Here is a 144,179-nt window from a genome sequence, read left to right as displayed (position 1 = left end):
TAATATTTGCGAAATCCTCCTAACACGAATTATTCTCCGGGACCAAGTTTGGGCCTAATGGGCCTACAAAACCTTTAAAATAAAATGGTGGCCCATTATCAAATCATTAAATTTACAATTAAGAATTTAAGCACTATTAAGCCTAAACTAAATGATAATTAACCGATACACACCCATTCACATCCCCACTCCATCGGTTTCATCACCCAACCAACCGACACCCTCTTCATCCCTTCATTATTCCCTCGGTTTTCATCACCAACAGCAGAAAACACCATTCTTTTTGGTTAGGTTTGCAAAGAAAATCTCTCGGGACTCCACGTGCATGGTTCTTGTTCTTCATTCACCAAGGCATGTCCTACACCATTATTTTTGCATCACTCATGTCATATATATTGCTGATATGTGTGGATTTTGTGTGAAGAATTATCGGTACAACATAGAATAAAAAAAACGTATGGTTTTTTTTTTGGTACATGTTATGCATTTTTTTAATGTAATTCACGCTTCTATGATTTCTTGGGCAATGGGCTGCATTTTCAGGACTGGTAGTGACTGATGTAGGGGCTAAGATGTGGTTTGGGGAATGAAACCAAGTGCTGTGGTTGTGGGATGAGAGATCGGCCGTTTCCTAGTAGTGCAGGGTTGGGGCCTTGGGGGGATGTGGTTCGGTTAGGGAGTGAATCGGGCGAGGTGATGGCTGAACCAGGGCATGGACCAGATCACCCTGGTGGCTCTGGGGCGTGGCCCAGTAAGGCCATGCCACGACTGGAACCGCTGGGCTAGCCGACTACAAGCTTTGCAGAATTGGGGATCGGGTGGTGTTACGGTTGGAGCTTTTGTGTTTGTGACTCATGTGTGCTGCATGGGGCCGATTGTATGGTTAAGGTTGGTTCTTTAGGATCTAATCTAGGTCCATGTTAGGTGGGTTCAAGGCTTTTGCATCGAGGATTAGTTGGTGGTGTGAAAATTGGAAAGGATGTGCGTGAGGTGGTGATTTGTGAGAGGACCGAGAGTGGTGTTCGGTGCTGGAAGCTTCAACCGTGAGTTTAAAGGCTTAATAACATTGTTTTAGGAGGAGTTAAGTGTTTGTAAAATATGGAAAAAAAATTGGGAAAGTTTTAGTTAATTTTCGGTTCGATTCGGATTAAAACCGGAACCCCGATCCAAGTTTTAAAATGAAACGGTTCAGTTGTATTTTTGGCTCGAAATTACGTCTAGGAATATTTTTAAATATGTTTTGGGATATTTTAAAGAGTTTGGTAAGTTTCGGGTCAATTTTAGAGGTCCAGGGTTAAAACGAGAATTTTTGGGTTCCCCGGGGTCATTTAGGGGAGATTTTGGTCTTGGCAGCGCCCTGAGCACAAATATATGATATTTAAAATGTTTATGCATCATTTTTACGATTTTACACAATTATGATAAATGCGTTGCATGTTTGGTTTAAAGAAAAAGTTACGCATATGCATGTTTTTTTAAGTGATGAAAATGATGATATTTTTTGAAGGATGAGAATTGGTTGTGACTTACGATGTATATGTATACGATGACATGAGATATGATGAGCTGAGGCCCGGGTTCAGTGGGCGGGTAATGCTGTCGCTGATGTCCCCCACCGCCGGGTACCACGGTTTTTATAGATGGATCCATCGATAGAGCTGATACGATAGAGCTGATACGAAAGTCACAACTAATGAACTGAGTTCAATTAAAAGAAAATGTATACGTTTATGATGACATGTGATGACATGATTTAACACGTATATGCTGATACGATGATACATGCTATGATTATTATCATGTTTTGAAAGACATGTTTACTTAAACTATTTTTACTGCAGATGAAAGGTATGTTGATTATGCTATTTTTCACTGTTGTGTGCTACGTATATGTACTTGTTATTACTGGTACATGTGTGCTGAGTCTTTAGACTCACTAGGCGTGTGTGATGCAGGTGAGCTTGATGCTGAGAAGACTGGAGGTGCTGAACTCTGGGTAGGCAGCTCTGGTGCGGTGACACGACCCGAGGACCGCATGTTTTCCGCATTATGATTTAGGAGATTTGAGAGGAGATGAACCTTTTTATACGTTGACGAATTTAAGATTTTTATTCGGTTACGTTTACGTTTGATTTTGGAGTAATTTGGAAATTTTAAAACTGCGTTTTTTATTGTCAAATATTTAAGATCATTTTTAAATGTTATTTCGAAAATGCGAAGCTTTTATATAAAAAAATGTTCAGTAGAATTTTTAAAAATGAGCGAGACTTTACACAAGATATCATTAAAGTTCATACCATCAATAATCAGTAAAATTGAATTGACTTCCAGTTGTTTGAAGACATGCATGAGGTATCGGAGTTGCTGAACAAGATACGGGTAATTCATCGTGCGTTCCGATGTCCTACGATGATTATAAAAATAAGAAATCTAGATAATTTTTATTTCAAAAAAGTATCAAAAGTAGTTAATTTACCTCGACTCTCAAATTTATTTTTCTTCGTTTTGCTTGAAGTTCTACCCAACTCTTCAACCTTCTTGACTTTTTCACACCATTTCTTTTCTTGAATCGTTTTGCTTGTATCATAGAAGGTCCTATAGATGATGTCCTGACACCACCATTGTTGTCTTGGCTCACTTCAGTCAAACACATTTCCATGACTTGCTTGGTTAGATCACATACCGAATTATGCACCAAAGAGAAAGTTGATGGGTGGACGGAGGCTTCGGTTGCCACTCTTACGAGCATCATACAAAGTTTTCTATACCGTTCTGTACTTTCTCGTTTAGGATCTTCTTCGACTTCATTTTCCATACAATCGTGTACCACTCCACTCCTAGCTTTTCTCTTTCATCTATTCAAGATATAATGCTTTGGCAATTTTTTTACGTCCTGCACATGATATACTTTCACAGCATGACAACACAATAATCCAGTCATCTCAAATTTTCGGCAACTACATGAAATCATCTTTGTTCTAGGATTAAATATCGACATTCATTCTCCTTCTTTATCAATTCGCCCGACAACATATTCAAATAATGGTTGAGCTTAATTTTTATATTTTATGTAAGCAGCTGCGAACAAAAAAACTCCACTTGAAATAGATGAAAGATAGTGAGGGTATAAATTTCAGAAAGTTGACGCAACATAGGAGAACTCTCTAGCTTTAATCTCGGTAATTTTAGGCATGTCTCAAATTCACATCTTAGCTCATTGTACCACTTTTCCTCCAAGACCCGTTCGAAGTGCTTTAAAAATTGCATTATATCTAAGTCGGGTTTCATACAACTCTTGATATCAGAATTGACACTTTCACTGAGTTGTGTGCTCTTCATACCAAGTATGAAAGCCTTGTTCATGTAACAAACTGCCCATTTCTCATTTATATTTTAAATGGATTGCAGCCATGTGTTTTCTTGAATATTATAGTGTACTAGTAGAACACTCCAAGCCTCCTCGAATCGTGTCTCATCATCAATGCCATACATGCATCTCTTAAAATCAGTTAAGAAATGAGAACCATCTTTCATCGAGTTTCCCAAGTGTTTGACGCCATTTTGCATCAAATGCCATGTGCACAATCCATGAAATACCTCAGGCATCACCTTTTGTAAAGCATTTGCCATAGCTTGATCCTGATTAGTGAAGATAGTGAGAGGCTTTTTTTACTTGTGTGCCTCTAAAAAAGTTACGAACAACAATTTAAATGATGATGCAGTCTCTTCATACAAAAGTGTTGCACCAAAAATCACCGCTCCTCTATGATGACTGAAACCTGAGAAGATAGCAAGTGGTCGGTATGCACGGTTCATACAATACGTGCTATCTAGTGACACAACATCACCAAAATACTCATAGTCGATTAGCATTCTCGCATCAGCCTAAAAAACATTAGTTATCTGTTCTTCCACATCCATCTGATTAGCATGGTAAAATGATGGATTTTTAGATAATTGTTGTTGAAAATATCGCATTAGACAACCAACTTCCCCATATACCATACTTCTTTGTCTTTTGGATCGAATATAATTTTTAGCATCCAACATTGTATAACCAAGACCATCTATTCCCCCTGCATGCTTACTCATCAACTGAAAATTGGATTTTTGTTTAAGCCCAACATCCTCTGTCAAATCAATCTCATAGACTTGAACTTCTGTAATTTTACATTGGGAAGACAACATATGAACTCTTTCTTGAAGATGGAGTTGGTGATTATGCTCTTCGATAAACTCATTAACTTTATATTTACTATCCACAAATGTGACGCCCATTCTTACTTTACAATTTGTTCGAGTCTCAAGCCGAGGATTGAATGTCGATGAATCTCTTTTGTCTTTTTTACGAACATCCTCCTTGCAACAAACATATTTATACGAAGTTATAAATCCGTTGTTCTTGTTAAAATAATGCTTCCTAACTCCAAATCCAATTTTCCCACCATATTCAATCCAAAACTTCCAAGACTCGTCTAAACTATCAAATTACATACCAATATTAGGTTTGAATTCCATATTTGAACTAGAATCCATCAAGAATCTGAAAGTATTAATAAATTTTTTGTCTTGTTTCAGTCTCAGTTTTCAACGACGGTGACAAAAAATGCAATAAATTTCTCTGTTACATATTAAATGCAACAAATTAATAATAAAACAATATTTTTCTCAACTAATATCCAAGAGCAATAAGCCAAAACGCAATAAGTCAAGTACGTCAATTGCAACCAGTGTCAATAAAAATTCCAAACCAGGCGAGTTGTGTCATGTACAAGAGAACGATGAAATAGCCTAATTATCTTGTTGATCTGCATGAAGTATTTTGTATTGCTCCATATTCACCCTACTAGATGTAAAATTCGTACAAAATTCATATTAAAATGGTATCCTTATTAGTGATAAATATAAGATTCTTACTAAAAAAACTAATTTTAGACTAGATTAGAACAATAATTTTTTTAATATTTTACTAACTATTAAAAATACATCACGGCCAATTCTCTAACCTATGCAAAAATGAAAGGAAAATTCATAATTTAAAATCCCGATACATTCTTCAATATTTTTTTATAATTATTGATTAAATATTTGATATATATAATCTACTAATTTAATACAGATCAGAAACATATATTTTCTTTTTTAAAAAAATTAAAATAATGTTAAAACAAAGCCACAAGCAAGAAAGCCAAGAAAAAATTATCATCCTTACCAAGAATTATTGAATATCATGAGCTAAAACCTAATCTTACATGGTTGTACATGCATACATATATATATATACACACACACACACACATATATATACAAATTATATATATCACACACAAATCTCCTACAACGATGATATTTAAAGGTAGCATTGGTAACCGCAAGCAATACACACAATTAATAAGAGTTTCAGATCAATAGCATCATAAAAATAAAAACCAACAAAATCAAATAAAAAATTCGATAGCCAAACAATAAGAAAAATAATTAGACATTTAAAGGAAAAAGAAAATCGAACCTTGTATATTATAGCATTTCCTGTAAAAATAAAAATAATAATAAAATTGAGTGAGAGAAAAAAAAAGAGAAAAAGAAGAAAATGGACAAAAGAAGACGAGATGAAATAGCCGAGAAGAAAAATTTTTTTATATTATTTCATATAAAACTGTGTGAATAATGTTTGTGGAAGAGGGAAAAAAATGGAGGAAAATGGAAGGAAAACAAAAGAGAAAAAAAGGGAAAAAAGTGAAAAAAAAGAGAAGAATAAAAAAAATGCCATTACCACCACTGTAGGTGATTCGGGTCCGATAATAACATATTTGGTCTTCCTTGTATCACTATTTTCCTGATTTAGTCCCTTTTTTTTTGAGTGACCTGACCTAAAATATTCATCATATTTAGAGGTTTTCCCATTTTAGTCCAAAATTCTAATTTTAACCATGTTTTCTATTTTTATTTAATTTTTTTCTAGCTCATTATACTTTAGTAAATTAAATTAAATCTTATACATTTTTTACCAAAACGCTGTTGGATGTTATCCACCAGGTTTTACAGACTGCTCCTCACAACCTAGCCACGCAGTCGCAACTGATGGTTCTTGTCGTAGATTCATTAAGAAGCACCTAGCACAGACTTATTTTGTTTCCTAACTCAAGGTGTATGGTAATGGATTTAATTTGAAAATAAATAATGAGAAGGTAAAAGACTGGTGATTTATTCAAATACACTAAATATTATAACACTAGTAACCTCCTGTAGATGATGATATAACTTGTTTAGCTAATTATAGTAGCTGAAAATATAACACACATAAACTGAAAGAAAATATTACAATGTTTATTTGAGAGAAAATTGAAGAAGATGATCGATGCCTTCAAATTTCTTCTGTCATAATATATATAGAAGTCCTGGTGGATTTAAAATATGAGATTCAAACTTGATTGATAACTTTACATTAGTTCTTGCCAGTTGTTGCGAGTTATTGTTGGTAGCTATTCGTGAACTGACCCCCTTTATTTATCTGTCACTCTTAGTAGTGGCTGAGTCACACGCCCTATTTAAATTTGTCATGAAATCTTTTATTTTTTTGGCTCTGAGAAAAACGTGTATTGTGCGGTCTTTTACCACTTGGGATTGTCTTTGCAATATGCTTTCGGCCTGATATTGAACGAAAACCTTTCCCAAATTCCGTCTCTTTCTGCTTTGGGCATGGCAAATCCTTTATGGCCATTTTTCTATGTGATTCATGTTACAGAATTTTTGGCGGGTCTCTTTTCTCCCCGACAACTTATTATTCTACATAATTATTTTTTTCAAATATTTTTCTGCACATTCTGTAGTTTTTCATGTCATTGTATTTAATAGAAAAGATTTGTTAACTGAATTTTGATAAAACTTAAAAGAAAACTTGACTTTGTCCATCCATGTGAGACAGATCCATAATCTCCATGTTCTTTTGATGGATATGTCATCTTCAGTAAGTAAAGCAACAAAAGGTGTTTAATTTGTTGGAGGATCCTTAATGAATTTCTGGACATTCATATCCAACCTCATGAGCTTGATGAAATGAAAAAGCCTCGTGTAAGCCTTTCCTAGATAGTTCTAGTGCTACACTAAAGAAGTATAGCTCCACAATATCTCATCTGGACAAACAGTCATTATTCGTCCATGTTTCATGAACAACTTATTGGATCCATTTTGGCAGTGTATATTTCTAAGAAACAAGGTGTTGTGGTATGGATCGAGGTAAGAGCCCCAAATTCATACCATGACTTGATCTCCTTAGGATGATCATTATGTTTCATCCACATCATTGGATATTTTCTTGCATTGTCAGCCCGACCTGTAGCTGGGTTAATTCTGGCTCTAATTTTTAATTTCTCATAGTTCAATTGATATGCATGGAATGGAGAAACTATAAACTCGTTAACACCAACCTTAGATTTTTGCTTGTCTATTTGAGGTATAAGGTTGATATCTTCATCTTCAATCCCCTAGGTAAATAGTTGACTTGATGGCTTGAGATAAGGATCTGAAGTCTCAATTTTTTGCTTGGGTCGACTCATCTACAGATGATCTCGACTTATCACACGTGCTATGGATACTTGAATCTCCTACTGTAGGTATAGATCCTTGTGATCAAAAACTCCTCTTTTGAGAAGCCAGTGGTTTCTCAATAGTCTGGAGGATAGAATTTTGTAATACAATTTATAGCTAATGTAAGCCTGTAAACAACCAGTAATTCAACGAGAAAGAATGCTCTTATCAACTTGTTGTAGCTTACTTAGAACTTATGCATTTGGGGTAAGCTTGTTTAACTCATTTTGAAGCATTTTAAGTTGTTCTCTTAAATGCCTCTGTATTTTCATGATGACATCAACATCAGCGCTTTCCATATCTTGTTATAAAATCTGCAAGAATATTTTCATCAGATTTAATAATAACAATATAAAAAATATAATTTTGTCATAAAGTTTGTCATCTTAATAATATAGCATTCTTGGGTTTAGATTCAATTTTATTTTTCAAGAATCTTTAACATGTGTATTTTCAAATTTCAAGGTAAATTTCTTAGGGAGTAAAAATAATGACCAATTTTCAAAAGTCATTTTTACTTCATAGATTTATTTTAGTTGATGTGACATCATGTGACTTCTTCATCTGATAATAATCAACTGAAATATCTACATGATTGTTCTTCTTCTGGTGAGAACTTTGTAAGTACCGTTGCACACCAATGATAACTAGCATCTATATATAATACCAGCTCATCTTCATCTTGAGGAATAACCATTTTTGTAAGATTTTTCCAAATCTCTTTCAGTTGACTAAGTCCCTTAGCGTGTTCTTTTGTCCATATGAATCTTGCATCTTTCTTCATTAATGGACTAAATATTTTTCTGTGTTTTCTAGACACTTGATGAAAATTTCAGCAAGATTAACAAATCTTAAGTAACTTTGGAATTGTATCTTATTCTCTTGTATTCGAATCTTTATGGAAAAATTTGTACCTTTTCCACAATGTATTCCTGCAGAAACTACTACTGACTCATCTATTTCTACTCCAAGAAATTCAATTTTCTTTGTAGTGATGACTACCTTCTTTTCAAATAGGATCATAACTTATTGTTTTCAAACTTTAGAGAAAATTTCTAAATGTTTAAAATATTCGTCCATATCTTTATATGATATTAAAATATAATCAATATAGACAAACATAAATTCAAGATAATCTTTAAATAGATTGTTCATCTTTCTTTAAAATATCTGAAGTGTATTAGTCAATTTCATAGTAATACTTCTCAAATATAATGACCTTGTGGTGTGGAGAAATCAGTAAATTTATTGTTTTCTTCCTTCATTCGAATCTGATAGAATCTGGATTTACAATCAATTAGAGAACATTTTAGCTTTGTATATACAATTTAATGATCTTTATTAGGTATAAATATCCATCAAACTTGAGGATTTTATTAATTTCTTGATAATTAATTATTAACATGAGTTTCTTTCTTTTGATTTCATCATAATTTCTTACCAAAAAACCTGTAATGTTATATGATGATATTCCTGCTTTGATTAAACCGAGTTCAAAATGTTTCTTAGTAATAATCTGCATATCGTTTTGATCATCTATGTTCATCAGGATAGCCATGCATCTGACGAACTCATATTCCTTAATTTTAACTCATATTTAATTGGTACAACTTGTACAAATCCACTTTAACTCGGTTCCACAACCCTAGTGAGCTGAAACTCCTAGCACTTTTTACTTCAAATTGATATATTAAGAAACATTCTTTTGACAGTTACAACTTATTATCACAATACAACAACACTCGTGTGTAAAAGTCAAGTGAGAATACAAAGTGCACAATATTGATCATTAATCGATCGGATGAGGAACTTAGTGTGTGCAAAAACAGCTTAAAGATTAATCTTTTGAGGGGTGATGTGTTATTTGAACGCTTGAAGAAGATTGATAACGCAGAAGAAAGTTCTTCAGTCTTGGTACACTACATTGCTTATTTATAGATATTGGTCCCCAAAGTTAATAAATATGTACGGCACTCACATATATACTGGGTAGCCGACACTTATGCAGATATTACCACGTGTCCTTGTTGTTTTGTCAAATATGGTACCGAACAATTCAAATGCCTTGGACACTAGCTGAAAGGGGTAACCAACATATCTTCTCTCTTTTGTACTTTCAGACAACTTTATTATAAACTCGGATATAGACTGTTTGTCTTCAGCGAATGTTGACAGACTGATCTTCGAGTTGATCTGTTCCGTTCGAACATCTTGGTTCAATTCATGTTGATGAAAAAACTCTATCAGATCGAAATATTTGAGCAGCTCGATCTGTCTATTCGATTTAGCTTATAACAACGTAGGTTGATCATCGTACTTGTAGTCTTGTTTAGTTCAATTTATAATTTGCATTACTTTAAACTTGAGTTAGATCAGTTTAGTTTGAGATCACGAAAAACTTAGATATAATTTTTGTCTTAACGACTCTCTTTTATTCAAATGAGACGCTTGGTTCGAATTAAAGAATAATTAGTTAATGTGTGATAAAAAATTTAAAGATAAAAAATATAATATACAATAATAATATGTTATATTTGATATGATTTTTGTCGATAATCCTTGGAATGTTTTAGAATTATGAAACTCTAATTGACCGACATTATGGTTTTTTTGGTGGGTTTGGGACAAAGGTTGTTTATGGAATCTTTCCTATTAAAACGAGTATATACGTGGATTGTTAATGCCGTAGGGTAGATGAGTTAATTTTTCTAACTTTTATACAATATAACCATGAACCAAGCTGTTGATAGAATAGGTTTCTTAAAAAACTAACCAAAAAATGATTAAAACAATAAATCATCCCACAATCACACCTTGTCCCTCATGCAAAAGATTGCCTTATAGATTAATAATTATAATTATATTATTTTATTATTCATAGTATTAACTAATTGGCTTCTTTTTTTAAAAAAAAAATTAACCAAACTAAGTGAGTATTTTATAGATATGATTTGTTAGGAATTTTAAAATAGTCTTCAGAATCTTTGCAGTATCTTTCTCCTCCTCACCGATTCTATTTCCTATAGCTGAGACGTATATCCGATAGTTGATGGGTAGAGATGTAAATATAAAATTTTTGACAATGAGTTGAGAATGATCGTTATATTGTTATAATAAACGCATGAAGCGTTAAAAATTAAATATATTTAAAAATACAGTCCATAGAATGCCTAAAAAAATTAAGAGATTGACATAACAAATGCTCGCATCTCAGTCGGAAACAACACATTCAATCTACAAAATATAACAGTTAACATAACAAATGTGACAACTAGAACTGAGAAAAAAAATAGAGCTAGGAAATCTTGTATCAATCGATCCGAATTTACACATCGTAAATTATATGTTTGTTTATCTTCCTCCTCGGAGGTGCAAAAATCTTTTAGAACTATCTCTTACAGGAAGATAGCTAACACGTAAAAAAAAAAAAGAAGACAAAAAAAAAAACCATTTGGTTTCTAAAAAAAAATACTCACTCTACATATTTCTTTCCTGATTTATATGTTGTAAGACACATATATTTCTCATTTCTTTCATTTATTGTCTGAGTATCATACCCATGAAAATATATGTCATTAAAACTCAACAAACTTTTTTTCGATTGTGGTGAATTTAAAGTATCATCTATCAAAATTTTTGTACCATTAGGTAACAAAAAATATGCTTTACCACACCTTTAATTTTTATCAAGTTACAGGACCTGATATTGTATTCATCATTGTTTTTGTTGATTTTAGTTTCAAGAAATATCTTTTATCTCAGAAAATAGTGTGCGTTGTACCACTATCAGGTATGCAAACTTCTATGAGATTAGTTTATTGTCTAGCTTTGTTCATAGCATTTTCCATATGTATGAAAAAATTTACTGACAATATATATGCAATAAAATGCATATCATAATTATACAATAAAATATTAGCATATGAGCACATGAAAAATAAAATATTTTACATTTCAATTCCACCAATATATTGATCATTTTTAGAGAAATCATTCAGAAAATCTGCAGCATCAAAATGAGTTGAATCACTCAAACGGCCACTGTGTTCAGTGAAGTTGGTCTCTTTTTCTTTCCACTTTTATCGATTCTTTATAGAGCTTACAAAGGTGCTCGAGGGCTCGACAAATACGAGACCAATGTCCTGGAGTGCCGCATCTAAAACAAGAACTTTTAAATCGTTTTGAGTTATTTTCATTAACACTCATGTCCTCATGATGACTTTTTATTGGATGATTCGTGACGTCCTTTTGAGATGAGTTATAGAAGTAATTATCTCGATTGTTTTCAAAACCACTACCGTGACCGCGACCACGACCACGACCTCGACCTCGACCTCGACCAAAACCTTGTCTCTGAATTTGATTTTGGTTTCCAAGTTTAAATTCATTTTTACTTACAACATTTAATTCTGGAAATGTTGTTGATCTAGTGGGTCGGAACTGATGATTTCTCATTAGCAGCTCGTTGTTCTTTTCCGCCACAAGAAGACATGCGATAAGTTCAGAATATCTCGCAAATTCACACACTCTATATTGTTGTTGTAGAGTTATATTTGATGCGTGAAAAGTGGAAAATGTTTTTTCAAGCATTTCTGATTCCGTAACCTCATGTCCACAAAATTTTAATTGCGAGATTATTTGATACATCGCTGAATTGTAATCACCAACTTTCTTAAAATATTGGAATCTTAACGTATTTTATTCATCACGGGCGGTCAGAAGTATAACTTCCCTTATATGTTCAAATTTTTCTTTTAATCATTTCCATAAAGCCATGAGATATTTTTTAATGAGATATTCACATTTTAATCTTTCATCAAAATGTCGACGCAAAAATATGATAGCTTTTGCTTTCTCTTGTGATGATGAGATGCCATTTTCTTTAATGGTCTAACTTAGACCCAATGACTCAAGATGCATTTGTACATCGAGAGTCCATGTCATATAATTTTTTCCCGTAATGTCGAGCGCAACAAATTTGAACTTTGCCAAATTTGACATGGTGGTACTAGAAAAATAATAATGCATTTTATTAGTTAAGTTCTAAATCTATTAATATGGCAATAAAAAGTAATGGATAAATTATAAATACAAGCATTCTTAAAAAAAAAAAAAAAAACGCGAGGCGGATATTCTCCGATAAATACAAGACTAGTGAGTATAATAACCAAAATGAAACGTTTGCCCTTTTTATTGCTTTAAAAATACTAGAAAATTTTTTTGACATCATTTTAAAATAAACAACCAACTAACATTTTTCTAAATCTAAAAATAACATTTGAAAAATATAGCTCATACTATAACATCTCAAAAACCACTCATAATCATGATAAAAGTCATAAAATCTTTTAACATAAATCATAACATATATGCGGAAACTAGCGTCGGTCCTCGGGTCATGTGCACCTTCAGTCCAATCGGATCAACCATCAAGACCTCCATTAGCATTATCATGATAACATGCATCCATCACACCTAGTGAGTCTAAAGACTCAACACACCATAATCTTTATAACAAGTACTACGTAATACAGTTAACATATAACAGTGAAAAATACTTGTACTTAAAATATCGTTTTCATGAAGATGCATAAACATAAATATTTTCGTAAACATTTTCATGATGCATAAAACTTTAAACATAAACATTTTCATAAAATACTTTTTCATGACATGCAACATAAACCATAACTTTTTTTCCTTTTTTCCTCAACATGACATGACATAAAACCTTTAACATGATCATGAACATTTCCCTTTTTCCTTTGTTGAATTCAGATCGTTAATTGTGACTTTCCTGACACGACATGACATGACGATGGATCCATCTACATAAAACCACAGTACTGGGCGGCGGGGACATCACCGACACTCTCACCGGTCAACTGAGCCTTGGCCTAACATGATCGAATAGAAATACGATCGTCGGGGCTCCCTCTGGGGCCTTTTCCCATAAATGGGCTCCCTCTGGGGTCTTCTCCCCTCACGACATTCCTATTCTTACCTCAAACCTCATAACCTCATATTCGCAATAATGGAAACACGATCGTCGGGCTCCCACTGGGACCATAACCCTCACGACGTCGCCACCATTAACGAATTAGTTACAATCACTTCACTTCCTTGAACATTTTTCATTCACATCACTTTATAAAAATCGTGAATAATATTTACATTTTCATTTTGAAACCAAGCATGCAACATGTATTTTAAATATCTTTCCTCAATCATAAATATCAAATAGACATTTAAAAATCATAATTTAATCATGAACATTTCATAAACATATAAAAATAATCATATTTGCATAAAAACAGCATTTCGGGCACTGCCATGACGTATACTAATTTCTAGGTGTAAAAAGACTGTTTTACCCCTAGACGTAAAATTCCTCGAATTTGACTTTTTCTTAATTCATTGACTCTAACATGTCCCAAATAATTATTTAAGCCTACATAAATTTTTTCATAATTTTATTTGGCTTAAAACTTAGACTTTTTCAATTATCTTTACTTAATTGTTTTAACGGTGTTTTAATCCCGAAAAATCCCAAACTTTAATATAAAATCCCTAAATTCTAAATTTAGTCTTTTTATATTATTTTAGCCCTTATGGACCATGACTCGACCCCCGTGAGCTGTTTTCCAATTTTTTTCTTCTTTTTAAAAACCCTATTTGACACCTAAACTTCGACCCCGAGCCAACTTCCGATTTTCACGAGTTACCCCCGAACCATGTTGGTCTGAAACTTTCCCAACATCTTAAATTAACATACTGGACCCTAACTTCATCAAGGAAACCATTCTAATGCCAAAAACGTGGACCCTGTACACACACCTATGCTGGCCGAGAATTTGGGTATGCATGGACTCTAAGATTTACGCATGCAGGGACCTAGCCGATGACTCTAGTCACAAACCAACCTGATGTGCACCCCCTAAGGACCCTAAGGACCAGACCTGACCCAGCCTAGACCCCCTGAACTGCGCGCCCAAGCTGGTGCGAAGTGCAGAACCCTGCACGCGATTTCCTGGATTCTCGGGTAGGAGTCCCTCATTCAAAGGACTCCTCGCCGCCTCTCAACTCGAGTCCTAGCATGGCTAGGACTCTTCCCTGGTCTCCCCCACGCCCCTGGCTAGCCCCTGGACAAGAGCCGCACCAAGCCCGGCCGTGAGGACCCCTAACCGAACCCATGTTCTTCCCATGACAGCAACTTACGTTTTATTTGGTGCTCTTCAATTTCCAGCGTGTGTGGTGCGCTTACAGGACCCTAACTCACGTGTAAACCCTTGTAAATCATGGCCTAGATCATGGCAGTCCTTAAACAACATACAATCATAATTTAAGAATCAAAAACCTTGCTTAACATATCATGCTATGATACAAAACGAAAATTTAGAAAAGTGGCACTTGTTTTTCTTTCATGTTTTTCATGCATCCAATAATTTAAACATTAATATGATATGATGGATGAGAAAAGGGAGATTAGGGTGTGCCTTTGCGTATAGTACGCTCGAATAATCGTTGACGACAAAGAACGGAGGGACGACTATGGCTTGCTCTTGTTAAACCTTCGAAAATCCCTTCCTATTTGCTAGTGTGTGCTGCCGTGTGTGTGTGGGTGTGGGGAGGGAAATTTTCAGATACAACTTTAGGTGGCCGATGGTTTGCTAGGAGAATAGGGTTTTAGTGCTCAATTTACACTTTTTATACTAATTTATTTACTAAGTAGGCTTTAGGCCTATTAAACCACAAAATTCAAGCCCATTAGTTTTAATTAGGATTAATAAAATTTTAACCAAAGTTTTGATTAATTAAACATGTGAATTTATTAGGCGGGTTGCCAAAAAGTTCGTATTTTAGTTGAAAAACCTACACCGATAAAATTTACGTCCCGGCGTATAAAATCACCTCAAAACCCTTTATTTTCAAAAATACTAAAAAGCATCGACCATATTTTTAAATAATTAAAAATGATCATTCAATAAAAACATTTTACATTTTTCAGCCCTCGGTCCCCGTTCCTCGATCGCAACTCGAATAACCTTTAAAAATACATTTTAATGCAACCATGTAGAAAAAAATATTTTTTTAAACATATCAATATGCACCACATAAATAATTAATGCAATTAAAATATTTAATTAAAATACAAAAGAATTTAATAATTGCATGCACGTGGTTTGCGTGGACCTTCGAATTTTCGGGGCGTTATACAAAATAATTATACAAAATAACCTTGAAAGAACCATCTTTTTCTTCTTCGAAAGAGTGATTGAATGTGTTTGTAAAATCATATTTATAGGGTAAAAACTAGCCGTTTATGACCCTTACAAAATCTTAAAAAAATAAATCTATGTATATGTAAATTTTAAGGTAATAATATGATGTATATAATGTTAATCATGTTTAAATAATTATATATATTACATCACAATATTATAATGAGGTGTCAGAGACTCCTTTTATATAATATTGTGACATTATACAAATATATATATAATTATTACATAACACAATAAAAATATATAAACAATGAATTAATTATATCACGTTATTATAATGAGATGTCATAGACTCTTTTTATATAATAAAATGATATTATTCAAATATATATACACAATAAATAAACAGTAACACAATAAAATTATATAAACAGTGTAATAATATAATTACATCACGTTATTATAATGAGGTGTCATAGACTCCTTTTATATAATAACATGATATTATATATTAAATATATACACAATAAAAATAAATAAACAGTAAAATAAATATTCTTACTTTTGATGTAACGTCCTAAAAATTTGAAGGTCCGCGTGAGCCACATGCATGCAAGTTATTAAATTTCTTTCGTATTTTATTAAATTGTTTTAAAGCATTAAATGCATCTTTATTCCATGAAATTGTGTAATTCATGATTTATTTAAAGTTCATGCAATCTAGGGTCTTATTTTAAATTATGTGTTTAATTATTTTGTGCATTTTATGTATAATTCATTCATGAAATTTTAAAAGCTCATGCATTAGGGTTTATAGGTGCATTTCACGTTCGATCGAGGATCAGAGTCCGGAGATTTCTCAGGAAAATTATTTTATTACACGATTTGTTTTATATATTAATTTTAAAACATTTTAAGTGTATTTTTCAAAAATGGGATTTTATTTGGGTATTTTTAACCGCAGTGTTTTAGTTTTTACAGTACGCAAAATTTATCGAATCGAGGGACTTTTTAATAGTTCGGTTAATATTTTCAAAATATTTTCAACACGAAATATTTTTCAGGAGTGCGTTGGGATTTAATGGGCCTACTTTTAGGCTTGTTGAGCTTAAATATCGGTTTTAAATCTTTAAAATAATATTAGGGCCCATTAATAGGTTAATTAGTCATTTAATTGTTATATAATGCACCCTTAATCCTAAACCTAGCCACTTTGCACCTCTCAGCAGCCGACACTCCCACTCAAAATTTCCTCCCCTTCGGTTTCAGAGAAAGCACCAGCTGAAGGCCACGTTTTTGGCTTCTTGTTGCAAAGAAAAAAATCTCCGGCTCCCTCGAGTCATTCTTGTTCTTCCACGCATCATAAGGCACGCATGTATCATTTATTTCTGCTTCATACACGCCATATATTCGCTGTAAATTTCAGTATTTTATGAAAAGCTTATGATCTATGTCATGCTAATATCTTTGAAGGAACTTTACATGAAAACTTGCATGTTTCATTTTCTTTCTCACGTTTTCTTTCTTTCTACTGATTTCCTGATGCGAGGGGCCGCGGTTCTTGAGTATCTAGAGGTTGCTGGTGGTGTCAAGTCGCTGGCATGGGGTTTAGAAATCGGCTGGACGTGTACGAGTGGAGAGCCGAGAGTTTGGAGCAAGAGGGGCGATCGGGTCCTACGTTTAGTGTGCAGCCGTTTTATTTTCTTTGAGTTTGGTTTAGTTTAGATGAGTCACTAAGGTTCTAATAGTGTGTCTTGAGGGCTGGACAGGTGGTGCTGTAGGGGAGGACCGATGTGTGAGGGGTTGGGCCATGAGTAGGTTGGTGATTGCTCAAAGGAAGGGTGGCCGAGAAAACCATTTAATACAGCAGGTTTAGCCGTGGGTTAAGGGGCTGATTTTGGGGAGATTAGGGGATGTTAGAGTGTGTTTTAAGGATGGGTTAAGTTTGGGAAAATTTGGTTTAGTTTCGGTTCAATTCGGGTTAAAACCGGGACCCCGGTCCAAGTTTTGAAACGAATCGGTTAAGTTGTATTATGAGCTCGAGTTTACGTCTAGGAATACTTTTAATTATGTTTTGGGATATTTTAAGGAGTTCCGTAAGCTTCGGGTCAATTTTAGAGGTCCAGGGATGAAACGATAATTTTTGGGTTGACAGGGGAGGAGTTCCGTAAGCTTCGGGTCAATTTTAGAGGTCCAGGGATGAAACGATAATTTTTGGGTTGACAGGGGCAAAATGGTCATTTTGCATCCGGGGTGAGGTTTTGGTCCTGGCAGCGCCCTGAGCACAAATTATGATATTTTTAAATGTTCATGCATCACGTTTATGATTTTTACGAAATTATGATAAATACGGTGTATGCTTGGTTTAAAAGAAAAATTATGTATATGCATACATTTATTAAGTGATGAATATGATGACACGTTTTGAAGGAAGTAATTTAGTTGTGACTAACACGATGACACGATGATATGATTGGAGATATCGTGAGGGAAAAGGCCCCAGAGGGAGCCCGTTTACGGGAGAAAGCCCCAGAGGGAGCCCGACGATCGTATTTCCATTGACATGATATGATGACATGATAGGCTTGGGCTCAGTTGACGGGTGAGAGTGTCGCTGATGTCCCCCGCCGCCGGGTACCGCGGTTACACGTAGATGGATCCATCGACTGACATGATGATACGAAAGTCACAGCTAATGAACGGAATTCAAATTAAGATTTTAACATGTATATGCTGATACGATGATACATGCTATTACCATGTTTTGACAGGTCACAGTTACGCATATGATATGATAACATGATGAGACATGTTTTGACACGTTACGATTTTACACGACACGCTTATGGTCATGTTTTTAAGCTCATGAAACGTATTTTGATTATGCTATTTTTCACTGCTGTGTGCTACGTATATGTACTTGTTATTACTGGTACAGGTGTGTTGAGTCATTAGACTCACTAGGCGTGTGTGATGCAGGTGAGCATTTTGGGTAGGAGACAGGAGGTGCTGAACTCTGAGTAGGCAAACCTGGTGCAGTGACACGACCCGAGGACCACATGTTTTCCGCTTTATGATTTATGAGATATGAGATGATATGAACATTTTTATACGTTGATGATTTTAAGAATTTTTATACGTTTACGTTTATGTTGATTTTGGATGACGTTAGTATTTTTTTTAAACTGCGTCATTCTTGTTGGTAAATAAATACGATTATTTTAAATACAATTTTATAATTGCAAGCAAAAAAAAAATATTTCCGTACTTTTAAAACGAGTAGACGTTTCATTTGAATATTGTTGCCTTTTCATGTGTTTTGGAGCTTTGAAAAATATGGAGAACCGAACCTTCGAGTATCGTGCTGATAACGTGTTAAAAGTAAAAATTTACGGTTAAAATTAAAAATCTCAAACTCACAAATATATTAAACTACACACTTTATAAAATTTTGTCTACTCAATTGTTCTTCTTCACAAATTGAGAGACATATTTATAAAATTTCTTTGGAAATAATCCAAAAATAAATACATCATTACATACATCATCACACACTAATTTTCAATATTTACAACTCCTATTTCAACATTCAATAATTTCAACTTTTTATTTTCAACAATAACTATATTAGTTCAGAGCCCACACACACACACATATTTAGATTTTAATTTTATTAAAAATATTGTTTTAATAAAATTATAGCTTATTTTGATTTTTTTAATTTAAAAAATTTAGATATAATTATATTTGATTATATGCATGTTATTTAGATTTTAAACATTGATAAATATATTTTTATTATAATTTGTATATACGTTTAATATTTTTAAAATTTAAAATATGACCCTCTGATTAAACCGATCCAACTGATTGAAACATTCTAAGTTAGATCAAAAAACAAATAAACGTCGGTTCGAAGAAATAATATCTTCTACTAAGACATTTACTGAGGAAGCAGAAGTTCTTTTGAAAGAAGCTATATATCCAGGAACATAGAGACGGGTTCTACGTCAAGAACATGTATAAAAAAATTACTCTTTTCTCATAAAATCTTTGAAATAAAAAATAAATAGAAATAAAATACATCCAATAAGATTTGAACCTATACCAAAAGTTTAGAATACTTTTTCAAGTGAAGGACTCCGGATAAATAAAAAAAAAGTTGGGTCAACGTCGTCTCAAGTCTCACCAGACTCTTGTCCCATATTTATTGGCATTTAATTTAATTGACCTACCTTCCTCCTTACCTTATGGATTAATAATTATATTATTTTATTATTCATAGTACTAAATAATTCGCTACTTTTTTTAAAAAAAATTAACCAAACTAAGTGAGTATTTTATAGATTTGATTTGTTAGGAATTTTAAAATCTCAGCTGGTTATACATATAGAGGGACGTAGACAGAAATTTTTTTACTGAAAATGATCATTCTATTGTTGTAATAAACGCATGAAGCGTTACAAATAAAATCTATGTAAAAATACAATTCATATAATGCCTGAGAAAATTAAGAGACTTAACATAACAAATGGTCACATCTCAGTCGGAAACAACATATTCAATGTACAAAATATAACAGTTAATGTAACAAATGTGACAACTAGAACTGAGAAAAAAAATAGAGCTAGAAGGAAATCTTGTATCAGTCGATCCCAACTTACACATCGTAAATTACATGTTTGTTTCTCTTCTTCCTCGGAGGCTGCAAAAATATTTTAGAACAATCTCTTCCAGGAAGATAGCTAACACGTAAAAAAAAAAAAAAAAAAAAAAAAAAAAAAGACGACAAAAAAAAACCATTTGGTTTCTTAAAAAAATGATATACTCACTCTACTCATGCCAAAAAATAAAGGTAATCACACATCTGCGCCCTTTGTTCCTTTACCATAGTCGCACACTTCCTCGTGAAACAACACCTTCTCTTCACAGATAACAATATAATCTTTAAAATGGTTAGTGGACTTGGGTCACTGTCCTTAAGGCCATCTCCAAGGCTACACCAAAATGAAGTTAAATGGTATAAAACACCTTTTTAGTGCAGCCAATTTCCTCCAATGGGGGGGGCCTTCTGCATCAAATTTGGGGGAGATGTCTCTTTTTTTTAAAATTTTTTTATTTGTATTGTATTAAAAATTATAAATATTATTTAAATAATAGTATAATATTTATTTTTTTATTTTAATAATTAGATATTTAATCATAAAAATTTAAAAATAATGATTATTGATTTTTTAAATATTTATTTATTTATGTTAATTATTAATAATTAAGGACTAATTTGATTTAATGATTTATAATTAATATAATTTAATACAAATGTAAAAAATTAATATAACAATACAATTCATAAATAAATTGAAAAAGATAATTGAAATATAAATGCAACTTGAAACATATTGATAGACCTAAATTAATTGTGGGGATAAAAATAAAAAAACCAGTAGACATTATGAAAAGCACTGTGTCAAAAACAGAAAGCAGTAGAACGGAGAGAAAACCAGAAACAGAAGAAGATATTTTCTAACGGAACTAATTTTAAATGTTACTTTTCCTGGTACAAGCATTAATTGTAGCATTAATTACTGTACGAAGTCATTTAATTCACTTTACCGATTTTAGTATAAAACAGGACTGATTGTTTTATAGCTTTTCTGCAGGAACCTATTTCGGTAATAAAGCTGATTCTATCAACAGCCAGAAGACATTTTCTGATTATAGACGTTGAACTCAGTCACCTATATATATGGAACAAATCCATATAGAAGATAGCACTGAATCTTTCAAAAAGTCAATTGCATTTCACAAAACGTGAAAATCACGAATCCTTGATATCTTCGAGTTCAACATAAAGAAAAGCAGAACACGCTTCATAGCAAATATCTGATCTATTGAGATCATCTTGTGCTACTGTTTCTTACACTCTTCATAATCATTCACAATACTCATATTTTATCAAGAAGAGTTTGTAATCTGAAAAGAGTCTTTTCAGAACTTTGTAGTATCGTATTTTCACTGTGTTGAGTAACTAAGAGTTTCAGTAGACAAAAGATAAGTCCTGCTGAAGTGGGTGTGTACAAGAGTTGTACTGTAAAATCCAAAGTCTTTTAGTGATATCTTCTGGAAACAGAAGAAGGGGAGACGTAGAAGACTTTATCTTCGAACTTCCATAAACAACTGCTGTCTGCTGATATTACTATTTTCACTCACTCCATCGGATTGTTTCCGCACTTAATATTGTAATATGTTGGAAGTATTCACGACAAGATAAGCTACTATCTCTAACAGGATTCTAGCACCTTCTTTATTCGAGAAAGAAAAAGAAAAATTTGAGAAAAGTTCATTCACCCCCCTCTAAACTCTTCCTCGATCCCCAACAATTGGTATCAGGGCAGGTTATTCTTGTCCATGAAAATACATACAGATGGCACACTTCAGCAAAGTTCCGATGTTCTCCAAAGAAGACTTTGACGATTGGAAGATTCGTATGCAAGCTCATCTTACAGCGCATGATGATGACATGTTGTATGTCATCACAGACGGTCCATTAAGAATATTAAAGTCTAACACAGCTGTTGCTGTTACTGATGGCGCACCACAAATGATTGAAAAACCAAGAAGTGAATGGACCAGCGAAGATAAGAAAAAGGCCAATCTTGATAATGTTGCAAAGGACATTCTTTACAAAACTCTTGATAAGAACACATTCAGCAAAATCAAGATGTGTGAAGGAAATGAGCAGACAAAGGAAAACAAACTGTCTGTAGCAATGCAGAAGTTTGACAATCTAAAGATGAAGGCTGGAGAAACTCTAAATGAGTTCGATGAACGTTTCAGCGGCCTGGTTAATGAACTCACTGCCCTTGGAAAAGAGCATAGCAACAGGGAGATAGCACTCAAAGTGATGAGAGCTTTACCTAGTGAATGTGATTCAAAACAATGGCCATGAGAGTCTCTAAAGACTTGAACAAGTTGGAGTTGCACGACTTGTTTGCTGATTTAAAGGCCTATGAGTTCGAGCTAGAAGTAAGAAGTGGAGAAGAGCCCTCAACAAATCTGCCAACCAAGGCCCTTGCTGCTACTACTGCTATTACTTCTACTGCTGCTGCTGCAGTCATTCCACAAGCAGTACCTGCTACCCTTACTGAGAGTACTTCTGAAAAGACTGATGAAAAGATAAGCAATGAAGCTATGTCTTTATTTGTAAAAAAGTTCTCCAGGTTCATGAAAAAGAATCACCGAGCATACCAAAACCCTAATCGCAACTTCAAGAAGGATTCACCATTTGGTGATATGGCGTGCTTCAACTATGGAAAGATTGGTCACTTTATTGCTGATTGTCCAAAGCCCAAAAAAGATGACCAGAAGAAGAAAGAGTACAAAAGGAATGACAAAAAGTTCAGAAAAGACCGCAAAGCAATGATTGCTGAAGAAAGCAAATCCAAATGGGCGGATTCCAGTTCTGAGTCATCTAACTCAGAAAGTCATTCTAGTGAAAGTGATGCAGAAGAGATTAAGTGTCTTATGGCAGATGTTGAATCGAACTCAACATCTGAAGAGGTATTCGACTTCGACTCTGACGAATTTACACGAACTGAGTTAATTAAAGCATTACATGACATGGTAGGAGAGTATTCAAGACTTTCTCAATCATTCGACGAAGTTAAGATTGAAAATCTAAACTTAAGAAATCAAGTCAGTAAATTCACTTGCTTGCAAGAGAATAGCTGCGATGATTTGAAAGTGGAGATGAGTAAGTTGAAAACCGAGAATGAGAGAGTAAAGCAGATTACCAGACAATGAAATCTGAAAATCAGAAGCTGTCTATTCTGGTAAATGCTTGGAATAAGTCTTCTATTTCATTGAAAATGATGCAAGAATTGCAAAAGCAATCTGGAGATAGAAGTGGTCTCGGATTCAGCAATGATGAAAGCACTTCTGAAATCAGTACTCAGCCAGAACTGGATACCAGCAAAACAAAATACATTCGATTTGTTAAATCCAGTGTGGCATATGAACCGGAAGTACCTACTGCTTCAATTGAAAGGAATGTAAATCAGATGAACAAAAGGATGCATTATGGTCTGGGTTATGTTGAACCTAAGGGAAGAGTTGACCAGAGTTCTGGATCCAGTAGAAGATTCAACTAAGGAAGACAACCCCCTATGAAGGTTAAAAACTATTAGTACTACAATTCTAGACCTGTTCAGAAGAGATACAGGCCAGACAACAGAAACAGAAGGGAAGAACAACATTCTAAAAAGCATAATGTTAGAAATAATAAACCCTCTGCTGCACACACCTCTATGTATACGGAAGTACAAAATCACCAAAAATTGTACAAATGTGGGTTCCTAAGGGACTAATAAGGCTTGGACCCAAGTAGATTGAGTACCAGATACTAAAATTTGTGTTTGCAGGAACAGGTAAAGAAAGCTAAAGTGAGCAGCTCCACATGGTGTCTGGACAGTGGATGTTCCAGACACATGACTGGACAGAAAAATCTGCTATCAGAAGTAATAAGTTGTACTGGACCAAAAATAACGTTTGGGGACAACTCAAAAGGTAAAACCATGGGCAATGGTAAGATTATCCATGGTAACATTACTATCAATGACGTACTACTGGTTGAGAATCTTTGTTATAATTTAATCAGCATTAGTCAACTGTGTGATAATGGTTATTCTGTAGTTTTTCAAAAGCACACATGCACAGTTAAAGATTCTGCTAAGTCCACTGTACTAGCTGGAAAGAGAGAGGGCAACACCTGCAAAGTTTCTTGGAACTTAGATCATGTTAATGCTCCTACATGTTTAGTTGTCTCTCTTAGTGACAAACATTGGCTCTGGCACAAAAGATTGAATCATCTGAATTTCAAGTCTATCAACAATCTCAAAAAGCAGAACTTAGTCAATGGATTGCCAGACATTAATTTTGTTAAGAATCATGTATGTTCTGCATGTCAACTTGGTAAGCAAGTAAGATCTAGTTTCAAAAATAAAGGCAGCAAATCATCCTCAAGATGTTTAGAATTATTGCATGTGAACTTATTTGGTCCAATCCCTATCATGAGCTTAGGGGGAATGAGATACACCCTTGTTGTTGTTGATGATTTCTCTAGATTTACTTGGGTAATCTTTCTTGCTGGAAAAGATCAAACCAGTAGCCTTCTGATCAAACTTCTGAAAAAGATTCAAAATGAAAAATCAGTTTCTGTCACTAGAATCAGAAGTGATCGAGGTACTGAATTTACTAACAAGATTCTTGAGATATATCTAGATGAACATGGCATTCATCATGAATATTCAGCTGCCAGGACGCCCCAACAAAATGGAGTAGCTGAGAAGAGAAACAGAACACTTAAAGAAGCTGCTAGAACAATGCTAGCAGATGCAGACATCTCTCAGCGCTTCTGGGCAGAAGCTATTAATACTGCTTGCTACACACAAAACAGAACAATGATCAACAAGAGGAATAATCAGACTCCTTACGAAATATGGAAAGGGAGTAAACCGAATGTATCTTACTTTCATGTTTTTGGTTGTAGATGCTTTGTGCATAATAATGATAAAAATCATTTAGCTGCATTTGATTCAAAATCTAACGCTGGATTATTTCTTGGATATTTAGCAGTTAGTAAAGCATTTAGAATTTTCAATAATAAAACACTCAATGTTGAAGAATCTATTCATGTCGTCTTTGATGAAGACAGCAGTGCTCCCGAGATTACTAACATATCTAATCTAAGTAACAGGTTAGACAGAGTTCATCTGGAACTAGACAGCGAAGATGATGCAGAAGCAAGTGTCAAGGATGTTCAAAATCCAGAACCTGACATTCCAGAACCAGCAGCTGATATTCCAAAACAATCTACTGCTTTACATAAAGATAATCCAAATCCTTTTGTTTGGAAAAAATCTCATCCTCCATCTTTGGTGATTGAAAATCCATCAGCTCCGATAAGGACCAGAAGACAGATGATGAATGAATACATGCATGCTGCTTTCATTTCTCAAGATGAACCAAAGAAGATTGAAGAAGCTCTTCTGGATCCCAATTGGATTGAAGCAATGCAAGAAGAACTAAATCAATTTAAAAGAAATGAAGTATGGTTTCTGGTACCTCGACCAACTCATCAAGCAGTCATTGGAACTCGGTGGGTATTCAGAAATAAACTAAATGAAGAAGGCAATGTAGTCAGAAATAAAGCAAGACTAGTGGCTCAAGGTTTCAGACAAGAAAAAGGAATAGATTATGATGAGACCTTCGCACCAGTAGCAAGGCTTGAAGCTATTAGAATATTTTTAGCCTTTGCTGCCTTCAAAAACTTTAGAGTATATCAGATGGATGTGAAGAGTGCTTTTCTAAACGGCCTACTGCAAGAAGAAGTTTACGTCGAACAACCACCAGGTTTTATCGATCACTTCTCACCTCACCATGTCTTTAAATTACACAAATCACTATATGGACAGGCACCTAGAGCATGGTATGACACTCTATCACAATTTCTTGTCCATCATGATTTTACAATTGGAACAGTAGACAAAACTCTGTTCACTTTAGTCAAGAATAAACATATCCTAATAGTACATATTAACGTTGATGATATCATTTTTGGGTCAACTAACCCCAAATTATGTGCAAAGTTTGCTAAGTTGATGCATGATCAATTCGAAATGAGCATGATGGGAGAATTAACATTCTTCCTAGGATCACAGATCAAACAACTTGATACTGGAATCTTCATAAATCAAGCCAAGTATACTAAGGAGCTTCTGAAAAAGTTTGGTATGGAAGCATGCTCTGCTGCTTCAACTTCAATGAGCTCATCTATCAAACTTGATAAAGATGAAAGTGGAATTCCAGTAGAGGTAACTCAGTATCGTGGTCTTATTGGCTCATTGTTATATCTTACTGCCAGTAGACCAGATATTATGTTTGTTGTTTGTGTTAGTGCAAGATTTCAATCTAACCCTAAACAATCTCACTATATTGCTGCTAAACGTATTTTGAAGTACTTAAAAGGAACTCAAAATGTCGGCTTATGGTATCCCAATGATTCATCGTTCAATCTTATTGGATATTCAGATGCTGATTATGTAGGTTGCAAACTAGACAGGAAAAGCACAAGTGGTTTCTGTCAATTCCTTGGTGATAGGCTGATCTCCTGGTTTAGTAAAAAGCAGACTTCTATAGCCACATCTACTGCAGAAGCAGAATATCTGGCTGCTGGAAGCTGTTGTTCTCAAATACTATGGATGCAACAACAATTAAAAGACTACGGAATTCAGGCCTCCGAATCACCTATCTTCTGTGACAATACCAGTGCCATTGCAATCACACAAAATCCAGTACTTCATTCCAGGACGAAGCACATAGATATCAGACATCATTTCATCAGAGACCATGTGCAGAAGAAGGACATTCGTCTGGAATATGTGCAGAAGACATTTTCTGATTATAGACGTTGAACTCAGTCACCTATATATATAGAACAAATCCATATAGAAGATAGTGCTGAATCTTTCAAAAAGTCAATTGCATTTCACAAAACGTGAAAATCACGAATCCTTGATATCTTCGAGTTCAACATAAAGAAAATCAGCACACACTTCATAGCAAATATCTGATCTATTGAGATCATCTTGTGCTACTGTTTCTTACACTCTTCATAATCATTCACAATACTCATATTTTATCAAGAAGAGTTTGTAATCTGAAAAGAGTCTTTTCAGAACTTTGTAGTATCGTATTTTCACTGTGTTGAGTAACTAAGAGTTTCAGTAGACAAAAGATAAGTCCTGCTGAAGTGGGTGTGTACAAGAGTTGTACTGTAAAATCCAAAGTCTTTTAGTGATACCTTCTGAAAACAAAAGAAGGGGAGACGTAGAAGACTTTATCTTCGAACTTCCATAAACAACTGCTGTCTGCTGATATTACTATTTTTACTCACTCCATCGGATTGTTTCTGCACTTAATATTGTAATTTTTTGGAAGTATTCACGACAAGATAAGCTACTATCTCTAACATGATTCTAGCACCTTCTTTATTCGAGAAAGAAAAAGAAAAATTTGAGAAGAGTACATTCACCCCCCCCTTTCTAAACTCTTCCTCGATCCCCAACACATATAATTCAAATACAAATGTAAATAATTATTTAAATTTATTAATAATAAAATATTAGTCATAATTAAAAATATATTAGATAAAATATATCAATTAATATATGTAAAATAAAAAAATATTTTGAGAATATTCGTTTTGGTGTAAGATTTGAAGTAAATGAGTTGTAGATGGATGTTATATTTGGTGCAGAAATCGTACTATTTTAGTATAAAATTTTAATCAAAATAGATTTTGTAATTGAAGATGGCTAAATAATTATTTTGGCTAAAAGTGGGTTGTACCAAATTCGTTATAACTATATTAATTTTTATAGCCAGGGCTAGAGCCCACGCGCACACACATATTTCGATTTTAATTTTATTAAAAATATTATTTTAATAAAATTATAGCTTATTTTGTTTTTTTATTTAAAAATTTAGATATAATTATATTTGATTATATATATGTTGTTTAGATTTTAAACATTGATAAATATATTTTTATTATAATTTATATATACATTTAATATTTTTAAAATTTAAAATATGACCTTCTAATTGAACCGATCCAACTGATTGAAACATTCTAAGTTAGATCAAAAAACAAATAAATCTCAGTTCGAAGAAATAATATCTTCTACTAAGACATTTACGGAGGAATCAAAAGTCCTTCCGAAAGAAACAATCAAGGAACATAGAGACCGATTTCTATTTCAAGAACATGTATAAGAAAATTACTCACTTTTCTCATAAAATCTGTAAAAAGTATTTATTACTATCAAAATAAAAAATAAATAAAAATAAATTACATCCAATAAGATTTGAACTTATACCAAAAGTTTAGAGGACTTTTTCAAGTGAAGGGCTCCGTATAATAAAAAAAAGTTGGGTCAACGTCCTCTCAAGTCTCACCAGACTCCTTGCCCCATATTTATTGGCATTTAATTTAATTGGCCTACCTCCCTTCTTACTTTTTTTTTTAATTTTTATGAAAACAGCAGCAATTATCATGTTGTGCACATGTGTAGGCTACTTGATTAATAACATACAAACCATGCGAATCAGTCGTAAATTATGTACAACACTTCTTAGTTCTCACATCAAGCGGTAAGATAAAAAAAAAGTATGAAATTATAAAATGTGATAGTGTCGGAAAAACTTTTTTTTTAAATTTAAAAAAACAACTATGAACAAGAAAATACTTCAAATGCATAAAATCTGCATCAAATCTTCCACACCATTCATTTGACTAAAACTCAGCATCGTTTCAATGTCTTCCTCAAAATTAGCAAACTATCCATGGCCGTCAACTGTTAATGCTGTGAACTTTATATCAGTGAAGCTATTTCTTAACAAAGACAATAAGGAAAGAAGCATTAATTATTACAGGTTATGGAAAAAACAGATGATCTGTCTGTTAGAGAGCCAAGATTTGTTAGGCTTCGTAGACGGCCAGATCCCGCCGCCTAAAGAATCCGTGGATGAGCAGAAACTCTGGAGAAGAACCGACAAGCTTATCACAGGATGGATTCTGGGTTCCATTACTGGGATCGATGTGTTTGATGTAGTGGTGGGATTGGAAAGTTCCAGGGAAGTTTGGTTGGCATTGGAAATTTTTTTCAAATCAGATGATAATGAAATTCAAACGAGCAGTTCTAGTGGTAAATGAAATGAGAACTCAGTAACTAAAACTGAAAAAATAAAAAATAAAAGAAAGGGTTTAACGAACTCGAATGTATTTTTTCTGGTACAAGGCTTGTAATTTTAAGAAATATGCAGGTACGGATTTTCACAGGTACTTGCCATTGCATAGAGCAATATTAAGAGGTGATTCGAAGGAAGGCAAGAAGTTCTTGGACAAAGATGAAGATGCAATCACGGCCTGCATCAATGATTCCTCGGAGACAGCTCTGCACGTAGCGGTGGAGACTGGAAAATCAAATGATTTCGTGAGAAAGTTGTTAGAATACCCGATGCCAAATGAAGCGATGCTCTCGAAAGATAGTACGGGGGACACTGCTTTACACACAGCCGCTTTGGCTGGAAACAAGGAAGCTGCGATACTATTGGTGAACAAAAAACCCGACTTGCTATATATTACAAATGACAATAATATGTTGCCGATTCATTTAGCAGCGAGGAATAGCCATAAAGATACGCTTACGTATCTCATATCCGTCTCCAAGAAAGAAGTGCAGAATAGCCCATTTGTGGGAAAGTTGGGGGCTTTGCTGTTGACAATTGCCATAGCTTCTGAATTTATTGGTTAGTAGGAAATTTAATTTATTGATAGTTAATTGTGAAATATAAAGATAATATATTTTTCTTTGGGCAGATTTGGTGCAGAATTAGCTACGTTAAGCAATGATGATGATGATTATGCGTTGCAAGTGATAGCCAGAGTGAAATCTGTGTTTCCAAGCGGAAAAAGTCTCAGTTGGTGGCAAAATTGGATCTACTCTTGTAAGTGATCTTTTAATTGCTTACTTTGATATTCGGATCATTATGATTTCCAACTCCTATAAGATATATCATCATATTTTTTTTTGCCTTATTTTATATATATATATATATATATATACTAGGAATGTACACGTGTGATGCACGTAGGTGACTAATAATGAAAAATATAATCACGAGTATTAGATAATATTTAAAGTCGTTTCAATAACATCATGTTTATAAGTATTTATCAATCTAAATATATCAAAACACAATACATAAAAATACATCATGACAATAAATCATATATATTCACTTATTTATATGACATTTTTCAATTCGCGACATAATACAGCTCTCTTAAATGATAAATCAGCAAAAATATTTTTCATTCAACATGAAAAAAACAATAAAAATAAAATTAACAGAATAGTGAATTTTACCAAAATCAAAACTAAAATTTACTTAAATAGAGTACACATTTACTAAATTATCATAATAATGTTAAAATAAAATCATTAAACTTGTTATTAAGGTAAATATCACTTTTGCTTTTTCTAACTTTTAACACATTCTGGATTTTATTTAATTTCTATGTTTTTTTAGAATACATGTTATAGATAATTAATTTTATATCAGAATCAATCATTTATAAATTAATATTGGTGATTAATAATTTAAGAGAAATAAAATTTTAACATAATACCACTCAAATATATATAGTAAAAAACATATATAAATAAAATAATATGTAATACTCAGTTAAAAAATTTTATATATAAAATTGTAATATATAACAAATGATAATAAACTATCAATATAATTCATATTTATTATAAGGATTATATTGATTAAATTTTTTTTAAAGATTATATCATAAATTTAGTTTAAAATTTAGAAGAAAAACAAAAAGAAGAACGTGTATTAATGTCCAAATATATCTAAAATGGACAATAAATCACAAAAATTGACTAATAAATGTAAATAAAGAATTTTTTTAAATAAAATTTAGAAAATAAAGAAGAATGTGAATTAATGTCCAAATCTATCTAAGATGGACAATGAATCACAAAAGAACCCTTAAAAAAACATATTAATTTAATTTGCTAACTTAAATGAACAAGGAAATGTAAAAAAATAAATTTTTTGACATAAAATTTAATAAATAAAGATGAATGTGTATTAATGTCAAAATTCATTTAAGATGCACAATGAATTACAAAAAAAACCCTTAAGATAACCTAATAATTTAATTGGTCAACATAAATGAACAAGGACATATAAGAAAATTCACAATTGAAGTGGTATATTTATATGTACGTTAGATTGAAGTTGTTCCTTTGACATAGTTGAAAAAGACAAAGATCACAACTGATATTGAGAACCCAAGGTCTGATATGGATAAAGTGACAAAGAAGTTCGATTGGTTCAAGATAATTACTTTTGTGGGTAAGTATAATTTCATTTTCAGATAAAAAATTTTACTTGGCTCATTTAATAGTTTTTTTTAGCTATCGATCGAAGCTACTCTACTCCTTGTCATCATTACAAGTTAAAAAATACGATGCATATGTTTGTTTATCTTCTTACTTTTGGATATTTAATATATTCACAGTTCCTGCTGCGAAGAGCATCAAGAAAAAGAAAGTAATGCACCGACAGACACTTGAACTCGTCAAATGCTTGTGCACGGCACTCCAATCTTTGTCTTGCAGTGAAGCTTCACCTATCTATGAAAGTGCCATAGTTGAGGCTGCACGGAAAGGCATACATGAGGTGGTGGAGGTGATCATACAGATGTTTCCGAATGCCATTTATGCTGAAGAATCAGAAACTAAAAGTTCCATTTTTCACATAGCAGCAAGAGAACGCCGTTGAAAATATTTTCAATATAATTTATCATATGAATGAACGAAAACAATATTTTTACGACATGACGGACTCTTCGGGTAACAACTTTATGCACATATGCGGAGAACTAGCGCCTCCTCATAAACTCAATCTAGTTTCTGGTGCAGCTTTACAGATGCAGCGTGAGTTACAATGGTCTAAGGTACTCGACATCTTGCATAACATTCTTCTTAATTAATTATATGCATGTCCACCACTAGCAATTATGATTAATTAGGCGGATCACTTCGGCCATTCTAGCTTGTTTGTTTACCTGAGCACATTTTTGTGGTGATAATTTCATCAACGTGCACCGTACAGGAAATGGAAAATTTTGTCAACCCTTCTCGTAGGACATGGGAAAACAATGACGACAAGACTCCTCAAATGTTGTATTCCGAAAAGCACCAAGAGTTAAAATCTCAAGGAGAGAAATGGATGAAAGACACTGCAACCTCATGTACCATTGCCGCTGCATTGATTGCTACAGTCGTATTTGCTGCAGCCTTCACAGTTCCAGGAGGTCTTCATGGTGACACCGGAGTACCGATTTTCGTAAGAAAAACTTTATTCGTTTTATTTGCTATCTCAGACTCTGTTTCCTTGTTCACATCCACCACTTCACTGCTCATGTTTCTATCAATCCTGACTTCCCGTTATGCCGAACAAGACTTTCTTTACGTTCTACCTAGGAGATTATGCATCGGTCTACTTACCCTCTTCACTTCAATCACGTTCATGATGGTCGCCTTCAGTGCAGCTATATATATTACATTGAAGGACAAATCTAATTTGTTTCTTGTACCAATGACGGTCTTGTCTTGTCTTCCAGTCACATCCTTTGTACTATTGCAATTCCCACTTCTCTTCGATGTGATGTATTCCACCTATGGACCTGGCATTTTCGGCAAAAAGAGTGATCGAAAATTGTATTAAAACAAAGCAAAGCAAGGGCTTTCCACTTCAGTTTGAGAGCAAAGATATTAATTTGTTGTGTGTGTGCGTGTTTATATATATATATATATATATATATAATAAATTATCTTTATCTTGAATGTAATCAATATGAGGGTGGTATCAACTGTAATAAAGATTTGACAATGTATTGCAGTGACATGTTTGGAATTTATCTATAATAACATAAACTAGAGAGTTAGGAATTATCCATGTTTATACAGCTGAAAATGTGTGTTTACATCAAACATAAGAGATTTATGAACACGAGTCTCAAGAGCCAGGTAATCCGCAACCAAATTATAGATATGCGTGATGTAGCATGGAATTCGATATAAATTGTTTTCCTGTATTTATGTTGTAAAAATGCCTATAACTTGTTAATCTATGGACATTTTGGCTTGTCCCACTCCTCGTTTTGACTTATATATTGATAAGAGTCAGTCAAAACCTTCGTAACTATGGAATTTTGGTTTTATTCAAAAAAACAAAAACAAAAACAAAGCCGGCCTACAAACAAGTTTTTCAAGAGGGCTACATGTTACTTTTAACAAAATACAATACAATAACTATTACTTACAGCATGTAATTGTTTGAGTAGATGTCCTGTAAGTCAACTGTTGGCTGGAGAATTTATTGACTCGAGGGTAATAAACAATCTTTATTTTAATATAATTTATTTTTAATGGTTTCGTTTTACTTTATCTGTATACCAATGCAAGCAGCATAGATAAAGTTATTGATTATGCTTTAATACAAATGAATCGTAATTCGATGTTGAAACTCATTTGTAAACACTGCATATTCTAAATTCGTTCCTAGTTGATTCGGCCGCCTAAAACATGGATAAAGGTCGCTTGAGCTCGAGACTAGCATCTGTGATGTTGTGTACTACATTTTTTGGTAAGGGCATAGAGATGTCCAAACATACAGATGGGTAGTCATATGATGATTATACTGAACAACCCTCCCTCGGACTTTCCAAGTGGTTATCATTCATCGAGAGGATAAGTCTGTGGTTATGATTGTACACCATTAGTCCTTACGACCCGGGACAACACTGATGCTCTATATGCTAGGGCTGTGCTTTGACTCGTTTATCGGCTCTAGGAGAGTCATCAGGTGGCGAGGTTGGGTACAGTTGCGACACATATAGGAGCCAGTGCATTGTAGTCGGGGATTCACCGCTCACCTACGGATGTGGATATCCTATGTGATCTGATGTAATAATAGTGCATGGAATCTATATATGGCCAGAGTATAAGATGTACGTTAGAGAAGAAGTTCTCCAATAGTACACGCGATGCCACTATTATTTGTATCACATAGTTATCGAATTAATATGCAGCCCTCAATGAACCAATGGTTGCAGATTCGATCGGGATATATGAGATGAAGGGACCGTACTGTACGTTAATCATAATCGACTGGTTCTTGCAGGCACTATCAGTGATACCTAGGGGATCATGGGGCGATGCTACTAGACGCTCTTACCATGATCCGATGCGTGCAATCAGAAATGAGTTCTGACATTCTTGATCAAGGTGTTGATAAAAGAATGGGGCTAACCAGGGTAAGCCCAAATAAAAGATTATGTCCTGAATCACAAAGAGTTGTGAACACATGGCTAGCTGTATCCCTGAACCATTAAGGGTCACACAAGTACTGTATCATTTGTTCCCGTTGAGAGAATAAATTCAAAAGTTGAATTTATATTAAATAGTAAATTCAAGGAGTTGAATTTATGATAAATAAATTTTGAGAGAATAAATTCAATTAGTTGAATTTATAAAATTTGAAAATTTAATTTATTAAACTCAAAAGTTGGTTTATTAAATATTAAATTTTGGAGTTAATAAATTCAAGGAGTTGAATTTATAATTTATATAATAAATTCAAATGTTGAATTTATAATGGATTTAATTTATTAAACTCAAAAGTTAAGTTTATTAAATATTAAATTAAAATTGATGGGAAGTATGTTTAATGGGCTTGTAGGGGTACAAGTCCAACACACTAAATAATTAAAGTTTTAATGGACCTTGATTAATTGATTAAACTGGTTGGACTAGCCCAATTAATTAATCAAGTCCATTAATGTTAATTAAAAGGGCCCAAATATAATATTATGGTAATTAGGTCATGGAGGCTTGGTTTAAGTAGGTGACAAAAACCCTAGCCTCCATAACCCACTAATTTTCATTGTATGTGATTTTCAAAAATCACAACTATAATTTCTCCAAATATTTAGTTTACTTAATTAATGAGATTAATTAAGTAAATCATGATTAAAGAAATATTTAGATTTCTTTATTCCAATTTTGCATAGACTTCTACGTGAGTTTTAAGGAATTGCAAGAATTCTTTCGGCTCTTCCAATTTGCAAAATAATTTTGTGCTCTCAAAAGGGTTTTGAACCAAATTGTGTTCTATCTCTACGAAAAGATCTTCTACACTTTTTAGTGCAAGTTAGAAGAGAAACAAGTAATCCGGTCGTAGACCTGATTCGAAGTATAAAGAAGGAGATCGAAAAATGTTCGTAGAGATTTACAACAAGAGCTACGTCCGCTAATACCGGAGTAGTTGGCGCCAAGTGAAAAATTCACTAAAGGTATATTTTCTAACATCCTATGTATGTTTAATAATCTAAAAACCATACGAGTGTCCAAATCATATATATTTTGATTATCAAAATAAAATAAAATTTTAAAACTTTCGCTGCGTTTGGGCGTGTAGAAACCCAGATCCAACAGTGGTGTCAGATCCAGATTTTTCTAAATCGTATGGTTTTGATATTGAATAATTTGTTTCTAACCACACAAGAAAATTTTCAGAAAATTTATGCACCATAATAATAATTTTTTTTCCAGAAAACCAAAAAAAAATTTAATTTTTCGGAGCGTCCGCACGTTGTCCGCCTCCCTGCGCGGTGCGCAGCGCCGCGTGCGGAGCGTCCGCGCGCTACGCGTGGCGCCGCGCGTGCCTGCGCGCACAGGGGTGCCCCCGCCGCTGCCCGGGATCTTCTCGGGAAGCGTGCTGGATGATGGGCCTGAATTGTTTGGGCCTAGGTTACAATTTTCTGATTTTTTTCAAATTTTTGGGCAGAATTGATATTTTTGAAAATTGGTTCAAATTTTTTTTTTTTGGAAAATTAATAATTTTCTTGTAAAATAAATAATTGGAATATGATTTTAATTATTTATAGTAAAATTGAGTTTTACAAGAAATAAATTATTATTGATTTAATTGAAAATTAAATAAAGATGTTTATTTAATTTATTAAATTATTTAACAATTGTGGTGATTAGTGATAAATTATTAGATACATGATTTATCAATTAATTTGTTTAATTAAATTGATGTTAATATTTGATATTAAATGCATGAAGGATGATCGAGAGCCTTGACCAATGTGTTAGGTGTATGTTAGGATATTTTACTGTTTTTATTCATTTTGTTAATATTTGATATTATTAAAGTGGGCCTGGTTTATGGCCCGTTCTACCCTATGAGATGTATCCCTTATGTGCCATGGCTATTCAAATGTAATTATTAGAAATAGTGGGAGATCAAGACTGGAAGATGGTGGGCCCGATGATCAAGATGAAGACATGTAAAATATTGGAAGCTTTTGTAATAAGTTGCATTTGCATCCCTGCATTCACCTAGGTTTTGGACCTGGATCCATGTTTGGCTCACATGGATCTAATAGTGTTGGCGATCGATCATCCTTATTTATTGTTGAATGTCATATTATGATATATGCGATATATAGTAGTATGCATGTATGTATATTATTAAATAATATAGTTGCATGAATCCGGCAAACATACAAACATGGCACGCGATTTTAAATTAAAATGATGAGACAATTTTAAAATTAAAATCCCTCATTTTGAATAAGATTCAAAATTTATTTCAAACCGAAAAAGTAAAAATTAAAAGAGTTTAATTTTTCTTTGCCTTCCATCAATCGTGATTGCATCTTGATCGCTACCTGCGGATAATGTTTGTCTCATATTATTGGGGAGGCCTAGACGCCGGAAAGCTGTGACTTCCACTGGAAATATGATGTGAATTGAGTGGAACTCCCATGACTTCGGCTCATATTATTGTGGGAATTCATGGCGACCGTCCACTACAATTCAATATTGATGGGTTGGTTTGGCACGCGAAAATAAACGGCGTTATATTATTGGGTCCCTATTAAACGTGAGGCAAAACACGCGGAGGTTGCATAGGGATGCAATTGGATTCTACTTTTTAGAATTATAATTGGCTGATATTATTCGGGATTATAATTGGCTAATTGGACTCTACGTGCCCACTAAAGAAATACGATTTTCCTTTTTCATCACAGGGTGGTAAAAATGTCAAAATAGTGGGAGAGAATTTATGAAATAAAAATCCATTTTTTATATCTTAAAATTATTTTAAAATAATCAACAACCATTATTCTGTTTCCATATCAGTATATTTTCGATTTCGTCACGTAATCCATTTTTGTTATTAACAAGCTAGCTGAATCTAATTTTCAAGACTGGTTGAAAAAATTGTTCTGAATTAAGAGAAAATGGCATACACTCTAATATCAGTCCTGCTGAACTGACAAAGCATCCAAGATGGTAGGACCATAGTATGCAAGCTAAAGTGTAACATGCTCGCTTCTATGTCAAAAGAATTGTAGGGACAGTTCGAGGAAAATGTTGAATGCTGCTGACATTCGAATACACATGCAAGAGTTGCATGATGCATGAAACTCGTACAGTGATGCACACCACTTTTAAAAGCTCATGACTACACGCATGCAAGATGAGGCTCTGGCCCATGAGCGTGGTGTACATATGATTGAGCTTATTGAGAATTTGGTGGACCTGTAATATGTAATTCCTAACGAGTTACTTTATGACATCAATTTGTTGTCTTTCTCTTCCTCATTTGACGGGGTTAGGGTGAACTTCAATTTGAATAAGATAGATGATAGCCTTGAAGAGCTAGTCAAAATTCTTATTTCTTATGAAGCCACCATAAAATAGGAAAATGTTGTTTCCTAGTTGGGCTCCTTGTCAGGAACGAAAAATAGCCCACAAGGTAAGAGAAAGAAATGTTCTGCCCCTCACAAGAAAAAAATAAACCCAATAAGAGGCAAACTCCGAAGGATACTTAAAGGGCCCACAAAGCCCGATAAGTCAGAACATATTTGTTTTACTGCAAGAAGAATGAACATAAGAAATTATCTGGGCCAAAAATGTTTTGGAAATGATAAGCGAATGTCCAAAGTAAATAGGATTACAACAACAAACAAAAGGAAAATAGAAGGACCAAACCCCACACAAATATGACACGCTATATTAGGTCATATTTCTCAAAGAATGATGCACAAACTAGTGGGAGAAGACATGTTTGACTTGTCAGACATAAATTCTCTACCTACTTGTGAATCATGTGTAAAAATAAAATTGACTGAAACTCCATTCGATGGAAACGTGGAACGTGCGCATGGTCTACTGGATTTGATCCACACAAACGTTTATGGCCAGCTAACTGTTAGCTCAAAATTTGGGCAATCCAACTTCATTACCTTTACTGATAACCATTCGAGGTAAGTGTATGTTTATTTGATGAAACACAAATCTGAAGCGTTTGAAAAGTTCAAAGAATTCAGATCTGAAGTAGAAAATCAGCTAGAACGAACTATTAAGGCACTTCGATCTGATCGAGGTGGAGAATACTTAAGTGCTGAATTTTGGGTTATCTAAAAGAGATTGAGATTCTCTCACAGTGGACTCCACCAGCAACACTACAATTGAATGGTGTTTCTGAACGTCGTAATCGAAATCTTGATTGACATGGTTCGATCTATGATGGGATTCACTGAATTGCCTACAACATTTTGGGGCTTTGCGCTTGAAACTGCGGAATTGTTGTTGAATAATGCCCATACTAAAGTAGTGGATAAAACACCATATGAGATATGGATGGGAAAACCTCCCAAATATTCTTACTTGAGAATATGGGGATGTTGTGCTTACATGAAGCAGACGGTGTGAGACAAATTGGATAGTAGATCCACTTTGTGCTACTTTGTAGGATATCCAAAGAATTTTGTTGGATATTATTTCTATCATCCCAATGAAGCAAAAGTGTTTGTTTCAAGAAATGCCACCTTTTTGGAAAAGAATTTCTATTGGATAGAAAAGACAAGATGATAGAACTTGAAGAAATTCAAGATACTCCCTCAACTATAGAAGTTGAACCCATTTTTCAACAACCAGTAGTTGAAGTACAAGCTCCTAGAAGGTCTGATAGGGTTATTAGACCACCTGCAAGATATACGCTTCTTCAGGAACAAGGCCATGATGAGTCTTGTGTTAGATGTGATCTAATGAATTTCAAAGAAGCAATATTTGATACTGATTCAACGAAATGGCTTGAAGCCATGCAGTCAGAAATGGACTCTATGTATTCAAATCAAGTCTGGACATTAGTGGATCCACCTGAGGGAATCATTCCCATAGGATGCAAATGGATCTACAGAGGAAAGCTTGGGGCGGATGGGAAGGTAATGACCTTCAAAGCAATACTGGTTGCAAAAGATTATACTCAAAGGCAAGGAATTGACTATGAGGAATCTTTTTCACCAGTTGCTATGTTTAAGTCCATTAGAATACTTCTAGCCATAGCAGCATGGTATGACTATGAGATATGACAAATGGATGTAAAGACTGCATTCCTCAATGGAGATATCAAAGAAGAAATTTATATGTCTCAACCTGAGGGATACACATCAGTAGGAAGTGAGCATATGGTATATAAACTTCATAAATCAATTTATGGTCTCAAGCATGCGTCAAAGAGTTGGAACCTTAGATTTGATAGCACTATCAAAGAGTTTGGTTTTGCTAAGAATCCTGAGTAACCATGTGTGTACAAGAAAGTTAGTGGGAGTGCAGTGACATTCCTAGTACTTTATGTTGATGATATCTTGCTCATTGGGAATGATGTATGTATGATTACTGCAATCAACTAAAATATGGTTAGCCATTAAATTCTCCATGAAAGACACAGGTGAAGCATCCTACGTATTGGGAATACAAATCTATAGAGATAGAACAAAGAGGATGCTCGGACTCACCCAAGCCACTTATATCAATACCATTATGAAACGATTCTCTATGGAAGAGTCTAAGAGAGGATACTTACCAATGTGTCATGGTATTACTCTATTTAAAGCTATGTATCCCAAAACTAATAAAAAGATAGAGATGATGACACGTATTCCATATGCATCAGCTATTGGTAGTATCATGTATGGTATGATATCGACGCGTCCTGATGTTGCTTACGCTTTGAGTGTTACAAGCAGATATCAGGCTAACCCTGGTCCAATGCATTGGAAGGCCGTGAAAGACATTCTTAAGTACTTGAGAATGACTAAGAACTTGTTCATGGTCTATGGGGGTGGAGAATTAAAATTGGAAGGCTACACTGATTCTAGCTTCCAATGTGATGTAGATGATTCGAAATCGACCTCTGGTTTTGTATTCATGCTTAATAGTGTGGCTGTCTCTTGGAAACGTTCCAAGTAAGACACCGTTGCGGATTCCACCACTGAAGCTGAATACGTTGCTGCATCAGCTGCAGCCAAAAGGCAGTTTGGATGAGGAATTTTGTCCAAGAGTTGGGCGTCATTCCTAATGGAGTTGCTCCAGTCCCGGTGTACTACTGTTGTCGTTGCGCAAGCAAAGGAACCAAGGTCTCATCAAAGATCCAAACATATACTGAGGAAGTTCCATATCATCTCGAAGATTGTGGGAAGAGGAGATATATCAGTTGAAAGAGTTTTCTCTGCAGATATTGTTGCTGATCCACTTACAAAGCCCTTGCCATGACCATTGTTTGAAAAGCATCGCGAAGCAATGGGATTAAAGTTTATGGGTAGTTGGCTCTAGGGTAAGTGGGAGATTGTTAGAGTAGATGCCCTGTAAGTCAACTGTTCGCTGGGGAATTTATTGACTCGAGTGTAATAAACAATCTTTATTTTAATATAATTTATTTTTAATGATTTCGTTTTACTTTATTTGTATACCCATGCAAGCAGCATAGATAAAGTCCTTGATTATGCTTTAATACAAATGAATCGTAATTCGATGTTGAAACTCATTTGTAAACACTGCATATTCTAAATTCGTTCCTTGTTGATTCGGCCGCCTAAAACATGGATAAAGGTCGCTTGAGCTCGAGACTAGCATCTGTGATGTTGTGTACTACATTTTTTGGTAAGGGCATAGAGATGTCCAAACATACAGATGGGTAGTCATATGATGATTATACCGAACAACCCTCCCTCGGACTTTCCAAGTGGTTATCATTCATCGAGAGGATGAGTCTGTGGTTATGATTGTACACCATTAGTCCTTACGACCCGGGACAACACTGAGGCTCTATATGCTAGGGCTGTGCTTTGACTCGTTTATCGGCTCTAGGAGAGTCATCAGGTGGCGAGGTTGGGTACGGTTGCAACACATATAGGAGCCAGTGCATTGTAGTTGGGGATTCACCGCTCACCTACGGATGTGGATATCCTATGTGATCTGATGAAATAATAATGCATGGAATATCTGGCCAGAGTATGAGATGTACGTTGGAGAAGGAGTTCTCCAATAGTACACGCGATGCCACTATTATATGTATCACATAGTTATCGAATTAATATGCAACCCTCGATGAACCAATGGTTGCAGATTCGATCGGGATTTATGAGATGAAGGGACCGTACTGTACGTTAATCATAATCGACCGGTTCTTGCAGGCACTATCAGTGATACCTAGGGGATCATGGGGCGATGCTACTAGACGCTCTTACCATGATCCGATGGGCGCAATCAGAAATGAGTTCTGACATTCTTGATCAAGGTGTTGATAAAGGAATGATGCTAACCAGGGTAAGCCCGAATAAAAGATTATGTCCTGAATCACAAAGAGTTGTGAACTCACGGCTAGCTGTATCCCTGAATCATTGAGGATAACACAAGTACTGGATCATTTGTTCCCGTTGAGATAATAAATTCAAAAGTTGAATTTATATTATATAGTAAATTCAAGGAGTTGAATTTATGATAATTAAATTTTGAGAGAATAAATTCAAGGAGTTGAATTTATTAAATTTGAGAATTTAATTAATAAATTCAAAAGTTGGGTTTATTAAATATTAAATTTTGGAGGTAATAAATTCAAGGAGTTGAATTTATAATTTATATAATAAATTCAAATGTTGAATTTATAATGGATTTAATTTATTAAACTCAAAAGTTGAGTTTATTAAATATTAAATTAAAATTGATGGGAAGTATGTTTAATGAGCTTGTAGGAGTACAAGTCCAACACACTAAATAATTAAAGTTTTAATGGACCTTGATTAATTGATTAAACTGGTTGGACAAGCCCAATTAATTAATCAAGCCCATTAATATTAATTAAAAGGACCCAAATATAATATTATGGTAATTAGGTCATGGAGGCTTGGTTTAAGTAGGTGACAAAAACCCTAGCCTCCGTAACACACTAATTTTCATTGTGTGTGATTTTCAAAAATCACAACTATAATTCCTCCAAATATTTAGTTTACTTAATTAATGAGATTAATTAAGTAAATCATGATTAAAGAAATATTTAGATTTCTTTATTCCAATTTTGCATAGTCTTCTACATGAGTTTCAAGGAATTGCTAGAATTCTTTCGGCTCTTCCAATTTGCAAAATAATTTCGTGCTCTCAAAAGGGTTTTGAACCAAATTGTGTTCTATCTCTACGAAAAGATCTTCTACACTTTCTAGTGCAAGTTAGAAGAGGAAAAAGTAATCCGGTCGTGGACCTGATTCAAAGTATAAAGGAGGAGATCAAAGAATGTTCGTAGGGATTTACAACAAGAGCTACGTCCGCTGATACCAGAGTAGTTGGTGCTAAGTGAAAAATTCACTAAAGGTATATTTTCTAACGTCCTATGTATGTTTAATAATCTTAAAACCATACGAGTGTCCAAATCATATATATTTTGATTGTCAAAATAAAATAAAATTTTACAACTTACGCTATGTTTGGGCGCGTAGAATCCGAGATCCAACAGTAATAATGTAGCGTCTACTAGTTTTAAAAAGTGCGGAATTTTTTTTTTTTGTAAAAGCTCGCATTTTCGAATTAACATTTAAAATAATCATATTTATTTTAACATAAAAATAGCGCGCATTAAAATAACCAAACTCGTCCAAAATCATACGTAAACATAAACGTATAAAAAAAATCCTAAAAAAAATCATCACGTATTAAAATATTCATCTCCTCTCAACCTCATAAATCGTAATGCGGAAAACATGTGGTCCTCGGGTCGTGTCATCACACCAGGTCTGCCTACTCAGAGTTCAACACCTCCAATCTCCTCAACATTAAGCTCACCTGCATCACACACTCCTAGTGAGTCTAAAGACTCAACACACCTGTACCAGGAATAACAAGTACATATACATAGCACACAGCATTGAAAAATATCGTATTCAACATATCTTTCATGAACTTAAAAGCATAACATAAACGTGTCGTGTAAAATCATATCATGTCAAAGAATGTCATCTCATATCATCATATACGTAAACGTGTCGTGTAAAATTATATCGTATTAAAGTATGTCATCTCATATCATATCATCTCATATACGTGTCAAAACAGCTCATCGTGTCATCATAAACTTAAACATTTTCTTTTAATTGAATTCAGTTCATTAGTTGTGACTTTTGTATCAGCTCTATCGTATCAGCTCTATCGATGGATCCATCTACATGTAACCACGGTACCCGGCGACGAGGGACATCAGCGACATCATTACCCGTCCACTGAGCCCGAACCTCAGCTCATCATATCTCATATCATCGTATACATATACATCGTCAGTCACAACCAAATCTCATCCTTCAAAAATAGCATCATAATCATCAATTAATAAAAAACATATATATACGTAACTTTTTCTTTAAACCAAGCATGCACCGTATTTATCATAATTGCGTAAAAAAATCATAAACGTAATGCATAAACATTTAAAACATGATAAAATGTGATCAGGGCGCTGCGTTGACCAAAATCTCACCACGGGTGCAAATGACCATTTTTGCCCCTGCAAACCCAAAAATTACCGTTTTTCTCCTAGAAATAAAATTTCACGTTTTTGACATTTTTCTTAATTCCATTGACCCTAACATGTCCCAAATAATTATTTAAGCCTACATGAATTTTCTCATATTTTTATTTGGCTTAAATCGATAACTTTTAAATTAACCTTTAAATATAACATATTAATGCGTTTTAATCCCGAATTAAACCAAACCTTAACATAAATTCTCAAATTAAAAACTTAGACTTCTAATAATTATTTAAGCTTAAATATAATTTTTCTTAATTTTTTTAAGCTTAAATCTAGGCGTTTTTAATTAATTCTTTAATTAACTTTTCGTGCGGTGATTAAATCCCAAATAATTCCAAAACTCATTATTTTGATCTGAAGCTTACCAAAATCCTAAAAATGTTCCAAAACATATTTAAAAGCATCACTATACGTAAACTCGAGCTCATTTCATAACTTAACCGAATTGTTTTAAAACTTAGACAGGGTTCCGGTTTTATCCCGAATCGACTCGAAATTTAACCAAATTATTCCCAACTTTTTACCACACCTCGTAAACTCTTAAAAGTCCTAAAACCCAACAATTCAGGCCCCTAAACCCACGAAACCAGTCCCCTATAGTTGCTGGAAAAATGCAACTTCTTTTTCCCAAACCCGAAATGGCACCACTCGCATCATAGCGCTCCTCGGCTCGCACCAGCTCACACCAGCCACGAACCAACCTAGTAGGGACCAAGATCAGACCGTAATGGTCCTACCAAAACCATGAAACCAGCCCCATGCACGCTAGAGATCGCGATCACTCCCTTGACTCCAAGAACCACAGCTCGCGGCCGACCCTCCTAACCCACGCTCGATCGGTTTCATGGGTGGCTCCAGCAGTGTTCGAGCCATCCTCAGCCGTGACTCAGACCCCACATGGCCTGGTTTAAGCCTTGGATCGCCCCTTGTACCGCCGGCTCCAACCATTCACTCGATCTCCTCAAAAATTTAGACAACCTAAAGCCAAACTCCTCTCGGCTCTCTCTAAGACCAGCACTCCAAGGATTGCAACCTGTTGACAGCATGCTCAACGACACTAACCCACCAGCAACAACACAGCACAGCCATCCCCTTGCACAAAACGTGGAAATGTGAGTGGTAGAAACAAAAAATGCATATACTTGTAGCAAAACCGAAAAATCTCCTTGTAACTCGTTGGATCAAGACTTTCACACCCAATAAAACACACAACAGCATGTATATGACGTAAATGATGCATAAATAAAAGTACGGGGCGTGCCTTGGTGATTCCTACGCAAGAACATTGAAGAACGGACGTCGGGAGAGCGCCGGATGAATTTTCTCTTGAAGGAATGAGCTTGGCCGAGCTTCTATGGAGTTTGCTGTTGGAAACCATTGAAATTGATGTAGGGAAGAGGGGTTGTCGGCTGGTGATATAGTAATTGATGTAGGGTAGCAATTATAATATTTAATTAATTATTAATCAAATAGCTAATGGCCCTGAATGGTTTAAATAAAAGATTAAAAGAGTTTTAAGTCCAACGAGCTTAAAGGTTGGCTCATCAAATCCAAACACACTCCCGAAAAATATTTCGTGTTTGAAAGTTTTTTTTAAAATATTAGTCGAACCCTCAAAAAGTCCTCCGATTCGATAAAATTTACGTACTTATAAAAATTAAAATCATGCGGGTAAAAATACCCAACAAATCTCAATTTTTGAAAAATACCTTTAAAACATTTTATATTAATTAATAAAAATTAATCATGTAATTAAAATAATTTTCTTGAAAATTCCCGATCTCTGCTACTCATTCGTGCGCGAAATGAAACTTAAAAATCATAGCGCACGAACTTTTAAAATTTCATGAATTAAATTCTATCATGCAATAATAATGCATAAAAATAATTAAACACAAATTAATAAAATAAATATGAATTTTATGCTTTAAAAGAATTTAATAAAATACCAAAAAAATTTAATAATTTGCATGCATGTGGTTCGCGTGGATTTTTCGATTTTCGGGACGTTACAAATAAGTCATTTGAGTCGCATAGCCAAACGAGGATTGGCAAGACAATTGTTTCAATAGAGTTGAAATATATCTATAGATTAATGTATTTCCATATACTATATATTTTAAACCACCCAATTTATTGAATATTAATTTTGCCCCCACACAAAATTTTTAGCTTCTATCGCTGTGTTTGTCATATCACATTGAAGCTCAAATACAATTCACCCTAATATAGGTATCATTTACAAAATTTGGCGTCACAGAAGAATACAATAAGCAAAAATATTCCAACAAAAATAGATCATTTTGAAATGTATAAGTTTTCCTTCATCATACACTAATTTTAAAATCGGATTGACATTTGTCTGTCTCAATAGTACATAAACTTCAGCAGCCGATCTATTTTATTGATTCAAATTACGCGGAGGCATTCGAGTTATATTCATAAAACAATGGTTCTGGTATGAACAATTTAGAACAATGGTTTTCTATGATATCATGACAAATTAATATTATATCTAGGGATGTCAATGGGTCTGGGTAAAATCCATACCCGCAATGGACCCGCCCCATTTGGACGGGTTTGGGCATATTAAATGGGTCATGGGGAGGGTCTCATGTCTACTTTTTCAGACCTGTCTGGGTATGGGGCGGGTCATAAGTCCTATAATACCCGTCCCATATATGTGGATATAAATATTATAGGGTTTTAGTTTTATTAATTTCATTTTTTAGCAACCCACTTCAAGGTCAACCATAGACATATTTGATTCTTTAGGTCAATTGAATTTTTAATTGGGCTGGACTTTAGTTTATTATCCAAATAGGTAGATCAATTATAAATAAAACCCTACACCACCAGAACTATTAACTATATGCTAAATTCCATCTCCAAAACCGTTAAGCGGCATTTGAAAAAAGTTGAGAGAAGAAAATCCATTTGTTGGTCTATCTATCTAGTTTGACCGCTAGTGCTTCAAGGTATCTCTCAAATTATTGTATTGTTAAATGTTGCATTGAATAATTGTGATAATTTGGATTTAGGAAACTGTTTTTGAAAGATACTGATTGATTTCGAAGTCAGTCACAGCATTTAGGCCACGGAATTTGATTGCTGCTATGTCATATGCTTCTGCTGCTTTCTCTTGTGTGCCTTCATAAGAAATCAAGATATCAATAACAATATAATGCCATTACTTCATAGAAAATTAATGAAAATCAATAACAAAAAAGATTATATTTGAATATAAATTAAAGTGTTATTATTAATAATGATATCAAATTGATATATAGTTTCGGATTACCTTCTTAATGATGCTACATATTCTTGCCTAGTCATGTGCTTCATTTCCTCCGCTTCTTTCTCGTAGTTGCTAATCTGAATTAATATTTTGGAGGTAGTAAATTATTATGGGAACTACAAATATTGGAATATTTATATTTAATCCAAACACTTTATAAAGCAATTGGCAATCAAGATCACTGACAGGAAAATTTCAGAATGTGTTGTATTAAAAATTGGTGTATTACGTAAGTATGAACAATATCAAAATTTAGGTAATGTGTTGTATTAAAAATTGGTGTATTACAGATGGAATCTCAAGATGAAGATAATTTTCTATCTTCTACAAATCTTCATGATAGCAATACAATGATTCCTTCTCAAGAGAATAATGAAGGTGAAGGTATTGAAAGGAATAAAGATAGTGATGTTAACATAGAAGCTGAGGAGATTTCAGAAATTACTGGTAAGAGAAAACGTACATCGGACGCTTGAAATCATTTTAGAAGAGTAATGGTGGATCAAATACAGTATGCTGAGTGTAATTATTGAAAATCTCGTTTGAAAGCTTCTCCGATTTATGGTACTAATCATTTGAGAAAACATTACTATAAGGCTTGTAAAAAGAGACCTAGAAAAATGGATATTCATCAAAGTTTTCTACTTTCTAGCACGAAAGTTAATGATATCCAAGAATTGTCGACACATATTTTTAACCAAGAAGAATCTAGGAATGAGCTAGCTAAAATGGTCATCTTACATGACTATTGTCTTAGTATTGTTGGACATATTGGATTTCGGAAATTTGTTGCTAGTCTTCAACCTTGCTTTAATATGATTTCAAGAAACACACTTAGAAATGATGTTTTAAATATTTATCGTGTTCAAAAGAGCAAGTGTTATAAGGCTTTGGACAAGCTTAATTCCAGAGTTGCTATCACTACTTATATGTGGACATCAAGCAATAATAAGAAAGGTTTCATGGCAATAACCGGACATTATATTGATGATTCATGGATTCTTCGCAGTTGCATTTTGAGGTATGTGCAATTTTATATTGTCAATCATTTATGTTTTTAGAAAGAAAAAATTATGACATTTATTTATTTATTGTAGTTTTATGTATGTTCCAGCTCCACATACGTCCGAGGTATTGTCTGATCTATTGGTTGAATCATTTATGGAGTGGAATATTGATAAGTGCATTTTGTGCACTTAAATTATCCTTATAATTCATACAGATTGTTAGTTTTCTTGGGCAGGATTATGCGTTTTGTGTTAGTTTTGGTGTGATTGTAGGAAGATAGGTAAGGCCACTGAATGAGCGTGAAAAGGAGCGAAAATGGCTCTTGGAAGAAGTAGTGTGACTAGCACCAGGACTGAAGGCAGCAAGACCCGCGCATGTGCACGAGTCAAAGGCGCACATGTGCGCGCATGACAGGAAGAGTCACAAAGAAAACCAGAGAGCTGCGCGCATATGCGCCGGATAAGGCGCGCATGTGCGCGCGCGAGGAGATTCCAGCTGGGCAGAACATAGGACTCCGCGCATATGCGCGGAGCAATGGCGCGCAGGTGCGCGCCGATGAGTAAGCTGCAATGCAAGACAGAAGGATGCGCGCATATGCGCCGTGCAAGGGCACACATATGCGCGGCGCGATCTTTCAGAATTAAATAGGTTTCGACGTGGACTTTAGAAGGGGTTCTAATTTCTGGAGATAGCCGACACAGGGAGAAGAAAAAAAGGCGAAAAAGTCAGAGCACACGGACGACGGAACGCGAAGAACGGAGATAGAAGACGCTGAATCCGGACACGGAGACGTACTTCCATCTCTTGCCAACACGTTTCTAATTCGGTTCTTTACTTTTACGTTTTTAATGATTACAAACAGGTTTTGTATTGATTTAAATTCGAGTATGAACCAATTTTATTTTCTAGAGATTGACGTAGTCTTGGTTGAACCTATGTTATTGACGTTTTGAATTCTCATGTAATTAATTCATCGTGTTTATTTGTGATTTCTTGGTTTTAATGCTTTTGGATTACTGGCCATAATTCAATTGATCGATTAATTGAGATCTAACACTCGACAGAGGGGATTGAAATTAGGATAAGGAAAATCGCATCGTCAGATGTTTATAACGTGCAAAAGACGTATAACTCTGGTGAATCCATAAAAAGAACTTTCTTTACATTTATTATGTGTTACGTGATTTTGAATAGGCATATTAAAATCAATAATAGGTAGTACAATTCTATTTGTCACTTTAAAAAGTGAATAGAAAAATTACGAGTTCTTGGTTAGTAAACATGATGTAATTTAATAATATGTTAGTCAATTTTAATTTAGCATAGGAGAAACCAAACGAAATCATATCTCTAGATTTATTTACTCATTGAATTTTTACTGCGTTCTAGAATTACAGGATTTGTTATTTTCTTTGAATTGATTTCAACCATAGAATTGATTATTCTAAATAAAGTTGAACTATGTCAATTACGGTACTTAATATACAGTTTTAAATAATTATTTCTCGTGGGATCGATATCTGTACTCATACAAGTACTAAACTTGACACTGTATACTTGCGGTAGTAAAATACGCAACAAGTTTTTGGCACCATTGCCGGGGAGTAAACAATTTAATTGCATATTAATATCGTTACTAAGTAGACTTGACTTTAATTTAGATTTTATTTTTATCGCATTATTTTGTTATTTTATAATCTCTTCTGTTTTGCAGTGTATGCGAAAATATCAAAATCCCGATCTGCTGATTTTTGATCCTGAAATCGAAATAACTGCCAGGAGATTAAGGAAAGCAAGGAGAGAGGAAATTAAAGCAATGGCTGAAAACATAGATCATCATAATGAACTCCCAAAAGAGATGCCAATCCGAGAACATTTTCGCCCAGTCATCAATGCTCACTGTTCTGGAATAGCTCGTGGAACTATTTCTGCTAATAATTTCGAGCTAAAGTCCGCACTCATCAACATGGTTCAACAGAACCAATTTGGAGGAGCAGCCACTGCAGATCCCCATCTTCACCTCAGAACTTTTCTAGAGATCACGGACACGGTAAAAATTAATGGTATTTCTGACGAAGTTATTCTATTGCGCTTGTTTCCGTTTTCTCTCAGGGATCAAGCAAGGAGTTGGCTCTAGTCTCTACCTTTGGGGAATATTACTACATGGGCAGATCTGGTTACAAAGTTCCTATCAAAGTATTTTCCTCCTGCCAAGTCTGCATAGCTGAAAATAGATATCACCAATTTTAGGCAGACTGAATTCGAGGTGTTATATGAGGCTTGGGAGAGATACAAAGAATTACTCAGGAAGTGTACAAATCATGGATATGCAGAATGGGTGCAGATTGAGCTATTTTATAATGGTTTGGATGGGCCAACTAGAGGGAATGTGGATGCAGCCGTCGGAGGTACTATTTTTTCCAAAACACCTGATGAGGCTTATGAATTGCTTGAACAGATGACCATTAACAATTACCAGTGGCCAAGTGAGAGATCTGGATCAAGGAAACCTGCTGGGTTGTATGTTGTAGACCCGATCACGTCACTTACTGCACAGGTTTCGGCATTGACCGCACAGATTGCAGCGATGAACAAGCCTGGCCAATCTACGTCTGATGTAGCACTGGTAAATGCTGAGGAAGAGCCAGTTGTGGAAGAAGCTCAGTACATCAATAACAACCGTGGCTATGGAGGTTATCGAGGTAATCCTCCCCCTAATACTTATCATCCAGGTTTGAGGAATCACGAGAATTTCTCTTATGCAAACAACAAGAACGTGTTGAATCCTCCACCGGGGTTCAATACACAGAAAGGGGAAGGAAAGCCGTCTTTTGAAGATCTTGTTGGTACGTTTGTGACTGAGTCTGGGAAAAGAATGGCTAGAACCGAATCTCGTCTTGATAACATGGAGACACACTTGGGTAATATGGGTGCCATGATGAAATCGTTGGAAACACAGATTGGGCAACTAGCCACTGCTTTAAAAGATCAGAATAGAGGACAGTTTCCCAGCAACACGGAGGTGAATCCTAGGGAGCAGTGCAAAGCTGTCAAACTCAGGAGTGGCAAGGAAATTGGTATCCCAGAACCTGCTGAAAAGAGTGTAGAGATTCTTGTGGAGGAAGATGATAGAAAGGGTGTCAGTGTGGACAAAGAGAAAGTAGAGGAACCCAAGAAAGTGCTTGAACAACAGCCTATACCGAAGGTGAATCTTCCATATCCACAGAGGTTTAAGAAGAAAGGACTAGATGATCAGTTTGCAAAGTTTCTGGAAATCTTCAAGAAAATACACATTAACATCCTATTCGCCGATGCATTGGAGCAAATGCCCAATTATGCTAAGTTCATCAAGGATGTGATGTCCAAGAAGAGGAAACTTCAAGAATTTGAGACCGTGAAGCTAACCGAAGAGTGCAGTGCCATACTCCAAAGGAAGCTACCACAAAAACTCAAAGATCTAGGTAGTTTTACTATTCCTTGTGTTATTGGTGGTTCTAGAATAAATAGAACTTTATGTGATTTGGGTGCTCGTATTAATTTAATGTCTTTTTCTATTTACAGGACCTTGGAACTTGGCGAGGTGAAGCCTAGCACTATTACTCTGCAGCTTGCGGACAGATCACTTACGTATCCACGAGGGATAGTGGAGGATGTTCTGGTAAAGCTAGACAAATTCATATTTCCTGCTGATTTTGTCATCTTAGATATGGAAAAAGACCAAGAGACTCCGCTTATCTTTGGAAGGCCGTTTTTGGCCACCGGAAAAGCCTTGATTGATGTGCATAAGGGCGAGCTCACATTGAGAGTAGGTGGAGAAGAAGTCGTGTTCAACATCTACAACACCATAAAAGGACCAAATGAGGTAAGTACTTGTAATAGTATTGATATAATTGATTCATGTGTCTCTCATGTTGGTGCAGGTAGGATGACGAAAGACTCTTTAGAGAGATGCTTGTTGGAATCAGCTTCTACAATGGATGAAGAGGACTGGGATGTGCAATAGGAGTTACTTGCTCTCAATACACTGCCTAAAGAAAAGAGTGCTACCCAAGATGAAGAGTTACTTGAGGATGCAAGTAAAGAGGTACCAAAAGCATCTCCTGAATTGAATGATTTACCGAGTCATTTGTGCTATGCATTCCTATACGAGAGTTCGTCATATCCGATAATTATCTCTTCTGCTCTTACTATTGATTGAGAAAGATAGGTTGTTGAGGGTGTTGCGAGAATTTAAATCTACTTTGGGATGGACAATTGCTGATATAAAGGGGATTAGCCCTACTGTTTGTATGAATAAAATCTTGATGCAGGAGTCCTATTCCCCCTATGTTGATCATCAGAGGAGGCTTAATCCAGCCATGAAAGAGGTTGTGAGGGCTGAGGTATTAAAATTGTTAAATACTGGTGTTATTTATGCTATATCTGACAGTTCGTGGGTTTCTCCAATACAAGTAGTGCCTAAGAAGGGGGGTATAACTGTGGTGAGAAATGAGAATAACGAATTGATTTCAACTCGTCCAATGACTGGTTGGCGAGTGTGTATAGACTACAGGAAATTGAATGATGCGACTAGGAAAGATCACTTCCCTCTTCCCTTTATTGACCAGATGCTTGATAGAGTAGATGGTTATCATTATCATTGCTTTCTAGATGGTTATTCAGGTTATAATCAAATTTTCATAGCACCGGAGGATCAAGAGAAGACTACCTTCACTTGTCCCTAAGGTACATTTGCCTTCAGGAGAATGCCATTTAGTCTTTGCAATGCACCTGCTACTTTTCAGAGGTGTATGATGGCCATATTTTCTGACATGGTCGAGGAAATAATGGAGGTTTTCATGGATGATATACCTGTCTTTGGTTCATCATTTGATCATTGTTTGCAGAATTTGACGCATGTTTTGCAGAGATGTCGGGAGAAGAATTTAGTGCTGAATTGGGAAAAATGTCACTTCAGGGTCCCAGAAGGTATTGTGCTTGGGCATAAAATTTCAGCTAGAGGAATAGAAGTGGACAGAGCCAAAGTTGTGGCAATTGAAAACCTCCCACCGTCGAAAATGTGAAAGAGATTAGAAGTTTCTTGGGACATGCCAGGTTCTATCGTCGTTATATTAAAGATTTCTCTAAAATTACTAGACCTTTATGCAATTTGCTAGAGAAAGATTCTACATTTATTTTTGATGATGATTGTTTGCAGGCGTTTAACAGGATCAAGACAGCACTGATTTCTGCACCCATCATGATAGTGCCTGATTGGAAGGAGCCCTTTGAGCTCATGTGCGATGCTAGCGACTATGCTGTGGGAGCAGCATTGGGACAAAGGCGAGACAAGATGTTCAAGGCTATCTACTATGCAAGTCGTACACTTAATGCAGCCCAACAGAATTACACAACTACTGAGAAAGAGATGCTAGCAGTGGTGTTTGCATTCGACAAGTTCAAAACATATCTCATTGGCACCAAGGTAACGGTTTTCGCTGACTATGCAGCTCTTCGTTACTTGTTTGCAAAAAAGGATGCAAAGCCCAGGTTGATACGATGGATACTCCTACTGCAAGAATTTGACTTTGAAGTCAAAGACAAGAAATGTTGTGAGAACCAGATGGCAGATCACTTGTCACGCCTGGAGCTGGAAGAAAAGACTGAAGGTGGAGTTATCAATGAGTCATTCCCAGACGAACAACTCTTCAAGGTAAATAGAGCTGTCAATATGGGCTGGGCCCGCTGGGTTGGCCCAGCCCGACAAGAAAATTTAATGGGTTGGGTTTTGATTTTGTTGGCCCATTTAAATTCGGGCCTAAACGGCCCAGTCGCTCGGGCTATGGGTTGAATTGGGCCTAACCCGATGGGCTCGGGTTAGCCCATGGCCCATGGTTTAAATAAAAAAAATATATGTATTCGTTTTTGTCCAGCCCACTGAGCCCAGGTCCAAATTATATAAGCCCATGCTCCAAAGTCCAAATGTTTGATATTGTTAAAAGGAAAAAAAAATTGAAAACGCTTACAGAAGCTCAGAAGCAAACCCTCCTCCCAACAAGTCCCAACCCGTCGTGTCGCTCATCTCCTCTCCCAGCATCAGCCGTGAGCCGCCACGCCACCTTATCACGGAGTTCCAACCACCTGCCGCGATATCAGCGATAGCCCCAAGCTCTGCACGGCTGCGCCTTCTTCAGTTCTTCCTGTGCTGTGCGTAGAAACCTTTTGATTTCTTCACGAAATTTCTTTGTTTTTTCTTGGGTCCTTTTTGCTTGTAGAAACCTTTTGATTTGGCATTGTGGTGTTTAATAGCATCATAAATACATATGTTTTTCTTCTGAGATTGAATCCCTTTAAAGGAATTTTCTGTGTTTTTCAGTAAATGACATTTAATCTGAGATTTCAGTTTATTCAATGTGAGTTTATCAAACAAATTGGTCAAGATTTATCATCATAGAAGTATGCTTTTATGTTCTTTTTTTATTGAGACTCTTTACTCACAACTGATGTGGGTTATTTATTAGCTTGTAAAGATTTGATCATATTTCATGTTGATACTGTCTCGAAAGTCAATTAACTTTTGTTTGGTTTGATCGGTGGTTTTTCAATATAGCTCACATATGTTTTTGTATTCAACTTTGAGAAAGGTCTACTTTAAATTTCCAAATTTTTTAAGCCTTACATTTGGCCATAGCTTCATCATGCATGTAAGCATTGTATTCCATCGTTTTAAATATAAAATTTTTGCTGGCCCCCGAGCTTTTGAGATTAATTCCTGCTCTTGGATCCGGTTTCCGCCAAAACCAATTTTATTGATAAAAGATTAATTCCTGCTCTTAAATATAACAGTTGGTTTTTGAAAAAAAAATTACAGATTGTTGAAATGGACATTTCTTCTCAAACTCCAACTGCTGATGTGGATGTTGATGAACTGAAAAATCCTAAGAATGATGAGGGTTCAACTAAACCAAAAGACGTAGAGAAACTTCTGATATTTGGATGTATTTTAAAAATCAAAGGGATTGATGGTTTAGATAAAGCTGAATGTAATGGATGTGAAAAACAGTATCAATGTGGGACTAAACAGCATGAAACTTCTACGTTGTGGCGTCATCAGAAAACTTGTAGCAAATTGAAGTTCCATGATGTAGGACAAATGATTCTTGATCAAGATGGGAAGATGAGGTCTAAGAAAATAGACTAAAAAATTGAACGTGAATTATTGGCTTGTGCAATCATTAGACATGATTTATCATTTTCGTTTGTTGAGTATGATGGTATTAGAGCTTGGATGAAATACATAAATCCCGATGTTCCTTGTATTTCTAGAAACACTCTTGTTTGTGATATTAACAGAATCTATTTGAGGGAAAAAGAGAAACTTAAGCATGTTTTGGCTACTATTCAGAATAGAGTTTGTTTAACTTCGGATTTGTGGACGTCGTGCTCTAGTGAGGGTTATATTTGCTTGACTGCTCATTTTGTTGATAATGATTGGAAGTTGAATAGTGAAATTCTTAGCTTTTCTCATATGCCTCCACCACACTCAGGAGTTGAATTAGCAGCAAAATTATTTGAATTTTTGAAGGAGTGGGGAATTGAGAAAAAAGTTTTTTTTTTGACATTGGATAATGCATCTAGTAATGACAACATGCAAGTTAATTTGAAGGAGCAACTCTCTTTGCATGATAGCTTATTGTGTGACGGTGAGTATTTTCATGTTCGTTGTTCTGCTCATATATTGAATCTAATTGTCCAAGATGGTTTGAAAGTCGCTGTTGTTGCTTTGAATAAAATTAGAGAGTCAGTCAAGTATGTTAAAGGTTCGGAGACTAGGATGAAGAAATTTCAAGAATGTGTACAAGCAGTCGGTAGCATTGATACTAGTATTGGCTTGCGATTGGATGTGTCTACTCGTTGGAACTAGACATATTTAATGCTTGATAGTGCCATCAAGTATAAGAAAGCTTTTGTTTTCCTTCAATTCAATGACAAGAATTATAAATTTTGTCCTTCAAGTGAAGAGTGGAAAAGAGGAGAAAAAATATGTGAGTTCCTTGAGCCATTTTATGACACTACCAATTTGATCTCCGGTTCTTCTTATCCTACATCAAATTTATATTTTATGCAAGTCTGGAAGATTGAAGTTTTGTTAAAGGAAAACTTAATGCATGAAGATGAGGTGATAAGTGATATGTGTAAAAGAATGTTGGGAAAGTTTGAAAAGTATTGGACACAATATAGCATGGTGCTTGCATTTGGAGTCATTCTTGACCCACGGATAAAGCTTTCGATGTTGGAGGTTTTTTATTCTAAGGTTGAGAGTGATTTTGTTAAATGTCTCGAGAAGATAGAACTTGTGAAAGCAAAATTCTATAAGCTTTTTGATGAATATTCTAAGACTGACAATGCAAGTTCTTCACGACCACGATCTTCTTTTAGCACACAAATTGCTCCCCAAAGTGCAAGAGAAGGTAAAGGAAAGAGCAAAAGCATTTTTTATGTAAGTATTCTAATATTTTTTTTCTTATATTATTCAAATGATTTATATTTTCATATCATAATTATTGCAATTAATATAGGAAATGATGGCATATGAGAGCCAGACAATTACAAATGTTGAAAAATCTCAAATTGATCTTTATTTGGAGGAGCCAAAACTTGAATTTGCATATCATCAAGATTTGAATGTTTTGGAGTACTGGAAGGATAAAAAACATCCGTACCCCACCATAGCAATGATGGCATGTGATGTTTTGGCTATTCCAATTACTACTGTTGCATCAGAATCATCTTTTTCCATCGGTGCTCGTGTGCTTACCAAGTATAGAAGTTGTACACTTCCTGAAAAAATTCAAGCTCTTATTTGCACTCGCAATTGGTTGCATGGTTACGTTGGTAATTTTGTTTACAAATTTCTAGTTTGTTGTTGACTTAGTTGATAAATTAGTTTATTATTATTTTAATTTTAACTACATTCGTATTTTTGTATTTTAATGTTGATCAAGGTAATGAAGACGACACAAGTGTTAAAACAGCGTTGTCTAATCAGGGATCAAATGCTGATATTGATAAAGGGGGAGAGGATGAAGATGGAGGAGAAGAATTTGATATGAATGATTTCATGATTAATGAAATTTAAAAAATTGTATTGTTTTTTTTGTTTAGTTTGATAAACTTTAATTTCTTTGAACTCTTTAACTTTTTAGCACTTTGTTCGTTTATTTCACTGTCAATTGTGGCATTTCATGTTTTAACATTTACTCATCTTTGGATTCTTTGACCGCCAACAACCCTTTTTTATTCAGATTACAGCACAACGTTATTTGTCAATTGTTTTGGGTGAACTACAGTATGCAAAACTAAGCAAATGTATTGAAATTGTTTAGATTTTTTTAGACCCGTGTGTTGGCCCAACCCAACCCGTGGCCCATCTTTTGGTGGGCTGGGCTGGGATTTCCCAACCCACCAACCCGATGGGCCGGCCCGCCACGGGCCGACAACTTCCCAACCCGAGTCGAGCCGACCCAACCCGACATGGGCCGGCCCGATTGACAGCTCTAAAGGTAAATGTTACACATCCTTGGTTTGCAGATATAGCTAATTTTCTTGCTGCAGGAGAATTACCACTAGATTTAACTTATCACCAAAAGAAGAAATTTCTTCATGATGCCAAGTTTTATCTGTGGAACGATCCTTTCTTGTTCAAGAGATGCGCTGATCAGATAATTAGACGGTGTGTAGCAGAGGAAGAAGCGGGTACGATTCTAGAGCAGTGTCATTCCTCACCCTACGGTGGACACTTTGGAGCATCTAGAACAATAGCTAATGTATTACAGTCAGGTTTTTATTGGCCTAATTTGTTTAAAGACAATTATACTTTAGTAAAGTCTTGTGATAAATGCCAAAGAGTTGGCAATATTTCTAGACGCCGTGAGTTACCACTAACAAATATTTTGGAGGTGGAACTTTTTGATGTCTGGGTATTGACTTTATGGGTCCATTCCCATATTCTTTTGGTCAATCTTATATTCTACTTGCTTGTTGACTATGTGTCCAAATGGGTGGAAGCAATTGCCACCAGTACTAATGATGCCCGAGTTGTTGTTAAGTTTGTCCACATGAACATCTTCACAAGATTTGGAACACCTAGAGCCATAATCAGTGATGAAGGTACGCATTTCTGTAACAAAATTTTTAACTCACTGTTGGCTAAGTATGACGTGAAGCACAGGGTGATACTGGCATACCACCCGCAAGCTAATGGACAAGCAGAAATATCCAACCGGGAGATCCAGCAGATCTTAGAAAAAACAGTGAAGACAAACCGGAAGGATTGGGCGATTAAGCTAGATGATGCGCTATGGGCGTACAGGACTGCATACAAGATCCCTATCGGCATGTCACCTTATAGGTTGGTCTTTGGGAAATTTTGCCATCTACCGTTGGAACTGGAGCACAAAGCATTTTGGGCTGTACAAAAGCTAAATTTTGATATGGGAGCATCTGGCAAACAACGACTGCTGCAGCTGAATGAAATGGAGGAATTCAGGAATGATGCATACGAGAATGCAAAGATATACAAAGAAAAGACCAAGAAATGGCATGACAGACAAATTCTTCTACGAGACTTTGAACCTGGACAACAGGTGTTATTGTTCAATTCTCGACTGAGGTTGTTCCCTGGTAAGTTAAAATCACGATGGTCTGGACCATTCACAGTAGAAACCGTATATCCACATGGGGCGATTGAGTTGAAATGCAATAGTGGTCAAACATTAAAATTAAATGGTCAGAGGGTCAAGCACTATTTTGGGAATGAAGTGAGACACATGGACAACCTCCCCCTGGGAGAACCAAAATAGACTGAAGAAAGTCAGGCTGATGACGTTAAACCAAGGGTTGTGTGGGAGGCAACCCACAATTATTTTTAGCACTCGTTTGTTTTTATTATTTTATTTTTATATTTATTTGTTCATTTTAATTTTCATTATTCGAGTTTTAATTTTAGTGTTTTATGTTTGCAGGTGATTTAAAAAAAATAAAAAAAAAAAAAGTTGCGTCGGATGGCAGAGAACTAGGCGCACATGCGCCACTCCGTGCGCGCACATGCGCGCTACATGAATAGGCCAACAATTCGGGCAGAGAGTTTGGCGCATATGCGCCGATTGTAGGCGCGCATATGCGCGTGTTGACAAGGCTGAAGGGAAAACGGACAAAGACATACGCGCATGTGCACAACTTGGAGGCGCGCATATGCGCAAGCTACTTAGACGAACAAGTTGAGGCACAGAGAGTTGCGCGCATATGCGCGGGATTAGTTCGCGCATATGTGCGCGACCTAATTTTAAAAAAAAAAGGACAGATCACGAACCCTCTCAGAAAAAACACATCCCTCTTCTCTCAAAGAAACAGCCGAGCCTCCTTCCTCAGATTTCCACACCGCCGCCTCCTCCTCCGAACCACCGACAGTCGCCGCCCTCTCTGCAGCCGCCGACCGCCGCCTCAACTTTCGGCAACACTCAAATTTCCGGTCAGTTTATTGGTGCAAGTAAGGATTTTATCCAACTTTCGCTCAAATCTTGAATTTAGTTGGGCATTGTGTTCGAACTATTTGAGGAACCTTTAAAATTGTGAAGTGGGCACTTGCTATTGTTCTATAGTAATTTGTGACTGGGGCGTATATTGTATTGCTACCCGGATTAAGTGGTGTGGTGAGATTCTAATTGCTACGTATATTGGGGTGTGATTACCGGAATTTTGGCTCATCGTTTGTTGAATTTATTGTTGGGTGTGAGCTTTGCATATTTGGTTTACATGGCGCCGAAAAAGAAATCGAAACAGGGTGCCTCTTCCTCTTCTTCCAGTTATGATTCGTATAAATTTTGGAATGAGGAAGCCCAACAGGTATATGAGAGCTCTATGACACGATCCATAATCCCGGAACGGGGGTTTAATTTGTCATGTCCCTATGGTGTTATTGTGGACGAACTTGAACGGCGCGAATGGGTTGAATTAGCTCGACCTCCTATAGAAGCTGTGATCTCAGTTGTGTGAGAGTTCTATGCTAATATGCGGATACGCCATGACGAGTCGAAGGTATTGGTGAGAGGTAAATCGGTATCGTTCGACTCTCAAATGATAAACATGATCTATCATATGCATAGCCTCGACCAAGACGAATACCATGCATTTTTGAAGATGGCGTTGATTATGCAGAGGTCATTCGGACCTTATGTCAAGAAAGTGCCGCATGGAAAATGAGCTCGAGCGGTCCTATTTCTTTTAAGAAATCAGACATGGGCCCTAATGCAAGCGCTTGGACATCCTTTGTGTTGGCCCGGATTCTCCCGTACTCGCACTACCACAATGTCACCAAAGACAAGGTTGCCCTTGTCTTTGCTATTATGATGGGTAAATCCGTTGACTTGGGGAAGATTATTTATGGATCGATTCTGAGAGCTGACACATGGTTAGCTACGGTCGCTTTTCCATGCCCTCACATAGTTACCGAGCTCTGCCGACAGGCCGGCGTGACATGGTCCTCTGACGAGCAGGTTCTTAAGCCAAAGGCCCCCATTGTTGCCTTCTTTGGAGCTGCCTCTTATATGCCCCTCGAGTATCCAGAAGAAGAGGAGAACCCACAGCTATGGCTTCCACCACCACCACAACCAGCAGCAGCCAGATAGCGTAGGGGAAACCGATTTCGTAGACTTGAGACAGAGATGGCGGACCAGAGGAGGTTACTGGTTGAGCAGCGTCGGGTGCTAGACTCGCTTCAGTACCGCACTGATCATTTCATGGGATACATGATGGATTTCATGTCCGTGCTTGCTCAGAGGTTTCCACCTTTAGGTCCCGAGGATCCAATGTTTTCCCAGCCACATGTATGGCCACCTCAGTATCCTGGACCTCCGCCACAGGCCCCACCCCAGCACATGGATGAGGATGATGACAAAGGTGACGGCGAGCACTGACGCTCGTCGTGGAAGGTATGATTGTCCCGTTCTTTCTTGTTTATACATTGAGGACAATGCATACTTTAAGTTTTGGGGGTGACTTGAGTTGATTTGATGATTTAATTTTGATGCTTTAGTATATAAAAAAAAGAAGTTAATTTAGTCTTTATGTCCATTTTTAGTAGTTAAATTGTTTTTAAGAATTGTGGAATTAAGGTTATAACCAAACTATGATGAGAATTGACCCGAAACACATGTTGTCCCATGATTACAAGTCTAAGTGCATGCTATATTTACTTAACCGTTTACACACTAATTCACGATTGCTATGATTGTTGATACATCCGATGTCAAGAGAGTGTTCATGTGATTTGTGATTTGGAATGTATGAATGGACTCCAAAACCTGCATGTTGATTACTTGTTGTTGAGTTACGTGTTCACTAACACAAAAATGATTCAGGCAGTCTTTGAATTTTGGGCCTGTTTTTCCTTGAATAATTTGTCAATTGTTAGCCCTTCGAACCTAATTGAGAATGAGATGTGCGATTTGTTCTGTTTGAATACCCGAAAACATGATCTATCTGTGTTTGTTGATTGGTAAATTGAAAGTAGTATAGAACTTGGTTTGGCACTCTTCGAGGTGAGATACGGGTACTGTGTGATTTAGGGATGATTTAGGCGATTTTTGGAACGGTTGAGCCTTTCAAGCCTACCCATAACATCATATTATACCCTAGTGTCCCATGTTTGAGCTTAATAAAAAATCGAATGGAGTGTATCAAGGCACACAAGAGCCCCCATTCGTATCATTTCTCAATCCCCGCGTCAACTATCAAATTTGAGCATATACACTAGTACCTACCGAAAATTGAGAGAAAAAAAATCTTTTTATTACTACAAAAGTTTTTTCTCCCTTGTGCATGTATAAGAATATCATGTGAAAAAAAAGGAAGAAGTTGAATAAAGAATAAAGGAGTATGACGTGTGGATATGAAAATGAAGAAACAATGGTAAAGATGTTGTGACGATCCAATGGGAGGTGAAACATGAGAAATGGGAGATAAGTGTTGAAAAAATAAATTGGTTTGTTTATCTCACTTTTGATTCCCTATCTTCATTTGTAGCCATTAGCCGTAGCCTAACGTTATAAGCCTAAAAGACCTATTAACCAAGTCACACGTACCCAATATACTAGTGGAGAAGAGTTGTCAAAGTTAAGCCTATGGACACTTGAAAAATGCCGTCGATAGACATAAAATTCGATTCTGTAATGTGCGCATCTCATGATATTGGACTTTGTTTGGTTAATTATTATCTTCAGATTTCCATTTTGTACAGCCAATTGATACCCTATAAGTCTTGTTGATTTGTGAAGGTAAATGTGTTTCACAATGGTTTTATTAATTGCATGTGTGTCGAGGAGTCCAGAATTTTATGAGATAAAAAAAATTATGAACTTATCTTGGCATTTAGTTTGGGTAAATGAGAATAGCAACACACACACGCACGTGAACTGTGAGTAATGTGGCATGTGTTTGATTCAATATGATGGGGATTGTAATCTCTGAGGCTAGTGGTTATCCTTTTATTTCACAATTCTTGTTCGTTCAGTTACTTTCTTTAGGATGTGTTGAGTCTAGTCTGGTTAATGTTTTATTTTATTTTTGCTCGGGACTAGCAAAAATTCAAGTTTGAGGGGATTTGATAAGTGCACAAATTATCCTTATAATTCATACAGATTGTTAGTTTTCTTGGGAAGGATTATGCGTTTTGTGTTAGTTTTGGTGTGATTGCAGGAAGCTAGGTAAGGCCACTGAATGAGCGGGAAAAGGAGCGAAAATGGCGCTTGGAAGAAGTAGTGTGACAAGCCAACAGGACTGAAGGCAGCAAGACCCGCGCATGTGCGCGCATGACAGGAAGAGTCACAAAGAAAACCAGAGAGCTGCGCGCATATGCGCCGGATAAGGCGCACATGTGCGCGCGTGAGGAGATTCCAACTGCGCAGAACAGAGGACTCCGCGCACATGCGCGGAGCAAGGGCGCGCATGTGCGCGCCGATGAGTAGGCTGCAATGCAAGACAGAAGGATGCGCGCATATGCGCCGTGAAAGGGCGCGCATATGCGCGCGGCGCGATCTTTCAGAAATAAATAGGTTTCGACGTGGACTTTAGAAGTGGTTCTAATTTCTGGATATAGCCAACACAGGGAGAAGAAAAAAGGCGAAAAATTCAGAGCACACAGACGACGGAACGCGAAGAACGGAGATAGAAGACGCTGAATCCGGACATGGAGACGCACTTCCATCTCTCGCCAACACGTTTCTAATTCGGTTCTTTACTTTTACATTTTTAATGATTACAAACAGGTTTTGTATTGATTTAAATTCGAGTATGAACTAATTTTATTTTCTAGAGATTGACGTAGTCTTGGTTGAACCTATGTTATTGACGTTTTGAATTCTCATGTAATTAATTCATCGTATTTATTTGTGATTTCTTTGTTTTAATGCTTTTGGATTACTGGCCATAATTCAATTGATCGATTAATTGAGATCTAACACTCGACAGAGGGGATTGAAATTAGGATAAGAGAAATCGCATCGTCAGATGTTTATAACGTGCAAAAGACGTATAACTCTGGTGAATCCATAAAAAGAACTTTGTTTACATTTATTACGTGTTACGTGATTTTGAATAGGCATATTAAAATCAGTAATAGGTAGTACAATTCTATTTGTCACTTGAAAAGGGGAATAGGAAAATTGCGAGTTCTTAGCTAGTAAACATGATACAATTTAATGATATGTTAGTCAATTTTAATTTAGCATAGGAGAAACCAGACGAAATCATATCTCTAGATTTATTTACTCATTGAATTTCTACTGCGTGCTAGAATTACACGATTTTTTATTTTCTTTGAATTGATTTCAAACCATCGAATTGATTATAATAAATAAAGTTGAACTATGTCAATTACGGTACTTAATATACAGTTTTAAATAATTACTCCTCGTGGGATCGATATCTGTACTCATACCAGTACTAAACTTGACACCGTATACTTGCGGTAGTGAAAATACGCAACAAATATTGATAGTAAATTGTCAACAATCACAGTGGATAATTGCACCACCAGTGATTCCATGATTAATCTTCTCGTGGACAAGCTTTCGAATCGTGATTTGTTATTGAATGGAAAAATACTTCGTATGCGTTGTTGTGCTCATATTCTAAACTTGATTGTGAAAGATGGTATGGAAGTAATTAGTGGTGCAATTGAAAGAATACGTGATAATGTTATTTTTTGGAGTGCTTCACCTGCTAGAATAAAAAAATTTGAGGATACTGCTCGTCAGTTGCACGTCGAATGTAGTAAAAAATTATCTCTTGATTGTAAAACCCGTTGGAATTCAACTTATTTGATTTTAGAAACTGCTATACAATACAGATATGTGTTCCCAAGGGTTAAATATCGAGAGAGATACTACAAAAATGTGCCAACTGATGAAGATTGGGTGAATGCAATTGATATATGTGGGAAACTGAAAACTTTTTATCAAGTGACTGAGATGTTTTCTGGAACACTTTATCCCACATCTAACTTTTACTTTCCAAAGATTTGTGATATCAAATTAAAGTTAGATGATTGGTTGAAGAGTCCAAATCCAATTATTCGAGGTATGACACAAAAGATGTTGGAAAAATATGATAAATATTGGGATAATTGTCATATTATGATGGGGGTTGCTGCTGTGTTGGATCCTAGATATAATATGAAGCTTGTTGAATTTTATCTTCCCCTAATTATGGGGAAAGATCACAATCTAAAGTTGATGAAGTTCGACAGAATTGTTGTGGTTTGTTGGTTGATTACCAATCCAGGACAACAAAATTATTGGGAAATGGTGGTGGTTCATGGATTGTTGGGGCTTCATGTGTTTCTAATATTGATGCATCTGATAGTAATATTTTAGATATGTATGATAAATTCGTGGCTTCAAGTTCAAGCCAAGCTGCGTCAAAATCCCTAACCGAGTTGGATATGTATTTGGAAGAAATTGTCTTGCCAAGAACTCAACATTTTGATATTCTTAGTTGGTGGAAGACGAATGGGGTCAAATATCCAAATTTACAGAAAATGGCAAAGGATATTTTAGCTATATCTGTGTCAACTGTTGCATCAGAATCTGCTTTTAGCAATAATTGAAGAATAGTTGGTCCTCATCGTAGTAGGCTTAATTCAATGACTTTGGAGGCATTGATGTGCTCGCGAAGATGGTTGTGGGATGATGTGGAAGATAAATAAATCACATTTTTATTTTGTTATTGTACTTTCATTTTAATTTTGTTACTGTACTTTCTCTTTTTAAATTACATTTTTTACCGTTTTAAATCACAGTTTTATTTTTTCAATATAATTTCTCTCTTTAAATTTGTAGGTAATTCTTCAAATAGTTTGCCAACTTGTCCCACCATTCTTGATGAAGAGGAAGATGATCCTGAAGAATGTGTCTGAATTATTGCATACTCGCTGATTTTATATTGATATGTTTAAGTTCTGTTATGACTTATTTTTGGGGATGTCAAGATTTTTTTTGGAGAGCTAATATCTCTTTTTTATGTAATTCTTTATGTCATAAAAATACTTTTTTTTATTATTAAGTGTGGTTGAAAATATGAATTAGTTTTCTATTGTATTGTATTTAAAAACTTTTTTGTTTCATAATTCAGTCATGTGAGAAGAATATTATTGTTTTCATTTTAAAAAAATTCGGGTCTCACGGGTCTAATCGGCCCCGTTTCGTATTCAGGATGGGGCGGGTCCGAAGAATATTTAACCGGGGTGGGGCGGGTAATGGGTCGAAGTTTTCTTCATGAGACGGGTCTTGGGTTTAGCCATACCCGTCTCATACCCGCCCCATTGACATCCCTAATCATATCTCACCAGATCAAGGTGAAAGCATAAGAGGAATCGATATTCAATGCAAATCCTGTGGGGCACTGCCCCAACAGATAATGTCGAACCTTCCCTTTGATTTGTCGTTTGGTTAGAAGCAATTGATTGCATGCATAACTCCTAATTTGTCTTTTATTACAAAATTAACTAACATCTGCCATGGAATTATATGTTTCCAACCTCTTTGAGAAAAATAATTGATATTTAAATCCACTTTCTTTTTCTTTTTCTTTTTTTTTACCACAAACGGTTACATTGTGGGTGAATAAATCATGACTGCATCCAAATTTATTTGGGCTCTGAAATAGAGGGGAATGTCGTCTTCTCTCTAAAATAGTCGAGCGGAGTTTGAATAACCAATTTTATGGAGTGCGGTGTCTTCTTTTCACATTAAGTTGATTAATTATATTGATTAATTTATCAAAATTTTCCGAATAATTTGATCGATTTTTGTTTATGGTTTCTGGGAAATTTTTTCGGCAATGTAAATGTGATGTTTATTTTTTGGAAATAATTTTTTTTAAAAAAAAATTTTGATTTCCAAGAAATACGAAGTATATACATATATACATTATTACTTTACAATGTTTTTTTTTATTTTTCTAACAACCATTTTCTCAGTAGAATCATTATTTTACACTAGTTACTCTGCACACGCGATGCGTGTATGTACAGTCTTTTTTATCATTATCGATGGACTAAAGTGAAATTTGACAAATTATGAAGGGACTAAATTGATATTTGAATTGTTGAAATAAAAAAATAAAATAAAAGTGTGTGTTGAAATTTAAAAACTAAAATATAATATTATTATCATGTAAGGGTAAAGTTGGAAGAAAGATTTGATTCATTCCTAGGTGGTTACTATCATGTCCTTAACTTTACTAAAATAGAATAGATATTGCAGGTAAAATTAATTTAATTATTTGAATTACTTAAGCATAAACACAAAGAAATAATATGAAGCTCCCGAAAATTTCTAATGACCACTTAAAGCGTCCTAAATTATATTTTATGAGTCCAAATTATTTAACTGATAAAATAAATTATCTAAAAGTGAGAAATTTATTTGAACTGATTTTACATGGATTTATGTTAAGTTTTCAGGAGTTTTGGTTTCAGAGTGAAGATTTAGCAGGAATATACCCGAGCGTGGTAAAACTTTTATTTTTGATTTTATTCAGAAAAATTTTTTTAAAAAAGAAAAAATTCAGCTTTCGACCCTAGAAAATGAATTAAAATAGTGGAATTTGTATTTGAAGAGGGTTTAATTGATAGGCTTTATTTTACAATAAAAATTAAAATTTTGAGTAAAACTAACACTTTTAATAAGTTGTAGCACTTTTAATTATGGGTTTGCATTTTTTATTTCTAAAATATTAAATATAGAAATCTCCAACTTCACGTAAAGAAGCAGAAAAGATTTTCAGGAAAAAAAAAACTAGGGGTCGGCTAGGGTTTGTGAGGAAAGGGTGAAAATTTGAAGCGATTGTCGAAGAATTCGATCATGCTCGTGGTATCGTTTCCTACCCGGAATCGTCTCCTAACCATCTTCAGAAAGTTCAAATTTTTAGGAACTATCCGTTAGTGTATATGTGAGGAATTATTTTTAAAGAAAAGGGACTATTTAGAATTAAAGAAAATAAAAATTTGGTGCGTACAGATTTTTTTTTTCATTTTTTTTTTAAAAAGTGGTGAAGAAAATTTTGGGCAGCAGCATGCGTAAATTATTTTTTAAAAATATAAATATTTGGCCAAGTTGTGACAGATATTATGGCGTGTGGATCTCGGCTTCTCGGGTCGGGGTCCGCGAGTTAAGCCAGATAATCAGATCCAGACATAAATTTATGAGTCATACTTCGTAAAATATGTTGGGAATTTTTATTGAGGATTTGAGGTTGAGGAAAATTTAAGGAAATATGTTGATTGTTTGAATGTTATGTCTATTTACAAAAATATGATGTTATGACAAAGGTATTTTTATATTTTAAAATTTGAGGAAAAATGTTTAATGATATCTTATTTTTATTATAGGATGCTTGTTATTGTTGAAATAACTTGATAGACTTCTAAACTCACTAGTTTTCATTGATGCAAGGGAGGAATACAGATGTAGTGATGGTTGGCGAGGATTGACGATCTGCGGTGTAGAGCACTTATCCGAGCCATTTTGGCAAAAATTTAACATTTCGGTGGAAGATGGAACAAAACAACCTAAATTCAGTAGTTATTATAACAAGACCAAAAATTGAAAGTTAATGAAAAAACACCTAAAATATTTGTTTATGAAGCAATTTTTTTAAGTTTATTAATTAAGTTTGTATGCAAGTTGAGATCATGGAGGGGTTTAGCTAGATAATTATTCATTATTTGCAATAAAAAATTCTTTTTTGCTCACGATTTGATCTGTTAAAAACTTAATAATTGAATTATAATTCTTATATAATATATGACATTTATATCATGATCTTGTTATATCGTTTAACAATTTTTAAAATCTTTTTTAATTTGAAGAAAACTTCCATGGATATCACATGAAGGGGTCCAATTTGATAAACAAGTAGTACTCCTATGTGACTTTTATTTTACTGTTATTTTAATAACATGTTGCCGTTTCTAATATTAATTTTTTAATCTAGTACAATGGGAAAGAAATGACTAAACTAAGATAAGTCGACAATATAAATACAAGAAATTTAATTAAGAGAATAACATTGGTCAAATTTCTATTAATCTAAGTCCAACATTTTCCAATTATTCTTTGTTTTTTAGCCCATATAACACTAAGTACTAGGCTTATAATCTTTTTTTTTTTTTTTTGTGACAAAGCAGATCGAATCCAGTTCTGTCATTCTTCTTGTTCTGATGTGACTAAGTACTATCAGTTCTGGAGCCTGGAGGAATTAAAGTTGCTAAGGACTCATTGTATGTAATACCGAAAATATGTTATTTTTGATGCATTTTAATACAAGATGATTATATGAACATCTGATTTCAAAAATGTTCATATTAACATCTTGTATAAAATTTATGGAGAGTGATGCTCCTGGTTAAATGGAATAACAACCGAGAATTCTTAGATGCGTTTAATGAAGACTGTACCTACCATATTTGGAAACACATTTAATATAATAGGAAGACTAGAGACTTGTACCCCAAAGAGCAAAGACAAGTGTCATATATTGAATGAAAAAGACAAAAGATTGTTGAAGAAGACAAAAACTTGTGTGAGATGGTCTCACGGGTCGTATTTGTGAGACGGATCTCTTATTTGGGTCACACATAAAAAAGTATTATTGACCCGTCTCACAGATTATGATCCGTGAGACGGTCTCACATGAGACTCACTCGTTGAAAAATATCTGTATGGAGCCACTCGTTAGGATTCTATATCTGTAGATATGGAGAGAAACATTTTTCCGTCATTAAAATCGGTTCTGTCGATGCTACCTATGGGGGCAGTGCCCCCACAAGATCTGGGCCGTTGATTTTAAAAATTTGATGGACCCCGCATATGAATTGGTGGACCCCGCATATATGTGTTTAAATTTGGACCTTTGATCTTTTCATGGGGGGCAGTACCCATGAGGTAGGGTGAAATATTCCATTAAAATCTCATATTTAAGTTCTACATTTACTGCTCATTTATCGGAGATTATCTAAGGCACGACTTACAAGTTTTGTCAAATCAATTTTAAAGATCATTGGTGCCGATTGAAAGTAGCATTTGTTGCTCTATCATTACTATCAATTCACTCATTCCAGAAGTTGTAATTTATTCGTTTGAGTATGAAGATTGTATTGTTTGTGCGATTTTTTATTTATCATCAAGATCGTGTTATCTATTGTTTTCGGCTTGTCGTAAACTAAATAAAATAGTTGTTACTAGGAGTCTCAATTTAAGAGCGTGACGTCAATTGGGTTAATTTTGTGCTAAGAGTTTTATAAATCAAATATCTTAATTAAATCCTTCCATTCGTAGAAGAACGGAAGACACGAAAAAAAATTCATTCGAGTTACCATAAAAATCTCTTATGTTTATTAATTTATGAAATTTGTTATTTCTAACCATAAATTTTTTTATCAATTCCGTTACACATCATTTCAAAGTATACTTGCATGTTCATCAGTTCACCAACACACATACATTAACCGTATATGTTTGAACATCTTATGCACTTGTAATCATTCAGCTTAGGAGTTCAACTGATCCGTTCAGATTAAGAAAGATACTCAAAAGACTTGCAAAAGTCGATACCAGTTTATGTAAAACCCTAAAAATATAAGTAGTAACTGTATTAAAACAAAAAACAAACAAAGCAAAGGGATTTCCAGTTCAGTTTGATAGTAAAAAAGGCAACTTAATCAATAATTGCATAGGTAATTCATATTTGACAAGTTTGGAATTCTTGGAGTTTCAAATTTTAGTTCTTCATATTTTTTTAACAAAGAAAAAATTTTAGAGGTGGAGAATGGAGTTTGCAGACGAAAAGAATGAGAAAGTTATACCATTTGATAAAAATTGTGATTTTGAGAAGCAACGTGATTGGTGCAGTTAAGGAAATGCTGAAAAAGTTTAAAAAAGAACCGAAAATTATTAATGAACCAATAAAAAAATGAATAATACTAAAGGTACAATTAAAATATCTTACAACGATATTTACAACAATTAAATCGTGAGATTTTGCATTGAATTTATCATGAGATGTTGATAAATAGAATTTTTGTATCGAATTTTTTTGTGTTGTACAAATTTGGTTGTACATGTAGCATTACTCTAAAAAAATTGCAATAACGTATTCAAGAAATCTTATTATAGCATTGACTTATGGTGGAATAAACAAACATGACTCAAATTGAAGAATAAAAGATAAACTCTGTCATTTAGGCATCCCATGTTTCAACTTGATTGTAGATAGGGGTGGGCACGGTACGGTACCGTACAGAACTAGGTACCGTATACCGTACAGAAAATATCGGTATGGAATTTTTTCATACTGATATCGATACCGAAAATTCGGTATACCGAATTTTCGGTATGAAAAAAGTTCATACCGGTACCGTACTGACACAGAAAATTTTGTCGGTATACCGGTATACCGACATTTTTTCGGTATACCGAATTTAAATTTTAAAAAAATAATAATAATAAAACATTATTTTCGGTATTTCAGTATATACCGAAATACCGAAAAAAAAATATTCCGTACCGATACCAAAAATTTCGGTACGATATGATACCGTACCGAAATTTTCGGTATACCGATTTTTTCGTTAAGTTCGGTATTTTTTTCGGTACGGTATTTCGGTATTTCGATATTTCGGTATTTTTTCCCACCCCTAATTGTAGATACCAGACATACTTGGGCTAATAACATTTCTTTTGAAATAAATAAATTGTCAAAAGTATGTAAACAAATAAATAAATATCTATTAAAAAAAGTGGGTTAACGCCCTCTTAATTAAGTCCGATATATATCCCGCATTGAATCAGTCTCCCTCCATCTTTTTTTCACTTTTTATGTAGGAATCCGAAAGTTGCTACTTTTCATACATGCTTACATAAATTATTGAGATAATATAATAGTCTACAAATCATGTTAGTCAAGAAAAAAATGCACTGAACATGCTATTTGCGATATGCTTGCCCTAAAAAATATATTCCACATTATTGGATACCTCGTTAGGGGCATCAGCCTCACTCCTTCATTCGTTAATAAAGTGGTGGTATAAAAAAAACTAATTATATGGATTGCAAATTTGAAGTTATAAAATATTGATAGAATAGAATTACTTTTTTATTTAAAAAGGAAAATTTTAATTTTAATCTTATATTTTTTTTATCATATCGATTCTCAATGTTACCAAATTTCAATCTTTATTATCTTTATTTTTTTCACAATTTTAATAGTTTTTTCAGATGTAAGGGAGAGGTGACGCTTTCGTGCCTAGCATAGAAGTAGCACCCAGCACTATGTGTTAAAATAAACTAAAATCACCAAAAGTTAAAAACTCTAGAATAAGATACAACGGAAAACTGCATCTTTCCATAAAAAAACACTTCAAATGCATAAAAAGAGCATCACATCGCTCACACCATTCCTCAAACGAAACTTAGCACAACTTCAATTGCTCTTCCAAACCAGTAAAAATTCCATGCCCGTCGTTGAGGCCGTAAGTTAATAAAGATAATCTGGTAAGAAGCATTAAGATTACAGGATCTAGAAATAACAGATGGTTGGGCTTGCTGAAAAGCCAAGATTACTAGGTTTCATCGACGGCCAAATCCCGTCGCCCGATCAAGAATTCATGGAGGAGCAGAAACTGTGGGAAAGAACTCATGAGCTGATCAAAGGATGCATTCTAGGTTCCATAACTGGGACCGACGTGCTTGATGCAGCGGTGGGATTGGAGAGTTCCAGGGAAGTTTGGTCAGAATTGGTTGGAGAGACTATGGACGATAAATCTGGGTCATCTGCCAATGATGCAGATCAAGGATACACTGCTTCAGGTACGTGTCCACTTCACAGGATGATTTTTGCATCATCATTTTTTTTGTTCAAAATTAAGATAGAGATCTGTTTTCAAATTACCTATTGAGACTGTGATGACTCTAATCTTAAAGCGCGAAACACGTAAGCGATAAACTTGAAGCTATTAGTTCAAAGCTTATCAAATCAAAAGCCAAGTGTTGAGCTCGAATTTTCACATCAAAGTATTCAAGATTTAGCTTGAGGGAGCTCGAAGTGTTGCAAAACTCGCAGGGCCCAAAGTGTTTCTGTCATGCCCCGGGACGGGGGTTGGTTGACACCGGCGTTGCTCTCAAATTTACATTCGAAAACAACAAGCCTCAGAAGTACAGAATTTCAGAAACCAGTCTTTTATTCATAATACGAAATAAATCAGTTGTCTGTTACAACTCGAATACTGATGTTTTACAGCGGAAATTAAAACCAGACATAACAGCGTCTTAACAGGTACAACGGAATTAACATAAAAATAAACTGAGAACAATAATCTTCTTCACTAGCCCCAGAACTGGATCTGCTCTTCTTCTGCTAATTTTTCTTCCTCGTTCTTATCTGAGATGGGTTTGGTGGGTGAGTGATATGATCGTCACTCAGTAAGCAGGGGCGGGAATAACTCTCAGTTTTCGAAATCGTTTTCAACAGAAATAGTAATACAACAATATACAGAAAACTCGTATTTTCATAACAGAAATCAGAATTCAGAATTTACAGGTTTCAGAACAGAAATCAGAATTGGTAAGCACTGAGCACGTTAGTGAATTTCATGGCTAAACTGATATCAGTCCCCTATATGTTCTCTCCTCTAAGGGGTGAGGCCAGAATCAGAATCAGAATCAGAATTCAGAAATGTTCAGAATATATATTCCTACCATTAGTTCACTAGGGAGTTTCTGTGCTTCGAAACAGATATCAGAAATCAAACATACAGAAACTATGCTTTAAAATAGATCTTAACAACTGATTTCAAGATATTTATACATAAGCCCACTTACAGTAATTTGCTAAAAGTGTTCCGGTTGAAGTATGAAATCTGCTTGTTCTTGCTACTGGTTCTGCTGCTCGAAAATCAGCACTCTCTTAGCTCGAAAATTCAAGTGATAATCTCAAGATTTGTGTAACCCAATTCAGAGGTTTGAGAGTGTTATTTATAGGCCAAATTCTGACTTTTAGCCTCTCAATTAATGACCATTATCTGACATTAACAGCCTTTATTCCATGTTAATGCTTCAGTTACAAGTCTAAGCTGAATCAGTAACTGTCTGCTGCTTCCTCGCTCTTCTGCTGCTGCTGCTTTCTTGCTCTTCTGCTGCTGGATTTTGTCTGCTGAAAATACATGTCTGCTGGAAAAATACATGTCTGCTGGAAAAATACCAACTTCTGAAATATGAGTTGCTGCTGAAATTTTGATAGCTACTGAAACATTTTTAGCTGCTGGAAATTCAGGTTCTCACAGTTTCAGCTCATGGATGCAAACCCCCAGCTCATAAACCTGAAACTTATCTCAAAAAAGCTCAGTACATGTTGTCCTACATGACTCAAATTTAAGCTATAGGAGGAGCTAAAAGTTGGAAATCATTATGGAGTAAGAAATGCCCCTTTAGTAAACCAAGATACCTTTGGTTTGGAGGAACTTGGACCATCAAATGGGGTATACTTGGGGCAAAAGAAATGGATTAAATGTGGGAATGTCTATAGCCATTTCTAAGCCCATAATACTCCACTAGGTGCTGGACAATAACACACCAAAAAGCCATACAACTCACCCAAGAACTCGAGCACCATCGTGCTGCCGAATCCTAGAATTGTCCGTCGGTTTTGAGACAACAACCACACAGTGATTAAGGCGTCATTTTACCCACTTTTACCTACTTTTGAGCTAAGACCATCCAAAATTCGGTCGTAGAAGGCAGGCAACAATCGAACCACACTAGTTCGACCTTTTGCAAACAAAGTTCAGCACGTTTCTAAACCAAGTGTAAGTGGGCTTACGTATTATTTTAAAGACTTATGTATGATTTAAAAATTCGATCGATTAATGTTTGTTTTGTTATGCTCCATTTTGAATCAATGTATATATGCTCTGTTATGCATCTTTTGCTAAGTTTCGCTCTGATTTGATATGTTTGTTTAGTTTAGAATTGACACATTCTTTTGCGTTCCAATGTGATACATTCATTTGTCATAATTCGAGCAATGATGCATCAAGAAATTTTGTGAGGGAAAATATCCCAAAATGAGCCTATTCACAAGAAAATGTCCTAGAGGGAACCCATGCATTACAAAAGGCCTAGAGGGAACATGTTTATAGGAAAAAGTTCTCCAAATGGAGTCCAAGATAAAAATGGCTTATGGTTGTTACGGTAAGACTTCAATGATAATGTGATTATGTTCTGATAAGATTTTGTTCTCATATGATTCAGTAATTCTGATATGATTTGAATATTTGATCTGATTTGAGCTAAGTTCTTAATTATATTACTCCGTTTTGGACTTTTGTTCTGTAATATGATCCTCTTAACGATTACATTATAATTATAATTTTTATTCTGATATTCGATCAACCTCCACTTGCTATGTGTTTCCCAAAACATTCACTCCCTTGCTTCTCTCCCCGATAAGAACAAAGTACAAGTGGAAGAGGATGAACATGATCACTTTTGGAGTTGATAAAGAGATTCAAAGACATGAAGATTAAGTTTTCTACATTTAAATTTCATTTATAATTCGCTTCCGCATTCCATATGATTTCTATGTAAAGACATCTTGCGCACTTTTTTGATTAAGCATTGTAAAAACAATTATCTGTTATGAAATAGAATGGTGTTGACTATTTTCTACGAAACTTATTGTTTTCAATGTATATTGTTAAACAATATTGGATATCAAAACACTTTGGTCTTAGGGCGTGACATAGAATCTCAAAATTTGAAAGTACATCTGTGTACGTATAAGGTCCAAAGTTAAGACGACGTAACCCAACTGCATGCAAACCTAGGAAGCATGAAAATGAGTAATTAACTGATTTTAATTGCTATTTGATTATGTGACATACATGCTTATATAGTAAAAATGATTTTATCATCATCATGCATAAAATCGTATTTATAGGAATATTCAAGTAACGATCGAGGAACGGAGACCAAGGGCTGAAAAGTGTAAAATGTTTTATTAAATAACTATTTTTAATTGTTTAAAATATGGTTGAAGGGTTTTCACATTTTTTTGAAAATAAAGGTTTTAAGGTGATTTTATACGCGGGACGAAAATTTTATCGATGTTGGTTTTTCAACTAAAATACGGACTTTTAGGCAACCCGGCTAATAAATTCACAAATTTATTTAAGCAAAGTTATGGTAACATTTTATTTAAATCCTAAACAAGCACTAATGGGCCTAAACTTGGCTTAATAGGCCTAAGCTTGAGTTAATGACTTTAATTAATATATAATATACAAAATTTCCACCACAAACCCTACTCATTCTCGCCCCACCTTTCTGAAAATCGGCCAAGCTAATTAAAATTTTGAAAACACTCTCCCAAGCCTCACAACTCCACGGCACACACAACACAACACCTTGAAGGGGTTTCTCGAAAGGGGTAGAGGACAAGCTAGCCAAAAGGTCCTCTCCGTTCTTCGTCGTCAACGTTTATTCAAGCATATAAAATGCAAAGGCACGCCATACATCTCCTTTTCTCATCCATCATATCATATTATATTTTAAATATTGCATACATGAAGTGCATGAAATTTATTTCTGTATTTTCGAAATATTGCATGCATATATGTACAACTCATGATTTAAGGTTTCAAAAAACATGTTATTGTGTTCTTATGAGGCTGCCATGGCTAGGCTATGATCACGGTACGTTTCTAAGCAATTTAGAGTCCTAGAACACCCACCATACACGCTGGAAACACAACCAAAGCTAGCTGCTTCGGGACAGCACTGTCACGGGTTTTGGTGATCGGTTTGATGACTTGGACGTGAGCTCGGGCACGGCCTGAGTCCAGAGGTTAGCCAAGGACAGTGAGGGGTCAGAGGGAGAGTCCTAGCCATGCTAGGACTCGAGTACAGGACTCGGGACTCCAACTCGAGAAGGATCATCGCAGCACGCCTTGTGCAGCAGCGTGCTGGGGCTCGCACGGTTCATCCAGGGTTCTTGGGCTGGGCTAGAGGGATATACTAGGGTCCTAGGAGGGGGTACGGGAGGTTGGTCCAGGGGCTGGATCGGTTGGTCAGTGTTTAGGCATGAAACAAGAGTCATAGTACAATTGCAACTCTCGGCCATCATAAGGATGACTAGGGGGCTCATGTTTTTGTGGTTGGGGAGGGATTCTTGGTGAACTTAGGGTCCAGTAGGATACTTTGGGAAGTTGGTCAAGTTTTGGAGCAACATGGTTCGGGGGTAACTCGTGAAAATCGAAAGTTGGCTCGGGGTCGAAGTTTAGGTGTCAAGTTAGGGTTTTTAACTTATTAAAATTGAAAAAAACGGCTCACGGGGATCGAGTCGTGGTTCATAAGAGCTAAAATAATATAAAAAGACTAAATTTTGAATTTAGGAATTTTATATTTAGGTTTGGGATTTTTCGAGATTAAAACACCGTCAAAACGATTAATTAAAGATTAATTGAAAAGCGTAGTTTTTAATCTAAATAAAATTATGGAATTTTAATTTAAGCTTAAATAATTATTTGGGACATGTTAGAGCCAATGAATTCAAGAAAAGTCAAAGTCGAGGAATTTTTCGTTTAGGGGTAAAAGGGTCTTTTTACACCTAAAAATTAGGAAAGGTCATGGCAGTACTCTAAATGCTGTTTTTATGCTTTTATGATTATTTTTAAAGGTTTATGATATTTTACATGTTGAATTATGATTTTAAATGTCCATGTAATTTTATGATTTAAAAATTGACATTTAAAAAATATGGTGCATGCTTGGTTTCAAAAGAAAAGGATATTAATGCATGATTTTATAAAGTGATGAAAACATGAAAACATTGATGAAAGTGAGGTGATTGTGACTATGAGGATATGAGGATATGAGGATATGATTGAGGATAGGCCAAGGCTCAGTTGACGATCTAGTGTCGCTGATGTCCCCGCCGCCCAGTACTGTGGTTTCATGTAGATGGTACCATCGACTTTTTAGGAATGAGGAAAGTCACAATTGACGATCTGAATTCAATAAAGGAAAGGATATTAGTTATGATCTTGAAAAAGGTTTAATGTCATGTTACGATTGAGGAAAAAGGTTAAGGTTTATGTCATGCATATCATGAAAAGTTATGTTTACGTAAAAGTATTTTCACTGTTGCATGTTTTTTATACGTATTATTTGTTATAAATATTATGGTGTGTTGAGTCTTTAGACTCACTATGTGTGATGGATGCAGGTGAGAATGAGGGAGGTCTTGACGCTTGATTTGGCTGGACTGACGGTGCACACAACCCGAGGGCCATCGTTTCTACTATTTTCCGCATTTATGATTTTGATTACGATTTTACGTTAAAAGATTTTAAGACCATTTATTTATGCTTTAGAGTGGTGTTTGAGAGGATATTAGATTTCACGTTTATTACTTTTTAGGCTTGGTAAAATGTTTGACTACTTCCATGGGATTTTATTTAAAACGCTAGTGGATTGATGCTTTATTTTAAAAAGGGGTAAAATATTTTATAAAAATATTTTCAAGAGGTTATGCTTAATTTCGAAAAATTGGATGAAAAAAAAAAATTAGTACTTTTTAAACATTAAGAAAGGCAGACGTTTCAGTTGGTATCAGAGCAAAGGTCCTGCAAAGTGTTGTGCCACCACCAGCGCCAGAAAAATCAGTCGTCAAGCCTCAAGTTTGTAAGTTTTTACATGCTTTATATGATCCATTATGATATTACCTGCTTGAGGACATGAATGATAGGTTCACGATACATGTTTACTAGCTTTCTAAGCACATATGACATGCATGCATATATTGCTAAAAGAAATGAGGAAATGTCACATGATTAGAAAATGTAGATTTAAATGCATGTTGGTTACGTTAGAATTTGGAAAACGTTCAGATAAAATTCCTCCTAGACGTGCACCCGTTATTGAGAATCAGGAAGAGAACAGTGTTAATCATCAAGGAAATGATCAAGGGAATGGACCTCCATCACCACCACCACGGGATGCTGCTACTCGTGGTCTTGAGGGGATGGCTCGTCTATTCGAGCAACAGTTACAGCAACAGCAACAGCAGTTGCAACAGCAGCAGTTACAGTTACAGTTACAGTTACAGCAGGCGCCTAGGCCACCACAGGATATCTATGATCAGTTCCGGAGGCTAGGGCCAAAGTAATTTTCTGGCACCACAGATCCATTTGCTGCTGAGAGTTGGATTCGTTCACTTGAGGTACACTTCCGTTATCTAAATATGGGGGATGCTGACCGTGTGAGGTGTACCACTTATCTACTTAGGGATGATGCTTCATTATGGTGGGAAGGAGTCGAGCATGGTGTCAACCTTGCTACTATCACTTGGCATCAATTCAAAGAGATTTTCTATGAGAAATATTTCACTGCGGATGTTAGAGGTCGACTAAAGAGGGAGTTTATGAGCCTCCGTCAGGGAGACTTGTCTGTTGCCGACTATGTAAAGAAATTTGATAGGGGTTGTCACTTTGTACCCCTTATTGCAAGAGAGCCTGCAGAGAAACTCAGACACTTCATGGATGGTCTACGTCCTACTCTACGCAACAATGTTATGATGATGCACCCACTGGATTATGCTACTGCTACTACATGTGCATTCAAGTCTGAGCAAGCTTTGAGGGATATTGAATTTGAAATGCAGCGTAAGAGGCAACAACACCATAATAACAACCAGCCAAACAAGAAGCAGTATACAGGTCCTCCTAGACCTCAAGGGCCCCAAAAGCCCCAATGTCAAAACAAGAAGCAAGGACAACAAAGGCCACAGAATCTAGGAGCACCACAGCCTGCTGAGAGGCAACTATGCAAGGAGTGCAATCGCTCGCATCTTGGCAAGTGTGAATGGGGGACATACAAGTGTTTTTACTGCAAAGAGAATGGGCACAAAGCTGCTGATTGACCAAAAAGAAAAGCACCTACGGTAGGACGAGCTTATGTGATGAATGCTGAAGAAGCGGAGGAGGAAGCAGACACTATGCTTATCACGGGTAACCTAGTCATTTAACATTTTATATTGCTTATTATTGCGTGAAATGTTAAATTGGTTATTAGAATTGATTTGGGAACGAGATTTGACCTTGTGGAAATTAGGTTGCATGTTCTACTTAGTTGAGTTTAAGTTATGATTTTAGAAGCCATAGAAAATGTTATGAATTTTGTGCCTTATTTTATGTTTACGTAAAAAGTGTTAGGGCCAAAATTAAAGAAAATCATAACTAAAGGGTTTTAAGGGATTACGGAAATTTGGAGGTTTAAAATGAAAATTTTGGTAGTTAAGGGACCAAAAAGCAATTACAGAACTCGTAAGGACCATGAATGGAATTTTCGAAAGCCTCAAGGACTAAAACGAGAATATGCAAAAATTTAAGCGGCATTAATGCAAGCACCGAATTTTTAGGGCCAAAATGTAATTTTCGAAATTACTAGGGACTGAAATTAAAATTTGCGGTAATGGAAGGGCCAAATTGCAATTAAAAAAATTCGGGGACTAGATGCAAAAAGTTTGAAAATGTAAGGGCTAAAATACAATTTTCATGAAATGCTTAAGTTCAACACGCAATCTTCTCTTAACTTTGGGAAAAATTAATGATAGTAAATCCTTAAGTTCAACACGAAAAGATTTAAAAGACATTTTTCGCCGCAGGGAGGATCATCATTCTAGGTGTAGCTACCTATGCATTGTTAGATTCAGGAGTTACACATTCTTTCATATCTGAAACCTTCATAAAAAGACTGAATATTACTCCTCAAGTTATGGGTTTGGGTTTCAAAGTTTCTATTCCATCCGGTGATCAAATGCTCACGTCTAAAATAGTCAGAAATCTGGAGCTTCGTTTATGCAAAGATGTGGTCCGGACAGATCTCATTGTGATTCCTATGCCCGAATTCGATATCATACTTGGGATGGATTGGCTATCAACGAATGGAGCTTCGATTGATTTTAGTCAGCGCTCAGTGTCTATTAGACCATCCAGTGGTAAATCTTTTGTCTTCGATGCGGCAAGAAACAAGCAAATGCCACACGTCATCTCTTGTCTATGTGCGAGGAAGCTTATTAAACGTGGATGTCAAGCTTATCTAGCATGTGTCACTACTGCACATGCAACTGACAGTCAGAAATTTGAAGATGTTGAGATAGTGAGATATTTTCCTAGTGTCTTTCCCGAGGACGTTTCTGGCATTCCGCCCGATCACGAAGTAGAATTCTCTATTGATCTAATGCCGGGCACAGTTCCTATATCTAAAGCGCCTTATCGTCTAGCACCTGTTGAAATGAAAGAATTAAAAGACCAAATCCAAGAATTGCTAGACAAGGGTTTTATTCACCCTAGTTATTCTCCATGGGGCGCTCCGGTATTATTTGTGAAAAAGAAGGATGGAAGTATGCGTCTTTGCATTGATTATTGAGAGCTTAATAGAGTCATTATCAAAAATAAGTACCCACTGCCAAGAATTGAAGATCTGTTTGATCAGTTGCAAGGAGCATCGATATTTTCTAAGATCGATCTGCGATCTGGATACCATCAGTTAAAAGTAAAAGAGTCAGATGTTCATAAGACAGCATTTCTCACGAGATATGGGCACTATGAGTTTATGGTCATGTCATTCGGGTTGACCAATGCACCAGCGATCTTCATGGATCTCATGAATCGCGTATTCCAGCCGTATCTAGATCAGTTTATTATTGTCTTCATTGATGACATATTGATCTATTCCAAGAGCAGAGAGGAGCATAGCCATCATCTGAGGACCGCACTGCGTGTACTGCAAGATAGAAAACTTTATGCAAAATTCAGCAAGTGCGAGTTTTGGCTTGATAGGGTGACATTCTTAAGCCACATAATTCCTAGTGACGGCATTGAAGTTGATCCAAGTAAAGTTGAGGCAGTCAAGGAATGGCCAGTACCAAAGAGCGTCACCGAGATTCGCAGTTTCTTGGGATTAGCTGGCTATTATCGCAAGTTTATTCAGGGATTCTCATCTATTGCAGTAACTTTGACATCTTTGACTAAGAAGAATGCAAAGTTTATTTGGGATCCGAGTATCAAGACAGTTTTGACAAGTTGAAGCAAGCCTTGATTTCAGCGCCAGTATTATCTATGCCGTCAGGGCAAGGGGAGTATATTCTTTACACCGACGCTTCTAAACTTGGTTTGGGCGCAGTTCTTATGCAAAACGACCGAGTTATCACCTATGCGTCCAGACAGCTAAAAATTCATGAGAAGAACTACCCTACCCATGATCTTTAGCTTGCAGCAGTAGTCTTTGCACTAAAGATTTGGAGACATTACCTTTATGGGGAGAAGTGCAAAATATTTACAGATCATAAAAGTTTGAAATACTTCTTCACCCAAAAAGAGTTGAATATGAGACAGCGCATATGACTTGAGTTAGTGAAGGACTATGATTGCGACATTAGCTACCATCCGGGGAGAGCTAATGTTGTGGCAGACGCGTTGAGCAGAAAGGCAGCAGTTATCACTCAATTATCTCTCCAAAGACCGTTGCAGTCCGAGATACAGCGGTTTGAGCTTACAGTGTATGATAGGGGTGAGGCCCCTAATCTTGCCACATTATCAGTACAGTCGACTTTGAGAGACAGAATTCGTGATGGGCAGTCTACTGATGAGCAGTTGCAAAAGTGGAGAGCAAGAGATAAAGCCAAGGGTCGGAATTTATATTCAGTGGTGGATGGTTTAGTTCGTTATCGAGATCGTCTATGGGTTCCTAGTGACGATTCTTTGAGGGATCTTATTATGAAGGAAGCCCATGATACACCATATTCCATTCATCCGGGCAGCACAAAAATGTATAAAGATTTGCAGTTGTTATATTGGTGGCCAGGCATGAAGAGGGACATTTTAAGATTTGTATCCGAGTGTTTGACTTGTCAGCAAGTCAAAGCAGAGCATCAAAGACCAGCAGAGAAAATAAAGCCACTCCCTATTCCCGAGTGGAAATGGGAGAATATCACTATGGACTTTGTAGTGGGATTGCCAAAGACTGTTAAGGGATCGAATGCCATTGGGGTGATAGTTGATCGTCTTACAAAATCAGCGCATTTTCTACCTATTAAGACGACATTCACCATGATCCAGTATGCAGAGTTATATGTTCGAGAAATAGTTCGTCTGCATGGGATTCCAGTGTCTATTGTTTCCGACAGAGATCCGAGATTCACGTCATCTTTTTGGAAAAGTCTGCATGCAGCGATGGGGACCAAGTTATTGTTCAGTACAACATTCCATCCTCAAACTGATGGTCAGTCAGAAAGAGTTGTACAGATTTTGGAAGATCTACTGCGGGCATGTGTTATTGATTTCCAAGGGAGTTGGGAACCAAAGTTATCTCTGGTGGAGTTCACCTACAATAATAGTTTCCAATCATCAATTGGGATGGCTCCTTTTGAGGCACTCTATGGATGGAAGTGTAGATCTCCTATTCATTGGGACGAGGTTGGGGAAAGAAGAGATATTGGACCGGATATGATTGAAGAGACTGCCGCGGTTGTAGTCAAAATTCGTGAGAGAATGAAGACAACACAAAGCCGACAAAAGAGTTATGCGGACAAAAGAAGTAGGGACTTAGAATTTGCAGTGGGCGACCACGTATTTGTGAAAATAGCACCTATGAAGGGTGTTATGCGCTTTGGCAAGAAGGGCAAGCTTAGCCCAAGATTCATTGGTCCGTTTGAGATTTTGGAGAGAATTGAGACACTAGCTTATAGAGTGCCATTGCCACCAGCGCTTGCAGGAGTTCACAATGTGTTCCACATCTCAATGCTGCGGAAGTACATGTCAAATCCGTCACATGTGCTTAATTATAAACCACTTCAGTTGACTCCAAATATGACATATGAATAAAGACCTGTCCAGATCTTAGCCAGACAAGAAAGACGATTGCGAAACAAAGTCATTCCAATGGTCAAGGTCAAGTGGCTGAATCACTCGGAAGAGGAAGATACTTGGGAAACCGAGAGAGACTTGAAGAGTCGCTATCCAAATTTATTCGGTGACTTCTAATTTCGAGAACGAAATTCCATTTAAGGGGGGAGGAGTTGTAAAGTCCAAAGTTAAGACAACGTAACCCAACTGCATGCAAACTTAGGAAGCATGAAAATGAGTAAATAACTGATTTTAATTGCTATTTGATTATGTACATACATGCTTATATAGTAAAAATGATTTTATCATCATCATGCATAAAATCGTATTTATAGGAATATTCAAGTAACGATCGAGGAACGGGGACCAAGGGCTGAAAAGTGTAAAATGTTTTATTAAATAATTATTTTTAATTGTTTAAAATATGGTTGAAGGGTTTTCACATTTTTTTTTAAAATAAGGGTTTTAAGGTGATTTTATACGCCGGGACGAAAATTTTATCGGTGTTGGTTTTTCCACTAAAATACGGACTTTTAGGCAACCCGGCTAATAAATTCACAAATTTATTTAAGCAAAGTTATGGTAACATTTTATTTAAATCCTAAACAAGCACTAATGGGCCTAACTTGGCTTAGTAGGCCTAAGCTTGAGTTAATGACTTTAATTAATATATAATATACAAAATTTCCACCACAAACCCTACTCATTCTCGCCCCACCTTTCTGAAAATCGGCCAAGCTAATTAAACTTTTGAAAACACTCACCCAAGCCTCACAACTCCACGGCACACACAACACAACACCTTGAAGGGGTTTCTCGAAAGGGGTAGAGGAAAAGCTAGCCAAAAGGTCCTCTCCGTTCTTCGTCGTCCACGTTTATTCGAGCATATAAAACGCAAAGGCACGCCATACATCTCATTTTCTCATCCATCATATCATATTATTGTTTAAATATTGCATACATGAAGTGCATGAAATTTATTTCTGTATTTTCGAAATATTGCATGCATATATGTACAACTCATGATTTAAGGTTTCAAAAAACAGGTTATTGTGTTCTTATGAGGCTGCCATGGCTAGGCTATGATCACGGTACGTTTCTAAGCAATTTAGAGTCCTAGAACACCCACCATACACACTGGAAACATAACCAAAGCTAGCTGCTTCAGGACAGCACTGTCACAGGTTTTGGTGATCGGTTTGATGACTTGGACGTGAGCTCGGGCACGGCCTGAGTCCAGAGGTTAGCCAAGGACAGTGAGGGGTCAGAGGGAGAGTCCTAGTCATGCTAGGACTCGAGTACAGGGCTCGGGAAGGAGTCATAGTGTGGGGACCCGGACGCTAATCATGTTCTTAATCATCATTGGGACTAATTAATCAATTATAATAAATAGGGTCTAAATTTTTTTTTAAAATAATGCCGAACGTAGTGACATAAAAACATATATACATCTCAGTATATAAAAGTACAAATCCTATATACCATACATTTATTCAACTAAAGTTTAACAACTAATATCAAGTGTCCAACCCTATCTCTAATCCATGTCCGGAATCTCCACTCTAATCACGATCTCTCTTCATCTCCTCAACCCTGAACCTGTCCCACCTGTTGTCATGTACACATACAGACAAGACAACAGCCGGATAACTCCGATGAGAATAAATACCAGTATAAATCAACGAAACATGTAATCATATAAACAAATATAAAGCATGTAACAGGTAACAGCAATATGTATCAAAATCTGAAACATAATCAATTCGCAGACTGTCGACAATGCTCGTAACTCTACAATTCAGACTAGACTCAATCCTAGTCTAGGGATCCCGATTCCTAGAAGTTGGCATTCCATATCGATCACCAGTAATAGAAGAATTTCCGATTCTATCCACATCGGCATAGTATCGATCACCAGTAATAGAAGAAACTCCGGTTCTATCCACATCGATATGACATCGATCATCAGTAATAGAAGAAGTTATAATTCTATCCACATCGATACGGTACCGATCATCAGTAATAGAAGAAGCTACAATTCTATCCACATCGATAGCCAATCCTCCAGAGACAGACTTTGGCACAATCGCCAATACACTATCTTATGACATCGTGCAATGTGTCCGTGGCGATCCCGCCACTATCAGGCACTTCTGTCATAAGACTACTCTTCTAATACCTGCTATCTATAAACCAAGAGAACAAGTACATCAATCGAATCAATGCAATATCAATGCGATAAAGTAAAGTATGTGATTTAGGGAAACTCAAGTCTAAACCGACTCAAGTCGATCTCCCAATACCACATTGACTTATACATTTCGTTCGTAGTGTCGGTCTGGAATTCAAACTCTGTCAATTCTTCAATCTGGCAATGGCAATATCAATGATATCATATCAATATAACATTTAAATCGATACCAATCTGATCAATAATTCAAAATCAACGGTATAACCGCACAATCCCGATATCCCGGTCAATATAACATCACCAGATAATAATTCCCTCAACTAATAATCGATACCAATACAATCTGATATCATATCTCAGTCAATTAGATTCAGAAAATCATAACAATTCCATAATCAGTCCGTTTCTTAATCTGACTTCGATTCTATGATGTCTAACATGTCAAGAACATCATATATGAATTCCATTCAATTCTGACAACATCATAATTTCAAATAATATCAAAACGTAGTAAAACTTACGTCCAGTTGTAGCCTGCGTTGATATGAACACAGTACTGCAGTGTATGGTGCACTGACACTTTCTCGGTTTTCTTCTGAAGGAACGAAGTGAATTGCATTGTATATATATATATTTACATCAACGTACATGCAGCAAGGCAAATGGTGCACCCTTCAAGCAACACGTCTCGCGTATATGCACGACATCTACCGGCTCATATGCGCGAGACCATATGTCTCGACGCGTGATGTGCACAGTGCCTCGCGCATATTCGCGCACTCATTCGGCGCATATGCGCGAGGTACTCAAATTTCTTCCCAACTCTCTGCCACCCTTGCGCACATGCGCGGGTTCAGGTCGCGCATATGCGCGAGGTCCTCTGGACATTTCGCGCATATGCGCCCGTCTGGTCGCGCATATGCGCGAGAGCTCATCCTCGCACATACATTTTTTACACGTCATCTCAAATCGTGTCTCGGTTAATCCTTTTATAATCACCTTGAATTATAACTCAATAATTACATATTACCAGAATAAAATTCTCGGGCATTACACATAGTTTGCTAGGACTCCCACCCGAGAAGGATCAGCGCAGCACGCCTTGTGCAGCAGCGTGCTGGGGCTCGCACGGTTCAGCCAGGGGTCTCGGGCTGGGCTAGAGGGATGCACTAGGGTCCTAGGAGGGGGCACAGGATGTTGGTCCAGGGGCTGGATTGGTTGGTCAGTGTTTAGGCATGAAACAAGAGTCCTAGTACAATTGCAACTCTCGGCCAGCATAAGGATGACAAGGGGGCTCACGTTTTTGTGGTTGGGGAGGGATTCTTGGTGAACTTAGGGTCCAGTAGGATACTTTGGGATGTTGATCAAGTTTTGGAGCAACATGGTTCGGGGGTAACTCGTGAAAATTGAAAGCTGGCTCGGGGTCGAAGTTTAGGTGTCAAGTTAGGGTTTTTAACTTATTAAAATTGAAAACGGCTCACGGGGATTGAGTCATGGTTCATAAGGGCTAAAATAATATAAAAAGACTAAATTTTGAATTTATGAATTTTATATTTAGGTTTGGTATTTTTCGGGATTAAAACACCGTCAAAACGATTAATTGAAAAGCCTAGTTTTTAAGCTAAATAAAATAATGAGAAATTTAATGTATGCTTAAATAATTATTTGGGACATGTTAGAGTCAATGAATTCAAGAAAAAGTCAAAGTCGAGGAATTTTTCTTTTAGGGGTAAAACGATCTTTTTACACCTAAAAATTAGGAAAGGTCATGGAAGTACTCTAAATGCTGTTTTTATGCTTTTATGATTATTTTTAAAGGTTTATGATATTTTATATGTTGAATTATGATTTTAAATGTCCATGGAATTTTATGATTTAAAAAATATGGTGCATGCTTGGTTTCAAAAGAAAAGGATATTTATGCATGATTTTATAAAGTGATGAAAACATGAAAACATTGATGAAAGTGTGAGGTGATTGTAACTACGAGGATATGAGGATATGATTGAGGATAGGCCAAGGCTCAGTTGACGATCTGGTGTCGCTGATGTCCCCGCCGCCCAGTACTACGGTTTCATGTAGATGGTACCATCGACTTTTGAGGACTGAGGAAAGTCACAATTAACGATCTGAATTCAATAAAAGAAAGGATATTAGTTATGATCATGAAAAAGGTTTAATGTCATGTTATGATTGAGGAAACATGTTAAGGTTTATGCCATGCTTATATATCATGAGAAGTTATGTTTACGTAAAAGTATTTTCACTGTTGCATGTGTTTTTAGACGTATTATTTGTTATAAAGATTATGGTGTGTTGAGTCTTTAGACTCACTAGGTGTGATGGATGCAGGTGAGAATGAGGGAGGTCTTGACGCTTGATTTGGCTGGACTGACGGTGCACACAACCCGAGGGCCAGCATTTCTACTATTTTTCGCATTTATGATTTTGATTACGATTTTACGTTAAAAGATTTTAAGACCATTTATTTATGCTTTAGAGTGGTTTTTGAGAGGATATTAGATTTCATGTTTATTACTTTTTAGGCTTGGTAAAATGTTTGACTACTTCCATGGGATTTTATTTAAAACGCTAGTGGATTGATGCTTTATTTTAAAAAGGGGTAAAATATTTTATAAAAATATTTTCAAGAGGTTATGCTTAATTTCAAAAAATTGGTTGAAAAAAAAATTTAGTACTTTTTAAACATTAAGAAAGCCAGACGTTTCAGTACGTATCTTGATACATATGTAGAAAGAAATTATATGCAACTAAAAAATATGCGGGCAAAGATTGACCCGGTACTTGCAATTGTATAGAGCAGCATTAAGAAATGATTGGAAGGAAGGCAAAGAAGTTTTTGGACAAGATAAAGAGGCCATCACAGGAGTTCCTCAAAAAGAGTTCTACACGTAGCCGTGGAGATAGGAAAATTGAATTATTTTGTGAAAATGTTGTTAAGAGTACCTGATGCCGAATGAATCATTGATCTCACAAACTGGTGTGGAATGCTCTACACGTTGCTGTGATGGCCGGAAACAAGGAAGCTGTGACAATGTTGGTGAACAAAAACCCCGACTTGCTATATAGCAGCGCCGGTAGACAAGAAAGATATACCCACATTGTTAAATCTGATAAGAACTTTTCTCATAAACTGGAGAAACTCCATTGTTCAACTTACAGCAAGAAGAATGAACTGACCAAAAAGAGTCCAAAAGAGGAAAGGGAACTATTTATATTAAAAATAAAATAAGAAGAAAACGTATAACTAAAAGCGTGTTAAAATGAAACTTATACTACTAACACTCCCCTTCAAGATTGGTGTAGGTTCAAGACACCAATCTTGGATAGAAGATAAGAATGTTGTTACCGACTGAGTCCCTTGGTGAAGATATCAGCTAGTTTCTCTGTGGTAGAGATGTGTGCGGTTCTGATCACACCACTCTTTATCTTTTCTCTAATAAAATGGCAATCAATCTCTATGTGCTTGGTGCGCTCATCATACAATGGATTCGCGGTAATGTGTAGCGCTGCTTGGTTATCACAATACAATGTTGGAGTTGAAAGTAATGTCACTCCCATATCTGTCAGTAGTCCAATTATCCATGTAATCTCACATGTGGTGCTTTCCATTGCTCGATATTCCGCTTCGGGGAGGAGCATGACACTGTATTTTGCTTCTTAGACTTCCAAGAGATCAAAGAGTCTCCTAACTTGATACAATAACCTGTGATTGAACGGCGTGTCATCGGACATGCTGTCCAATCTGAATCACAATAAGCATTCAGAGAAAGAAAATTATTGGCAGACAGCAAAATGCCTAATCCTGGTGCATACTTCAAGTAGCGCAAAACACGTATTGCCGAGTCCATGTGTGATTTCTTTGGTGTATGCATAAATTGACTGAGGACTTGCACTGCATAACAAATGTCCGGTCTTGTGATTGTAAGGTAAATGAGTCTACCAACCAATCTCTTATAATCACTGGAATCGGACAACAAATCATCAGTGAGACCAGAAGTAGCACTTTGTTGATTAAACACATCAAGTTCATGACTGGTCAGCTTTTGGTGCTGAATAACAGGAGTATCACAAGCTTTAACACCTGTCAAACCCGAGTCTGCTAGCAATTCTAACACATATTTACGTTGGTTGAGATAAATCCCTTCCTTGGACCGGGAAACTTCTATACCGAGAAAATAACGCAATGAACCAAGGTCTTTAATATGAATATGAGAGTGCAAGAAATTCTTCAGATCATTAATGCCTTTCTCACTACTTCCAGTCACTATATCATCGACATATACCAACAACAATGTGATATGAGTAGAATCATGCTTAGTAAAGAGGGAATGATCATTAACAGATTGAACATAACCTGCCAGCCTCATAACACTAGCAAATTTGGTATTCCACTACCGAGAAGCCTGCTTGAGACCGTATAAAGACTTAAGTAACCGTAAAACACGTTTCTCCCCTTGAAGAGGATGTCCATGTGGTATTTGCATGTACACCTCTTGTAACGTCCCAAAAATCGAAAAGTTCACGTGAACCACATTCATGCAAATTATTAAAGTTCTTTGGTATTTTATTAAATTATTTTAAAGCATAAAATGCATGTTTATTTTATTAAATTATTTTTATGCATTATTATTGCATGATAGGATTTAATTCATGAAATTTTAAAAGTTCATGCACTATGATTTTTAAGTTTCATTTCGCGCACGAACGAGGAATGGAGACCGAAGAATTTTCAGGAAAATTATTTTAATTACACGATTAATTTTTATTAATTAATATAAGATGTTTTAAAGGTATTTTTCAAGAATTGGGATTTATTGGGTATTTTACCCGCAAGATTTTAATTTTTAATGGTACGTAATTTTTATCGAATCGGAGGACTTTTTGAGGGTTCGGCTAATATTTTCAAAAACTTTCCAACACGAAATATTTTTCGGGAGTGTGTTTGGATTTAACGGACCTACTTTTAAGCCTATTGGACTTAAAACCTTAAAATGATGATTTAAAGCTCATTATTTATTAATTAACTATTTATATATCACATAATCACCCATTAAATCTAATTGTCCCTACACTAGCCGACATCTTACCCTCCACCAGCTTTTTCTCAGCCTATTTAATATTGTATTAGCTGTCATCTCCCACCACCAGCTTTTCTCTTGTTTTCCTTCATAAGCAACATCAAAAGTGCCTCGGTTTGCACTTGTTCTTGCAAAGAAAATCCTCCCGGCGCCTCCTACCTCTCGTTTTTGTTCATCAATAATCAAAGGCACGCCATGTATCCTTATTTCTGCATTATTCACGCCATTATATGCTGTTACATGTGTTCTCGCATACGAAAAATGTTTAAACCAATTGTTGCTTCTTTTATGCTTCGTCTTGTTCGTGAAAAACCGTATTTTATGCATTTAACTCACGTGTTTGATGTTTGGGTGCAAGGGGCTGCCGATCTAGGGTCCTTAGGGGCTGTACATGTCGAGGTTTATGTTAGAACAACCTGAGAGGGCCTCGGTTCAGGTCTATGCAGGGAAAAGCCGTTCGTTCGGGCGCTAGTGCGCGCATAAGGGCTAGATCGAGGATCGGTTCGGTCTCGGCTGTGCAAGGGGCGTCCCTAGCTCTGGAACAGATCATAAAGGGTCTGAACCATGGCCTAGGGTGGTTCGAACGTGGCTGAGACGAGGATAGGAGCCGCTTGAGCGTTGGGCGTTTGGGTGATGTTCGAGTGCACTTCGTGGGGAGCTAGCGGTCATGTGTGCTGTGTTTGTTGCTTGGGGCTGGTTCAGTGGGTTATGCAGGTCCAGAGTAGTCCTAATGTGATCTAGGTGAGGCCGAGCCATGGCTGGCTCATCGGGTCTATGCTAGGAATGAAATAATGGGGGGTTAGCTCACTAAGGACAAGACTTGCATGTGCTGTAATTTCCAGCAACTCTCAGGACTTAGCCGAGAGGTTAAGAGCCTATTATTGACTGATTTAAGGGTCTTTTAAGTGTTTATGAAGTGTGGTGAGAAGTTGGGAAGAATTTGGTTAAGTTTCGAGTAGATTCAGGTTAATATCGGGACTCCGGTCTAAGTTTTAAAACAATTCTGTTTAGTTATGAAATAAGCTCGAGTTTACATCTAGGGATGCTTTTAAAAATGTTTTGGGACATTTTTAGGAGTTTGGTAAGCTTCGAATCAAAATAATGAGTTTTGGATTTATTCGGGATTTAATCGCCCCACGAAAGGTTAATTAAAGAATTAATTGAAAGCCTAGATTTAAGCTTAATAAAATTATGAGAAATTATATTTAAGCTCAAATAATTATTAGAAGTCTAAGTTTTTAATTTGGGAATTTTATGCTAAGGTTTGGTTTAATTCGGGATTAAAACGCATTAATATGTTATATGTAAGGAATTAATTTAAAAGTCCTCGATTTAAGCCAAACAAAAAAATGGAAAAATTTCGTGTAGACTTAAATAATTATTTGGGACATGTTAGAGTCAATGAAATTAAGAAAATGTCAAAAATGTGAAATTTTACGTCTAGGGGTGAAACAATAATTTTTGGGTTTCCAGGGGCAAAATAGTTATTTTGCACCCGGGGTGAGATTTTGGTCAAGGAAGCGCCATGTGCATATTTTATCATGTTTTTAAATGTTTATGCATCACGTTCATGAATTTTATGGAATTACGATAAATACATTGCATGCTTGGTTTAAAAGAAAAGTTACGTATATGCATGTTTTTATTAAGTGATGATTATGATGCTATTTTTGAAGGATGTGATTTGGTTGTGACTGACGATATATATGTATACGATGATATGAGATATGATGAGCTGAGGCCCGGGCTCAGTGGACGGGTAATGCTGTCGCTGATGTCCCTCGCCGCCGGGTACTACGGTTACATGTAGATGGATCCATCGATAGAGCTGATACGATAGAGCTGATACAAAAGTCACAACTAATTAACTGAATTCAATTAAAAAGAAAATGTATACGTTTATGATGACATGAGATGACATGATTTGACACGATACGATTTGACACGACACGTATACGTATATGATGATTTGACACTGACATGATTTGACACGACATGATTTTATACGACACGTTTATGTTCATGTTTTAAAGTTCATGAAAGGTATGTTGACATTAAGCTTTTAAAGTTCATGAAATGTATGTTGGCATTAAGCTTTTTAAGTTCATGAAAGATATGTTGAGTATGATATTTTTCACTGCTGTGTGCCTGTATATGTACTTGTTATTCCTGGTACAGGTGTTCTGAGTCTTTAGACTCACTAGGCATGTGTGATGCATGTGAGCTTCATGATGAAGAGACTGGAGGTGCCGAATTCTGAGTAGGCAGACCTTGTGCGGTGACATGACCCGAGGACCACATGTTTTTCGCATTTTGATTTATGACATTGAGAGGAGATGAACATTTTTACACGTTGATGAATTTAAGATTTTTATTTGTTTATGACTATTTTAAACAGCGCTATTTTATTGCCAAATATTAAGATTATTTTTAAATGTTATTTCGAAAATGAGAGCTTTAAAGAAAAAATTTGTCCAGTAGAATTTTAAATTTGAGTAGACGTCACACCTCTTCCTCAAGATCTCCTTGGAGGAAAGCATTGGTTACATCCATTTGGTAAAAGGGCCAATGCTTCGTAGCTGCAACACTTATTAGACAACGTATAGTGACGATCTTGGCTGTGGGAGAAAATGTATCATGATAATCCACGCCTTCTTGTCGTGTGTAACCATTGGCTACAAGGCGAGCCTTAAAACGATCAATAGTTCCATCTGGATGTCGATTAATTTTATACACCCACCTACAACCAATGGACTTCTTCCCAACCGACAACTGAACCAATTCCCAAGTGTGGTTACAGTCTAAAGCTGCTAGTTCTAAATCCATGGCTGCCTTCCACCTAGTGTCCAAGATGGCCTCATGATAAGTAGCTAGGCTCTCTGTCAGAAGAAATGCATGCCAAAAATTCCTGATAAGGTTGAGAAAATTTAAAATAAGAAAGATAACGGCTCATGGGATATTTAGATGTGGCTAAGTTGCTGTGAGACAATGTGGGACAAGAATAGTCCTTGGTCGAAATAGGAGGTGTAGTGACACGCAAGGATCTTCTTTGTGGTTGGGAAATTGCATGGTCAATATGAGGAACAAGAGGTGGGGCTGGTAAGACAGTAGGATCAGAATGAGTAGGTGAAATGTCCCCCACCAAATCTGATGCAATTGAACAAGGGTTAGAAGCAACATCTGATGGAAATATGGGTAATAATGGATCTGGAGTGGCAAAAGGAAAGATATTTTCAGGAAAAACAACCTCTCTTAAAACAAGGAATTTTCCAGTAACAAGATTCATAACTTTGTACCCTTTTTGAGTGTTAGAATAACCCAAGAAGACACAAGAATTAGCTCGAGCAGAGAACTTGTCTCCAAGAGTTAAAGAGGTGACATAACATAGACAACCAAAGACACGAATATGATCAAAGGAAGGAATTTATGGCACAAAATCTCATATGGGGTTTTATTCTGAATCAATGGGCTAGGGGTACGGTTAATGAGATAACAAGATGTTAAGACACACTCTCCCCAAAATCGCAAAGGTAATGAGGATTGAAAACGCAGAGCACGGGCTATATCAAGTATGTGGCTATGTTTACGTTCAACAACTCCATTTTGCTGTGGAGTATAAGGACATGAAATTTGATGTATCATGCCTAGAGAGTTGAACAACAAGGTGCATTCATTTTTGAAGAAATCACCTGCATTGTCCGTGCGGATGATTTTTATGGTGGCAGAGAATTGAGTATGAACCATCTGGAAAAAGACTTTAAGATTTTGTAGCACCTCAACTTTAAAATGCATGAGGTAAACCCAAGTCGCTTTAGAAAAGTCATCAACGATAGTAGGAAAGTATTTCTCACCATTATGTGTGGGAGTATGGAATGGGCCCAGACATCAACATGAATCAACTCAAAAAAGCAAGAAGATTTAGATGAACTCATTGAGGGAAATTTAAGTCTCGTTTGCTTAGACATGGGACAAATGGAACAATGAGGAAGACTTACAGATTTCTGCATTAATGACAGCAATTGCATTCTAGAAATAAACATGTGTCCTAAGCGTTTATGCCAAAGAAAATTATCACCGAGAAACATTGACAATTGAACTATTATTAAGAACAGAACTATTGCAAACAGAATCAAGAGATTGAATAAAAGGTACTAGGCTGTGATCTGAGCCGGAAAAGAATCTTGTATCAATGTGATAGAGTCCATTGAATTCTTTATCAATCTCCATTAATTTCCCAGTCTTGAGGTCCTGAAATAAACAAAAGTGGGGGTAAAGGGTAACAAAGCAATTGTGATTTTTGGTAAACTTGGATATTGAAAGAAGGTTGAAGTTGAAATCTGGCATATGCAATACGTGGTCAAGTGTGATGGAATCAGTGAGTAAAACAGATCATATTCTACTGACAGAAGCCTTGCTACCATTTGGCAATCCTACATGACCTAGGACAAGTCACTATGGATTTGGAGTTGCGCAATAAACTAGAATCACTAACCATATGTGCATTGGCACCACTATCAATTATCCATTGTGATGGAGAGTTCGAATTATCAGGTATACCTGCCATGTTCACAGTTGGTTCAGCTGGAGATTGAACCTTGAGTGTTCCCAACATCTTCAATATTTCGGCATACTGAGCTGGTGTGAAGATTGAACCATTGGCAGTACTGATGACTTCTGCATTGGCCATGGGCGAAGTCTCTACAAGTGCAGCATCAGTTAAGTTTGCATATGGCTTTTGATTTTTTTGGAGCATCCTTGTATGCTCTTCCATTCTGCCCCCTCCTATTGTTGTTAGCTTTGTACAGTTTGTGATCCTGAGGATATCTAACAAGTTTGTAACAGAATTCCTTGGTATGACCATTCCAGTGACAATAGTCACATGTTAATGTATCCTTTTTTTGATTATTCAGCTTGCCTTGTACAGATAAAAGGGCTGTTGATGGCAATTCAGCTGTAGAGAGTGACCTGTGCGATTCTTCTTGGGATTAGAGAATGCTTGTCCTACAGAAGGCAGAGGACTCATGATCAAAATTTGGCTTCGAACTTGAGCATAACTGTCATTTAGTCCCATCAAAAATTGTAGGAGCTTGTGTTGCTGATCATGTGCAATGTATTGTCTTGCAGTATCACATTCACATGATGGAAGCCCGACTAATGATGTATACTCATCCCACAACTGCTTCAATCTACAATAATAGCTCGACACAGTGTTGCTACCCTGCATTAAGCGTCCAATTTCGCGTTGCAGAGCAAAAATCCGTTAACCATTCACTTTATTGTATTGATCCTTGAGATCATTCCAAACAGCAAAAGCATCAATTGCCTAAACAATGCCCTCAAAAATTTCTTTCGAAACCAAATTCATGATCCATGACAATACTAATGCATTGCATCTTTCCCATTGATGCAAAGCTGGTTGTTCAAGAGTAGGCTTTCTACACGTACCATCGATAAACCCAGTTTTATTTTTAGCACGCAATGCGATAAGCATTGCTCGACTCCACACTCCATAATTGTCGGCCCCTATCAAGTGATCATTAACAAGACACATACCAGGAGTGTCGGACGGATGAATGTAGAGTGGATCATTGAATCCAATATTAACCGCCATTGAAGATGCTCGCAGATAGAGAAATCTCGACCGAAGCTCCAGGAAAGGAGAATTGAAATTATCGCGCACAGATTCTCAAATCTGTGCTGATATCGAAAAAAATCAAACAAAAAATCAGATCAAAAATTTTCGCACTGATACCATGTTAAATCTGATAAGAACTTTTCTCATAAACTGGAGAAACTCCATTGTTCAACTTACAGCGAGAAGAATGAACTGACCAAAAAAGAGTCCAAAAGAGGAAAGGGAACTATTTATACTAAAACTAAAATAGGAAGAAGACGTATTACTAAAAATGTGTTAAAATGAAACTGATACTACTAACACACATATCTCATCTCCATCTCCAAAAGAGATGTAAGTAATAATAGCCCATTTGTGGGGAAGTCAGGGGTTTTACTGTTGGCCTACGGAATATCTTCTGAATTCAATGGTTAGTATGCAGTATTCAATTGGGAAAATGGCAGGTTTTGTTATTAGATGTCTGATTTTGTTTCTCTATCTTTGTTTTTGTCTTTTATTATTTTGCAATTTTTGTTCTTTCTTCAACATGACGATAGTGTGACGCTCATTCAGTACTGACATGAAAAGAAAATGCATATTTGGTTTTTATTTTAAACTAGACATACTTGTATATTATATTTTGGAAAGATAATATAATTTGCTTAAAGTTGATTTATACATGGTTTTTATTATATATAGATTAAATTGATTATACCATTTTGTATTTAAATCATTTTAATTAATAAATTTATAAATATAGAATTATATTTTTTATTTAGCTAAACTTTTGATTTATGTATACATATTTTTCTCGTACGTAATTTTTGAAAAAACATTAAAGTAGTTTTTAGAATAAAAAAGAAAACAATATTATGTTTGACTTGAAAAATAATTTAAATTTTCAAAATATATTTGATGTGAGAAACAAGTCAAAACACTCATAAGCACCGACATAATGTCGCACACGCTTTTTACCAAAAAAAATAAAAAATTATTCAAGCACAATATGACGGAAGCATATAAAATTTTTAGTATTTTTAAAATGTTTGGAAAATAGATATGTTTGATAAGGAAATGTACAATTTTACTAAAATAGGTTTTTATAATATTTTTTATTAAATAAACACAAAAATTCTTGTGAAATGGTTTTATGAGTCAATTTTGTGATACAAGTATTCTATTTAGGTCACTCATGAAAAAATATTATTTTTTATGGAAAAATATTATTTCTTATTGTAAATATAAACAATGTTGACACGTCTCACGAATAAAGATATGTGAGACCGTCTCACAATAAACTTACTCTAAATAAAATATAAAACTTTTATAATTTTAGATGAGTAATTTCTGTATTTTATAAAATATCATCATAACACTAAAATGCATTACTATGTATGCCTCAAACTTAATAATATAAATTTTTTATAATATTATAACTAGTATATAATAAATTTTTAAATAATACCATATTTTTCTTATGATAAATCAACGAAAAATAATGTGTCCTTTGTTCCAAAAAATTAAATCGAGTGTTCAAAATTTCAGCCACATCTATCAATTATTCCTTTTCAGGTGTGGAAAAAATACTTGTCCACAACATCTCAACAAACTTGGATTGCTTTGGGTATCACAAATCTTGATATCAAGGTTTAAAAAGTGCAAAACATGGTAAATCAATGGCCAAGTTTCAAACTTTACAAGATAAAAGGAGTTTAGCAGAAGTTCAAGAGTGAAAAAAATTTCAAATTTTAATTAAAACTCTAATTATTTTAAGTCAAACAATAGATAGAATAACATAATTACGATAAATTTATCATTAAATGAATAAATTATGAGTCCTAAACACCAAGCTTTTTAAAAATTACAATCATTAATATAATTTCCTAAAATCTACCAAATTCTACTGTAAACAGAATATCAATAGCTTTTTATTTGACCTTTATACATTTTCATATAAAAACACATAAATGAAACCTTGTGAATTAGAGTTAAAACTAAAAAGACTCATGCTCAATGGAGAATATAAATATTTAAACTGTAAAAAAAATTAAAAGCTGCTTTATCTATTAACTTTAGAAACAACATGAGATATTGAGATCACATTTTTTAGATGGAAGGAAGTGTAGTGTGGAATCAAATCACACCTTAAGAGCCACTTATTTATTGCTTCGATGTATATCTTCTAGGCGCCTAACCATTTTGTGAAGCTTGAGGATTTTGTGTTTTTGGCGTGATTTTGAAACTAAAAATGGATGAGTATTTATAGATGAAGTTTATGGAAGAAAACAAAAAATAAAACATCATTACTTACCTAATCAAACTAACTATTTTTTACTAACTCAAACCATGTGTTAATTATTTGTCAAAGTGTATTGTTGAATTCCATAATGGTGGCTTGAATATGAGCAATTCTCCTCCTCAGACACATTTTGTGAATTCAATCATACCTGCAACAGCTCTGGAGTATTCCAACTTCCAGGTTGTCAATGTCAAGATCATCATATCAAATCCATTTTCATCTGTGTGAATCTTCTCAAACTTTAACAATTTTTTCTCCAATACATCTCGTATTCAATGATAGCAGACATCAATATGCTTTGATCTTGAATGCATTAAATGAATTTTTCCGAGATGAATTGCACTCTGACTTTTACAGAACAATTTGTATTGATTTTGCACAAACTTAATTCCCCCAAAAACCCTTTCATCCATAACAACTCTTTGTTTGCTTCAGTTGCTGCAATGAACTCCGCTTTAGTGGTTAACAATTCTACACATTTTTTCTACTTTGACTATCATGACGCAGCACCCTTTAATCAGGTATCCTGATACTGACTTTCTAAAGTCAACATCTCCTGCCATGTCTGCATTTGTGTAACCTAAAATTCAAGTCTAGATCCTCCAAAACTCAATCTATGTTTAGAGGTGCTCCGTAGATATCTAAATATATATTTTATTTAATTTCAATGTTCCTTTACCGATTTTGAAATGAATCTACTCACTACACCTATAGAATGAGCTAAATCCGGCCAAGTACATACCATGACAAACATCAGATTTCTGACTGCTGAAGCATATGGTACACTTTTCATTTCTTCTTCTTCATCATCTGTAATAGGACTCTGTTTGAGTTCAACTTGAAGTGGATGACAAGAGGACATCCAACTTCTTTGGCCTGGTCCTTGTTGGACCTCTGAAATATCTTATCAATATACTTATCTTATGACAACCAGGTCTTCTTGTCATAAATGCTCGATGGATTTCAATGTCAATAAGTTTTTTTTTTGTCCTTCATAAAAAAAGGCTTGCTTAATTGCTTTTTTAAGCCTTTGATTTTAGAAGGATCTTTTCCAACAATCAACATGTCATCTACATAGAGCAGAAGGACCATCAAATCATCATCAGATGTATTCCTAACAAACACACAATGGTCTGTAGTGGCTTTCTTGAGATCGTCAAAACTTTTCTTTAGTATGTACACGAAGTCCTCTTTCCCCTTCTCTATAAAACCCTCTGGTTGCTTCATGTAGATTTCTTCTTCCAAATCCAAATGAAGGAATGCGGTCTTGACATCCATTTGTTCCACCTTTAGATAAAGCTCAACTGCTAACCCTAGCACACTCCGGATGGATGTCATCTTCATCACAGGTGAAAATATTTCATCAAAGTTGATCCCATGTTTATATCTGAAACCTTTGACGAAAATCCTAGCTTTAAATCTTGTTTGACTACTGTGTTCTTCGTGCTTCAACCTGAAAACCCATTTATTATTCAAATCTTTCTTGCCTTTCGGCAACTTAACCAGCTTAAATGTCTCATTCTCATGCAAGGATTGCATTTCATCTTGCATGGCCACCAACCATTTATCCTTGTGTTAACTAGTAATAGATTCCTCGAAGCACTCTGGTTCTCCCCCGTCAGTTAACAAGATATATTCATTTGAGGAATATCTGGTTGAGGGTCGCATTTCTCTTCCAGAACGTGTTGTCATTGTACCATGAGAACTTTCTACTGGTGGTTCACTTTGAACATGGATCTCATCATCATTATCATGATCGTTCTGCAATTCTTCATCTTCAACCAATTGTGGATTTACCATTGAAGGCCACCATTCAAACTCTTGTTCTTATCCATAATTATTATTTCCCGCAGTCTCCAAAACTTCATTTTTCTGAAATATATCATAACGACTTCTTATAGGATTTTTGAGATCTGTATTGTAAAACTTGTAACAAAGTTGACCATCGCCATAGCCCATATATATGCACTTCCTGGTTTTGTCATCCAACTTATGTCTTTCCTCATTTGGTATATGAACATAATCAACACAGTCAGATGCACACAAATGATTATAGGAAACCTCTTCGTCTTGTCACACCTGCTCCAGACATCATAATTTAGAGTAAAACAAGGTGAGTGATTCAATATATATTCAGCAGCAACCACGGCCTCATCCCAAAATTCCTTATTCAGCTTTGCATGTGAGCATGCTTTTGACTATTTCTGCAAAAATTCTATTAATCCTTTCAGCTAATCCGTTGAGTTGTGGTTGGTGGTGTCGTTTGATATCTGATTACATTTCTTTTGCATATCTCATCGAAAGATCCAATGTATTCTCTTTCATTATCTGTTCAGATACATTTGAGTTTTATGTTTGTTTCTCATTCAACAAAGTTTAGAAAATTGTTGAATGTTTTGGCTATTTGGTCCTTGGTTTTGAGTATCCACACCCAAATTTTCCAAAATTGATCATTGATAAAAGTTACTCAGTACTTCGCTTACCTCGCTCCTCCAAGCGACAATGGCATCGACCCACATAGATCTGAGTACACCAGATTTAGAATTTTATCGGCTCTGTTATGAGGTGATCTTTTAAATGATATCATGTTTTGTTTTCCGGCTAAGAAGTTCCTGCATTGTTTCATATGAACATGCTTTATACCGAGTAAAAATTGCTTGCTCACAAGGTGTGTAAAGATTCTTTTCACTTATGTAAACAAGACATTGATGCCACAACTCTGTTGAGTTTTCTTCTCCTGCGTAGTTCACACTTTAGAATGATTTCCTGAACTACATACAGCTTCAACATCTTTAATCAATTTGTCACCAAAAGTGATCCTCTTGAAATCTTGCATACCTCATTTCGGAAGGTTGTGAAAAATCCTTCTTCATCGAGTATCTTGACTGATATCAGACTCAGACGAATATCTAGCACATGCCTGATACCTTTCAGGGTCAGTTTAGAGCCATCAACGTAGTGAAGCTCACATCTCACTTTCCCACGACACTGAATAGTTCGTTATTATCCATCTTGACCACACCAAAGTCTCCTTGTATGTAAGATGTAAATCATTCTCTTCGAGATATGACGTGGACTGTTGCTCTACTATCGATCACCCAAAATGTTCCTTCAGTTGCCAAAATTTACGAACTCATGCTCCAGCTCGTGAACGACATTGAATTCGTCAATGGTGTTTGTTTGCTCGCCATAGGTTTCATGTTTTTCTTTCGGTTGTCGGCAGTATTTTTTTAATATGTATGTTTTCTCCACAACGATTACATTTTATGTTGGCATATCTCCCTGAAGGACTTGCTTCTCCGTGGCTTATTTTTTATTTGTGTTTTTCTTGATCTTGTTTTTCCCCCTTGACTCAGCAGCCAAAACATCTGACTATGAGGTAGAGACTCTTTGAGATCTTTGCCTCATCTCTTCATTCAAGATGTCACTCTTGATGAAGTCCATACTCACGAACACAGACACGACTCCTCCTAGTGATGTGTTCGTGTCTTATAAAACATTTTAAACTTTGGTTTTTAACTCACGTGGGACACAAAAAATCGGTTTGGACTCATCCATTCATTAAGTATTAAAAACGATTTTACTTCTAGCAAATGCATAATAAAAATGTCCAAAAATTAATGAATCCATCAAACTTATTCCCAAATCATAATATTTTAATAATAATTTGGCATCAAAGGATGTCAATATTGTTTTTTTATATCTAAACAGCGAAGAGATTTGGCCATCGATGAAACATAGTTATCTTGGCTCTTCATCAAGCCAACCATTGTTATTTCCAGATCCTGTAATCTTAATGCTTCTTTCCAGATTATCTTTATTAACTTATGGCCTCAACGACGGGCATGGATATTTTGCTGGTTTGGAAGAATACATTGAAGTTGTGCTAAGTTTCATTTGAGGAATGGTGTAAGCGATATGATGCTCTTTTTATGCATTCGAAGTGTTTTTTTTATGGAAAGTTGCAGTTTTCCACTGTATCTTATTCCGAAGTTTTTAAATTTTGGTGATTTAGTTTATTTTAACACAGAGTGCTGATAAGATATTAAGCAAGAAAGATTCACATCTGTTACATATGAAAAAATGCCAAAATTGTGAAAAATTTGAAGGCAATAAAGATTGAAAAATTTGACAACATTGAGAATCGATATGGTAAATTGAAATTTAACAATATAGAGAATAAATGTTGTAAAAAAAGAATATATAAGATTAAAATTAAAATTTTCCTTTTTAAATAAAAAAAAGTAATTATGATACTATCAATATTTTATAACTTCAAATCTTCAATCCATATGTTTAGTTTTTTATACCACCACTTTATTAATGAATGAAGGAGGGAGGTTGATGCCCCTGATGAGGTATCTGATTATGTGAAATAGATGAGCGTTTGATCAATAATTATGAATTCGACCTACCCATTTTAGGACAAGCCTATGGCAAATGTTATGTCCAATGCTTTTTTTTCTTGGTTAGCATGATTTGTAGACTATTCTATTAGCCCAATAATTTATGCCAACATGTATCAAAAAGTAGCAACTTTCGGATTCCAACGTAAAAAAAAGAAAAAAATGGAAGGAGACTGATTCAATGCAGATACATATTCGACTTAATTAAGAGGGCGTTGACCCAACTTTTTTAATTGATATTTATTTGTTTACAGTAATTAATTTAAATTATTAATTTTTATACTTTTGATAATTTATTTATTTCAAAAGAAATGTTATTAGCCCAAGTATGTCTAATATCTACAATCAAGTTGAAACATGGGATTCCTAAATGACAGAGTTTACAAGTCTAGCTAGTTGTTTTTTATTCTTCAAGTTGAGTCATGTTCGTTTATTACACCATAAGTCAATGCTATAATAAGATTTCTTGAATACGTGGTTGCAATTTTTTTATTGGTTCATTAATAATTTTCGGTTCTTTTTTTTTTTTTAACTTTTTCAGCATTTCCTTAACTGCACCAATCACGTTGCTTCTCAAAATCTCAATTTTTATCAAATGGTATAACTTCCTCATTCTTTTCGTCTGCTTATTTAAACTCCATTCTCCATCACTAAAATTTTTTCTTTGTTTAAAAAAATGGAGAACTAAATTTTGAAACTCCAAGAATTCCAAACTTGTCAGATATGAATTACCTATGCAATTATTGATTAAGTTGCCTTTTTTACTATCAAACTGAACTGGAAATCCCTTGCTGTGTTTGTTTTTGTTTTAATACAGTTACTTATATTTTTAGGGTTTTACATAAACTGTTATAAATTTTTGCAAGTCTTTTGAGTATCTTTCTTAATCTGAAAGGATCAGTTGAATTCCTAAGAATGATTACAAGTGCAGAAGATGTTCAAACATATACTGTTAATGTATGTGTGTTGGTGAACTGATGAATATGCAAGTATACTTTGAACTGATGTAAAATAGAATTGATAAAAAAAATTATGGTTAGAAATAACAAATTTCATAAATTAATTAACAAAAGAGATTTTTATGATAACTCGAATGAATTTTTTTTTTCGCGTCTTCCGTTCTTCTATGAATGGAAGGATTTATAAATATTCGAAACACATGCAGCTATGTTATCATCAGCTATGCATATTTTTTTCATTTGCAAATAACCCATGCATGCAGCTATGTTATCATCAGTGTATCTATTTAATTACACCACAGTTGTCTCTGGATTCTCTATTTTATAAAGTTTCTTCATTTTGTTCTACACTTGAAATTATAGTCCAAAATATGAATGAAATGTTCACAGCTCCTGGACGTCCTAGACGAAGAACTCTAGAAAAGGCTAACTCAATTCATTTTCATTATGAGTTGTTTTGTGTTGTTTTAGATAAACAACTTATGGAGCTTAATAATCGTTGCTATGAGACAAATATTGACTTACTTCATTGTATGACATGTCTTAATTATATAGACTCGTTATCTGCTTTCAATAAGGAAAATCTGATCATTAGTTTTGCTCGATTATATCTTAAGGATGTATTAATATCCTTATTAGTATTAAGATCAGTTTCTTGCTTGTGCGTACGAGCAGTAAATTTTCAGCAATTGATGAGATTATAGATCTTGGCACGAAAATGGTAGAAATGAGAAGACATGTGGTCTATCTGTTGGTTTATATGATTATTACTATAGCATTGAGCAATTTCTGCAATGAAGATCATCAAAAATCGATTGTGCAATCGAATGGAATATGATTGGCTTAATGCTTGTTTGATTTCATATACTTACATATATTTTTAATGGAATTGACAATGCAACTATTCTGAAACGATTTCAGATCACGACTTCTAATTGAGAAGAATCGTAATTTCAGTGTAATTTTTTTTTTTTTTTATGTATATCTATTGACTTTCCCATACAATTATAATCCTAGCTTCACCCCTGTCTTTTCATTTGATATCGTCCATTTTGTTTCGAATATTTGATAATCGACACCAATGATCTTTGAAATAGATCTGACAAAACTTGTAAGTCGTGCCTTGGATAATCTCCGATAAATGAGCAGTAAATGTAGAAGTTAAATATGAGATTTTAACGTCAGAATTTCGGTGTACTTAATGAAGTCTTCTCTCCAAATCTATGGTGAAAATATCTAACAGATATAGAATTCTAACGAGCGGCTCCGTACAGTTATTCTTCAACATTCTTGTCTTTTCATTCAAGAGATGACACATGTCTTTGGAGATACAAGTATTGATTTTGTATCAAATGTGTTTCCAAAGATGATACGTAAAATCTTCATTAAATGCATCTAAGAATTCTCGGTTGCTTATTCCATTTAACCAGGAGTATTACTCTCCACAAATTTTATACAAGATGTTAATATGAACATTTTTGAACTCAAATGTTCACATGACCAACTTGTATAAAAATACATCGAAAATAACACTCTCAGGTGTAACATACAATGAGTCATTAGCTACTTTACGGCTCATTCTTTTTGACTACATGATTAAACAAAGATAATATTTGTTTGATGATCAAGTGGCTAAGCTTGACTATATTTGAAAACTGATTATAAGCAGTTCTCCAAGCTCCATAACTGATGGTCCTTAGTCACATAAGAACAAGAAGAATGGACGATATGAGAACTGATTCGATCTGCTTTGTCACACAAAAAAATGTTAATAAGCAGCTTATTACTTAGTGTTATATGGGGCTTAAAAACAAAGAATAAGCGGAAAAAGGCATGTTGGACTAGATTAATAAAAATTTGACCCATGTTATTCTCTTAATTACGTTTCTTGTATTAATATTGTCGACTTATCTTAGTTTAGTCATTTCTTTCCCATTGTACTAGATTAAAAAATTAATATTAGAAACGGCAACATGTTATTAAAATAATTAACAGTAAAATAAAAGTCACATCGGACTACTTGTTTATCAAATTGGACCCCTTCATGTGATATCCATGGAAGTTTTCTTCAAATTAAAAAAGATTTTAAAAAATGTTAAACGATATAACAAGATCATGATATAAATGTCATATATTATATAAGAATTATAATTCAGTTTGTAACAGACCAAATCTGAGCAAAAAAGAATTTTTTTATTGCAAATAATGACTAATTATTTAGCTAAACCACTCACGAATGATATCAACTTGCATCCAAAATTAATTAATTAAACTTTAAAAAATTGCTTCTTAAACAAATATTTTAGGTGTTTTTTTGGGAATTTTTTTTTGCCCAGTAACTTATCTCTTTTTTGGTTTTTGTTCATTAACTTTTCAATTTTTGGTGATCTTGATATAATAACTTATGAATTTAGGTTGTTTTGGTTCATCTTCCAACGAAATGTTAAATTTTTGCCATAAAACCTTGATTTGGTGTTGGCCAAAGCATATTTTGGTATCAGGATCATCGATTTTTCAGGTAAAATACATAGAATTTGAAAAGTTTTTGAACATTTTGGTGGTAGATAGACTAAAATAACTGAAATTAAAAAGTCATTGTACTAAGACCGAAAATTGAAAAGTTAGTGGACCAAAACAAAAAAAAGACAAAGTTATTAGATCAAAAATTATTTTCCTTTTTTCCCAAAGATCGATGCACAAAAATAATTCAAAAATAAATACTTGTTTATCAAAACTGACCCGTTAAGTGAGATTCCGATCCAATAATTTTTTTTAAAAAAAAAGGCTTCAAAAATTTAAACAATAGAGCAAGATTCATATATTATTATTTTTTTCTAATGTAAACAATGACTAGATTAACTAACCCTGCATCACACATGAATGGTCAACTAGGATACAAAGTTAAAAAAGCTTAAGAAGTTGCTTATTAAACAAATATTTTAGGTGTTTTTTTTTAAAAAAAAAAAATAAGAATGATGTACTAATGTTTTTTTTAAAAAAAATATGTTTCTGTTTTAAAAAATATTGATTTATGAATCAAAGACACTACAAATGTATGAAAGCTGCATCATATCTAATTATATTCCACACCCTTCATTTGATTAAACTCTGAATCGTTTCAATGTCTTCCTCAAAATTAGCAAACTATCCATGGCCATCAACTGTTAATGCTGTTAACTTTATATCAGTGAAGCTATTTCTTAACAAAGACAAGAAGGAAAGAAGCATTAATGTTTATAGGATATGGAAAAAACAGATGATCTGTCTGTTCGAGAGCCAAGATTTGTTGGGCTTCGTAGACGGCCAGATCCCGGCTCCTAAAGAATCCATGGATGAGCAGAAACTATGGAGAAGAACCGATCAGCTTATCATAGGATGGATTCTGGGTTCCATTACTGGGACCAATGTGCTTGATGCAGTGATGGGATTTGACAGTTCCAGGGAAGTTTGGTTGGAATTGGAAAAACTTTTCAAATCAGATGATAATGAAATTCAAACGAGCAGTTCTAGTGGTAAATGAAATGAGAACTCAGTAACTAAAACTGAAAAAAGAAAAAGAAAGGGTTTAACAAATTCGAATGTATTTTTTCTGGTACAAGGCTTGTAATTTTAAGAAATATGCAGGTACGGATTTTCACCGGTACTTGCCATTGCATAGAGCAATATTAAGAGGTGATTGGAAGGAAGGCAAGGAGTTCTTGGACAAAGATGAAGATGCAATCACGGCCATCATCAATGATTCCTCGCAGACAGCTCTGCACGTAGCGGTGGAGACTGGTAAATCAAATGATTTCCTGAGAAAGTTGTTAGAATACCCGATGCCAAATGAAGCGATGCTCTCGAAAGATAGTACGGGGGACACTGCTTTACACACAGCCGCTTTGGCTGGAAACAAGGAAGCTGCGATACTATTGGTGAACAAAAAACCCGACTTGCTATATATTACAAATGACAATAATATGTTACCGATTCATTATGCAGCAAGGAATAGCCAAAAAGATACGCTGATGTATCTCATATCCGTCTCCAAGAAAGAAGTGCAGAATAGCCCATTTGTGGGAAAGTTGGGGGCTTTGCTGCTGAAAATTGCCATAGCTTCTGAGTTTATCGGTTAGTAGGAAATATTAATTTATTGATAGTTAATTGTGAAATATAAAGATGATATATTTTTCTTTGGGCAGATGTGGCCTTATATTTGGTGCAGAAATACCCAGAATTACCTACGTTAAGAGACGACGATGATGATTATGCGTTGGAAGTGATAGCCGGAATGAAATCTGTGTTTCCAAGCGGAAAGAGATTCAGTTGGTGGCAAAATTGGATCTAAAAGTGATCTTTCTTATAGAAAATTTTTTAATTGCTTACTTTCATAATCGGATCATTAGGCTACATTTTTTTTTAAATGACCGACGAAGTATGGGATTAGGGATGGCAATGGGCCGGGACGGGGGCAGGTTTGCCATTATCATCCCCATCCCCGAATTCCATCCCCATCCCATCCCCGCCCCGATCCCTGCTTTTTCGGGTTCGGGGAATCCCAAAACCCGAAACTTCGGGGATCAACTTCCCATCCCCGTCCCCATCCCCGTTTAAAAAATGTTAACATGGCAAGACGATGATGAATTCGGAGATTTATCAAACCAAAGTTATTATTATCTATTATGATTAGAGATAATATTAATATTAATATCAATATTAATAATAATAAGATTATTAATATTTTAAAAAATAATATTATTTTTTATATTATTAATATTAATAACACTATTATTTTATTATTGATATTATTTTCGGGACGGGTTCGGAGATTTCGGGGATGAGGATAGTAATCTCATACCCGCCCCGAATTACATCTGAGATTTAAAAAAAATCCCCAAACCCGAACCCGAAAAAATCGGGGATCTCTATCCCCGTTTCGGGTTTTCTCCGCGGGGCCTCAAACCCGTGGAGAAATTTGCCATCCCTATATGGGATTATGATTTCCAACTCCTATAAGATATATCGTCAAATTTTTTTTTCGCTTATTATATATATATATATATATATATATAGATTTTGAAGGTGTTCCTTTGACATCATTGGAAAAGACAAACATCACAACTGATATTGAGAACCCAAGGTCTGATATGGATCAAGTGACAAAGAAGTTCGATTGGTTCAATATAATTTCTTTTGTGGGTAAGTAAAATTTCATTTTCAGATAAAAAATTTTACTTGGCTTATTTAATTTTATAACGAGTATCATCGATGATTAAATACATAATATTACCAAATAGTCATTCTCTCCTTGCGTTTGATCATATTGAAAGTCTAGGAATATATAGGGAGTAATTTTTTTTGATTTTATCAAATATATTATTTTTTGTCCATGCTTAAGAAATTCAAATAATTAATTACCTATAAACTACTAATATCGACTTCTAAAGATTGAAGTCGGTGAGAGTGGAGACCACTATGTACTAAAAAAATAAAAAGTTAATTCTTGAATGAGTCACACTGCAAAGTTAGTGAAGTAAAAACGAAGGACAAAGTGAGTTAATAAAAATATTATAATGGGCTAAGTTGAATGAGACTCATATATATAAGTATCTCACTTGGTCTCACCTTATGTTTTGTCACTGTACAAAGCGTAAGTTTATGCACTGTAGTGTTCTACATTTTCTTAATTTTTCTCTTGATTTCAAATTTAATTTCATCATCTATTGGTCTTTAAAGATATATTAGAATTTTTTCTAAACATCTAATCTTAAATGTGATCAATTGACCAAATAATTATTACTTTGTATACAATAATAAATAGATTAATATATTTGAAGATAGAAAAAGTAATGTATTGAGAAGAATAAAAAAAGAATGTGAGAATTAATACTATAATTATCTAATGTCAATATTAAATTTAACATTCTACATTCGAAAATGTGTTTATTGAGGTAAAGACTATGATGATAAACTAAAAATAATAATTTATTTATCATTGTAATGTAATAATAATGTGATCTTTATTCGGAGTCAGAAAATGATGTACTTTGACTTTTTTTATTAAATTGTATAAACAATTCTTTCAATATTTTTAGTGAATAAACATGTTAAATCTATTAAAATTAAATAATAAAATTTAATGATGAATATGAATGTATTAATTCAACTTTCAATTTGGGTTTCAGGATTTTGTCAACATGCTATATATATATATATTTCTGATTTTTCTTTTATTTTAAAATATAAATTTTCAAATAAATGAAAAATGATTTTTTTTCTCTACTACTTATGTAGAATATCAAGTATATATTCTACTCAAATGTCTTATAAATTCATATGATATAGTAAAAGGTTATTTGCATAAACTTATTAGTTGGGTACAATAATTGATCATGTTAGGTAGAGTAATTGAAATGTTGTGCTTGAGCTGTTGTACTATTTAAAATATTTGATTTGCACTGTTACTATAATCTATAGGTTTTGATAAAACAGTAAACGCTTGAGCCTATAATTGATATCAGAGCCAAGATCGCGACTTTGATTTTCATTGATTACAATTGGTGCAATTATTAGGAGATATATTTTTTGGTACAGTAATTGTCCAAGATGGGTAGGCGCTTGAGCTGTTGTATGATTTAAAGATTTGACTTGCATAGTTACCATCAGTTATAACTTTTGGTAAAGCGACAAAGGCTCGATCCTATATTATTCGATTGTAAAGCTAGAAGAAACATGTTGCATCAACTTTTAGTTTTGAATTGATCCCTTACATCTTACTCGAATTTTAAATTTAGAAGCATTCTACAGTTTTCAAATATTATTATATATTGAATTCTAATTTATCCCTTTCAAATTGGATAAATATACAATAAAATTCATGTAAATATTATTAACAAAAACATTTAAATGAAATATTGGATTTGTCGATAATCAAAATAAGAAATAAACAAATTTTGATCCTTGAGTGAGAAATAAGATATTTAAATAAAGTTATAATTGCCACAATGAAATAGTGCACCTATATGCATTTATCACTGTATTTTGCAACTAAAATGTCAAAAAAAGTTCCCACATATTATTTTTATATCATATTTAAAATAATTAAGAATCCTAAATTTTATTATTTTGAGTTGGCCTTTGTTATGAAAAATCATTGTGAATAAATTGAATTTGAAAATTCTTATATCTATGTATATCACATATTAATATATCAACCTAAGTCCAGGTGATAAAAAACTACAAAATGAACTTATTCATCTTCAATATACACAAATTATATAATAAAGATATATGACAATTAAGACAATGAAGTAGAATATATGTTCACATATAACAAAATATATAGACAAGAAAAACAATAAAGAAAAATATTTTTCTAGATATAATATATATATATTTTATAACTTTTTACAATGAGTTGGAGAAGATAAAAGAGAAAAAATATTAACTCTTTTGGGTTACACAAAAAAATAGAAATGGAAGAAGTGTTTGTCATACAATGAATTCAGGTTCCAAATTAAATGTATACTATAAAGTTATATTTATCGTTCAAACTTTATAAATGCAATGAATTTTTTTCAAGATAAGGGTACACAAATGTTCCTGTTAAGATATTTAAACAACTAAAAAAATTAAATATATTATTTTTCTGAAGTTAATACCAATATGACATTAGTAATTTGATTGTGCTAATTATACTTATGAGTCAATATGAAATATTAAAATAAGTGTCATAAGAGTCAGTAAAAAGATGATTTATTGTCAAAAATACTATTATTATAAATTACAAATAAATGACAACATTTAATCAATATTTTTTTAAACCAATCCATCAGTATTTTTTATGTGATGATAGATTGTTATAATAAATAGAGGTGAGTGTTTGGGGATCGATGTAGAGTTTAGAGGGGGTGAATAAACTCTTTCCTTTGATAATAGTTTTTGCAAAGGGTACTATAATCCTGTTAGAGATTATATTTGTTCTTTGTTCGAGTGTAAGTCTAGTAGATCACAATAATAAGTGCGAAAACGATCCGATGGAGTAGGGTGAAAATAGTAATAACAGTAGGCAATAAAACAGTTGTTGTTTCTGGAAGTTCGAAGATAAAATCTTCTACGTCTTCTTCTGTTTCCAGAAGGTATCACTAAAAGACTTTGGATTTTACGGTACACACTTGTACACACCCACTTCAGCAGGACTTATTCCTTACCTACTGAAACTCTTAGTATCTCAACACAGTATGATTCAATATATCAAAGATTTCTGGAAAAGACTCTTTTCAAGATTACAAACTCTTCTTCAAAAAATATGAAATTATGTTTTGCTTGAAGAGGCAAAGAAACAGCAATACAAAATGATCTCCAAAGATCAGATGTAAAAATGAAGTGTGTACTGCTTTTCTTCAAATTGAGCTAAAATATTAAGAGTGGTTCGCGGTTGCTCAATATAACGTTGAGTAGTAAAATGTTCAGCGTTCTTGTTCTCTAAATGGATTTGATCCATATATATAGATAACTTGAATCCAACGTCTACAATAAACGAACGGCTCTTTTTGACTTCTGATAGAAACAATTTTATTTTCTAAAGAGGATCCTGCAAAAAGCTTTCAACACAATCAGTCTTGTTTTATACCAAAACTGGTAAAGCTAATTAAATGACTTCGTACAGCATTTAATGGTGCAGTTAATGCTTAGTAATAGATAAAGTAACTGTAACATTTAAGATAGAAACGATTGAGTAAAATGCCGTTAACTACTGATCCAGTAAAGCTAAGTTCTGCTTCTGTTTTACTAAGCCGTTGAGTACTAACTAAAGTATTGCTTCTGTTTAGGCGAATCAATATTTTCTGCTTTGCATTATCTTCTGGTGGGTGCTATTCCTACTGGTTTTGATTCTCATCACCACAATAAAATTAAGTCTAACAATTTCCCCTTTTGCGGTGATGCCAAAACCTGGAAGTTAGTAACGATGAATAATAAAGCAACTAGCAACTAAAAACAGATGATTAATAATTAAATAATCAGTCTGAACAGAGTTTGTAGAGCAGCAAGAAATTCTAGTCATCTGTTCCAATATCTCGGAACAGAGTTTCCTCATCCTGAGGATTTTGATTTCTGTGGGATGGTTCTGCTTGATTTCCTCCAATCCTTCCTTCTTCTTGTCTTCTTCCTTCTGCTTCCATCATGCCTTCTGTTTCCCCCTTTTTGGCATCAGCAATTTCAGCTCGAGTGAGTAAAAGATCCACTCGTCCAATAAGTGTAACAATGCTGTTATGCAGAATCTCCAGAGTCGGTGTGTGACTCGAAACTTGTACATTCAAGGCCTGAATCGATTGAGATTGTGACGCAATCTGAGCATTGATCCTTTCGAGTGTGGAGTCCATAGGTTCAACTTTTTGAAGATACACATCATGAGCAGAGATCCTCCGAAGAACATCAGATTGTCCGAGTACAAGATCAGCATGGCTTTTCAGGACATTTTTCCTGAAGAGGTCAGTTCCAACCTCAATTTTTGCCAAAGATACTGCGGTGTTGCTGACATACTTCATGACTCGTTCTCCGAAGTTCGTGATGGCATAGACCTCACCAGCATGTTCATGTGATAAACGCTTGACAGTTTCTGAGAGGCTGTCAACAATCCGTCTAAGATTATCAATCTCAGATTCAAGATTGAATTGTTCTTCGTCTGAGGAAGGGCTTCTGGGACGCAAACGTTTTCTGACTTCAGCAATATTCACAATGCGAGCAATTTGAGAGGATGAATCAAGAGGAAGGACAATTAATGCAGTAGAAGAAGCAGGATCTGTGGGAGCAGTAACGATAGCAGTAGATGGCTCAGCAGAGAGTCTTTCATCAACAGCAGCAGCAGAGGGTTCAAGAAGTGCTCTTTCTTCTGGTCTCTCGGCTTCCATGGCCTCCAATTGTTAAGCGGGTGGAATCTGATCATTCAAGATTGTGACCATCTCTTCTTGACGTTCAGTGGAGAAAATCTCCAAATTTGGCAGTGAAGGAGATTTGGCAGTAGCCGATTCTGCTAATGGTTGGGCTGCTGGAGAAGTTTCCTGTGGAACCATGTCATCAGCCTGATTTGCTTCTGGTGCACCAGCGACATCACGAGCAATAGATTGAATGACTTCATCCACTGAAGCCAGTTCACGAACAGAGATGAGAGACGAGGATTGAGTAGGCAACTTGGGTGATGCAGGAGTACTAGAAACCTTAGCTTCTGGAGGAGCTATGGGTCTTTCCTCAACTCGCTTTGTCTGATCAAGGTCTGATACGAAGCCTACTGAATATGGTTCAGAATCTACAAAAGTCTGTTCCTGAGCAAGAAGTTGCTCATCCATCATCCTTAAACGATCAGTCAGTGCAAGGATCACATTCTGATCCTGAGCAGCAGTGGGAATCAAGGCATCAAAATTAGATTGAAGAGTCTTCAATACTGATTCCAGCTTCTTGCGTTTAAGTTGCTCAAAAATGAAGATGCGGCGTCTCATCGCATCAATCACATTTTCAGTCTTTGCAAATTCAAAGACCATTGTCTCATATTTCTTCATTCTTCCAAAAACACCTTGTGTTCTGAAAAACGTGAGGGGATGGAATAACCAAACCTTATGTCATTCATCAAAGAAATTCAATTCCTCATTGGCAGAATTCTCAATTTCCTCCAGATGAAGATCAATACCAGTAGAGACAGATGATTTGATGGCTTGAAATTGCGGTTCTTCAATCAGTTTACCTTTTCCTTTTCCTGAAGATCAGGCAGTCATTACGGGTCAAAAAGCAGAAGATCCTACAGTAGATTCACGAATAACAACTCCAGAAGCGGGTCTGAAAGTTGGAGCAGTAGATGTTGTTGCAGCAGAAGCAGCAATTGGTTTTGTGACAGAGGTGGTTGCTGGTGCAGAAGGAACGCCTTCTGGAAACACTTGTCTCAACGGAACCGTGTCCAACTCAGAGATGACTGCAGACTCCTTAGAAACGGTCTTATCAGAATCAGTAGAGATAACCACTCTTTTTCTCTTAATTTTCTTCTGAGGACCTGAAACATCTCCCACTTCCTTTTTCAAAGCAATAAACTCAGGCACAATTGGCTTTGGCCTTAGAGCAAGCACGTTGTCAGCATCTACCATTGTGACGTACGAAGCGTCCTGATCAGAAGTGAAAGGAAAACTAGCATCCTTCAGCATTTGACTGATCTGCACAGCAAATCCAGAACTCTTTCTTACCACCATATCCTTCATTACTTTGAATAGAAATCGACTCCAGTCCACTTTATACTCAGAAGTGATGGCAATCATCACTTGCACATTTTCTTTTATCAGCCGATCAAATGTTCCGCTTTGACCAACAATGTTTTGGCAATGATATCAGCGAGCACTTGAAATTCCATTTTCAATAGCTTTTTAAAACAGGATGGAGACAGTTCTTCTCCAGAAGCTGAGAAATTCAGTAGAGCAGTAGACATGTCCTCCTTGGAGATTCCGGAAAATTCATGGATGCCTGAAAATGGGAGAAAGAATGTCGATCCCAATAAAGCAGCATCGGTGGAAATAGATACATCACCATGGGAATACATGATTTTTCCTTCTTCCACAGTTGCCTTGACATAAAATTCCAGAAGAGCTGTTTTGTAAATCACATCAGGTACTTCCAAAAATTTTCTGAGACCAGATTTCTCAATAGCTTGAAACATCTTGAGAAGATTTTCATCCTTGATAGTGAGGACGGATGCAAAGTTAACTTGATAGGCGTTCAAGGTGTAAGCTCCGGCCATTTCTGTAATCAAGATAAATTGAAGTAAGATCTGTGAGTGAAATGAGTGCAAGAGAAATCAGTAGCAGGTAGGCAAAAAGTCTGAAGCGTAATAGTAAAATAAGATTAAAGAGGCGGTTAATATTCAAAAATATACAGCCGTCAGTGAAACATAAGGACACGTGTCAATATGTTTGCGGTTGAGTATTTGAAAAGTTAAACAGAGGGTGTCAGAGGACTAATGATTTAAAATTTCGAAAAGAGCGGGCTGTCCAATTGGTTACTGAAAATAACCATAAGGAGATTTGTTGTTTTATGATAATATCTACTGGAAGTCATAAAGTACTAATATATTTCTAGCATTTTTATGAAAATCAGTAGACACATTGTTTTATCGAAAAGACAAACATCCGTTTTACTTCTGACAAAACACGAAAATAATAGTCTGAAAAAGATACTGTTCCCCCTAAATTAATGCAATTAATAAATGCGAAGATACGATATCTGAGGGAAAGACAGATGAATCTTGGTAGTCGTGAAATCAGATAGCCGTCTCTTCAGCTTCTTGAGACTCTATATAAGTGCCTGTAAGTTTACAAACAAATTCATTTACACTTTATCAAATCCGAACAAATGGATAGTACAAGAATTCTCTCGGAGTCTTCTCCAGAGTCTGAATCAGCAGAGGATTCCTAAAGACAATTTCCAGCGTCTCGTAAGAAGATGTTTGAAGACATCCTTTTTCAAGATACGAAGATTTGGAAGAAATTCCTTAGTCTATTATAATATGAACAATCAGTTAGATTGTCTGTTCTTATTAGGACTAAGCTGTGGAATAACCTCTTCCACAACCACAATCATTCAGATTGAGGGAATCCCAGCAGTCCTTAGTTAGGTTCCTGCTGAAGTACTTTAAGCTGCTGATATCAACAAATGTAGTAGATAAACACAATGTAATGCTTTTGGTTTTATGAATGAAAAATCTCATTTTGTCATATTTTGTTTATCTGCTGTTTTCATTGAATGAATGATAAAACAGTTCGAGTAAGAAAAACTCAGTCTGTGTAAATCAGAAGACGTTTCGGTTGGCTTGAGACTCTTCAACTTCTTCATCATTAAATGTAACATGTCTATAAATAAGACAACAACAAATGTTAAATAACAGTAGTTCAATATGTTTGATTCAAGTAATTCAGATGCCTGTAGCAGTACTCATGTTTTAATAACACCAGAAACACTTCCTCATCTGGAAGCCTTGAAGAAAACCATTGAGGAGTATGTCTGGATAAAAGTCATGTCTTCATGGTTCAAAGTGCAAGATCTTCAGAATATGCAACGAGATGGTGTGACTCCTACTGCTGCACAGAGAGCAACAGCAAGGAAGTACAAACGGCAGTTTGAAGTTGATCATATTTCTGAGCTTGCTTCTGATAGAGTTCTGCTTCATGTGATGCTCTGAAAGGAATGACATCAGCTAGAGAAGATTTCCAGCACATAGTCCTTTAAAAAGATTAGGAGTCATGATTTGAACAACTGGATTTCTAAGTGGCAAGATTCTGTAGGGTCTGAACTGGCTCGTGTAACCTGGTTTCGATTAAATACTTAATGAAATAACAATGATTGTCACAAGTTGTCTCCTTACTTCTCTGCAAATAAATCAATGTTAGTCAAATAACTGATAATATATAATCAAGTTAAATCAATCAAACCCAATATATTCCGAAAGTATGAAAACTTATTCTCAGGCAGTGGTTTTGTAAAGATGTCTGCTGGCTGTAAATCAGTAGAAACGTATTCCAGACGAATATCCTTCTTCTGCACACGATCTCTAATGAAATGGTGTCTAATGTCGATGTGCTTTGTTCTGGAATGAAGTACTGGATTTTGCGTGATTGCAATAGCATTTGTATTGTCACAGAAGATGGGTGATTCAGAGGCTTGAATTCCATAATCTTTGAGTTGTTGTTGTATCCATAGTGTTTGAGAGTAGCAACTTCCAGCAGCAAGGTATTCTGCTTCTGCAGTAGACGTAGCTATGGAAGTCTGCTTTTTGCTAAACCAGGAGATTAGCATATCACCGAGGAACTGACAAAAACCACTTGTGCTTTTTCTGTCTAATTTGCCACCTGCATAATCAGCATCTGAATATCCAATAAGATTAAAAGATGAATCATTGGGATACCATAAGCCGATATTTTGAGTTCCTTTTAAGTACTTCAGTGTACGTTTTGCAGCAATATAATGTGATTGCTTGGGGTTAGATTGAAATCTTGCACAAATGCAAACAGAAAATAAAATATCAGGTCTACTGGCAGTAAGATACAATAGTGAGCCAATCAGACCACGATACTGGGTTACCTCTACAGGAATCCCACTTTCATTCTTATCAAGCTTGGTAGATGAGTTCATTGGAGTGGGAGCAGCAGAGCATGCTTCCATACCAAACTTTTTCAGTAGCTCCTTAGTGTACTTAGCTTGATTTATGAAAATTTCAGTATCAAGTTGTTTGATTTGCAGTCCTAGGAAGAATGTTAATTCTCCCATCATACTCATTTCGAATTAATCATGCATCAATTTAGCAAACTTTGCACATAGTTTGGGCTTAGTTGACCCAAAGATAATGTCATCAACATAAATCTGTACTAATAGAATGTGCTTATTCTTGACTAAAGTGAACAAAGTCTTGTCTACTGTGCCAATTGTTCATGATTGATAAGAATTGTCAGAGAGTGTCATACCGCGCTCTAGGTGCCTGTTTTAGATCATACAGGGATTTGTGTAATTTGAATACATGATGTGGTAAGAAATGATCAGTAAAATCTGGAGGTTGTTTGACATAGACCTCTTCTTGTAGTAGACCATTTAGGAAGGAACTCTTCACATCCATTTGATATACTTTGAAATTCTTAAAAGCAGCAAAGGCTAAAAATATTCTGATAGCTTCAAGCCTTGCCACTAGTGCATAGGTTTCATCATAGTCTCCTTCTTCTTGTCGGAAACCTTGGGCCACCAGTCTTGCTTTATTTCTGATCACAATGCCTTTTTCATTTAATTTGTTCCTAAATACACACTGGTTTCCAATAACAGCTTGGTGAGATGGTCTAAACACTAGGAACCAAACTTCATTCCTTTTAAATTGATTTAGTTCTTCTTGCATTGCTTCAATCTAGCTTGGATCTAGAAGAGCTTCTTCAATTTTCTTCGGTTCTTCCTGAGAAATAAATGCAGCATGCATATATTCATTAATCATTTGTCTTCTGGTTCTCAAAGGCGCTGCTGGATTTCCAATAACTAAAGATGGAGGATGAGATTTTTTCCAAATAAAAGGGTTTAGAGGGATTTCTTCCTGGTTCGACATATTTGGATTAATCTCAGCTGAACCAGTAGCAGGTTCTGGAATGTCAGCTGCTGGTACTGGTATATTTGGTGTCTGTACTGCTGGTTCCACTATTGGAATGTCTGGTTCTGGATTTTGGACATCTTTGATCCTTGGTTCTGCATCGTCTTCACTATCCAATTCCAGATGAATCATGTCTAACCTGTTACTCAAATTTGACATATTAGAAACTTCAGGAGCACTGCTGTCTTCATCGAAGACAACATGAACAGATTCTTCAACATTAAGAGTTCTATTATTGAAGATTCCGAAAGCTTTGCTTACTGCTGAAAAACCAAGAAAGAGTCCAGCATCTGATTTTGAATCAAATGCAGACAAATAGTTTTTACCATTATTAAGCACAAAGCATTTGCAACCAAATACATGAAAATAAGATACATCATGCTTACTCCCTTTCCATATCTCATATGGAGTCTGATTATGTCTTTTGCTGACCATTGTTCTGTTCTGCGTGTAGCATGCTGTATTGATTGCTTCTGCCCAGAAGCGCTGAGATATGTCTGCATCTGCTAGCATTGTTCTAGCAGCTTTTTTAAGAGTTATGTTCCTCCTCTCAGCTACTTCGTTTTGTTGAGGCGTCCTGGCTGCTGAATATTCATGATGAATGCCCTGTTGATCTAAATATAACTCAAGAGTTTTGTTAGTAAACTCAGTACCCCGATCACTTCTGATTTTAATGATTGAAACAGATTTTTCATTTTGAATCTTTTTCAGAAGCTTGATCAAAAGGCTATTGGTTTGATCTTTTCCAGTAAGAAATATTACCCATGTAAATCTAGAAAAATCATCAATAACAACAAGGGTGTATTTCATTCCCCCTAAGCTCATGATAAGGATTGGACCGAATAAATCCATAAGCAACAATTCCAAACACCTTGAAGTTGACTTACCTCCTTTGTTCTTGAAGCTAGATCTGATTTGCTTCCCAAGTTGGCATGCAGAACATACATGATCTTTAACAAACTTTATATCAGGAAAACCATCAACTATGTTCTGATTCTTGAGATTGTTGATTGACTCGAAATTCAGATGATTCAATCTCTTGTGCCAGAGCCAATGCTTATAACTAAGAGAGGCAACTAAACATGTAGGAACATTAACATAATCTAAGTTCCATGAAACTTTGTAAGTGTTGCCTTCTCTCTTTCCAGTCAATACAGTAGACTCAGCAGAATCTTTCACTGTGCATGTGTGCTTTTTAAAAGCTACAAAATAACCATTATCATACAGCTGACTAATGCTAATTAAATTATAACAGAGATTCTCAACCAGGAGTACATCATTAATAGTTATGTTACCATGGATAATCTTACCCTTACCCACGGTTTTACTTTTTAAGTTATCCCCAAAAGTTATCTTTGGTCCAGTACAACTCATTATTTCTGAAAGTGGATTTTTCTGTCCAATCATGTGTCTGGAACATCTACTATCCAGATACCATGTGGAGTTACTGATTTTGGTTTTCTTCTCCTGTTCCTGCAAATACAAATTTTAGTATCTGGTACCCAAATCTATTTGGGTCCAAGCCTTATCAGTCTTTTGGGGACCCACATTTGTACAATTCTTGGTGACCTTGTACTTCGGGTATCCAAAGATGTGTGTGCAACAGAAGGTCTGTTATTTCTAACAGTATGCATCTTAGAGTGTTGTTCTTCTCTTCTGTTTTGTCTGGCCTGTATCTCTTCTGAATAGGTTTAGAATTATATTATTGGTAGTTTTTAACATTCATAGAGGGTTGTCCTCCTGAGTTGAATCTTCTACTGGATCCAGAACTCTGGTGAACTCTTCCCTTAGGTTCAACATAACCCAGACCATAATGCTTTCTTTTGTTCATCTGATCTACATTCCTTTCAACTCGAACAGTTGGTACTTCCGGTTCATATACCAAACTGGATTTAATAAAACGAATGTATTTCTCTTTGCTTGTGTCCAGTTCTGGCTTAGTACTGTTTCCAGAAGTGCTTTCATTATTGCTGAATCCGAGACCACTTCTGTCTCCAGATTGCTTTTGCAATTCCTGCATATTCTCCAATGAAACTGAGGACTTATTCCAAGCATTACCAGAACAGATAGCCTCTGGTTTTCAGACTTCAGCGTCTGGTAATCTGTGTTCATCCTATCATTCTCAGTTCTCAACCTATTAATCTCAACCTTTAGATCATTACAGCTGTTTTCTTGCAAGCAAGCAAACTTACTGATTTGATCCTTTAGGTTTTGATTTTCAGTTTTAACTTCCTCGAATGATTGAGAAAGTCATGAGTACTCTTTTACCATATCATGCAATGCATTAATCAGATCAGTACGTGTAAACTCGTCAGAGTCAAAGTCAAATACCTCTCCAGATGTCGAGGTTGAATCAGTATCTGCCATAAGACATTTGACTTCTTCTACATCGCTGTCACTGGAATAACTTTCTGAGTCTTTGAAAAGTTAAACAGAGGGTGTAAATGAATTTGTTTGTAAACTTGCAGGCACTTATATAGAGTCTCAAGAAGCTGAAGAGACGGCTATCTGATTTCACGACTACCAAGATTCATCTGTCTTTCCCTCAGATATCGTATCTTCGCATTTATTAATTGCATTAATTTAGGGGGAACAGTATCTTTTTCAGACTATTATTTTCGGGTTTTGTCAGAAGTAGAACGGATGTTTGTCTTTTCGATAAAACAATGTGTCTACTGATTTCATAAAAATGCTGGAAATATATCAGTACTTTATGACTTCCAGTAGATATTATCATAAAACAACAAATCTTCTTATGGTTATTTTCAGTAACCAATTGGACAGCCCGCTCTTTTCGAAATTTTAAATCATTAGTCTCTCTGACACCCTCTGTTTAACTCTTCTACATCGATCTCTTCTGGACTTCTTTTTATTCCTCTTGTGATCCTTTTTCTTCAGATCATCCTTCTTTGGCTTTGGACAATCAGCAATAAAATGACCGATCTTTCCACAGTTAAAACACGCCATGTCACCAGATGGTGAATCCTTCTTGAAATTACGATTGGGACCCTGGTAGGCTCGATGATTCTTTTTCATAAATCTGGAAAACTTCTTTACGAACAATGACATTGCGTCACTGCTAATCTGTTCAGCAGTCTTTTCAGATGTGCTATCAATGATGACAGCAGGTAAAGCTTGTAGTAGAACAACTACAGCAGCAGTAGAAGAAGTAGTAGCAGTAGTAGTGGCAGCAAGATCCTTGGTAGATAGATTTGATGAGGGCTCTTCTCCACTTCTCACTTCCAGTTCGAACTCATAGGCTTTTAAGTCTGCAAACAAGTCATGCAGTTCTAACTTGTTCAGGTCTTTAGATACTCTCATAGCCATGGTTTTCACATCCCACTCTCTGGGTAAAGCTCTCATTACTTTGAGCGCTATCTCTCGGTTGCCGTACTCTTTACCCAGAGCTGCTAGCTCATTGATTAAGCTGCTGAAACATTCATCAAACTCATTTAGAGTTTCCCAGCCTTCATTTTTAGGTTTTCAAACTTCTGCATTGCTACAGACAGTTTATTTTCTTTTGTATGCTCATTTCCTTCACATATCTGAATGGGCTTTTCCCAGATTTCTTTAAAGTGGAACACATCTTGATTTTGCTGAAGGTGTTCTTATCAAGAGTTTTATAAAGAATGTCCTTCGCGACATTATCAAGATTGGCTTTCTTCTTATCTTCGCCAGTCCATTCGTTTCTTGGTTTTTCAACCATTTGTGGTGCACCGTCAGTAACAACAATAGCTGTATTTGGCTTTAAGATCTTTAATGGGCCGTCTATGACGACATACCACATGTCATCATCTTGGGCTGCAAGATGAGCTTGCATCCGGATCTTCCAGTCATCAAAATCTTCTTTCGAGAACATGGGAACCTTGCTAAAATGTGCCATAACTGTTGCAAATTTTCAGAATAATAGAAACTTGCTCTGATACCACTTGTTGGGGATTGATGTAGAGTTTAGAGGGGGGTGAATAAACTCTTTCCTTTGATAATAGTTTTTGCAAAGGGTGCTATAATCCTGTTAGAGATTATATTTGTTCTTTGTTCGAGTGTAAGTTAGTAGATCACAATAATAAGTGCGAAAACGATCCGATGGAGTAGGGTGAAAATAGTAATAACAGTAGGCAATAAAATAGTTGTTGTTTCTGGAAGTTCGAAGATAAAATCTTCTACGTCTCCCGTTCTTCTGTTTACAGAAGGTATCACTAAAAGACTTTGGATTTTACAGTACACACTTGTACACACCCACTTCAGCAGGACTTATCCCTTGCCTACTGAAACTCTTAGTATCTCAACACAGTATGATTCAATATATCAAAGATTTCTGGAAAAGACTCTTTTCCAGATTAAAAACTCTTCTTCAAAAAATATGAAATTATGTTTTGCTTGAAGAGGCGAAGAAACAGCAGTACAAAATGATCTCCAAAGATCAGATGTAAAAATGAAGCGTGTACTGCTTTTCTGCAAATTGAGCTAAAATATTAAGAGTGGTTCGCGGTTGCTCAATATAACGTTGAGTAGTAAAATGTTCAGCGTTCTTGTTCTCTAAATGGATTTGATCCATATATAGATAACTTGAATCCAAAGTCTACAATAAATGAACGGCTCTTTTTGACTTCTGATAGTAATAGCTTTATTTCCTAAAGAAGATCCTGCAAAAAGCTTTCAACACAATCAGTCTTGTTTAATACCAAAACTGGTAAAGCTAATTAAATGACTTCGTTCAGCATTTAATGGTGCAATTAATGCTTAGTAATAGATAAAGTAACGGTAACATTTAAGATAGAAACGATTGAGTAAAATGCGATTACGTACTGATCCAGTAAAGCTAAGTTATGCTTCTGTTTTACTAAGCCGTTGAGTACTAACTAAAGTACTGCTTCTGTTTAGGCGAATCAATATTTTCTGCTTTGCATTATCTTCTGGTTGGTGCTATTCCTAATGGTTTTGATTCTCATCACCACAATAAAATTAAGTCTAACAGTGAGCATTCGGTTGGTTCTGTTACCGACCGAACCAAATTAGTCATAACCGGACCGAACTGAAATATTTAGCAATAATCGAACCGATCGAATTAATTTTCATAACCGATTAAAACCGAACCGAATTAAAATCGGTTAACCGATTAGTTTTTTAAAAAAATTGTGATTTAACTTTAATTATATATGTAATTTTTTTTGAACACTACAATCTACACAAATGCATAAAAACATAAAATCACAAATTTTTCTTTAGAATTAGGGCTGGTTTTAAAATTAAAAATTTAAAAATATATTAAAATTGATAAATAATAGTATTTATTATATCGGTTAATTCAGTTAGCCGATTTCAAAATTTTGAAAACCGTAACCGAACCGAATTAACCGATATAACCGAATTTTTTTTATTTGAAAACCGAATTTCCGAAATAAGCGAACCGAATTTCTGAATTGACTCGGTTCGATCGGTTAATTCGGTTTAACCGAAATTTTGCTCACCCCTAATAATAATGTTTAGTTTATATGTTATCAAGTATAAATGTCTAATAAATTAAAGGTGACTAGGAAAGTAAAAGCATCCAGTAGAAATTGTTGTCAATTTACATGAAAGAGAATAATAATCAAACAAAATTGTATATAAAAAATTGCATATCATTGATTGTCAAAAAAGATTGTAATAATTGAATATTATAATAAAATATATGCATTATTGAGAGAATATGACAAATAACAAAAGAAAACAATATGATAAAAAAGATATGAGAAAATTTTTATTAGTCCAAATCTTTTTTTTAAAATTAGAAAAATATGTTTTTTTCTAAATTAGTTACATATGTTAATTAACACGAATTGTCAATATATATGTGTGTGTGTGTGTGTGTCAGTTTCACTAAAACCCGTTACACCTTCCTACCAAGTTATAGACCCGATGATCTGATCGGGTTTAAACTCTGTTAATTGTCATCCTACACCTGTCATTGACTATGAAAGCTAAAGTCTAGTATTTTTGAAAATCATGTATCTGTTTATCAATAATATTTTGTGTTTTCTTTTTGTCGTTCTTTGTTTCTCTGCTATATCAATATATTAAACTCAGCCCCCACGCCACCATTAAATTTCTTTTAATATTCAAAGATTACCGAACGAACATATTGAAAGTTCCGTTTCCACAGGGTGAATGTGACGAGGGTGAGTGTTGTGTGTATCAGAATGTAGGTGTTGTGCGTAGGTGTTGTAACACCCACGACAACATGCAGCGGAAATTATAGTTTAACACATTAACACACAACAGGAATGACAATAATACGAGATACGAGAGATAAATTATGCACAAGTATAAAATACTTGTGCGGTGCCTCAGGGCAAAATAATTTACTAGAAAAACTTGTAAGTTTACAAAAACCAATACTAGTGAAAGAATAAAACAACTCCCTTATTAAGACGAGTAACAAATTTCATCCTAAACCTCTAACAAACCGTATAACCAAAATACATAGGATGCATCAACTGAGAAGTGAAAAAGTCTTCAAAAATCAGCGCACATTTAATCAAAACAGTGATTAGGTGTTGTCTTCAGATGTAGTCAGCACTTCACAGCAACACTTTATCAACGACGCGAGATTGCTTCAATCAGAAAATATTTTCTTCGTACAAATGCATCTCAGTCTCTCCGAAAGTTTTTTTGCTCTATATCGTCCCCCTCTCTTTTGTTTCTTCTCCTTTGAGTCCTATTTAACATAGAAAAAACAATTTCATTAGGAAACAAACTATTTTTAAAACAAGGATAATATCTTAAAGATATTGTGATATCATATCTTAAAGATATTAAGAGTCATATCAAATATAGTCTTATATCACATATTGAATTTATACGAGATCATATCATCAATTTCGAGATTATCCTCATGTCTAGAAAGGCAAAATATTAAAGATAAAAAAGGAAAATATATCAAGGAATAAAATTCCTTTCAATCTCCCCCTTTTTGCCTTTCTGGACAAAACAACCCAAAAATGGTTGTACATCTCAGCTCCCCCTGAGTTAGCAAATCAGTGACTCAGCCAACTTTAGTTGACTCCCCCTGAATTCTACCGTTAAGCCTTCCCCTGATGAAAAATACAGTTCACTCAGGTGTTGTATGTTAGATGTTGCAACATTCAGATCATAACACCAAAATAGTTCATTAATCAGGAGGGACAAAGATCAGAGAGAATAAAAGGACAACTAAAATACTAAAACCATCAAAAGAGAAAAAAACTCAAAATCTCATTATCCTTCATTACTGCCATCATCATCAGTCATTTTTGCTCCACTGGTTCCAGCTATATCTGTATCTACTCCCCCTTTTTGTCCAGAATGGACACTTTCACCCAGCAGAAGCTCATAGTCAGCCACTTGATTTTCATAATGTTCAATGGTTTTCTTGGCATTTTCAATCTTTTGTCGACCATAGGCAATCTGAGCTTGAATGTAGGAGATAGACAATGTGACATAACCAGTAGGAGGAACATCTGTAGGTGGCTGTTCAGCTGTCTCAGGCACATGTTCAGATGTTGTATCATCAGTGTTGCCAGCATCCGGAGCAACATTTGAATGCAGCCAAGGCAGATCGATCTTTCTGTTGCCTTTGAAATAAGCAGGAGAAATCTTCAGAGGATCTTTGACAGGGCAATGATCTTCATCAATATCCTTAATGAAACCTTGAGATTCCAAGATTCCATAAATCAGTGAAGGGTAGGGCAGCTTTGTTTTCTTGAAGTCTCCTTCAGCATATTGCAATGCTGTCCTGAACACCAGATTTCCAAAGTTAAAGGCCCTTTCAGTACCAATAGCAAACAACACCAGGGCCTGAGATCTAGTCACAGTAGTAGAATTGGTTGACGGTGTCCAATTCCAGATTGATGTCTTGTGCAGCACGGAGAAAAAAGAAGTGAGATTAGCAGCACTCAACTTCTTGGGATAATCAGGGAATACTTTGATCAGGCCTCCAGTGAGCACAGAGGTTACAGCATTTATGTTCAGATCCTCTTCAACTTCCTCAATATCCTGAGTGTTGTAGAATGCATTGATCACAGAAGGTGAGAACTTGTAGATACGATCACGAACAAACACTCTCCCATACTTCACCGATTCCTCATCTCCAACACTGCCCAGGAGATTGCAGTAGAATTCTAACACTACACGGCGACAGTAGGGCATTAACATCAATATTTTTCTCCTCAATCAGCTCTCTCTGAACAAACAGCGGCCATAATGCCAAGGCATCCTCAGAATAAAATTTGGGGGAAAAAGACTTACTTAAATCATAGTCAGCTGAGTCAATGTGGCGCTCGGTGTTGTCAACATCCACCTCAACACCGGCAGCAGTAGTAGCAACATCATCAGAAGACTCACTAGCTTCAGAGCCAATATCCTCAGATTCAGCATCACCCTGTTCCTCAGATTCAAAGTCAGATACAGACGATGAAGAGGAAGAAGCTCCAGGTCGGTTTTGCTCAAACTCCTTCATCATTTCTGAATCAGGTTCATCATCCTTAGAAATTTGTTTCTTGGTAGCCTTTTCTTCCTTAAGGTGAGCGAGAAACTCGGCCAGAGATTGTTCATCTTCTAAAGGCTCATCAGGAACTCTTTCTTCTGCAACATTTTGAGTATCTGTGATGGGGTTTTGTTTTTGAATACCAGAAGTAGAACCAGGTTCCTTTGCAGCAACAGTTGGTTTGGGGCGAGCCACCAACTCAAAATCATCATCATTGGAGTCGTCCCCAGATGAGAAATCAGGGTCCAGAAGATTTGAGGAGGTAGATGCCCGTGGTTTCTTGGTTGGAACAAAGTCAGGATCGAACCCTGCTTGTCTCTTTGACCTTCGGCGCATAGGAGCAGTGGGAAAAGCTTTATTCAAGACTTCAAAGTCCGGTGGATTCTCGACATTGATCTCGTTCCCAGGTTCACCAGGAGCGATCATTTCCAGCGGAGTTGGTTCTTCTGACACGCCCACAATTTCCATCCCCTCAACATTGGTTTCGGTTGTGGGTGTTGTGTCAGGTGATTTTCCACCCATGCTCGCAGCCATTTCACTCCTAATGTCGTGAGGATCGAAGCCAGTCATCTGCGCAATCAAGAACAAAAGAAGTAGATCGGTTCGAAGGACACAGAAAATCGCGAAGAACAGAGATATTTTAAGCAAAAACAATGAATAGTGAGGGCAGGAGAAATTTTAGAATGTGAGGGAAAATACTAAACAGTAAAGTTATTCTTCGTCCATTCCTAATTATTTAAGCACAACTCTCCAACGGTAACATTCTGTTGAGCCGCAACTTCAGCACCTTTCAACTCAATTTTTACTCTCACCCAACGGTAACTTTCTGAAACAGTGCCATCATTATTTCAAGAAATCAGGCAGGATAAAACACCACGTCGAATTAACCCCACAAACAGTTAGAAATCAAGAAATTTCAAAATTAAGTCGGTTAGGGTTTTTTTCGTATTTCATGAATTAAAAACTGATAGCCCACTGGTCATGATGAATTCACATAACTGCAGTATGAATGACTTAAATTTATTCCTAAAGTATGATCAAAAATGAAATGCACACGCATGTGATCAAACTGTGATCAGTCTGTACTTAGGTGTTGGCAACACCTCTTGGCAACACTCACAAGTTGGACTCAAACTTTCTTGAACATTTTTAATTCAGACATGGTAGCTCCCACTCTAGAAGAACGGTCTTCATAGGACTCCTCTAGGTAGCTTTTTTCATCTGTATTTTTAATTAGAAGTGGTAGCTCCCACACTAGAAGAACAGTCTTCATTGGACTCCTCTAGGTAGCTTTTTTCATTTTCTTCTAAACAACAATTTTTTTTCTTTTCTATTTTTCACCTTATTGCTCAAGAATTTTCTAGTCATTTTCTACATTGGACATGATCATGTGGTACACGAACATCCTCACAGCTTAATGACTTAGATTCAGCACACTCCATACTTTAGAAAATTTTGATAGAAAGTTTGATTCACAACTGAAAGCACACCATTCAGTATCTTTCACTTGTACAGGCTTCACACAAAACAGGATGTATGCAATATGTCTAGCATCCTAAAAATAAAATGCACATGCATGCTGAGTGTTGTCCACAGGTGTTGTAACACCGAGGACAACATCCGTGAGTGATCATTGTGCACACAAGCTGAGAGACTTCCTAAGATTGGAAAATCTCTCAAAATCCAATGGTTTTGTAAAAATATCAGCCAGTTGGTTCTCAGTTCTAACAAATTCCATTCGAATTGTACCCTTATCAACCAAATCTCGAATAAAATGATGTCTAATGTCTATGTGTTTCGTTCGAGAGTGTTGTACTGGATTTTTTGAAATATCAATTGCACTTGAATTGTCACAGTATACAATTACGGTGTCACTGTTGAAACCATAGTCTTTAATCATTTGATTCATCCACAAAAGTTGTGAACAACAGCTAGCAGCTGCAACATATTCAGATTCAGCAGTGGACAGAGATACACAATTTTGCTTTTTACTATACCATGACACCAAATTGTTACCTAGATAAAAACATCCTCCAGTGGTACTCTTCCTATCATCTAGATTTTCAGCCCAGTCAGCATCACTAAACCCCACTTTTTTTAATGTTTGTTTCTTTGGTGTACCATAAACCTAAGTTAACTGTCCCGGCTATATATCTCAAAATTCTTTTGACAGCTTTTAAATGAGTGACTTTAGGATCAGCCTGGTACCTGGCGCACAAACATACACTAAACATGATGTCGGGACGACTTGCACTTAAGTAAAGAAGACTGCCTATGATTCTGCGATACTGGATGTTGTCAACACCTGCAGCAACATCGTCTTTGGACAATTTTTCAGTCAACCTCATTGGTGTTTTCATGTGTTTAGTGTTCTCGGTAGAAAATTTCTTCACCAAATTCTTGGCATACTTGGATTGACACAGAAAGATACCATCATGCATTTGTTTAATTTGCAATCCAAGAAAGAAACTTAATTCTCCTACCATGCTCATTTCAAATGTGGTAGACATGCATTTAACAAATTCATCAACATGCTTTTGAGAAGAAGCACCAAAAATGATGTCATCCACATAAATTTGACACACAAGAATATCATGCTTCGATTTTTGAATAAAAAGGGTTTTATCAACCTCACCTCGTTTGAAGCCTAAGTCAAGCAGATATTCAGTAAGCCTACCATACCATGCTCGTGGAGCTTGTTTAAGTCCATAAAGTGCCTTCTTCAACTTGTAGACATGGTTCGGGTGGTTTGGATCTTCGAACCCTTTAGGTTGGCTTACATAAGCTTCTTCATTCAAAATGCCGTTCAAAAAGGCACTTTTCACATCCATTTGATATAGTTTTAGGTCCATGTGACAAGCGATAGCAAGTAAAAGTCGGACTGACTCAATCCGGACAACAGGGGCAAATGTCTCATCAAAATCAATTCCTTCAATTTGAGTATACCCTTGAGCAACTAACCTAGATTTATTTCTCACAACAATCCCAGATTCATCAGTTTTGTTTTTAAAAATCCATTTGGTTCCAATAACATTCACATTATCAGGTCTGGGAACCAAATCCCACACATCATTCCTAACAAATTGTTCAAGTTCCTCATGCATCGCATCAACCCAAAATTCATCTTTTAAGGCTTCATTTATATTTTTGGGTTCAATGAGCGAAACAAAACAAGAATGGCTTACTTGAGAGTATACGGAAGTCATGCATACTAGACCCATCATTTTCCGATAATCTACCTTCTCCTTTCTTCTAGTTTGCATTCCTCCAAATGCTTCTCCAATGATCTGAGATGATGGATGATTTTTCTGAATCTTACTGGGAATATCAATCCCTTCATTGGTTACAACATCATCATTTTCAGTATATTCTCCTGGTTCATCATTTGATTCTGCCAGTGCAGGTGTTGTCTCAGGTGTTACAACACCGGGTGCAACATCTGTGTTAGGCAGTGTCTCACTTATGTTCAGTAGCCCATCAATATCGTCCTCGATTGTTTTTCCCGTTAGATCTGCAAGATCGTCAAAAACAACGTTAATAGATTCCATAGTCGTTCTTGTTCTGAGATTATACACGCGATATGCACGACTATTGGATGAATAAACAAGAAATAAACACTTGTCACTTTTAGAGTCAAACTTTGCAAGATGGTCTCGGTCATTCAAAACATAACATACACACCCAAAAACATGAAAGTACTTCAGGTTTGGCCTCTTTCCCATGATGATTTCATAGGATGTCATAGTAGAACCACTCCTTAAGTACACACGGTTTGAAATATGACATGCTGTGTTTAAGGCCTCGGCCCAAAATCGTTTTGAAATATTCTTTGAACTCAACATGACCCTAGCCATTTCTTGCAGTGTCCTATTCTTCCTTTCGGCTATTCCATTTTGTTGAGGAGTCTTAGGGGCCGAAAATTCATGAGTTATCCCTCTCTTTTCACAGAATGATATAAAGTGTGAGTTTTCAAATTCTTTACCATGATCGGTCCTTATCTTACCAACCCTCAAATCATGTAGATTAGTAATCTTAGCATGTAATTTCTTAAAAACAGCAAATGTGTCGGATTTTTCTCTAAGAAAACTTAGCCATGTAAAGCAAGAGAAATCATCCACACAAACACATGAATACTTCTTACCTCCAAGGCTTTCCACTTCCATTGGACCCATAAGATCCATGTGCAAGAGTTCAAGACACCGTGTTGTTCCAAAGTGTTGCAACACTTGATGGGGAACACGTGTTTGCTTACCCTTTTGACATGCACCACAAACATAAGGAATTCCAGAGGATAAGTTAGACATACCTCTCACAGCATCGTACTTACCAAGGTTCTTTAATGTCTTGAAGTTTGACCCAATTTTTGATGCCACAAGTTTAGTTCACTTACTTTTGAATGATTGCACACAGGGTTCTCTCCAAGTTGATAACAATTGTCAGCTTACCTTGTACTTGTCAAAATACATGTATCAGTATTATCAAAAACTTCACAATTGTCTTTATCAAACTTAACATGTAAACCATCATCACAAAGTTGACTTATGCTTATTAAGTTTGAGTTAAGTCCTTCGACATAAAGCACATTGTGTAGACTAGGCAGTCCATCAACATTCAAGGTCCATTTGCCAGCTATTCTTCCTTTAGCACCTCCACCATATATCACAGACCATTCCTTAGTTCAACATAGTCAGTCAAATAGTCTTTAGAACCTGTCATGTGGCGTGAACAGCCACTGTCAAAGTACCATATTCCTGCAATGTTAGTTTTTAACGAAGTATAAATAACAGAACATTGAATATTAGCCTTTGTCACCCAAACCCTTTTTACCGATGGTTTCCTATTGGCAGTGTTACGCCGGATGTTGTACAACACCTGTGGCAACACCTGTTCAGATTCCCATCTTTTGTAGTCATCTCTCAGTTTAAAACAATAGGGTTTGATATGACCAGGTCTAAAGCAATAGTGGCAGATAAAGTGGCGTTTTCTGGACTTGGACTTCTTTGTAGATATTTGCCTCTTTGATGAAACACCTTTTTCAGTGTATGTAGCATTCGAGATTTCAGCACTTCCTTTGACAAAGACAGTTGGTTTTCTTTCAGTGTTGGAAGACTCTCCTATTTCAAATTGGTGATTCGTATAACCAAGTCCAGCTTTGTCATTCTTTCCAATCATCAAGAGTGAATCAAGTTTGGATGAACTTGAATTAAGCTTCGCAAGAATTTGAGTTGCTTCTTCAAGCTCTTCCTTGACTTTGCATAATTCCAGATCTTTCTTACTTAAGATTACTTCAAGTCGTGATACTTGTGACTTCAGCTCAGTGTTCTTTTTGGAGAGAATTGCATTCACTTTATTTCTTTTGATCCAGTCTTCATACAATTCTTCATACATTGTCTGCACACTTTCCAGAGTGACTTCATCATCATCTACTTCTTGGTTTTCAGACTGACTTGATTCACCAAGGGTTGTAGAATTAAGACACACTGAATTTGAAGAGATGTTGCGACCAGGTATTGCAACACCTGTGCCAACACCCAAAGGATTGATTTGCATTGAACGCTTCTCCTTGATCACAGCAGACAACGATGTGTGTTTTTCAGATTCATTTGATCCTTGATCATCATCAGACTCTTCATCACTCAAAGTGACAGCCATGCCTTTGTTTCTCCGAAGTCGATTGGCACACTCATTGGCATAGTGTCCAAATCCAGAACACTCTCTGCATTGTACTGAGTCCAAATTTCTGACATTTGATTGGATTTGCAATTCAGTTTTTGGTCGAAATTGTCCTTTCATAGGAGTAAACTTTTGAGCTTTTGCAGAAGTGGTGATATTGGGCAACACAGATTTTTGTCCAATTTTCTTCTTCTCTCTCATTTTCTTCAAGTAATCACCGAATTTTTTAGTAATTAGAGAGATAGAATCTTCACCTAAATCAGATTCATTCACTTCTTTAGATATTTGAAGGATTTCATCATAAGAGTCAGTTGAAACTTCAAGGGCTATTGTCTTCCCTTTATCCTTCTTTTGTAAATCAAGATTCATCTCAAAAGTTCTGAGGGAACTCATTAATTCATCCAGGTTGATTGTTGAAGTGTCTTTAGATTCTTCAATTGCACAAACTTTGACATTAAATTTCTTAGGTAGAGATCTTAAAACTTTGTTCACCAATCTTTCATTGGACATGGGATCTCCAAGACTGTGAGCTTCATTAGAAAGTTGTCTCAACCGGCTATCATACTCAAGAATAGACTCCTTGTCCTCCATTCTCAGGCTTTCAAATTTTGATGCCACCATCCTTAGCCTAGTTTTACGCACACTCTCGGATCCTTCACAATGTTTCTGAAGTATATCCCAAGCTTCTTTGGCACAAACACAATTGGTGATTAAATTAAACATCCTTGTGTCAACAGACGAGAATATAGCATTGAGAGCCTTGGAATTAAAATTTGACGTTTGCACTTCATCGATTGTCCATGTACTTTCAGGTTTGAGCCGAGTGTCTCCATCAGCATCCTCAATCTTTGGTGGACTCCAACCATCAAGTACACGCTGCCAAGCTCTTTCTTCAATTGATTTAATAAAAACCCTCATCTTTACTTTCCATAATGCATAGTTTGATCCATCCAATACGGGAGGTCTAAAAACAGTGTTTGTTGATGCTTCCATGATCCTTTTCCACCTGGAAAACAAAACAAAACAGGATCTCACTTAGTAGCGTCAAGTGGAAGCTCTGATACCAATTGAAAGTTCCGTTTCCACAGGGTGAATGTGACGAGGGTGAGTGTTGTGTGTATCAGAATGTAGGTGTTGTGCGTAGGTGTTGTAACACCCACGACAACATGCAGCGGAAATTATAGTTTAACACATTAACACACAACTGGAATGACAATAATACGAGATACGAGAGATAAATTATGCACAAGTATAAAATACTTGTGCGGTGCCTCAGGGCAAAATAATTCACTAGAAAAACTTGTAAGTTTACAAAAACCAATACTAGTGAAAGAATAAAACAACTCCCTTATTAAGGCGAGTAACAAATTTCATCCTAAACCTCTAACAAACCGTATAACCAAAATACATAGGATGCATCAACTGAGAAGTGAAAAAGTCTTCAAAAATCAGCGCACTAATCAAAACAGTGATTAGGTGTTGTCTTCAGATGTAGTCAGCACTTCACAGCAACACTTTATCAACGACGCGAGATTGCTTCAATCAGAAAATATTTTCTTCGTACAAATGCATCTCAGTCTCTCCGAAAGTTTTTTTGCTCTATATCGTCCCCCTCTCTTTTGTTTCTTCTCCTTTGAGTCCTATTTAACATAGAAAAAACAATTTCATTAGGAAACAAACTATTTTTAAAACAAGGATAATATCTTAAAGATATTGTGATATCATATCTTAAAGATATTAAGAGTCATATCAAATATAGTCTTATATCACATATTGAATTTATACGAGATCATATCATCAATTTCGAGATTATACCCATGTCTAGAAAGGCAAAATATTAAAGATAAAAAAAGAAAATATATCAAGGAATAAAATTCCTTTCACATATATGTTGAGATGAGCTATCGAAGCTACTCTACTCCTTGTCATCATTACAAGTTAAAATATGCGATGCATATATTTGTTTATCTTCTTACTTCTGGCTATTAATATATACACACAGTTCCTGAAGTGAAGAGCATCAAGAAAAAGAAAGTAATGCACCGACAGACACTTGAACTCGTCAAATGCTTGTGCAGGGCACTGGAATCTTTGCCTTCTAGTGATGCTTCACCTGTCTATCAAAGTGCCATGCTTAAGGCTGCAGAGGAAGGCATACACGAGGTTGTGGAGGTGATCATAGAGATGTTTCCGAATACCATTTATGCTGAAGAATCAAAAACTGAATGTACCATTTTTCACATAGCAGCAAGAGAACGCGTTGAAAATATTTTCAATCTCATTTATCATATGAATGAACGAAAACAATATTTTTACGACATGACGGACTCTTCGGGTAACAACTTTATGCACATATGCGGAGAACTAGCGCCTCCTCATAAACTCAATCTAGTTTCTGGTGCAGCTTTACAGATGCAGCGTGAGTTACAATGGTCTAAGGTACTCGACATCTTGCATAACATTCTTATTAATTATATGCATGTCCACCACTAGCAATTATAATTAATTTGGCGGATCACTTCGGCAATTCTAGCTTGTTTGTTTACCTGAGCACATTTTTGTGGTGATAATTTCATCAACGTGCACCGTACAGGAAATGGAAAATTTTGTCAACCCTTCTCGTAGGACATGGTTTAACAATGACCGCAAGACTCCTCAAATGCTGTTTTCCGAAAAGCACCAAGAGTTAAAATCTCAAGGAGAGAAATGGATGAAAGACACTGCCACCTCATGTACCATTGCCGCTGCATTGATTGCTACAGTCGTATTTGCTGCAGCCTTCACAGTTCCAGGAGGACTTCATAGTGACACCGGAGTACCGATTTTCGTAAGAAAAAATTTATTCGTTTTATTTGCTATCTCAGACTCTGTTTCCTTGTTCACATCCACCACTTCACTGCTCATGTTTCTATCGATCCTGACTTCCCGTTATGCTGAACAAGACTTTCTTTACCTTCTACCTACGAGATTATGCATCGGCCTACTTACCCTCTTCACTTCAATCACGTTCATGATGGTCGCCTTTAGTGCAGCTATATATATTACATTGAAGGAGAAATCTAATTTGTTTCTTGTACCAATGACCGTATTGGCCTGTCTTCCAGTCACATCCTTTGCATTATTGCAATTCCCACTTCTCATCGATGTGATGTATTCCACCTATGGACCTGGCATTTTCGGCAAAAAGAGTGATCGAACATTGTATTAAAACAAAGCAAAGCAAGGGCTTTCCACTTCAGTTAGATACCAAAGATATTTGTTGTGTGTGTGTGCGCGAGTGTTTATATATATATATATATATATATATATTATATATATATAACCAATATGAGGGATGTATCAACTTTAATAAAGATTTGACAATGTAATGCAGTGACATGTTTGGAATTTTATCGATAATAACATAAACTAGAGAGTTGGAAATCCATGTTTATACAGCTGAAAATGTGTATTTACATCAAAGATAAGAGATTTATGAACACGAGTCTCAAGAGCCAAGCAATCCGCGACCTAATTATAGATATGCGTGATGTAGCATGGAATTCGATATAAATTGTTTTCCGTATTTATGTTGTAAAAATGCCTATAACTTGTTACACACTAGAAATTTTGGCTCGTCTCACTCCTCCTCGTTTTGACTTATATATTGGTAGGGGTAAGTCAAAACCTTCGTAATGATCTAATGTTGCTTTTATTAAAAAAAAAAAAAAACAAAGCAAAACAAAAACAAAGCCTACGAAACAATTTTTTCAAGAGGGCTACATGTTACTTTTTAACAAAATACAATACAATAACTATTACTTACAACATGTAATAAGACATTCGAGTCGCAGAGCCAAACGAGGATTGGCAAGACAATTGTTTCTATAGATTTGAAATGCATCTATAGATTTATGCATTTCCATATACTATATATTTTGAACCACCCGATTTTATTTAACTAGTAGCAAAGATAATGAAGTTAAGTATACTATGAATATTGATCCTAAATTTGCAAATAAATGTAGACACGTAAATTTTTCACAAATTATTCAATAACAAATACTATTTTACAACTTATCTATCATTTTAAACAACCACAGTTTAGTCTTTTCCATCATTTTCTTGTATGATTTTCGAATCTTTCAGTATCTTTTTCATCTTTTTATTTTATTTTTTATGCTTCTTTCTTTGATTAAATTCAGCAATCATATCATCATATCTAATTTTCATGTTTCTTTTTCGTCGTCAGATTTGATTTTGATTAATCCTTTGATGTTTGCATGTTTTTTCCTATGGTCTTCTTATTTTGTTTATTTGAGTCATCCATGCTTCGGGTTTAACTCCTTATTATTTTTCTTGTTTTTTTAAGTCTCACTCGATTTCTCCACATATTATGTTATATCTATTTTGCATTAGGAACATAATTAAGTGTACAAATTAATTGATATATTTACTTGATATAAAAATTAGGAGAAAAAACGTTAAAATTCAAGAGCGGATAATATATTAAAAAAACTCTCTCGAGATAAGAGATGTAGATAGATTTTTATTAGGGAGGCAAAAAAATTCAAAATATTTCACCATCGTAAAAGTCAAAAATATAACTGTATTTTCTTACTTTAGAAAAATTAATGGGACACCTCCTAATCTATAGATACAAATCTTAATATTTCAAAAGTTACTAATTTTTTTTTTAGATTTAAGTTATAAAATCATAAAAATATGAAAAAATATGCATATATTCACATAATTTTAAAACTAATTTAGAATATATATACATACACAAAATATATTTCATCATTAAAAAATAATATATACTAAAAAAATATTTTGAATAATATCAAATATTACAAAAACAATTAAGCTATTGTCACTATATTTTTAATTAATTTTGTTGCATTTATAAGTTTATATAATAGATAAAATTATCTTAAGAGATATAACAACACTTTTAAAGTAGTAAATAATGTCAAATATTACAAAAAATATTAAGAATTGATAGAGAAAATCGACGAGAGATTTCAAAATTTTCAATTATAATTTAGAATTTATGATTCAGGGTTTTTAAAATATAAAATTTAAATTAAATAATTTATTTTGCTTACCGAAATATTTTGTCAATGAAGTTTTCTTGAATAATTTTCATCAATTATTTGACTTAATGTATTTAAGAAAATTTCAAATTTAAACATGATTATTTAGTTAAATTAATGTAATATTAATTGAGTCATAATAGAAATAAAAATATGTAAAAAAGAGGAAAAATTGTTTCTTATGTATATAATTTCATCATGTACAATTATAAATTAATTAATATGTTGAAAAAAACAAACAAGACAAAATTATATAATATATATATATATATATATATATCAATAATTAAATAGAAATAACCATTAATGTGTATTACCAATGACACATTATGATTTAAATTTATCTATATATATAATATTTCCAACTATGTTAAATAAAAACAATAAGCACAAAAATACCGCAAACATGAAAAAAAAATATATAAGAAAAAAAATAGTGTCACAAAAACAAAATGACATTTGCACATATAAAATAGGAATATAAACAAATAATAATCAATGAATATTAATTATCAAATATTAATTAGAGCATGTGAAATGTTTTAAACTTTTGAAAGAAAACAATTGAGTAAATTAGATACATTTTCAAATTTTAATTAGAGCACATGGAATGTCTTAAACTCGTGAAAGAAACCCATTTCAGTAAATTAGACCGAGGCTTACATCCATACATGATATCAGATTGTAGGACCGAGCGTTTACTGCTTTACCAAAATCTATAGCTAGTAGTAATGGTGCAACTCAAATCTTTTAAACCGCACAGCAGCTCAAGCACCACCGATCAATCTACCAAGCAGGAACAATTATTGCACCCAACAATCTTCATCTCAATAATTGTACTCCTTGCAATCAATAGGAATCGAATACATGACCTTGGCTCTGATACCAATTGTAGGACCGAGCGCTTACCGCTTTACCAAAAGCTATAGCTAGTAGTAATGGTGCAACTCAAATCTTTTAAACTCAAACACCACGGTTCGATCACTCTACCAAGCAGGAACAATTATTGCACCCAACACAGATTTTCCACCTCGCGCAATGAGATGTACAAATAGCAAAACCACAATTAAAAAATAATTCATAAAAAATAATATGAGGAAATTATTGCCAAACTGCAATCACGGAATAATTCAATTAATATTTTATGTTAAAAAATATTCTTACAAATAATCTTTAACATATTTCAATATCTACATCATGTATGATGCTCCTTAATTCATATTTAAAAATCAACTTGTTTTAAAAATGGTGTATTTATATGTAAAAATAAAAGAAAAGATAAGATAGAAACATTAAATATTCATTAACAACCATGAAGAAATCCACTAATTTATTAACCAATTTCAGTAACAAAAAAAAAATCATTGATAAATTGATGAATTCAATAAACATTAATGTCCAAAAGTCATTTAATATGGATAATGAATTACAAAAGAACATATTTAAAAAAAAACTTTAAATTTTTTTATCACACATTAAATAATCATTCTTTAATTCGAATCAAGTGTCTCGTTTGATTATAACAGAATTGTTTAATCAAAATTTATATTTAAGTTTTTTGTTATCTCAAACTAAATTGATCTAACCCAAGCTTATATTAATGCAAGACTACAAGTACGATGATCAACGTATGCTGTTACAAGCTAAATCGAATAGACAGATCGAGTTGATCAAATATTTCGATATATTATAGTTTCTTCATCACTCACAATAAATGGTGAGTGGTATGATCGTCATTAAGTAAGTGAGGACCGTTCGAGCACAAACTTACATGATTTTCGAAAAATTCATGCCATACATAATATATTTTGTACCATATATCATAAACATGTATAACGTAAGCATACCTTGGTCTAGGCACTGAGAATCCTTTACTTTTCATGGTTTACTGGTATCAGTCTCTAATTTTTACTCATCTAAAGGGACAAGGTCATACAACGATTACAATCCCACCGTGTAAAGGCCATAAACATATCCAATTTGATATTTTTACCCATATCCAATTTAATCATTATACTACCAAACAAAAGATAATTATATTACAAGAAAGATAGAAGAAGAATTGCGATCGACCGAAACTTAAAAAAAAAAAACAAATCATATACAAATTATTTTTAAACAAGCCCACTTACCTTACTATTGCTTGAAGAATTGGAAACCACATAATAATCATATGCAAACGATACTTCGAAAACACAACAACACTTCAACTGTAAAATAGTCTCCTTGCAGGATTCGTTTTGACTTATTGAAATGTTGGATCGGGCTTAAACTTTCACAATAAGTTAAAAGTACGTCAACTAAATTATGAACTTTGGAGATCGGGTTCGAAGACATTTTGACTTTTTATGGATGAAAAACCATAGATATATTGTTCTCACCTAGAATTTGAGCAGTTATTTCGCGAAGACTATATACGAAAACTAACAATTGGATTTGCTGAATTTTGGATATGTTATTTAAAACATATGAAAGCATGTTCTGAACTATGAATATTCGATTATGAACATTTTACTGATGGAAATAATTTTCCGAACGTGGACAGAACTTTGATAAGCACTTGGGAGAGGATTTTCGAAAATACGGATAACACTTTCTCGAAAATTTGAGTGTAATATGAGATGTAAATTTCGAATGGGAAGTTTTCTTAATTGTATAGGGGTGACTGCTATCCAGATCATTTATTATCTTCTCATTTAAACTTTTGAATTAAATTTTGAATCTAGGATAATCATCTTATCTATCTCCTTGGATTGGATTTTTGAAAATATCTTCTTGTTAGGCATGGAATTCGAATTTCATGTCTAGTTTCATGCATATATCTCCTTATCGTGTAGACTTTTATGGATCATCTTTGTTCTTGAAGCTAGATCTGATTTGCTTCCCAAGTTGGCATGCAGAACATACATGATCTTTAACAAACTTTATATCAGGAAAACCATCAACTATGTTCTGATTCTTGAGATTGTTGATTGACTCGAAATTCAGATGATTCAATCTCTTGTGCCAGAGCCAATGCTTATAACTAAGAGAGGCAACTAAACATGTAGGAACATTAACATAATCTAAGTTCCATGAAACTTTGTAAGTGTTGCCTTCTCTCTTTCCAGTCAATACAGTAGACTCAGCAGAATCTTTCACTGTGCATGTGTGCTTTTTAAAAGCTACAAAATAACCATTATCACACAGCTGACTAATGCTAATTAAATTATAACAGAGATTCTCAACCAGGAGTACATCATTAATAGTTATGTTACCATGGATAATCTTACCCTTACCCACGGTTTTACTTTTTAAGTTATCCCCAAAAGTTATCTTTGGTCCAGTACAACTCATTATTTCTGAAAGTGGATTTTTCTGTCCAATCATGTATCTGGAACATCTACTATCCAGATACCATGTGGAGTTACTGATTTTGGTTTTCTTCTCCTGTTCCTGCAAATACAAATTTTAGTATCTGGTACCCAAATCTATTTGGGTCCAAGCCTTATCAGTCTTTTGGGGACCCACATTTGTACAATTCTTGGTGACCTTGTACTTCGGGTATCCAAAGATGTGTGTGCAACAGAAGGTCTGTTATTTCTAGCAGTATGCATCTTAGAGTGTTGTTCTTCTCTTCTGTTTTGTCTGGCCTGTATCTCTTCTGAATAGGTTTAGAATTATATTATTGGTAGTTTTTAACATTCATAGAGGGTTGTCCTCCTGAGTTGAATCTTCTACTGGATCCAGAACTCTGGTGAACTCTTCCCTTAGGTTCAACATAACCCAGACCATAATGCTTTCTTTTGTTCATCTGATCTACATTCCTTTCAACTCGAACAGTTGGTACTTCCGGTTCATATACCAAACTGGATTTAATAAAACGAATGTATTTCTCTTTGCTTGTGTCCAGTTCTGGCTTAGTACTGTTTCCAGAAGTGCTTTCATTATTGCTGAATCCGAGACCACTTCTGTCTCCAGATTGCTTTTGCAATTCCTGCATATTCTCCAATGAAACTGAGGACTTATTCCAAGCATTTACCAGAACAGATAGCCTCTGGTTTTCAGACTTCAGCGTCTGGTAATCTGTGTTCATCCTATCATTCTCAGTTCTCAACCTATTAATCTCAACCTTTAGATCATTACAGCTGTTTTCTTGCAAGCAAGCAAACTTACTGATTTGATCCTTTAGGTTTTGATTTTCAGTTTTAACTTCCTCGAATGATTGAGAAAGTCATGAGTACTCTTTTACCATATCATGCAATGCATTAATCAGATCAGTACGTGTAAACTCGTCAGAGTCAAAGTCAAATACCTCTCCAGATGTCGAGGTTGAATCAGTATCTGCCATAAGACATTTGACTTCTTCTACATCGCTGTCACTGGAATAACTTTCTGAGTCTTTGAAAAGTTAAACAGAGGGTGTAAATGAATTTGTTTGTAAACTTGCAGGCACTTATATAGAGTCTCAAGAAGCTGAAGAGACGGCTATCTGATTTCACGACTACCAAGATTCATCTGTCTTTCCCTCAGATATCGTATCTTCGCATTTATTAATTGCATTAATTTAGGGGGAACAGTATCTTTTTCAGACTATTATTTTCGGGTTTTGTCAGAAGTAGAACGGATGTTTGTCTTTTCGATAAAACAATGTGTCTACTGATTTCATAAAAATGCTGGAAATATATCAGTACTTTATGACTTCCAGTAGATATTATCATAAAACAACAAATCTTCTTATGGTTATTTTCAGTAACCAATTGGACAGCCCGCTCTTTTCGAAATTTTAAATCATTAGTCTCTCTGACACCCTCTGTTTAACTCTTCTACATCGATCTCTTCTGGACTTCTTTTTATTCCTCTTGTGATCCTTTTTCTTCAGATCATCCTTCTTTGGCTTTGGACAATCAGCAATAAAATGACCGATCTTTCCACAGTTAAAACACGCCATGTCACCAGATGGTGAATCCTTCTTGAAATTACGATTGGGACCCTGGTAGGCTCGATGATTCTTTTTCATAAATCTGGAAAACTTCTTTACGA

General features: G+C 35.2%; 4 protein-coding genes across 7 annotated transcripts; 3 read left to right on the top strand and 1 right to left on the bottom strand.

Annotated features, from left to right (window-relative positions):
• Window positions 1-29,081: 29,081 nt before the first annotated feature.
• On the top strand, window positions 29,082-109,173 carry LOC142504813 (uncharacterized). 4 transcript variants are annotated; one of them, XM_075617625.1, is made up of 3 exons: window positions 29,082-29,578; window positions 29,697-30,182; window positions 108,952-109,114. In XM_075617625.1, the coding sequence occupies exons 1-3, from the start codon at window positions 29,188-29,190 to the stop codon at window positions 109,095-109,097; spliced, it is 1,023 nt and encodes a 340-aa protein (XP_075473740.1). In that variant the 5' UTR covers window positions 29,082-29,187; the 3' UTR covers window positions 109,098-109,114. The 4 variants fall into 4 exon arrangements, with proteins under 4 accessions (XP_075473740.1, XP_075473741.1, XP_075473742.1 ...); XM_075617626.1 differs by lacking the exon at window positions 108,952-109,114 and adding an exon at window positions 30,253-30,378; XM_075617624.1 differs by lacking the exons at window positions 29,082-29,578; window positions 29,697-30,182 and adding exons at window positions 107,843-108,282; window positions 108,395-108,880 and having other exon boundaries at window positions 108,952-109,173.
• Window positions 30,253-137,372, top strand: LOC142504812 (uncharacterized). The gene is made up of 4 exons (XM_075617623.1): window positions 30,253-30,380; window positions 109,823-109,948; window positions 136,085-136,521; window positions 136,676-137,372. The coding sequence occupies exons 2-4, from the start codon at window positions 109,897-109,899 to the stop codon at window positions 137,288-137,290; spliced, it is 1,104 nt and encodes a 367-aa protein (XP_075473738.1). The 5' UTR covers window positions 30,253-30,380; window positions 109,823-109,896; the 3' UTR covers window positions 137,291-137,372.
• Window positions 56,344-58,189, top strand: LOC142505541 (zinc finger BED domain-containing protein RICESLEEPER 1-like). Its single transcript, XM_075618571.1, has 3 exons — window positions 56,344-57,181; window positions 57,261-57,576; window positions 57,687-58,189. Exons 1-3 carry the CDS (start codon window positions 56,615-56,617, stop codon window positions 57,818-57,820), a joined length of 1,017 nt encoding a protein of 338 aa, XP_075474686.1. The 5' UTR covers window positions 56,344-56,614; the 3' UTR covers window positions 57,821-58,189.
• LOC142504890 (uncharacterized) lies at window positions 96,399-97,103 on the bottom strand. The gene is made up of 2 exons (XM_075617735.1): window positions 96,822-97,103; window positions 96,399-96,710 (listed from the first exon to the last, which is right to left on the bottom strand). The coding sequence occupies exons 1-2, from the start codon at window positions 97,101-97,103 to the stop codon at window positions 96,399-96,401; spliced, it is 594 nt and encodes a 197-aa protein (XP_075473850.1).
• Window positions 137,373-144,179: the final 6,807 nt, after the last annotated feature.

Source organism: Primulina tabacum, chromosome 10 (genome assembly GCF_025594145.1).
Source record: "Primulina tabacum isolate GXHZ01 chromosome 10, ASM2559414v2, whole genome shotgun sequence".
Taxonomy (NCBI): domain Eukaryota; kingdom Viridiplantae; phylum Streptophyta; class Magnoliopsida; order Lamiales; family Gesneriaceae; genus Primulina; species Primulina tabacum.
This window is presented reverse-complemented; position numbering and strand designations above follow the sequence as displayed.

Bases quoted from the DNA above. Each gene is read 5' to 3' on its own strand.
- LOC142505541 (XM_075618571.1), top strand. From the start codon at position 56,615: ATGCTTGATAGTGCCATCAAGTATAAGAAAGCTTTTGTTTTCCTTCAA. The intron at 57,182-57,260 runs GTAAGTATTCTA...CAATTAATATAG, and splicing joins AGAGCAAAAGCATTTTTTAT to GAAATGATGGCATATGAGAG. The intron at 57,577-57,686 runs GTAATTTTGTTT...ATGTTGATCAAG, and splicing joins TTGGTTGCATGGTTACGTTG to GTAATGAAGACGACACAAGT.
- LOC142504890 (XM_075617735.1), bottom strand. From the start codon at position 97,103: ATGGCGGTTAATATTGGATTCAATGATCCACTCTACATTCATCCGTCC. The intron at 96,711-96,821 runs GTTTAGGCAATT...CGCTTAATGCAG, and splicing joins AAGAAATTTTTGAGGGCATT to GGTAGCAACACTGTGTCGAG.
- LOC142504813 (XM_075617624.1), top strand. From the start codon at position 107,892: ATGTCTTCCTCAAAATTAGCAAACTATCCATGGCCATCAACTGTTAAT. The intron at 108,283-108,394 runs GTAAATGAAATG...AGAAATATGCAG, and splicing joins TCAAACGAGCAGTTCTAGTG to GTACGGATTTTCACCGGTAC. The intron at 108,881-108,951 runs GTTAGTAGGAAA...TTCTTTGGGCAG, and splicing joins CATAGCTTCTGAGTTTATCG to ATGTGGCCTTATATTTGGTG.
- LOC142504812 (XM_075617623.1), top strand. From the start codon at position 109,897: ATGGATCAAGTGACAAAGAAGTTCGATTGGTTCAATATAATTTCTTTT. The intron at 109,949-136,084 runs GTAAGTAAAATT...ATATACACACAG, and splicing joins CAATATAATTTCTTTTGTGG to TTCCTGAAGTGAAGAGCATC. The intron at 136,522-136,675 runs GTACTCGACATC...TGCACCGTACAG, and splicing joins GTGAGTTACAATGGTCTAAG to GAAATGGAAAATTTTGTCAA.